The following is a 127737-nucleotide window of genomic DNA, read 5'->3' as shown; positions in this document are numbered from 1 at the left end:
AAAAAAAAAAATCTTCAGCAGCTAAATAGTAGCAGAGTCAAAGGTTGAAACCGTTACACATAACCAACAGTAAAGCTGGCTCCCTTAACTCAAAGCTCTAGCTTCGTCCTTGATGCCATTCAAAAATGGCAGCTGCTCATTGGAGTTCAAGGCTAATGAAAAGCAGCATCCATCAAATTCCATTTAGCCATGAAAGTTGTTCTTTAGTTACATGATAATTAACATCTAAAGCATAGCGCTAACTTTTAATTCCATAACAAAGCCAGCAAGTTGCTAATGAATTCAATTCTTTAATTTGTCTCATCTTTTTGAGTAGACTTGAAGTTGCTAATGAAAATCTGTAAAGCCAAGAACAACTTAAAATTTGAGATCGGGTTACATATGCCTGTAAATAAGCCACGAAGAACTAAAATTAGTACTCTATGAAAGAGTGATATAATAATTACTACAAATTTTACAAATTGGTAATAAATTTTAACATTTTTCATTAAAACTTCGACTCATGAAATTTGGTGGAGGAATGTGCTAGACAACACACAAATGGAGGCTTAAACGCACCAGATGGGCCTAAGGGCTGGCTTTAAATAATTAGGCCTATCCAAATTTTGGGCCATCTCCATTGGAGAAAATTGAATTGGTCATGGCCATGGGTTGGTTGCTAAGACGTTGAGGAAGTTGTTGTAAGCCGTGGTTTTTCGACTTCAAAAAATTCACCACAAGAAAAATCATGTTTACTACAAATTCTAAATGGTATATTACTATGAGTTATTTTTCTTTTTTTTTGGAGAGAGTTTCTTTATTATCAGACCAAGACACCAATCAGTTTTTGGTGTAGGCGGGGATTGAATCCTAGATCTCTTATACAACCATCAGAGACTTTACCAGTTGAGCTAACTGGAACCCACTATTACTATGAGTTATTGTTAGTGAATAAAAGAGTAATTTTAATAATAAATTCAAAATAGAATTTAAAATTTATTGTAAAATTATTATAAAAATATTATAGATATAGTATTTTTCACTAAGCTAATGGAGTAATTCATGTTGATGATGGCTATAAGGTCAAAGAACAAAGATTTTGCTTTCTCTCAGAAAACTAAAAATGTTTCTCTCTCTCTCTCTCTCTCTCTTCTTCTTCTTCTTTTTTTTTTTTTTTTTAATTTTTCTTTTTGAGTTGTCTCAAAATTACTGAAACAGTCCATTGGAGAAAATTGAATTGGTCATGGCCATGGGTTGGTTGCTAAGACGTTGAGGAAGTTGTTGTAAGCCGTGGTTTTTCGACTTCAAAAAATTCACCACAAGAAAAATCATGTTTACGACAAATTCTAAATGGTATATTACTATGAGTTATTATTAGTGAATAAAAGAGTAATTTTAATAATAAATTTAAAATAGAATTTAAAATTTATTGTAAAATTATTATAAAAATATTATAGATATAGTATTTTTCACTAAGCTAATGGAGTAATTCTTGTTGATGATGGCTATAAGGTCAAAGAACAAAGATTTTGCTTTCTCTCAGAAAACTAAAAATGTTTCTCTCTCTCTTTCTCTCTCTCTTCTTCTTCTTCTTTTTTTTTTTTTTTAAAATTTTTCTTTTTGAGTTGTCTCAAAATTACTGAAACAGTTTAAGAGTTGAGCTTAATTTTCTATTACAAATTTTTCTTCAAAAACAAATAAACAAATCTTTTATCAAAAAAGTGAATGACATCGTAGGAAGATGACTAAGTTATTATTATTTTTCACTTATATTTGTACTGTTTCAGATATTGCAATAAAAATGGAATAGTTTATTGATCGTAGCCAAAGCATCTAAGACCCATTTTTGGTAAGTTCTACTTCTATATACACCAATTAGATTTTGAATCTAGAGCCTCCAAACATTAGCATCTAATAACTCTTTAAAACATTTTTTTAGCCAAATTAAAGAGCACCACAGTTTAGAATCATTCCAAATCCAATTATCTAACACTATTCAAATAATTCTCACCAAGTTTGGAAATCATTATCGCATTTTGTAAAACTTTTTTTTTTCTCTTTTTTTATTCAAACTTTCTTTCTCTCTTCTCATTCTTTTTTATAATTCAATTATTACACCAAGTGGGGGAATGCGAATTTAAACAATGATTTTCTTGATAAAGAAGACCAAATAGTGTCACAAATCTACAAGGCTCTTGCCCTCTCTCATCTTTCTATTCTTTAAAATAAAAATTTATAATGAACATTATATTTAGAGATATAGGAAGATGAAGGGTGTGATGTAGGATGTATTTTAAAAATGGGTAGCTAAAATACAAAAAAGTGACTTTTCTTCAAAACTTGGCTAAAATATGTAAAATTGAAAGTGACTTCTCTCACAATTCACTTTGTTTTTATTATGGAATGAGTTATGTGATTTGAATTAGAGTTCATTGACTTGTCAAATAATTTACTTTTACTAGATCTTTTGTCCTCAGAGTTTTCACATCTGGCTCTATAAAGTTTGGCCAAATTTTGGAATATAGATTTTTTTTTTCTGCTGCCATCCTACTCTTTATTTTGTAATACATCTCATTAAATTATTTTAATAATTTTTCTTAAGTTTTTTTACCCCACAATCCTCCCATTTTTTTTTTTCCATCCCTTCAGTTTCAATCTCGCCACCTGCTTTTGTTAGCCTCTTCCTCCAACCTCCGTGGAGTCAAATTAACTTAGTTAAAATTCAAATCCAAATAGAACAAATTCTAGAAGGTCCTAGAAAGGAGATAGATTGGATCGATTGGATCAGAGTTGAATAAAAAAGAGAAGAAAAAAAAAAGATCACAAGGATTTATGGAGCAAAATTCAAAGTTTAAATTAGCGAGAGAATTTGACATGATTGTAGGCAGAATAGATCTAGAGGTCAATATTAGCAACATGGTTGAGGTGCACCTTCATGAGGCTTTTCAAGTCATGCCATCCTTCTCCCCTGTTATATTTACTAATAAATTATCAAAAAAGAAAAAAAAAAAAAAAAAGAGAGTAAATTTTATTGATACGAGAGAATGCATCCCCAAATTCAAATTGCTCCACTTCAAAGCAAATGTCCAGTATTGTTCTCCTCATTGGTCATTGCTAACATTTAGATTGCTCCTATTTATTTTTTATTTTATTTTTGTTTTTTTGTTAATTTCTCTATATATAATTCATCTAATCCTTATTTAATCTTAATTTGATTACAATCTAAATTCTTCATATAAGCCTTATTTTTACGTGTAGTGTATTATAAAAAAGCAACAACTTTCTTATTTTTTTCAATTACTACACTATACGCTCTAATGCATCTTTAATTGCAGAAATTTTTTTAGGTTTTTAGATTTAAAAAATATATATAAAATTTTTCTTCTCCTATAATTTCTAAGTTGATAAAAATTTTAATTTGATTACAATCCAAATTCTTCATCTAATCCATTTAACAAACAAGTTTAAGGTGCCATTTGGATTCGCGTTTGTGTTTGCACGTTTGCACGTTTTGCGTTTTTTTTTTTTTTTTTTTTTTTTTTTTTCACAACCACTTTATTCAGAAAAAAATATTAAAAATGGGTCCCATGGCACTATTCATAAATTTAAAAATTATTTTGTTACAGTGTTTTTAGTTTTTAGTTTTCAGTTTTCAATTTTAGCAAAAATAAGTTGTATTCAAACGGACCCTAAGTTTAAGAAAGACTCTTATTCTATTTCTTCTTATCAACTTATTTGGATAAAGTAACAATAAGTATTGTATTAATTTTTTTTATAAAGTAACAATTTTACTTTTAGCCTAATTTAAACGTTAATTGTTGTTTTTTTGTGTGTGGATAAAGTACCAAATGATAGCTAATATGTATTAACATTAACGTAAACTTAATTTAAAAAAAAATCTAATTTAGGTCAAAAAAACAAAAAAAGAATAAAGTAACCCAAAAAAACTAATATATATTATAAGGACCGGATTTGAACTTGGTGCCCACTGTGTGAATGGATTCAGCCCAAAAAACCCAAAAACAATAAATTTGTAAAGAGTGGATTGAAAAATATTGGGCTTTAATTAATCAAACAAACATTGGAATGAATTCAAATAATTAGAGAATAAAAAGAAATAGGGTTGTATTGAAGGAAAGTAGTTCGCGGCAGAGTCCGAGGTGCACTATTCTTGTATATTATTCTCAAATTGGGTTACAAGTTTGGTTTCTGGATTCTACAGTGTTTTCTTTTCTAATTTTCGATCCCTCTCCCTTGTTGCTTCCACTTCCTTTTATATCATCCTCTCTTCCCATTCTCCCTTCACATGTGCATGCTAGATAGTTCTTGTGGATACTTGTCCCATCATTCCCTTCCATTAGTCTTGATGTAGTAGCTGTAAAGCTGTAACTTACTGTTCAGATATCACCTCCACATTAATATGGCCAGGGTGTTAGCTGTAGTGCATTTAATGCGGAAGTAGCAGCTTTCCTCCTTAGATATTTCAGGGTGTTGCCCTGTTCATCACCCTTTCAATGTCTATCAACACCGATGAAACTTCTTAGAACTTCATCATGAGTGGCTAACAAACTTTTTTGGACGTCGGCATTAGTTATCTGAGGACAAATTTATCCTCGGCCTATCCCTTGAGCCATTATGGTCAAAACTAACCTTTGTTTACTAATACAACCTTTACTAAATAAGATTCCTCATCCTCAGATAACCCATTGTCCTCGGATTGGGCCGCAGACTAGTAACATGAACAAACGATGGGCTCCTAGGCCTAATATCCCTACATATATATATATATATATTAAATAATGACAAATTTTGCAAAAAAAATAAATGACAAATTCAAATCCACGTAAGTTTGAAGAAAAGCATACAAATTTTGTTTCATGATATTGAAAAAAATAATATACAAAAAAAAGAATAAATAGTCTTATGCATTTTGAAAACAAACATATTATTGCATTCTTTTAATAAGTTATTACTTATATATATATATATATATATGCATTTCAAAATACCTTAGTTTCACACAATATGAATTTATTATATAACTTAAAAGTAAAATATTTAATTATTTTTATTATCTATTCTATTATCTAATTTTAAGTAAATTAATTAAAAAAAAACTATTTACATATGAATTTTGTTAAGTGTGCATCACATGGGTATAATACTGGTATATGTATATATATATATATATATATAGATTTATATATATAAAATTGAAACCCCTGAAGCTCCCACAATTTTTCACATCACCAATATTTTCTTTTTCTTTATATTTTAGATTCTTTTTATTTTAGGTTTTATATTTTATATATTTATTATTTATTTTCAACGTGTAATTATCTTATCAAGTGTTACAATAGTTTAGTTTAAGTAAAACTCTATTAGATATATGTTTCAAGAGCTTGAAAATTCTACTAAAATTCTATAACAAAAATTTCAACAAATATAAACCCCTACCAAGGTCAAAACCCTTCATACTCACTCAAATTTTCACAAAGAAAACACACATAACAAATTGAAGATTTTGCAAAGAGGGTATGAGACTTCATGAGACCACTTTGTAACGTTGTATTTGTAGGGACTTGATTTGCAGCCTAAGTCCAAGAGGTATGGATCTTGGCCCAGTAAGCCTAGTACAATGAATTTGTAGAGAATGGGTTAAAGAACTAGACTCTAGTGAATTTAACAACGGCTAATATGAATGCAAAAGGCGATCAAGTAAGAGCAAAACATATAAGACTGAATAAATTCTCTATCCGAGGAGACAAATCTTGGTATAAATTGATAAAACCGATTACTAGTGCAATTGTGATTGCTATAGTGTTCTTTTCCTATTTTTTCTGATCCCCCTTCCTTCTGGGGTCTCTTACATTATATATTTCCTTCCCGGTGATTTTGGCTCTCCACTTGTCAATCGTCCAAGCCCTACTTGACTCCCCGTCCCATCAGACACCCCTTCTGCCTTTCTGTGAGTCGCAGTAGCCAAGTAAGCACTGTTTAGGGATCTTCTCCACATAAATGCGCCCAGAAAAATAGCTGCAATGCATTTAATGCAGTGGTAGCAGCTTTTCTTAGATATTTCTGAGTTCCCATTATCCTTATACGTGTACGATGCACGTTCTTATTGCTGGATCATCTTGGAAGGTCACCTTGATCATTGGAACACAGATTTAAACTACACTCATCATATCCGAGGAGGAATTCCTCCTTAGACCACCCCCATTCATTCATTACTTATGAGACTTTAAAAATGGGAACCCCTCATAATTATCTGTACTCCCTCGGACATTCCCCTGTCCTCGGATAAGGCCCATTACCCACTATATGATTTTTGGGCTCTTATCCCTATAATAGCCCCTCAAAACTCCGGTTTTTCCCTTTCATCCGAGGAGAAAAAGTGGAGTTTTGACTTTTAAGAGACAAACCATTTATTCCTTTGGTTTGCACGTGTGAAATCCCCGTTTTATGCGTCCCATGATTCCTATTGACGCTTCGAAATCTGTGAGGTGCCATTAATTACTCCGGGCGCCTCCTTGTTCCCTAGATCTAACGGTGAGACGTAGATCGAACTACTCATATTTCTTTTGGAATTTTGAGCTGGATAACTCCCACTCATTTTCACCCCTATAAAAAGCCTCGAGGGAGATCATTCTCCCCTTTACTTTACGAATTTTCAAATTCTTCAGAGATTTCAAGCATTCCAACTCACCAAACTCCTTGCGCTCTTGAGCTCCCGTAACTCCTTTCCTTCAAAAATTTCCACATGGCTTTCCTAAAGGTTTAGGATTTAACACATTCATTTACTCTTGTAAGTACCTATCTCTTCAAAATTTCTTTTTCTCCTCGGCCAACTTTCTTGGCCTTCCAATCCTTACCTCCTCACTTACGAATTCCAGTTGCTTCCTCTTATGTTATCCATATGGGTAGGTTTGCGAGCCCAGTAGACACCCCAGCCAAAATAGAAGCCTTTAAAGATATGTACCATATACCCCAGGAAGTTGGCTTATGGTACTGTTCTCCAGAACAAGTAGTGACCTATAGGGAAGAGGGGGAAGTCATCATCCCCATGATAGCTTTCATAGAAGGGGGAATGACTCTTTCCATGGGTAGGATAACGTGAGATACCTCTTTAACCATAGGTTATACCCCCATTAGTGCACGCCTTACCTATTCAGGGTTTTAGGTAGCGTTGATGCTCTCAATGAGCACCTGGGTCTGCGGCTCATCTGGCACGATATGGTCCACATGTACGAGTGCCACTCCTAGAAAAATGCGGGATATTATCTCAAATCCTGATCTGACGTTGTCAGATTAGTGTCGTGTCTACCTAGATCTAACAAGGGTATGAAAGACGATTACCTTATAGTTTCAGGAGCGTGGCATGATAGCCTTTATTGCCCCGCTCGAGAGGGAGAGCTAGGTGGGGTACTTTAGAGTTAGGATCCGTAGCAAGAGATTTAGACTTTTTAGCTTTGACCATGTTTTGGTCCTTTCGTTTCATTTTCTTTTAATGTTGATTTTAATTTTCTAACCATGCCTTGCTTCTCAGCTATTTATGCAGACAAGAGACAAGTAGCTCTTCGGCTCAGTTTGACCAACGTTGCCGTACTCAATTACTTGCTGAGATTGGAAATCTTTATGAGTGAGGATAGACAGCTGCGACCCGTCCACCTGATTCTGGACTTTCAGCCTATCTTAGAAACATTCCAGGAGATAGGTCACACCATAAGGGCAGGTGATCTCGGATTGGTCTGGATTGACGTGTCACATTCCAGCTTTCTATCGTCATGCACCCATATCAACAGAACCTTCCGCTGGTAGTGCAACCATTTTAGCAGGTTCCATCTAAAGTAGTAGCGGGAGGAAAAGAGATTGCCTTTTCGAATTCCTCACTTGAAGAGGAAATTGATAAATTTCATTTTGAGGAGGAGAAGACTCAGGAAGTGCAAATTATTCCCGTATCGGATGCCGAGGATGAGCTTGACAGACAATCCAGCGTCTATGTTCTAGTCCTTGTGATTGCCCGTCCAGACGACACTTCTGAAAAAGGGGAAGACGGGATGGCTTTGATCAAAGGAAACAAAAGTCTATGAGAACTTATGGCTGCGAGGAATAAAGTGTCAATGTAAAAGAGACCAACAAGCCCCAAGTCCCAGCTAATCTTCCACCTCCCCCTTCTCTCCTTGTAACCTTGGCCGGGATGCTCCCCTATCCTGATCTGAAGAAGAAGAGGAAAGTGCTAGAGGTGCACGATGTAGAGGAGGGTGAGATGGTTCCTTAGAAGGTGGCGAAGCATTCCAGGCGCGTGAAATACAAACGAGCTTCCTCCGAGGAGAGTAGGGTGGATTCCCAAGGCGTTGATGTATGCCGACCACTGCGAATGTGGTCACCTAGACTGGAGGTGGATGGTGCCCCCATCCCTTGGGACACCTCAGTTAGTAACTTCTAGAGGGGCACTCGAGTTACGTTGCTTAAGCCCTTGAGTAACCCTCCTTTTGCCAAGGGATATGGATACTTACGGGCGCTTCAAGCAACCTGACCTCTTCTTATCCCTAAAGAGGGACCTGGCTATAGTAAGTGGCTTGACACGTCTTTCGAATTATATACTTGGTCGTTTTCTTCTTTTTTTATTTATTTATTTATTTATTTTTTAATTTTTCCTTCTTCTCACGTGGAATTCTCTAGTTATTTTTATGTAGGTTACCCAACAGGTCTTTATGGCCGAGGAGTGGGTTAGGGACAAGAGTAATCAAGCCAGAGTAGAGGCCCACTCCCGTGCCGAGATCGAGAAGATCTTGAGGGCACTTAAAGAGGAGCATGCTGAGCTGACCAACAAGCTCACTGTCTCTGAAAGGGAGCACCTGAGCGCTGTGGCTGGCTTAAAAAGCACTGAGACTCAGGCTGAGGATCAGCGTAAGAAGCTCTACATGACGGAACTTAAGTTGGCCACCCAAAAACAGCAAGTTCTGGACCTTAAGGTCGAGCTAAAGAAGGCAAGGAAGGCAGCCCATCTGGCCAAGGAGGCACTCGAGGCTGAGAAGCAGGTGTCTTACTAGCTTGACGTTGAAGAGATGCAAGTGAGGCTCATTGAGGAACTTTCTAAAGTGTGTAGGGACAACTGTAATTTATCATGGGATAAGGCCCTTGACATTGCAGGTGTCCCCACGGACTTAGTGTGGAGATAGCTTGGGAGCGTGTACTACCATCCGGACATCTGTGAAGTCCTAGATGTCATCCCTTCTTTTGCCAACCTTGCTTTAGAGACCTCGGAGTAGCCTTTGACCATTTGAGCTGTTCTCTTTCCTCTTGAGGCTTTAATGGGATCTAGTCAAGCTGGTGATCATGGCCAGGGAGTTGAGGGGGTCAAGGACAAGAGCAAGGGCGAGGAGAAAAAGCCCTCAACAGGAGCCAAAGACACTACTAAGGCCGAGGAAGGTGAAGCTAAGACAAAAGAAGCAGAGCTCCAAGATAAAGAAGTTGATCCTGAAGCTAAGGATAGTGCCACCTCCCAGCCGAGCCAGAAGGAAAACTCTCTTGCCCCCAAGACCAAGGCTTAAACCTTAGGATTTTCTTGTAGTATACTTTTGTAGTGATATTTTGTCACAGAACACAATGTATTCCACCTTTTTGATTAATGAATGGACCTTTCTTTCTATCTCTTGTGTTTTTGCTTTATATGTTTTCAAGCTTACTGCTATTGCACATGAACTTAACTTGCTGCCAATTTAGCTCTATAAAAATTAACAAAAGTATCCTACCAGTGCAAATAATTTGACTAAGTACCAACGACGAAGAGGTTTACCCTACATTTGTATTGTGAATTACTCTCTCTGTAATGATGGCCGAATCTAGTAACAACCAGTAATAAACTTACGCTTGGGTAAATAATCAAGGCATTTAACTTACCCAGAGCTATCAACCTGAGGAGTTGGCTATCTGTCTTGGCACTTAGTGAGAAACACATAACTTATGCATGACTAAGTTTCAATTTAAACACTTATAAAAGATGTCATTGAGTGTTAATTTCACCCAAGTATGTGGTCCGAGAGACCTAACATAACTTAGGATCTATTTAACACTTATAAAAGATGTCATAGTGTGTTAATTTTTCCATAGCATCTGGTTCGAGGACTTCGGGCATGATTATGGTTCAGTTTAAACACTTATAAAGATGTCATTGAGTGTTAATTTCACCCAAGTATGTGGTCCGAGAGACCTGACATAACTTGGGATTTGTTTAACACTTATAAGAGATGTCATAGTGTGTTAATTTTCCCATAGCATATGGTCCGAGGACTTCAGGCATGACTATGGTTCAATTTAAACACTTATAAAGATGTCATTGTGTTAATTTTCCCAAAAGCATCTGGCCTGAGGGCTTCAGGTATAACTAAGGTTCAATTTAAACACTTATATAAAAGATGTTATGGTGTTAATTTCACTCAAGTATATGGTCCGAGAGACCTGACATAACTTGGGATCTGTTTAACACCTATAAAGATTGAATAACGAGAAATATAACGCCTTTAGTAAATGGACATATTGACAAAAGAGACTTTCATTAATAATAATACATTTTCAGGTTGTTTACATTCCACGGGCGTGGTATTATATGTCTATCTAAGTCTTCCAGAAAATATGCTCCTATACCAACTACCGAGGTGATGCGGCATGGTCCTTCCCAATTGAGCCCTAGCTTTCCCTACGCTAGATTCTTTGCAGTATCCAGAACCTTTCTTAACACCAAATCACCAGGTGCTAATGGTCTCAGCTTCACGTTTGCATCATAACCTTGCTTGAGTTTGTGTTAGTAGTATGCCAATTGAATTATTGCATTTTCTCTTCTTTGTTCGATAAAGTCTAAGCTCCTTTCTAGCAACTCATTGTTACTGCTTAGATTGAAAGAGCTAGTTTTGAGTGTAAGGAAGCTAGTCTCTAGAGGAATAACAACCTCGGCCCTATAGGTCATTGGAAAGGGGGTCTCCCCGGTTGATTTGCGAGGTGTAGTTTTGTACGTCTAGAGCACATGTGACAATTCTTTCACCAATTTTCCCTTCGCATCATCTAACCTCTTCTTGAGTCCACTCACTATGACCTTGTTAACAGCCTCTGCTTGTCCATTCCCTTGGGGATAAGCCGGGGTGGAATATCTATTTGTAATTCCCAGATCACAAGAGTATCTTCTGAAAGATTTGCTGTCGAATTAAAGACCATTATTTGAGATGAGGGTACGAGGGACCCCAAATCGTGTGACGATGTTCTTCCATACGAACTTCTTAGCATCCATGTCTTTGATGTTTGCTAGAGGCTTGGCTTTGACCCACTTAGTGAAGTAGTCCGTGTCGACCAGTAGGTATCTCTTGTTCCCTACTGCCTTGAGGAAATGGCCTATTGTGTCTAAGTCCCATTGAGCGAATTGCCAAGGGCTGGACAGTGGATTCAGGGCTCCCCTCAACTAGTGTATGTTGGGTGTGAATTTTTGGCATTGGTCGCATTTCTTTACATATTATTGTGCTTCCCTTTGCATATTTGCCACCAATAGTCTTTTGTGATGGCTCTATGCGCCAAAGATCTGCCTTTGGTGTGACTACCACAAATCCCCTCATGTAACTCCTCAAGGAGTAATTCTGTTGTCTCAGGATGTACGCATAGCATGTATGGCCTAGAAAATGAGCGTTTATATAACTTTTGGTCCTCGGACAGCCAAAATTGAAGAGCCTTTCTACGTACTTTGTCTGCTTCTGATTTCTCCTCAGGCAGGGTGTCTTCTTTTAATAACAGTCCTATGGGGTCCATCCATCTAGGCCCCACCCTAACATGGTGGATATGAACCATTTCTCTGTTCATCTCTATGGGCTTGCATAGGTCTTCTACAAGAATGATCTGAGGTAAGCTCTGCGTTGAGGAGGTTGTGAGCGTGGCTAGGGAATCGGCGTGTGTGTTTTTGCTGCTGGGGATGTGTAACAGACTGAAAGATTCGAATTCTGATTGTAGGTGCTTGACCTGACTCAAGTATCCTTACATTCTTTCATCCCTCGCTTCGAATTCTCCTTTCACTTGGCCGATGACCAATCTAGAGTCTGAAAACATATTTACGGCATTTCCATTCCCATAAGTAGAGCCTCATATTCTGCTTCATTATTGGTGGCCGAGAATCCCAATCTTAATGATTTTTCGATGGTGACCTTTTCGGGAGATACTAGTACTAACTCCACTCTGGAACCCTTCTGATTTGCTGCAGATCCTGTTGGGAGATCGTGCCAACCGATTTTTCATCCATGTGTTGCGTTTTTGCTTTTTCTTCCAACAGGGATTCAGAGAACTCTGCCACTAGATCTGTGAGGACTTGACCCTTAATAAAGGTACGAGGCATATAGTTGATGTCAAAAGCTCCTAGGATCGTGGCTCCTTTAGCAATCTTCCCCGTGTAATTAGTGCTCCTGAGCTAGGACGAAAACCATGTGTGCTTGGAAGTAATGGGAGAGTTTGCATGTGGCGTGTTCCACTGCTAAAATAGCATTTTCCAGCGGCAGATAATGGATCTCGACTTTATGTAGCGACCTGCTCTCGTAATAAACTGGTTTTTGTGTGCCGTCATCAACTCGTATCAGGACCAAACTTACAGCATGAGGGGCCACAGCAATATAAGCGAATAGGACTTCGTTAACCTCAGGGTTGGACATGATAGGAGGCTGAGATAGATAATCTTTAAGTTGTTGGATGGCCAAGGCACATTCCTCGGTCCACTCGAACCCCTTCCATTTGTTCATCAATAGGAAGAAGGGTCAGCACCTATCCGTTGACCGAGAGATAAACTGGTTCAGGGCAGCAGTCATTCCAGTTAGTTTCTGAACTTCCTTGGGGTTCCAAGGTGGTTGTAAGCTGTTGATTGCTTTAATCTGGTCGGGGTTAACCTCAATTCCCCTATAGGTTATCATGTAGCCCAGAAATTTGTCTAATCCCACACCAAAGGAACACTTAGAAGCGTTGAGGCGCAGCTTATATTTCCTCAGAATTTCGAATATGTTCCTGAGATCTCCTAAGTGCTCGGACACTACCTTACTTTTTACCACCATGTCTTCTATATAGACTTCGATGCTCTTACCCAACTGTAGTTCAAACATCCTAGTCATCATCCTTTGATAAGTAGACCATGCGTTTTTCAAACCGAAGGGCATCACTTTGTAGTGGTAGTTTCCGGTGGGAGTGACGAAAGTTGTCTTCTCTGCATCATTCAGGGCTAGTGGTATTTAGTGGTATCCCTGAAAGGTGTCTAGGAAGCTTATCCGTGGATGGCCTACGGTTGCATCCATCAGCTGGTCTATCTTAGGCATGGGGAAAGGATCCTTTGGGCAAGCCCTATTCAGATCTATGAAGTCCACGCACACTCACCATTTCCCACTCTTTTTTTTTTACCACCACGGTATTGGCCAACCACTCAAGGTAAAATACCTTCTTGATAGCCCCCGCCTGCTTTAGTTTCTTCATTTCCTCTTTGACAACATTAAAGTGGTCCCTGGACGAGCACCGAGGAGGTTGCCTCTTAGGAGTGATAGATGGATTAACATTTAGATGGTGACAGATGAAGTTCGGGTCCACTCTCAGGGCTTCCTAAGCACTCCATTTGAAGACATCAACATTTTTTCTAAGGAACTCTATCAGCTCTTCCTTCTCTGGAGGAGGCAGTTGAGCCCTAACCTAAAAGAATTTCTCTGGATCGTTGCCAATAACAACCTTCATCGAATTTTCACATTTTGCCTCATTGGCCGACCCATCGACTGGCAATGCTAGAGCTTTTAATTGCTATAAGCCCCCTTTGGTATGGGTTGAGGATTTGGCCTCCGACTAATGCTGGATGGCAGCCACTAAGTATTGCCTCACCACAATTGATTTCCCAAGATCTCCTTAACCTGGCCCCCATACAAGTATTTCACCTTCTGGTGCAGAGTAGAAGAGATAGCTCATAGGGTATGAAGCCAAGGCCTAGCCACAATGGTAGTGTAAGGTGAATAAGTGTCGACCACGATGAAGTCCACTTTTGCTACTTCTGAACCAGTCTGCACGGGAAGCCTAATTTGGCCCTTCGGGATGACGACCTTTCCATCAAAACTCACCAGGAGTGAATTGTAGGGTTTTAGGTCCTCAGGTCTCAAGTTCAGCCCCTTATACAGGCCGGAGTACACTATCTCGGCACCACTGCTTTGGTCCACCATCACCTTTTTCATATCATATCCCCTAATCTTGAGGGTAACCACCAAAGCTTCATCATGGGGTTGGATGGTTCTGATTTTATCCTCGTCCGAGAAGCTCAAAACCGGTTGAATTTCTAGTCTAGCCTTCTTTGGCTCTTGAATATTGTTCTCGGCGGATAGCCGAGCCATAGACATCACTCTGGAAGGGTAGGACCCAGTTCTCCCTAGAGCAACGAAGATGACATTTATTGTTCCTAAGGAGGGTCTTGAAGAATTATCTCTCCAGGATTTTGAGTTTGCCTGGCCCCCTTGGCCACTAGAGTGGTGCAAGAGTTGCTTTAGCTTTCCTTCATGGACGAGTTGGTCCAAGTGGTCCCACAAACTTCTACAATCTTCTGTAGTGTGTCAATGGTCTTGGTGGTAGTGGCAATAGAGGTTGTGGTTGCACCTCACGAGGTTTCTTACCATTTTATTTGGCCATTTAAAAAATGGTTCGTTCCTAATCTTCTCCAAAACTTAATGCACTGGCTCTCGGAACACCGCATTGACTACTTGAGGATTAGCAGATCTTGATTGTCCGACAAAATCTCTCTGGGGTCGGTTGCTGTTGTACTGGTCAGACCTGAAATCCCTCCTCTCCTGAGGGATAACCTTATCCTTTCCTTTTCCTTGTTGCTAGTCTTCCTTAACCCTTTTATACTTATCTATTCCATCTATAAGTTGGCGCACACTGGTGATGGGTTTCCCAGTCAGAGATTTTCTTAAACTGAAAGTACTGATGGTCATGTCGTCAAAGTCACCATCTATCTCGTTGAACATCTCCCAATATCTGTCAAAGTATGCTTTTAGGGTTTCTCCCTTTCGCATGCTTAAGGACAGCAGGGAAGCCAAGGGTCGAGGGAACCTACTGCAGCTAATGAAGCGGGAACAAAACACTTGGGTGAGCTCCTTGAAGGAACTTATGGAATCTGCCTTCAAGCTGTTGAACCATCTCATCGTAACGGGTCCTGGACTGGATGGGAAAACCTTGCACATCAAGGCTTTGTCTTTGGAATGGACATCCATTCTTTGATTGAAATGACTCACATGCTCCACGGGGTCTATTCTACCGTTGTACATGGTGAAAGCGGGTTGAGTGAATCGTCCAGGAAGTTTAGACCCCTCGATTTCGTACGTGAAGAGTGACTTGGAGATTTGGTCTAAGGCCCTACTCACAACATTGTTTCCCATGCCTTTGTGAGGCAAGCTTCTGGCCCTCTGTTCGTGATGGTGTTCCTTTTCATAAGAGAAAGACTTACTGGGTGGGGTTCGAGGTTTTTGCCTGTAACTGACATCCCTTTCGCCATCAGAAGAAACATCAGAGTCAGAGGGAGTTCGCCTTCGTCGTGCATGGCACAATTCCCTCTTTAACTAGTCAATTTCCAATTGCATGGCTCTGTTATGCTGCTCTTGAGAGACGTGACTTCTAACTCGAGTATGGCTTTTGCTTGTATGCGTAGTGTGCGCGCTGCCTTCTCGATCTCCTCTTCATTCGAGGTTGACAAAAGGGTTGCCATGCTTGGATCCCAAAGATTCTGCTTGGTGTGGACCCGAACCTACCATAGTTAACCACTGCACTCACTATTGCATTAGTTCTCCCCACAAACAACGCCAATTATAGGGACTCGATTTGTAGCCCAAGTCCAGGAGGTATGGATCTTGGTCCAATAAGCCCTATACAATGAATTTGTAGAAAGTGGATCAAAGAACTAGACCCTAGTGAATTTAACAACGACTAGTATGGATGCAAAAGGCGATCAAGTAAGAGCAAAGCACATAAGACTGAATAAATTCTCTGTCTGAAGAGACAAATCTTGGTATAAATTGATAGAACCAATTACCAGTGTAACTGTGATTGCTATAGTGTTCTTTTCCTTTTTTTTTTTTGATCCCCCTTCCTTCTGGGGTCTCTTACATTATATATTTCCTTCTTGCAATCTTGGCCCTCCACTTGTTAATCGTCCAAGCCATTACTCGAGTGCCCGTCCTATCAAACACCTTTTCTGGCTCTTTGTGAGTCGCGGTAGCCAAGGAAGCACTGTTCAGGGGTCTTCTTCACATAAATGCGGTCAGAAAAGTAGTTGCAATGCATTTAAGGCGGTGGTAGAAGCTTTTCCTTAGATATTTTTGAGTTCCCATCATCCTTATACGTGTACGATGCATGTTCTTATTGCTGGATCATCTTGGAAGGTCACCTTGATCGTTGGAACACAGATTTAAACTGCACTCATCATATTCGAGAAGGAATTCCTCCTCGGACCACCCCCCATTCATTCATTACTTATAAGACTTTACAAATGAGAACCCTTCATAATTATCTGTACCCCTTCGAACATTCTCCCGTCCTCGGATAAGGCCCATGGTCCAATATATGATTTTTAGGCCCTTATCCCTACAATATCCATGGAGTTGCTTAAAGTAAATGTAGAGATAAGGACATATTGCTATCTTTCATGCTCTAACTCTCTATGATTACTACTTTATAATATTGTTATTGTTGTGACTTGTGAGTGAGTTTATTAGTATGAAAAATCTATTTGTGAAAATTTTAATTGTAATTTTTTTTTTATGATTAAAACATTAGATTTAATTGTAATTTTGATTTAATAATTAACAATTTCATCAATCAAATTTTCTTTAATTTTGGTATAATTTGTACTACTATGTATGTTATATATAGAACCCTCACACGATCTTGGAAAAACCACTCTATAAAAAAAATTGTCATGAATAACAAGAAGAAGAGCTTATTTCTGACCATCAAAACCACAAATTCCCTGTCATCAATAATAGTAATGTTGTGATATAGTCCATAGGTATTTAAAAAAAAGAAAAAGAAAGGAGAAGTATAGTCCATATGGGAATGGTTTAGATGTTTCCTACTTGATTTTGGAATCTCAGATTGATTAGTAGAATAATATGGAGTGAGAAGATGCATTATTCATATTAAAAGTGGCAATTCACATTGATAATAAACTAAACAAGGGCGTTTAATGACCTCTATACATATGGTGGTGGTGCAGCATTGGTGCATGTGAGAGTTAAAAGATAAAGTTTTGTCTTTTTTATTTATTTAAATATGCATCCTACTTTGTTGATACCTATACAATACTTATGGGAAACTATTCAAATTCGACTACAATTTAGTAGTTCATATGCTATCAAATTTTTTTTTTTTTTGGGATAAATAATAAAACAAAAGCAGCCGCCACCGCCTAGCATTACGGTCTTTTTTATTTATTTTTTTTTAATAATTTAAAATATGCATCCAACTTGGTTGATACCTATTCAATACCTATGGGAAACTATTCAAATTCTACTACAATTTATTTGTTCATATCCTATCAAATTTTTGTTCAAAGCAGCCACCGCTCACCATTATGGTCTTTTTTTAAAAAAAAAAAAAATTTAAAATATGCATCCTACTTGGTTGATACTTATACAATACCTATGAGAAACTATTTTATATTATAAAATGATTTTTCTATTAACTTTTAATTAATAGTTTTTTTTCATATAAGACTTTTTATTTATTTTTTTAAACATATATGATTTTAAATTTAACTATCCCGTACATTGCATAGGTTAGCGACTAGTTATTATTATTATTATTTTTTTTGTAGATTTTTGTCTCGTTGGTCTGATTTTTTGCGCAACCGATTTTTTTATTTATTCAATGGTCCAAATATGATTCTTAAAAAAAAAAAAAAAAAAATCAGTGGTCCAAATAGACAAGTGCCCTTCTCCCTATATATATATATATATATTTAAAATATACCATTTTTGGGCAAAAAGTAAAGACCCTGTGATTGTCACTAGTTTGTTTTGTTTTGTTTATAAACAGTTTTATAAAGTTTTGTATTTTTATTTATTTATTTATTTATGTTTTGTTTTTAATTTGACATTATTTATGCCGGCTTTAATCAATTAAATAGATCTGCTAAATTCAAATAAGGTGTGTCCTTTTTGGAGATTGCTTGGATACGGAAGATATTTCGTTGATTTGTGAGGGTTTTGAAATTGTTTCCTTTGTTAGTGGAACTTTGTAATTGTGATGCCTTAGGCTCTTGTCTGTGTTGTAAAAGAGAATGAGGAGAGCATTTAACTAGAAGAATATCACTCATTTCTCACTTTTATTGTAAAAATTAATTATGAATAAACGAAAGTTACTATCGTTTCTACTAAAAAAAGGGACAAAACTTAGCGCGTATTTGGTTGGGAGGGAGGGGTAGGGAAATTTTTGTGGGACCTAATTATTTTTTACCCAAGTCCCACCATTTGTGGGTGATTTTATCGGCTTCTTGAATTGGAGAGAAAATGAGGAGAAAGAAGGCTTAATTGGGAATTTACTCATTTGTCCCTCTTCTCTTAATTGGGAATTTACTCATTTGGGGCTAAAATACAAAATTCACATTCTAAGTTTTATTTTTTGTCATTTCAGTCCTCTAAGTTTGGTTTTTGTCATTTCAATTTTTTAAGTTTCATTAATTTTCAATTGAGTCTTCTGTTAGTGTTCTGTTAGTTGCTGTCGTCAATTTACTTAAACGACATTGTTTTGGTCTTTAGTTAATATATATACATATATATTTTTTAAATTTCTTAATTTCTCAAAAATGTTAATTATAAAAAAATTAACGTTTCTATATCGTCAGAATGGGTTGAATGAACGACGTCGAAACCAATTGCCAATCCTACATCACGTTCCGATTCAATCCTCACGATTCTCCATTGCTCATTCCCCACCCCCCCCCCCCCTAAAAAAAAAAGGGGACGGATATGAAATAACTCACCAGAAGGTTGAAGCAAGATGTGGCAGGCGACGGGTATGAGAGTGAACGGACTGTTGTCTGACAGGTGTGACGGACTCGCTCTGACAATTTCTTCCAGCAACAAGTGGGGAAATGAGGGGCGGGGGATTGATATTTATAAGAGAGGTGCACGGAAGACGAAGCGACGCCTCGTTCCAAAACAACGGCCATTGACAGGATGACACTTGGCACAGCACATTAATGCATTAGCTCCTGGTCCAGAAGTGTACGGATGAAAGTTCACGGACATAGGTGTCCTGGAGGCATGACCGAGTTTTAGATTCGTCACCCCATGGGTCCGTTCATTATGTGTGACGGACCTATCGGGTGAGGGGGCAACTGAAAGGGAGAAAATACACTGGAATGCCTTATGTGATTGGACGGGCCGTATATGGTCTGCAGACGTCAGGATGAGCGAGCCCGTCATTTGCACGGGCCTCCAATGGACGGATCTCATGTGAACGGACCGAATACGGACGGAGTGAAGGAAGCTGGGCTGGTTGTCCATGGGCCTGTTGGACCCCTCATGGGGGATATTTTGGCCCACTCTCATAAAAGGCCTGAACAGAGTCTTTGTGCTAGTAGGACTCCGGAAATCTTATATATTTGGTAAAGATCTTCCCTATAAGGAGGAGATCTATCCATCACGTTTAGGATTCTACAAGGAGAGTCCTATAAGGAAAAGACTTCCGCACCAAGAAAAAGATGTCAACCTTCTACTACTATAAAAGCCCCAATACCCTCACAAACCAAGGTACGCAAGATTTTACCCTCTCTAGCACTCTAGAGTTGTGAGAATACTTTCTGACTTGACCTTCGGAGGGCATTTGGCCGACACCACACCGGTGCCCTTTGATAGGTTTTCTCTTTTGTTTAGGTTTCCTAATTTTAAGTTCAAATACATGGTTGTATGGACAAAACGCAAAACCTGGCTGTTTTGCAAAAACAATTAACTTTAATGCAACTATGTCTTTAAATTGAATTAGAACATCTATCGTAAAAAACACGCACATTTAATAAGAACATCTATCGTTCTATTGTATTGCATCTAAAGTCCTACACGTAAATTTTGGTCTATCTGGAGAGGGGAGATGCAGATGCAGAGAGACTGAAATTGGGCCCCGGAAACATGGAATAGTTATGCAGTGGAGTGTAGATTTTCTCCTACTGTGACGTAGAATTGGTGAAAATTGTGGAAATGGAGTAGATCTTTGAAAAGGAGAGATTGAAGGGGCAGTTGAGCTCAAAGAATGAGCTCTTGCCAACTAACACAGAAAATGTGGCATGTGATTATTTGACGTTTCAAAACTTGTTTGAAAAATCCAAGCAAAGCTTTCCTTTTCAAATTTACTATACGAAGAAGAAGAATAAGGGGCTGCGCAGACCTAACCAAAATTATTTGAGGTCTTAATCTGCAGGCCTCCTTTTCAAGATTCAAACCCACATGCCCTCGTCAACTTTTCCTCTTTCCCCACAAATTAGAAAAAACCCACGTGTTCCTCTCTCTTTTTAAGAAATTGGCTCAATGCATCCCATTAGCAAATGTGTGGAATGTGGATACAAAAAGTTGAACTAATATATAATAATATATGTACTATAACTATCTATCCTATCTTAATAATCTTCATGACGAAGAGAGAAAAATTAATAGAATAATGGGTAGTGCTCTATCCATGGACCTTTATCACTAATCTCTAGAGTTATGGTAGTATAAAATATGCTTTGTTTTGGAGTTTGGATGTGATAAAGTGAGGGCAGCCAAGAAAAATGTGATAAAGAAAGAATAGTATGAAGGCAAAGAATCTACCCCCATTGGTGCCTTTACTAGAAAAAAATCAAAATAAATTAAAAAAAGGAGGAGGATATAAAACTTTGTCATAGAACAACAAACCATATGGTCATGGCCCTAATGGGATGTTCTAGAGTGGAAAATCATGTCAACCACTTGTTTAAGACCAACCTTTCTGAATTTGAATCCGGGTAGTTAGTCCACGATGTTTGTAAAACTACCACAAAAATAAGATACTTTATCTAGATATTCAAAACCATCTTTGTTCTATGCCAAAGCTTTCCATGATATATGTTGATAATATTTCGTGTGTGTTTGAATTAGGTTATTTATTTATTATTTTAAACCTATATACTAGAAATTGAAAAAAAAAAAATACAATTGTATTTAAAAATCAAAGAAAAAGCTAATCCTTTTAAAAAAATTTCCCCCAGTATAATAATACAAGAATTTTTAGATTTATAAGTATCGTGTCTACGAGTTAAATCTTACTCTACGTTTGGTTCGAAAGATATAGGAGGGAGGGTTCATTTTCTTTATAGTAATACAAAGAATTTTAAATTCATAAACTTCATTTAAATCTAACTCTGCATACGTTTGGTTTAGTAGATTTAAGAGAGAAAGGAAAAAGCATTTCCACAAATTCGACATGAATGTAGGGTCAGACTCTAGGCATAGGCCATTAAGCTGTTATCTAAGGCCCCCATTAAAAACCTCCCAGAAATAATGGGTCAATAATTAGCTTTATGGAAAGGGGAAAAAAAGAAGAAGAGGCATTGGTGGCATGTGCACTTTCTTTGCTACTTCTTAGAAGTTGTGGGTTAATAGAATCCAATCAAATTAGAACCTTAGGTTACAAAAAAAAAAAAAAATTGTGATATTGCCGAATTATTATTGACAATCAAAATCCCTTAATGGTTTGGGACTTCAATTTTTTAATCCAACTACCTAAAAAAAAAAGCCATCTCATCTCCCACCGCGCAACCACATACCAAACAATCTCTTTCGCTTTCTCTCATAATGACATAATATAGAGGAAAATAATAATGTAAATAACTATAGTGATATTCAAACATGTAATATAATACTTCTTTCTTATATAAAAAGATGAGATTCTTTTCCAAATGCAGTATTACAATTTTACTTACATTACATGTTACAATTATTTCTATAAAAAAAATATTCAAAATTAAAATTGATGAAATTATACTTAAAGTCAATTATGTCACAAGAAGATTAAGTGACTTAACCATATTATTATTTGAAAATGATATGTTTAAAAAACCTAATACACAAACTTAATTAGTAATTTTGCATCTCTTAAAATAAGAAAAATAGATTTTAACTTGAAACTATAATATAGAAAATTAATTAAATATATATATATATATATATATATATATCAGTTAAAAATATTTATTTAAACAAGGTTATACTCAAAGTTGCCATCCTAATCTCAAATTGTATTGAGTTGGCCTATGTGAATGGATACAATTTTTTATTAGGGCCCATATTTTGAGGGGATTCAAACTCAAGTTCTCTTTCATAGGAGAAACTAGGTTATACAATTGAATTATAAGTTTTTTGACATTTAAAAAAAAAAAGTGTTATATCCATAATATTTTCACAACACTTTTACAGTAAATCTTATATGGTAAGTTGTTATTGGTTTTAATTTGAACATAACACTTAAATTACTTTTTTGCGCACCAGTAATACCCAATAACAACCTGCCACCTAGGTTTTATTGAGAAAGTGTTGTGAATAATAATTTATTGTTATTCATATTCAAACATACAAATATAAAATAGAGTTTTTCTCTCCCTTACCTTTTTTCTTTTCCATTCATTCCCGAAATGCAACCAAACAAATAGAGTATTAATCCCCACTTTCCATGGAAAGAAACTATCAGTAAAAACCCACGATTATTATCATTTAACAATGGAATCACATGATATATGTGATGCTTTGCCATTATATCCGTATGGCTAGAAATAAGGAAATCAAAATACATGCCTCAAGGCTCGAAAGGTAGATAGTAAGGCTCAAGGGGTAAAGTTAATCTACTTCATGGAAATAGATGGGTAGGGGTGTCAATATTTGACATGACCCACAAGCACAATACAAACACGAAATGAGATTTTATGGGTTACAGTTGGGCCTTAGCAGGTTTGGATCATAAATTGGTTGACCTGAAAGTGACATAATAAGAAATGTGTCATAAGCGGGTCAATGCGTGTGGTCCGCAATTGTCATATTTTGACAAGCCAATTTATTCGTGTAAATGCAAAATGACTTATTTAACATAATTTATTTAACTTATATAACAAATAAATATTCACTTTATTTTAGATTTTCAAATACATTTTATATCTAACCTATATTTTAAACTTAAAAAGAAAGTGAGTAATTAAAAAAAAAAGTTATAAGTGATATAATTGTAAGTTATAAGTGCATGTCTATGAAGGGTGTCAATTTGTGCTAACTCAAATTGATACCCTTCATAGACATGCACTAATGGAACCATATTGTAGGGGTGTCAATGTTTGATTTGACCTGCGAACACGACATGGGTTTTTGCGGATTAGGGTTGGGTCTCAGCAGGTTTGGGTTATAAATAGGTCGACATGATAAGAAACATGTCGTAGGCGGGTCAACCCGCATGACCTGCAATAAACATGTTTGACATGCCAATTTATTTGTGTTAACCTGAAATGACCCATTTAATACAATCTGTTTAACTTGTATAACAAATGAATATTCTTTTTATTTTATATTTGTCAAATACCTTTTATATCCAACTCATATTTTAAACTTAAAAAGAAAAGTGAGTAATTACAAAAACTTATAAGTTATATAATTGTAAATTTATAAATCCTAGATCTCTACACCCTACAAACCCTAAAAATCTAAACCTTCTTATAAATATCTATTTTTTTTTAATTATATTATTACTCTTAATTATTTAGTTCTTGTAACATTGTTGAGGAATGATCATTTTTTGTAACTACTAATACTTATATATATATATATATTTGATATAGAACTTACACAAATGAAACTGGATGAGCTTGTGGAAAATGTTATGAATTTGGACATTAACAACGAATCTATAAATGATACTCATAATCATAGTCATGATTAGTCTACTATTTGCTCCAACTTTTTCAATATTGATACTTAGAGCATTCATATTAAGAATGCTAAAAAATATAGTTTTTAGTAACTCGAAACACTACTTTATCTATTTTAACGTTTCACTTTATAATATATCCAACATCAAAGGATTTATATTTTTTACCACTTCATTAAAATATTATTTCTTTATTATTTTTTTAATTCTTTTTTAGTCTCAATCTGATACCTTCCATTGCCCACACCAAAAACCAAAACCAAAACCAAAATCACAAACTCAAACCCAACCCATTGCTACCACCCACCACTGCCCACACCCACACCCACACCTACTGCCACAACCACCACCACCCACAACCCCAACCACCAAAATCACAAATAAAAACAAACTCCAAACCAAATTATAAACCCAAAATCAAATCACAAACTTAAACCCACACCCACTGCCACCAATCACTAGCCACCATCGCCCACACCAACTGACATAGCCATCACCACCCATAACCTTAACCCCAACTAGGGATGGCAATTTTGTCCCACCTCGCTTGACCCGCCCCTCCCTGCTTCGCCTTGTGCAGGTTTTTTCTGTCCCGCAAAGGTAGTAGGGCAGGGAAGGGGCGAGATTTTAGCCTCGTACCACGGGGCGAGACGAGGATGGGTTTAGACTTTTTAAACCCAACCCGCCCTATCCCCACCCCGCCTCGCCCCGCATTGATAAATGTTAAATTGTAAATTTCTCATACTCTAAAACCTTACTATTTAAACAAACATATTATCAGCTTATTTTATTCTACCCAACAAAAATTTTTGTCTTTTTTTTTTTTCTCTAGCAAAGTTGGAAATAAGGTACCAATTTTAACATTTTCTTTTGTCTTTATTATAAACAAATTTATATTCTATTGAATCATTGATTTTGTATTATGAGATTTTTGTTTTTGTTGTGATATTGTCTTGTCATACACTTTAATAATATTATCCAATTTTGGCTAAAAATTATAGTTTGATAGGATGGGATAAATTTATTTGTAATTTCAAGTATATTTTTATTAACAGTTTTATTAAAAACAATTGTAATAGTTGTGGACAAATTAACAAGAAGTCGAGTTTTACGGAGTAGGGTGGGAGTTTGTGGGGCCTCAATGGGCAGAGATGGGACAAGAAAAATTTTTCCGTCATGTGGGGCGAGGCAGGGATGGGGTAAGACAAAACCATGTGGGGTAGGAGTGAAGCCCCATCCTTCGGGCCTACCCTGTTCCATTGTCATCCCTAACCTCAACCACCAAAATCACAAACCAAAACAAACCCAAGACCAAATCACAAACCCATTAAAAAAAAAAACCATAAAACTTCATACTCACCTACCATTAACCACCATCGGTCCACCACAAAAACCCATCAAACAGATACCCACTACTAGCCACCACCACAGTTCCACCACAAACTATACCATCAACCACCATAAACCGATAGAGAGAATTTCTCAAAAAAAAGAAAAAAGAAAAAAAGAAAAACCAATGGAGAGAGGGAGAGAAAGGCTGGTGAAAGAAAGAAGAAAAAAGAGAGGTAAGAGAGTCCAGTGGAAGAGGAAGAAAAAGAAAGAAGAAAAGGTTGAGAATTGTGAGTGAGAGAGAGAAATGATATTTTAATTGAAGGAGTAATAAAATATTAATATTTTTTATAAGTTTTGAGCTACAGTAGGCTGTCAAAAATGGCAATTTACTGTAGCTAAGTTGCCAAAAAAATTTAAATATAGCAACATTGATGTAGTGTGTTTTTTGTGGGATGAGTTGCTAAAATGGTTTTTATTTTTTATTTTTATTTTTTTATTTAAGTTTTTAGCATTTCTGTAGATATTATATTCTTATTAAATTATGTTATTTTGAATTTGGGTTGAAGTGTACGCACTTCTTTAAGAATGTAAAGAGCTTATTTCTAGTGGAAGAGGAAGAAAGAGAAAGAAGAAAAGATTGAGAGAGACAGAGAGAAAGAAGGAAATGACATTTTAATTGAAGGAGTAATAAAATATTAATGTTTTTTTTTTTTTTTTTTTATATAAGTTTTGAGCTACAATAGGTTGTCAAAAATGAAGTTTCCTGTAGCTAAGTTGCCAAAAAAATTAAGTATAGAAACATTGATGTAGTGTGTGTTTGGATTGTGTTAACTGTGCGTTTCTATGTTTGAAGTGGGACCCGCTTACACTGTGCATGTTCAGCCATTCACGCGTTCACACAGTTTGTCCATCCTTGCTGGGATCCACGTGTACTATGCAGTTTGTCCATTCACGCAGTTCAGCCACTGTGCACTGTGCATATGTTTGTCCATTCACGCAGTTTAGCCACTGTGCATTGTGCACGTTTCAACATTTAGTTGCGTAAACAGTTTGTCCATCTTTGCTGGGACCCATGTGTCCATTGTTTAGTCTTATTTTAAAATTATTTGCCACAGTATTTTCAGTTTTCAGCAAAATTAGCAGTATTCAAACACATCCGTAGTGTGTTTTTTGTGGGATGAGTTTCCAAATTTTTTGTTGTTGTTGAGTTTTTAGCATTTTTGATGTGAATGCTCTTCGCATTTTTGTAGATGTTATATTTTTGTTGAACTATATTATTTTGAATTTAGGTTGAAGTGTATACACTTCTGTTGAAATATAAAGAACTTATTTCTAGATGGATGTTATATTTTTGTTGAACTATGTTATTTTGAATGTAAGTTAAAAATTTGAAATGTATGCATTAATTTCAGGATGTAAAAAAATTAATTTTATATTTAATATTAAACAGATTAAAATGAGTTATGTTATATTTGTGCCAATCTAACATGATCCATTTATTAAGCACATCAAGTAAGTCGAGTTATGTCAATCTAATACAACATGACATGAACCGAATATACTAACCTGACTTGACACCTTTTTTTTTTTTTTTTTGTCTAAACTTGACACCTTTAGAATATTGCACCCACCACCGATAAAAATGGAAATAATTAAGGAAAGATAACTTTTTACTCCATTATGAATGCTCAATAGTCCACTACACGTGTGATTTCTGTATCAGTCCGAAGACAACTGCTAGAAGTTCGCGCCGTGACTAAAGTTACAAACTAGAATGACGTTCATCTACAATTTTCTCAAAAAAGGAATATATGAGTCTTTACAGATAGTCAATAAATATTTACAATTAATTCACAATATTTCAAAATTAACATATCACCTTATATATGAATTATTGAATTAAAAAAAAAAATTATAGCAAACCCATATATAAGGTGGTAAGTTAATTTCTAAAGGAAGAGTTCTTCAACCACTACTAGAAAAATAACATTTGTATTTGTTATGTGTATTGTACATGATTTGCATAACTTAATTAATCAAGTGAGTCGTATGTATTATACATAATAGAACACGTGTCATCAATCTATTAGAAATTAGAGTCAGAGGCTCCATGTTTGAAGTAGAACATTTTCCATTTAAGAAAAATATAAAATTATTGTTAGGCGTAATTAGCATGAATGAACCTTATTGGTACAAAGTATTTGTAAAAGGTTTTCACTCTTTTAAATTTTATCCGAGTTGTCAAATGCATACTTCTCTTTTGTAATAGTTAAATAGTAGGATTTTTTTTTTTAAACATTATGATAAGATTTGAAAGTTGTATAGCGTATAATTGTGCCCAATCGTCTTTATGGTACTAGTTGAGCTACTTAGAGTAGTCCACACTAAATAGTAGGAATGAACATTATGTATAGATGTTGTCTACAAAATTTATGTTAAATAAAAAAAATTATTCTGTTTGTGTCAAATATCATTATTAAATGATTGACTTGGGTTCAAATTCTCTCTATATATAATATATATATATATATATATTGGTTTCAGTTATGATGGTTGAGAGTAATTATCATAGCGCTAACATCATAGATTTTAAATCCTATAGTATCTATATATAAAAAGAGAAGAGCTAATTTTAAACTAAATATATATATATATATATATTTATTTATTTATATTTATTATGTTATTGATGTGATACCAATTACACGCATGTGTTTCTCCCAAAAAAAAAAAAAAATTGCATGCATGTACATTTTCAGGTGTTTCATGTTAAAAAAAAATGTAAATTCTAAAGTTATAAGTTTAGAAAGTTTCAAGATATACTCAATTATTTAAGAATTAATTTAATCCTCTCAACTTCTAACTCCAATGATGAAGCCGCCTCCATTTTCCACCTTTCTTTTTCAAATCAATCGCTAATTTTCTTAACCCTTGCGACATTTCTCGTGCCGTTTACGACATCAGTGACCTGATCTATATATCTCTTTGGACTTTTCTTCTCATACAATTTGCACTTCATAAATATATGTACATACATGGTGAATGAATGTTGTGGTTATAATAGACACTAGCCGCCGCCCCCACCTTTAATAGACACATTCTTCTTTGTTTTTGTTCATTTTTCTTCTTCTTTAAAAGTTCATCTGTATCTCCATGGAAAACTACCAAATGTTCTTCCCTTGTTCATCTACAGGGCAGTCAACCTATCCCTTTTCAACAAACATGGGAAGCTCTAATGCTTATCATAATCTTCACGGTGAGAGCTCCAAAGGGTTCATTGGGTTGGGGACAGAGAATCATCATGTTCCTAGGGATGAAGTTAATAAACAACTTTCTCAAAGGACTGAAAGCTTTGCTAGAGATGAGAGTGATGAGGTGAAACCAAGTAAAAAGAAGGGGGAGAAGAAGATAAGGAAGCCTAGATATGCTTTTCAAACTAGGAGTCAGGTTGATATACTCGATGATGGTTATAGGTGGAGGAAATATGGCCAAAAAGCAGTTAAGAACAACAAATTTCCCAGGTTAGTTGATTTCATTTCTTTATTTTCTTAGCTATATTTTCACATGGCCATCACAGTTTTTGTGGACACTCTTTTTTCTTGGATTCTTCTGGTAAGTGTCTTCTTGATGCTTCTTACATTTGAATTATGTGTAATAAACATGTGATTAGACCCCACCAAAAAAATGATTACCATTCCCTTGTTCCAAAAAGTGAGATCCTCCTTGATTTCCCACTAGACAAAAAGAAGTTAGTTGAGAAGATCGAGATTGGCGCAATTGTTCTTTTCACATTGCAAAACATACATACACATGCATCCTTCCAAGGTGCACATCGATGAGAATTCAGTGACAGTTTCATTACGTGATGCATTTTTAATAGTTTTTCTTAATTCTAGCTAGGGTTTTCCTTTTCAGTTCTTATTCTTTTTTCTCTAAAAGACAACGCTTACATAAACGAGGATCTCAAGAATTACATCTGAGAAACACTTCAATTCTAATCACCTCTCATTATATGGTTCAATTGGTTCTCCGTGAACATTCTTCCGTGTGAATTTTAGTACTAGTTATTTTCTTATTTTACAAAACAAAAAACAAAAAAAAAAGAAGAAAGGAAAGAAAGAAAGAAAATAAATATACATACGCATGCTAGGGAGGACTATATCAAAACAGCAAAATACTTGATTCTATTTTGAAATTTTGATAAATTCTACATACTGACAGTTAGGGTTTACATTTAGAATTGATGAATCTAATTGAATGTCTGGAAAAATTTAATAGATCTCATTTTACTAAAATATCAACAAAAATAAGAAAAAGAAATCGGATTAGATCCTAATCTAAAATTGGGAAAAAAAAAATCATAGCCACAATGGAAAATAGGAACGGTTGCTCTCCTCTAGTAAACCTCCCTCCATAACCTTGGTGGCTTAAGCTTTATTTATTTCGACACGTAAAGAAATCAAAATGATGAGTTTTTATCAGCTTGGAAATTAATATATCATTCTCAAAATTAGGTATCAACACCTATATCGTGTATGAACATTGTAATTTTCATTTTGTTGTTTGATGCTGAAAGTTGAAACAGTACTTCTTTGAAGCCAATTGCCATGATGGTCATTTTGAGTTTGTCACGATGAAAAGATTTGAATGCCATATCATTTAATTTGTTAAACACAATTTGTTTTGTTATTCTAAATGGTTATTCTATTCTAGGTAACAAAGAACTTGTTATTCTTAACTCTCACATAACACTGCTGACTGCAATTTTTCCAATGATTAAACCATATTGGAACACTCTATATCAATGGGTTGCTGCATTCATAAATTAGGATGAGAAATTGATTCACATTTCACAGTGATATACAAATATCACATGATGATCATGTCTACTTTTTATTGTACTCTGCAAATTATCATTTTTTCAAAATAATAAATTATTAAGATATGGTAAATTTAATATATTTTTCTTTCCTATTTTACAAACTAGCTAGAACAGATGCCAAGCAAACACCATAATTCTATTTTCTCCTTTTGTAGAAGCTATTATCGGTGTACGTATCAAGGTTGCAATGTAAAGAAGCAAGTTCAACGCCTTACCAAAGATGAAGCCATTGTAGTGACTACTTATGAAGGGATGCACACCCATCAAATAGAGAAGCCAACTGACAATTTTGAACATATCTTGAGCCAGATGCAAATTTATACTCCCTTTTGAACTCTTCACATTGAATAGGTGTAATGTAATTATGCATACTTTTTAATTTGTAAGAGACAATACATTTTGCATTTACTCCTTGTTAAAAAAAATAAAGATTATGCTAGGCTGCCTACTTATATTTATAAAAAAATTTCTTGGTTATAATTTATATCTAGAGAAAATTTACCTTCTTCTTCTTCTTCTTCTTTTGGTCGAATAAGTTATCTTAATTCTAGCAAAACAAAAAGATAATCAAAAAGATTTATAATACCAAAACTACAATCGGCTGATGCAAGCTGAAGACAAACTCCAGCAAACAAAGTACTACCAAAAGCTTTAGAAACATCATACTACAAGCAGTTAAAGCCAGTTGTATAAATTACTAGCTTATTTTCCTCCTAGAAAACACAAGCAGCTTATTCAGCTGGAATCCAGTGCACTTTATCTTCCTACGCTCCAATCTCACTTGATGAAGGCCACACTAAAATCCATAAGATCTTCTAATTTAGATGGCAGCCATGCTAATGTGCCAAGGCCTCTCAAATGACATTTAAAGCTTTTGCAGATATAGAGCTAGCTACATCATAAATCACTCTATGACAATACTTTGGGAACAAAGCACCTTCATGTACCAATTATCATACCAAAGAAAAAAAATATTACTCTCCTCCCAATTGAGTACTTGATGAGAGGCCTAGTCACACCATTAAGTTGCAATATTTTCCTTTGTTGCAATATATATATATATATATGTATATTTGTGGAGAATTTTAACTAATTAAAAATGTCTTTCCTCCCAACAAAGTATGCAACTCTTATAGATCTAGCTTGGGAGAACATATTTCATATATGATTAAGAATAACAACCACAATTTTAAAACTAGAATGAACAAAAAAAAATTTGGAAGATTGAGTGGTTCTTGTTTTATGATACAACAGTAGTTTCACCGGTAGTCAAATAGTGATATCATAAATAATAAATATTTCGATTTTATATATGCTGCTCAATTCATTAAGTTGTGCACCCAATTACTCTTAAATATACTTCTTTATTCCTAACTTGGGAGAGCGGGCATACAAAGATTAACTGCAACTTGTCATGTAAACAATATGCATGAGACTTTTATATCTCAAGAATGAATGATAAAAAAAAAAAAAAGAAAAAAAAATCCGACATGCTATGGTGCCTCGGGGTGGGGAGGAGCGGATTGATGGGCATTCTCACTTGGTCTATGTGGATTAGGAACCCAGCTAAAGTAGTCAAAACGCCTTCAACCCATATAAGTAGAAATCTCAATGCTAGGTATAGACCTCAGCCCATATAAAGTTTGATCATGTGAAGTTTAAAAATCTAATTGTTAAATTGTATATTTTTTATATTCTTAATATGCATTTCAAATTTCATTCAAATAGGATGTGCTGTTCCTAAAAATAATAATTCATGAATAGATAATCTTCAAATAAACATTTAAATAATAACATTGCATAAGTATTAGATTTACGATAAAATTAGATTACGGTTAAGAGATATTACCTCGATAATACTTTAAATTAATCTCATAACATGAGAATCAAATTACCGTCAATTCATGAATGTTTTTAGATGGCAGAATTGAGGCGTAAACTAAGCCACTATCTTGAGACAATACACGCCGTCTACGGGGTTTTCAATGTAGTAGACTAACAACATTATGTGTACTACCCTCGAAATATAACAACCCATCCACTTTGCTGATTATTTTTACAAGCCTACACCGCTTGTAGGATATAAAACTCTCAAAATAGTAATTTTTTTAACCCAGAAATATAGTGCAGTAGGGAATAGGGATATGTATTTCATTAAAAGAAGATGAAAAAAAATCATACAAGTATTTTAGAAATATGTTGCTGCATGTAAAAGTACAAGACAAAACTACACTTGTTTTTTGTACATAGTTAGAGGTCTATAAATCTCTATATATGCTGAGACAAATTCGCCTTATACTTGAGGATTTGTGAACATTGACAACCAGTTTGAATTTCTCATAAATCAAATAATGAATACTCATTTATGTCAATAATGTCCCTTATTGAAAATTTAGAACTTTTGAAAGGATTATTAGGAAATGTATTTGGTAAGGAAATATTGCTATATATATATATATCGAGCCACTAAACGTTCATATAGTCAATAATATTTATAGTCATTCAAATGCTAACATTATATACAAAATAAATCACAAATTATTACAAATATAAAGACTTTGAATTTGGTGAAGAGAAAACTTATTTCATCAAATTACTAAAATAAGCATTTAATAAAAAATTGTAATTTTTATAAAATTATTCCAATAGGATGTTAGTTGCTATTCAGTCCATTATCTTATTTGTTATTCATAATTTAAGACCATAAAAACTAAAAATTTAAACATTAATTCATCATGATATAATTATTGATCTTTAAGGTTCATAAAATTTTGCAAGTATGGAAGATAAAATAAGAACATTTAATTCAACTGTTAAATTTTTAAAATTCATATCTAATAATTAACTTCATACTAGTTTGGAAAGAAATCTTTATGAGGTATCCAACTTTTTTCAATTCTGCCTTTGTGACATCATTAGTCTACTGATACTCTGATAGCAGCATGAATGAAATGTTAGCCACCAACTCCCCTCTTTCTTCTTCTATATATTCATCCAAGTATGCTTTCCCAAACATATTTAACAACTTTTTTTCCAATGAAGGACTAGTTTTAACCTTTCTTTTTTCAATGTAGGACTAGTTTTGCTGTGAGAAAAGCTTCTCGGAAGTAGTCCTACTCCTATATTGAGAAAATAGAGAACGATGTTACGCTTCTTCCGTTATAAGTATCATACTCCAAGAATTTCAAGTATTGAATGCGTAGGCTGGCTTTTCTGTGGACCTTAACATTCTTTAATTCAATATAAGACTTGTTGCTAGACCCATATTCTCCTTATTCTGTGTGTTAGTCAAAATTTTGTTGGGTAAAAAATTACAATGTTCAAAACCATATTCGCATTTTGGTTTTTAGAGGTTGAACTGTCAATTTTCTGGTATTAATTGGTTTTTGGAAAATTCCAGTTATAGGACATTGACCAAACTGATTTAAGGTCCGGCCCTTGCAACACATGGGAGAGGGGATTTTAACCTAATTTCTCCATGGGAGAACCAAACAATGTTATTGATTCACAAAAGTCTTGGCTTCAATTAACAAATTTAAGGAGAAAATGGGCCAATGCCCTTTTCGCGCAAATTATGTAGCGTTTTTCCCTCTTTCCCAAACTAATTAGGGAAATGCTCTTATTTTGAAACTCGATTTGAAATAAATCGAGTTAGGCCCTATAGCGGTATTTTTAAGGAGCTTATAATGACATTTTAAAGACTTATAGTGGCATTTTGTAACTCGACCTCCATGAAGTCGAGTTATAGGTAAAAAAAAAAAAAAAAATTGCTTATAACTCGACTTCATAGAGGTCGAGTTACAAAATGCCACTATAAGTTCTTAAAACATCACTATAGGCTCCTTAAAACGCCACTATAGGGTTCCAATTTTTTTTTTTTTTTTAAAACTCGATTTATCTTAAATCAAGTTACAACAAATGGACATTTGCCAATTTTTTCCCAAATTTAAAAATGGTTAACTATCAATGAGTTACATGGGTTGCCATTATAATATAATATCTTAATAATGACCCAAGAGTGCAATTGCAAGCGCTTAACAAACAGAATTATTGACAGAATTAGTTCCTAGTAAGAAAATATTCTTTCTTTTGTTAGAAGTTAGATTTATTATTTTTCAATAAAAATATTAAAAATTTAACAATTTTTTCCCCATTTGTACTTGGTAGTGATTTGCGAGCTTAATATATGAAGTTGTTCATTTTGGTAGTGATTTGAGGTTTTTTTTTTTTTTTTTTTTTGTCATCGAGACCAGAGACCTCGGGTTAGACCCTAACAGAATAGGGTGTCTAGAGGTCCTAGAAAGATTAATTTAATTTAAATTGAGAGATTTAATCCTATTGTTATGATTTCTAATTATGGTACACATAAAAACACTTAAATATTTCATATTGATAATGCTGTATTTTTAATGAAATTCTAATTAAATGTATTTATCTATTTAGACATTGCATTTATTTTATTTAATTAATTAGAATTTGAACCATGGAAGAACACTACCAGAGGCCAGAGGGAGACTCCAAATACACCTAAAAGGCCGAATTACATATCTCTTAAAAAACGCTGAAAGTCAAAATCAAATTGGAAAACCTGAAAACGCTGAATTATCAACTGTCTCCGACTTGTTTATTTTCTAAAAAAATTAAGATTTTATCTCTACTTTTCATAGTTTTAAGGGAGATAAACCTCATAGTTCATCATCAATTGCATAACTTTTAGTCCCTAAATATAAGGGAATACTACTTCTCTCTATAAATAAGAGAGGTATACCAACTCAAAAGGCATCAAAATTTTGATATACTTATAGTAGAGCTCTTTTTAATGCATAATTTTTTTCCCTCCATCACCATAGCTACAAATTTTCTTTTATTTTATGCATATTTTCGTATAGTTCCATCACATCATACACAGTGATCACTTTAGTTTCAGAGGATTCGTTCCTTGCTCTATCTGTAAGGAAAGATCCATTCACAATTTTCATTAATTATTCTGGAGAAACCATATCAGGTGGAGATCTCAACAAGTTCAAGATCAAGTATGATCTTAGGAGTGAATAGAACCAAAATCCACCTTGTGGCTGTCAACCAATCATGATATGTTTTAGAATAGATTTTCAACCCTTTGTTATAATTGTTAAATTATCGATTGTTTTTAAAGTTTAAGTTATTAGAGAATGATAGATTTAATCATTTATCCATATAATTCTAACGCTCCACCTCACATGCAATACAGTAAAATTTTAAATGAGAAATAGAGTGGAGACAGAAATCGAACTCAGGTTTTCTGCTAACAATAATATATATTATATTTTATTTCTATATTTATATCTAATCATAATATGTAACATAACATGTTAATGCATCTACATACATTATCATCTCATTCTATGATAAAAGATTCATGACTTAACATGTAGATTGTTATTATTATTATTATTTTTGAGAAGAACTTACATGTGGATTTAAGATTCATAGTTTAAGTATGGAATTCTAATTTAAACATATTGATTTAGGGTTTTAATTAGTCACATGTTTTAGATCTAGAGTTCCATGCATCTTATAACATATCAATACATCAATAATTAAAATTCCAACATGTTTTAATAATTTTGGCACCATATAAAATATGAATAAAAGAAAGTTATTTTCTGTTTTAATATTTTCTGTTTTCTCATGTTATCTATAATTTATGTTCATGAATAACCTTATATCACCTTCCTTGTGAGTCGTTTTTGTGCGTCATGTGAGTTTGAACTATGGAGTTATTTATTTCCACGTGTTGCTTTGAATGATTTTGTAATTATTTGTTTGTTGGAATAGTGAAACGTTTATATTGGTCATTTTACTCTAGGAGATTAACATAGGTTGAGCAAGGTGGGTACTTAATACCTTCCAAACCGGTTACCTTAACTTTGGGATGTATGATTAGTTCTTTACTTGTAATTTCTTTTTTACCTAATTTTTATCTTGTAATTAGAGAATAGATTAACTTAGGTCAAGAAAGTTGGGTGCATAGCATCTTCCAAATTGGTTACTTAGCCCCCCGAGCCTAATCTTTGGGATGTTATGATTAATTCTTTACTTGTAATTCCTTTTTTTTACTTTGTTTTTAAATTGTAACTAGAGAATAAATTTTTGTGCTTTTCTTTTCATAGAATGTACTTAGGACTAAAGCCTTATAATTATTCAAGCATTCAATGTCTTTTTTTTTTTTTTTTACTTTTTATTTATTTATTATCAATAATGTTTTAGAGTTTTCAACCAAAAAAGAAAGAAAGAAAGTTTTAGAGTTTTTCTTAATTTTCCTTAGGAATTAAATTAAGTAGTTGCTTCATTTTAAGTCCCTTAACTTAGTGGTATAAATATCAACAGTTGAATTTTCATCTCAAGATTTTCTACCTTAGTGGTGGAAGATAAGTTTTCAACCCTTTCTCTTTTTTCACAAGATTTTTTTTTTTTTTTTTTTTATTTCGGGTCACGGTTCTCACAATGGTGTGTTAAATAAGCCACTAGCATGGTCAAATGACAATTAATGATTAGATTATACAAAGTGGTAATAATAAATCAACCATCACAAATTGCTATAAAACTCCAAGAAAACTAGGCCCAACCAAAAAAAAAAAAAAAAAAAGTGAAAAAAGGAGGAAAACTGAATGGGTCGAGGAAAAAATGATCTAGATTCATGTGTTTAGATGCAATGGCAAAGGCAGGGGTTGAGGGGGGCAATTGCTCCACCTACCCCATATATTTTTTATTTTTTAAAATTTTTTTTTTCTCTTTTATTTTATGTTATTACATATATAAAATTTCATTGGAAAAAATATAAATAATAGATTTCTCCTTAGGGGGTTCAAAAGTTATATAAGAAAAAATGAGGATAGAAAAAAAGAGGAAAAATAAAGCAAAAGTTTTAATCCAAGAAAAAAAAATTACAAAATTATTTTTACCTTTCAAAAGTTTTAGGACCATAAATTATTTATGTAGTAACTTATAATTTTTCATAAAATTGTGCATAAGTTTGTGCTTTGATCTATTGAAATTTGACCCCACGAGTTTCCCAATCTGTTGGACCAGCCACCACCCTGAAACTATGACATAACTTTCCTTGCATTAAATAAATAAATAAATAAATAAAATAAATAAAAAAGGAAGAAGAAGAAGAAGAGGTATGATAGAATTTCAATTTATAGGATTAATTGAACTAACTGAAACCCACTTTTTAAAATTATTATATGAGAATTTTAAGTGGAATCTTGAATATGAAAAAAATTACAACACCACTTATTTAAGTTAAAAAAACCTAACTCTCTAAAAAATGAAAAAAAGAAGAAGAGGAAAACCTAAGAAATAAACATAATATAATAGATATGCTGTCTTTTTTATTTTTTATTTTTTTATGGGTATTCTTTTTTTGATTTGGTTTTTATGGGTATTCTAACATTAAATTAACGCTTACTATTCATGTGAGCAATATTTTTTATTGTACATATTGGTCTTAAGTATTTTACATTTATATAATGTGTGTGCGTTGTGCTTATCCCTAATGTATATAAAACTATATATCTTCGTGGGTGAATGGCGACATATATGTATGTAAAGACGAAGTATTTGGAATTGGAAGGAACACCACCATGTATAAGTCAATTGAACTTTCAGGTGCTCTTACCACCCAGATATTAAGAGAATAAACATTGCTAGTTTTACAAAAGTTATTGGGTTCTTAATTTCTTTATTCAACATTATTAGGTCATCAGGCCCAGCTCTTTAATAAATCCTTGAAAGAGAACCTCATTTATGTAATTTTTTATACATAGAACAATTTTTTAGAAAGTTTCAATATATAACATTCGCTTTTAATGATAACCTTTTATCATCAGATCAAGTCACTAATAGGTTTTTGGTGTATATGGGGATTAAACTCCGGATCTCATATTCAACCATCAGAGACTTTATTAATTAAACTAACTGGAACCTACTATATCTAGAACATAAATGCTAATGCTTGATATTCCCTTACACGCAAAGAGACATCTCCTATATCTTATAAGTCCCAATGATCATAGAGCAATGTATTGGACACCAAAGCAAAGAGGTATATTCTATATCTTATTGATAGAGAATTATGTTTTAGAAATCTACCATGCTTATATAAGCATCATGAAGTTGTTTTTATGACTCATCCATGATACATGCTATAGAGGAAAAAGAAACTTAAAAAAAATAAAATAAAATAAAAGAGAGAAGAAAAAGTGGCATGATGTATGAAGATTCTATATATACCCAACCCACTTTGCTTAGAAGTTAGAAGAATTAAAAAAGATTAAAAAAAAATGCCTCTTTTTTTATGGAGTGAATATTTGCTGAATTTTCCTTTTTTTATCTATCAAAAGGATTATGTGCGCGAGTGAATGTGAACGCGTGTCTTGCACAGCCTAACAAGAAAGCTACTGCCGATAAATGATTATAGACTGACTAGATTATCCACATAATATGAATATGAAGGAATAAGACAATCTCTGAGCATATGCATGGCGTTGGTGTAAAGAAAGTTGAGGAAAGTAGACCAGTGGCTTGTAAATCAGGCAAATATAGCTTTTTAAGGCTTAAACACTAGCTTAATACCACTTGGAGAGTTCGCCTAGTGGTAAGAAGTTCTCATGACCAATTACACTTACAAGTTTAGAAGTTGTGGGTTCCAATAGTGATAAGTCTCACTAGGTGGTTTCATGCCATAATATAATATGAGAAGTTTAAGTGATGTTGGGACAGTAACCATACTTGTGAGTGATTTTTTAATTTAAGGAAAAAAAAAATACTCGTACAATTGAATACTGACCAACACGAATAAGATAATTGGTATTAGGCTAGTAGCCCTCCTACTTGGGCTTAGGCTGGAGAGGCAAGGGAGTAAGATGGTTAAAGTAATCTTACCAATATAAATAAAAGTAAAAGTTTAATCACATTATTTATCTTATCCTAGCTAGCTAACTGATATAATTGCTTCCACAGATTGATGTAACCCATGAAAGGCTACTTGAAGCATCAAGATGCAACTAATTTGTAGCTTTAGCAATGGTCTCCGCACCAAATTAAGCTTTCACACAGTGGGAATCTTGTCAAAAGTTTTTAACCAAAATAGTAAAAGTCACCTAAGTTTGGTATGACACATTGGCAAGGTCAGCAAGTCTACAGAGAAAGAGAGATTCAACTGCTAAAAAAAATTAGAGTGGATCCTTAATTGATAAGAAAGATAATGATGCTGTCTGTTTCAGTGAAAAATGACATTAGAAAGAAAATATGTTTATGCCAAAAGATGGGGACCAAACAATTTCATTTTCTCACAAGTATTATTAATTATTGACCAAAAAAAAAAAACCCTTAAAAACAAAATTCTGCTACTTACCTGGGACTCACAATTTCACATAACACGAAAGGAATGGGTTGTCCAAGAAACATGAGAAAATGGCTTCCATCACTTTGATCGATTTCTAATATATTTTTTCCCTAGCAATAACAACTACTCTTATGAAGGTTTTTCAATACCATTACTGAATATATCATACTGCTTTGGAAACAAAATGCAACTTTGTCATAAAAAACCCTTAAAAACAAAATTCTGCTACTTACCTGGGACTCACAATTTCACATAACACGAAAGGAATGGGTTGTCCAAGAAACATGAGAAAATGGCTTCCATCACTTTGATCGATTTCTAATATATTTTTTCCCCTAGCAATAACAACTACTCTTATGAAGGTTTTTCAATACCATTACTGAATATATCATACTGCTTTGGAAACAAAATGCAACCTTTGTCATCGATTGCACAACATATAAATATATATATATATATATAAATATAAATGTTATACTTGTTGCCCACAAACTGTTTTACACACCCAACAAAATAACTAAGATAGTTGTTTGTGTGTAATAAACACTACTCTATATGGTCATTTAAAAAAAAAAAAAAAAACTACTCTATACAGATAAGCTTCTGCTTGCCTGGCTCCCTTTTGGAGCATCCTTATTCTGTTTTGTACTTTTTTTTTCTACTCCTCTCTCTCTCTCTCTCTATATTTATTGTCTATTAATTGATTACAAAGTTTAAGCAACTTTGCCATGGGCTTCTATGTTGTTATTTCTCCTTTCACTTTCACATTTTAATATTCAAGTTATTTCGTTTCCACACCAACAGTCCACCTGATAAAAAATTTCAACTAGGCATTGAGAGAGGCACCAACAGAGACACAACAGAAGTGAGAAAACAAATCTCACAATACCAATTATACTAAAAAAGAGTAATGCTTTAAGGATAACATTTTTTACAACTTTCTTCAGCTGACATGGCTTATTTTAGTTGGAGAAACATCATTTCATCTAGATTACTGATTTCAATTTTATTATGCACCAATTACATCAAACTATGTCAGCGGTTACGGAAGAAAAAAAAAAGTAAAAAATAGGGTGCTTCTATACTTATTGGCACTTAGATGATGGGGCTTTCTTGCAGTAATTTTCAGCTCCCTTTATATATTATAATGTTTAGTGTATTCTGTCTTTCTTTCTGTCCCTATAGCTCATCAAGCTCCTCAATAATTCCAAATTGACCCCTGAATGAATCCTTTGTCTTTGCCTTCTGCCGGACGGAACAAGGATATTGCATGTTTTTTAACCCATATTCTTGGAAGGTCTTCTGTCAGTTTTTATTGAAAAATTAAGTACACTGCTCCTCTATATATGGCATATCAGATATGCATCTCCAAGACTCCAAACAAGAAAAAGGTTGAATTTTTATTCGTTCTGTTCTCTATTTACAGCTTGTCTTCAATTTGACTATCTTTGTTGCGCCCATCATAAGTTTCAAGAAACTCTAGTTCACTGTTCTTGATGTTTTGCCTCTGTTCATTCTCTTTAAACCAAACAGACAAAAAAAAAAAAAAAGTATTGATTCTATATTCTTTCATTTTCATTCTGCTTGAAGTATTCACTTTTGTGTTATTGTTATTAAGGTGAATAAGTTGTGAAAGAAGTTTTACTTGCCTGCTATGGACTGGGATTGGAAGGAATTTCCTTGGGATTCAATTGAGTTGGAGCCAAAAGAGGACAGCAGCCTTGCTAGCCTGGTTGATTCCAGTAGCTTGGCAGGGCAGAAGAATAGTGGAGGAGGACTTATGGTCGACTTGAAGCTTGGTAACTTATCTGATTTGGAAGAGAGATCTGCAGCTGGGTTGAAGGACTTGGGGGCTTCAACAATGGTGTCATCACCTTCAGGGTCGTCAAAAAGGGTTCGTGTGCTCGGTGGAACACAATCTGTTTCATGTTTAGTTGATGGATGCAAGTCAGACCTCAGTAACTGCAGGGACTATCATCGGCGCCACAGGGTTTGCGAGCGCCACTCTAAGACCCCAGCTGTGATTGTAGGGGCAAAGAGCAGAGGTTCTGCCAACAATGCAGCAGGTATATGTATGGAATCAACAACATGGTTTTGATGGGCAAGGAATTTGTTTCAATTCTAATGTTGGTTGTGTAGTTTTTTTTTCCTGATTGTTGTATAATTTTCTTTTCAAGGATCATATGGTTTATGTTTTTAAGTATTGTAGATTCCATTCTTTGGGGGAGTTTGATGAGGTCAAGAGAAGCTGCAGGAAACGTCTTGATGGACACAACATGCGTCGAAGAAAATCTCAATCAGAATCCCTTTCCCTGAGTTCTGACAAATTTCTGTCCAATTATAAAGGTTTTGGATTCTTGTCCAAGTTCTAAGAAGACTATTTGCTTGTTGTCTCTAATTGTGATTTGAATTGGGTTATTTTGCTTGCTATTTAGTCTGAAGCCGAGGATGAAATTGAACTATACATTACTGTATTACGCTTCTTGTTCTCACACACCATTAATATAAGAAAATTGCTGAGCTTTCCCAGAAGCTTCTGCAGTTCATTGAAACACCTAGAAAAGTCAGTGATTGATTTGGCCTGCTTAGGGTGTCCATTTATTTCTACCATGTCTATTTTTAAGGTTTTGCTTAGTTTTAAGTCGAAGTTGCTCACCAATTTTTCATGGTACTTTTAACTTATGGTATTCCCAAGTTCCTCAGATGATCTTGGATGGACAAACTTTGGAATTGCCAGTTACTGATTTGGTCTTAATGAAAAATCAAGATAGCATCTAATTCTACAGTTCTTAATTTCTTGTTTTCTACTTGGGTACAATGCATTTGGAATTGATAGGTCTTTCTATAAATCAGGTACTAGAATCTTGCAATTCTGTAGTCCACACATATATGCTAGTGGAACTACTACTATGAGAAGTACCTGGCCTGAAATTACCAGAAGTGAAGCAGAATCTATGATCTATAATCGTCAGCAAAGATTGCGTAATTTTTTTGGGTCAATAATTAATAATACTTGTGAGAAAATGAAATTGTCTGGTCCCCATCTTTTGGCATAAACATATTTTCTTTCTAATGTCATTTTTCACTGAAACAGACAGCATCATTATCTTTCTTATCAATTAAGGATCCACTCTAATTTTTTTTAGCAGTTGAATCTCTCTTTCTCTGTAGACTTGCTGACCTTGCCAATGTGTCATACCAAACTTAGGTGACTTTTACTATTTTGGTTAAAAACTTTTGACAAGATTCCCACTGTGTGAAAGCTTAATTTGGTGCGGAGACCATTGCTAAAGCTACAAATTAGTTGCATCTTGATGCTTCAAGTAGCCTTTCATGGGTTACATCAATCTGTGGAAGCAATTATATCAGTTAGCTAGCTAGGATAAGATAAATAATGTGATTAAACTTTTACTTTTATTTATATTGGTAAGATTACTTTAACCATCTTACTCCCTTGCCTCTCTAGCCTAAGCCCGAGTAGGATGGCTACTAGCCTAATACCAATTATCTTATTCGTATTGGTCAGTATTCAATTGTATGAGTATTTTTTTTTCCTAAATTAAAAAATCACTCACAAGTATGGTTACTGTCCCAACATCACTTAAACTTCTCATATTATATTATGGCATGAGACCACCTAGTGAAACTTATCACTATTCGAACCCACAACTTCTGAATTTGTAAGTGTAATTGGTCATGAGAACTTCTTACCACTGGGCGAACTCTCCAAGTGGTATTAAGCTAGTGTTTTAAGCCTTAAAAAGCTATCTTTGCCTGATTTACATGCCACTGGTCTACTTTCCTCAACTTTCTTTACACCAACGCCATGCATATGCACAGAGATTGTCTTATTCCTTCATATTCATATTATGTGGATAATCTAGTCAGTCTATAATCATTTGTCGGCAGTGGCTTTCTTGTTAGGCTGTGCAAGACACGCGTTCACATTCACTCGCGCACATAATCCTTTTGATAGATAAAAAAAGGAAAATTCAGCAAATATTCACTCCATAAAAAAAGACGCATTTTTTTTTTAATCTTTTTTAATTCTTCTAACTTCTAAGCAAAGTGGGTTGGGTATATATAGAATCTTCATACATCATGCCACTTTTTCTTCTCTCTTTTATTTATTTATTTTTTTTTAAGTTTCTTTTTCCTCTATAGCATGTATCATGGATGAGTCATAAAAACAACTTCATGATGCTTATATAAGCATGGTAGATTTCTAAAACATAATTCTCTATCAATAAGATATAGAATATACCTCTTTGCTTTGGTGTCCAATACATTGCTCTATGATCATTGGGACTTATAAGATATAGGAGATGTCTCTTTGCGTGTAAGGGAATATCAAGCATTAGCATTTATGTTCTAGATATAGTAGGTTCTAGTTAGTTTAATTGGTAAAGTCTCTGATGGTTGAATAAGAGATTCGGAGTTTAATCCTCATATACACCAAAAACCTATTAGTGACTTGATCTGATGATAAAAGACTATCATTAAGAGCGGATGTTATAGATTGAAACATTCTAAAAAAATGTTCTACGTATAAAAAATTACGTAAATGAGGTTCTCTTTCAAGGATTTATTAAAGAGCTGAGCCTGATGACCTAATAATGTTGAATAAAGAAATTAAGAACCCAATAACTTTTGTAAAACTAGCAATGTTTATTCTCTTAATATCTGGGTGGTAAGAGCACCTGAAAGTTCAATTGACTTCTACATGGTGGTGTTCCTTCCAATTCCAAATACTTGGTCTTTACATACATATATGTCGCCATTCACCCACGAAGATATATAGTTTTATATACATTAGGGATAAGCACAACGCACACACATTATATAAATGTAAAATACTTAAGACCAATATGTACAATAAAAAATATTGCTCACATGAATAGTAAGCGTTAATTTAATGTTAGAATACCCATAAAAACCAAATCAAAAAAAGAATACCCATAAAAAAATAAAAAATAAAAAAGACAGCATATCTATTATATTATGTTTATTTGTTAGTGTAGGGTATGTTTTTGTTGCCCAAGTCCAAAGGATATAGGTTAAAGGCCCAACGAACCCAGAACAATGAATTTGTAGAGAGTGGATCGAAGGTTTAGGCGCTGGCCGGCGTTCACGAAGTATGAACTCTTTTTTTTCATTGAAAAATACTTAGAACAATTTACAACTGGGGGATGCTCCTCGACCCATGGCCGAGGAGGTTTTTTCTTCCCCCATTCCAAAAACTCTCTCCTTTTACATTTTGCTCACATTTCTTATATATCCCTCTCTTTCTCCACCTGTTGATCATCTATTGGCCTCCCTTCTGACCGTCCATCCCATCAGAGGCCATATCCATGCTCCAGTGGTTCGCCCTGATCGATGTTGCTCTGTCAAGGGGTTACATCCCCATTAATGCGGCCAGAAGGGTTAGGTGAGCGCATTCAATACCGAGGTGACAGTTCGCCCAGAGCTTGCCCCTTCTTTGTACTGAGGTCTCGGACGACCGAGGCTAGGGTCATTCTCGGACCTATCATGCGCCCTCGGCATGGGCCATTTGGGCCTGGGTTGAAGTGGGCCGAGGCTACCCGATTTTCTGGCCCCACAATAGCCCCTCAAAATCTTGTTGCACGCATCCTCGGGCGGGGAGAAGGATTTTGACATCCTTGGCCTTACCCCCCCCCCCCCGCCCCCGTCAGTGCTGGGCTCTACTCACCTGCCCAAGGCACGTCGCTGACGTTTCAGAGCACGTAACATGCCTATCATTAAATTCAGGCGGCTCTGTGCTCCCCACGTCTAATGAGGCGTTACCCATCCAACGGTAGAGGTTCGTCTTGCATTTATGAGCGGGAAAACCCGCATGGTTCCTCGATTTGGGGTATAAATACCCATACGAACCGCTTCTTCCTGTTCCTCATTCGTAATCGAGAATATTCGTGCGCCCCTCCTGAGTTCAGCCACACTCTCACTAGCACCTCTAGCACAAAAGCCTGTCCGAGGAGCCCTTCCTCTTTCCAGTAAGTCGCTCTGTCTCTCTCTGACCTTTCTTTCTCTTTACCCTTTTTTCTACTTCGCCTGTTCTTTCTTAGTTCTTTTAAGCGTCAACTGGGATAGGTAGGTTTAAGAAATACGTCAATACCGCGGAGGCGATGGAGCAATTCATCACCGACCGCAGAATTCCCGACAATGTAGGTCTGAGATATTGTGAGGACGGGGAGTGGCGCATAATCAGGCAGGAGGGCGAGGGGGTAATTCCCATAGTTGCCTTCCTTGAAGGGGGAATGACAATCCCCATGGGGCCGGTGATGAGGGATTACCTCATGCACTTCCGGTTGGCCCCCACCCAGTATGGGATAAACGTTTTTAGGATTCTGGGCTGTGTGGACGCCCTGAACGAGAAGATGGGGCTGAGGTTGACCCACCACGACGTGAACTGGTGTTACAATCTTCAGCTTCTTAAGGGCAAGTCATATTACCTGAAGACGAGAGACGACAGGGTACGGCTCATTCAGTGCCTCCTCGAGTCCAGCAAGGGGTTCTACGAGGATTTCCTCATCATGTCAGGGGAGTGGCACGATGGCCTCCACTGCCCAACGACAGAGGGAATACCAGGTGGGGCAGTGGGAGACAGAAAGGGTTTCAAGTTCTCGTCTTTTTTCTTTCCCCCTTTTTTTTTTTTACTAACGCGGTGGTGCTTTCCGTTTGTAGACCCGCACGCCTTTCAGTGTCACTTCCATCTGGTCAACCGAGAAGATTTGCAAAAGGTGCTGAGAGCGCCGGTGTATATAAACGAGGACGACAATCAGGTTAGGGCCGCCCACATAATTTTAGGTTATAAACCTACCCAGAAATCGTTCCCGGTTTTGAAGCACGTCATCCTCGCCAACGATCCTCGGCTTCAGAGGATTACCATGACCGAGGACGGATTTTCGTTCCCCGAGGAGCCCTCCGACCAAGAAGCTGTCACACTAGCCGTCCCCTCCTCTTCCCAACCGTTCGCCGAGGCCGCCGAAGAAGCTCCAAAGGGGGAAGGGGACGCGTTTGACATTTTCGCTTAGCTTGATCAGTCCGAGGACCCTCCTAGGGACTTGGGTGATCCCAATTTGACCGAAGCAGACCTCCTTGCTTCAGAAGCCCCTCCTCGGCTGACAATGGGTTATAAGAGGAAACCCACCACCAACTTGCTGGACCTGATTGAGGGCCTTCCAGGGAAGTCCCAACAGAAACTTCCCACTCCACCTCCGAAGGCTAGATCAACCTCCGCTCGGCAGAAGCTCCCTCCTTCTCCTTCTCAGACGCGCTCGCCCTTTGGGTCCGTCCCTGCTGGCCCCAATAAGAAGAAGGATAAGGGTAAAAAGCCTGTGGAGGATAAGACGGTGTCCTCACAGGAGGAGGACACTACTTTGCAGCCGTCTAAGCAGCTTAAAATAGGCGACAAGAGCCAGGAGAGGCAGGTCGTCGACACCACCTTTTCCGAGGCCCAGGCCTGGCTCCCAACCCCGATGCTCTATGGAGAGCCCTTGAGGGATAACGCCTCCCTCAGAGACTTCAATGAGGGCGAAGGTGCGCGCGTGGCTGATGCGCTGGAGAGGAGCTTGCTACTCCCAACAGATATGGCTGAGCTTAACTCTTTGACGAGCGAGCAAGTCTTCCTCAGCCTCAAGCAATATATGGGAATGGTAAGGGCTACAACCTCGACTCTTCTCCCACTCTTTTATTTTTATTGGGCTTATAGCACATTGGTTGTTCTAGCAGGCTGTCCAAGCTATCTTTATGTTGGAGGGGGCGGCAAGCGACCAAAAGGAGGCCCTCAAACGGGAGCGTGCTTGGCGTTACCAGGCCACCGGGGCTCTGAAGAATTTCGAGGCTGACCTCAACAAGACCCGAGAGGCTTTGACGGCAGTGACCAGGGAGCGGGACAGTGCACTGTCTGGTCTTGAGGGTGCCCAGAGTCAGGCCAATGAGCAGACGAGGCGCCTGGGCGAGGCCGAGGAGCAATTGCGGATCGCGAGGGATCTAATTGCAGATCTGCAGGCTCAGGTGACAAAGGCCGAGGGGTCCCAGAGGGAGGCCGAATGGGCCAGAGACCAGGCACGGCGGGCTAAGGACGAGGCTGACCATGGCAGGGAGATGGCCGAACGTGCCAAGGAGGAGGCTAAGACTATAGCCTACGCTGATGGGATGGCTGCGGTAGAGGCCCTCTACAAGGCTCAAGTCTCGGGGCTGTGTAGGCGATACTGTTCCCAGGTCTGGGCTGAGGCCCTCAAACAAGCTGAAGTGGAGTCCACGTCCGACCAATGGAACGCAGAGAGCGTGTATTACCCCCCCGCTATCCGCGAGGCCGCCCCTAAGGACCCTAAGGTTGGGGAGATTGTTGAAGAAGTAGGGGCAGCTGAACTAGAGGAGCATTTGAGCGAGGAGGCGCCCCAAGAGATAGTAGAGGTCCCTTCCGATGATCCAACCCCCACCATTGAGGAAGCAGCTGCTCTCGCCGTACCCTCGCAGGTCGTCCCCTCAAGCCAGGGCTCGGAAGGGTCAGGGGTTGCCCCTGTCCAGCCTGAGCAAAAGGAGTAGACTCCCCGGCGTCTCGGCTCGTCCTACTTTCACGTTGTCATTTTATTTTGTTGTGCTTCTCTTCTATGTACTGTGGCTCTTGCCATGCAATTTTTACGAACTCATTGTTGTAATGCGAATTTAATTTCCCTTTATTTAAATTGCTTATTTGTGTACCCGCTGCCTGCTTTTCCTTTTTTCCTTAGATCTGTATGATTTTAGCTTGAATTGTATGTCGGCCAGTTACGCCAGTAACGATGATAAGGAGAGAGAACGTATGCATGGGCAGCTCTCTTGCGTCTCAAGGGCTAGATGGGGCTTGATCCTTTCCTAACTTGGGATATTTTGTAGTTAGTCTCCCTGTAGGCCTGAGTCCGAGGGCCATGCGATGCCCCTGTTTAGTTCGGCACCCAGGTCTAGTTGAACAGTTAGTTTCCCCATAGGCTTGAGTCCGAGGACCATGTAGTGCCTTGGTTCTGTCTAACGCTTCTATTTCTCTGTAAGTATCTAGTTTCCCCATAGGTTTGAGTCCGAGGACCATGCAATACCTTAGTTCTGTCTAGTACCCAGGTATAGCTGAGTGGTTAGTTTCCCCATAGGCTTGAGTCCGAGGACCATGCAATGCCTTGGTTCTGTCTAACGCTTTCATTTCTCTGTAAGTCTCTAGTTTCCCCATAGGTTTGAGTCCGAGGACCATACAATACCTTGGTTCTATCTAGTACCCAGGTATAACAGAGCAGTTAGTTTCCCCATAGGCCTGAGTCCGAGGACCATGCAGTGCCTTGGTTCTGTCTAACGCTTCCATTTCTCTGTAAGTATCTAGTTTCCCCATAGGTTTGAGTCCGAGGACCATGCAATACCTTGATTCTGTCTAGTACCCAGGTATAACTGAGCGGTTAGTTTCCCCATAGGCCTGAGTCCGAGGACCATGCAGTGCCTTGGTTCTGTCTAACGCTTCCATTTCTCTGTAAGTATCTAGTTTCTCCATTGGTTTGAGTCCGAGGACCATGCAATACCTTGGTTCTGTCTAGTACCCAGGTATAGCTGAGCGATTAGTTTCCCCATAGGCCTGAGTCCGAGGACCATGCAGTGCCTTGGTTCTGTCTAGTACCCAGGTATAGCTGAGCACTTAGTTTCTCCATAGGCCTAAGTCCGAGGACCATGCAGTGCCTTGGTTCTGTCTAACGCTTCCATTCTTCTGTATGAAGGGGTTAGTCCTCGGAACGCTTTATTGGAGACGATTCCTCCTTAGGTCGAACTATGATCCTACACGTGGCGTTGACCTCGCCTCCAGCCCGAGTCCCCTATCTTTTTCATTTACAAGGCGTCCCTTGGCCGTTCGCGTTCCGCGCTTGACATTTTGGTGTTTGAGGCGCGCCTTTATTAATGTCCTCGTGAATGAACATGAATCCAGCGGTCCACGGTCCCTTTGGAATTTGGTAACTTTGTGATTAGCACTGCTGATAATTCTCCTTTCGAATTCTGTGTGGATTAATTCTCGCCAACCTTCATCCTCTATATAAGGCTTTCCAGGGGGATGGTTTCTCCATACTCCATGAACTTCCCAACACAAACAGAAACACGTCCCTTCAATTCCCCCAAGCCCCTTTAATAACCCCGCCGAAATTGTGACCGGAGTTGGCAGATATGGGGCGGCTTTGGGCGGGTGTGAGGACATCCGTGCCAAGGGCCGTTGTGACCGCAGCCCCCACTAGGCTTCCGGCACGGCAGAGTCTAGGCATAACACTGACAGTGCCGTACGCGGTGGCCAGGAGGGATGTCGCTGAAGTACCTAATGTCTCTCCCTGGAGCGCACCTTCGACGGAGGAGACGCGCGAACTCATGTCATGGCTGGTGCCCGAGTGTTGCCGTCTCCAACGGCCAACGGTCGTGAGGGTTGGAGAGAATCAAGGGAACATCACGGGGGAGGGCATCCCGGTGCCCCTGCATCTGCTCCTCGCTTTGTTCAAGCTCCGCTGCACCGAGGAAGGAGTTGTTGGTGGCCTTGAAACAAGCCAGCCCCCTTCCCTGCTTCTATTGTTAAGCTCTCCCATTCTCTTGATGCCAATAAAAGCACGGGTTGACACTTCCCTCTAGCTAGTTTTAGGACGGGTACACCTGGGCCTCTGATTGTAGAACTAGCTTGTAGGAATAGTTTTAAAACACGCCTGCCTGAGCCTCTGATTGTACTTTGTAACTTTTTGTTTAATAAAGTAATGCGCAGTTTTTTTTTTTTTTTCCTGTTGGATCTTCTATTTTGAACTTTTGTCTTTCTGCAACGTTTGTTTGGTAGCTCCCTTTTTTTTTTGCATCATCACCAATCTTCTGTAGAATGATTACTTAGAACGATCGCCTGTTGCGCCGGCCAGCGCACTAATCCTCCCCACAGACGGCGCCAATTGTAGGGTCTGTTTTTGTCACCCAAGCTCAAAGGATATGGGTTAAGGGCCCAATGAACCCAGAACAATGAATTTGTAGAGAGTGGATCGAAGGTTTAAGCGCTCGCCGGCGTGCATGAAGCATGAACTACTTTCCTTTTATTTGAAAAATACTAAGAATAGTTTACAACTGGGGGATGCTCCTCGGCCCATGGCCGAGGAGGTTTTTTCTTCCCCTTCTCTGTTTTTTCTCTTCAAAAAACCCCCTTTTACACTTTGTTCCCCTTTCTTATATATCCCTCTCTTCTTCCTCCTGTTGATCATCTATTGGCCTCCCTTCTGACCGTCGGTCCCATTAGAGGTCATATCCGTGCTCAGGTGGCTCGCCCTGATCGATGTTACCCTGTCAAGGAGTTACATCCCCATTAATGCGGCCAGAAATGTTAGGTGAGCGTATTCAATGCCGAGGTGACAATTCGCCCAGGGCTTGCCCCTTCTCCGTACTTCTGTTGCCAACACGTGGCACTGGGCCCTCTCCTTCTCGGATATTCCAAGAGTCCTTTGGTAGGGTGGTCCTCGTGTTCTTCCGAGGTCTCAGACGCTCGAGGACAGGGTCATCCTCGGACTCATCACGCGTCCTTGGCGTGGGCCATCTGGGCCTGGCTTGGAGTGGGCCAAGGCTACCCGATTTTCTGGCCCCACAATTATATATATAGATATAGATATATAAATGACTTATAAATTTGAATTTTTTTTAGTTATATGATTATGTTTTTTATGATTTATTATATTGGATTCCTCGTTTTCTACACTAAATTAGTTAATTTGGCACAAAATTTAAAAATTTAGATTAGATGAGACACGTGACACAAAATTAAACTCTAATTAAAATTCAATTTTTTCACTAAATTAACTCACTTGGTTCAAAATGATAAAATTTAGATTAGATGACATGTGGCGCAAAATTAGACTTTAATTGGATTTCAATTTAAAATTTAATTGGATTTTCTCTCTGCTTTACTTATTATGATATATATAGTTTTCTACACTAAATTAGTTAATTTGGCACAAAATTTAAAAATTTAGATTAGATGAGACACGTGACACAAAATTAAACTCTAATTAAAATTCAATTTTTCACTAAATTAACTCACTTGGTTCAAAATTATAAAATTTAGATTAGATGACATATGGCGCAAAATTTGACTCTAATTAAATTTCAATTTAAAATTTAATTAGATTTTCTCTCTACTTTACCTATTATTATATAGATTTTACCCGAATCAAAATTATCTAAAACTTTAATTTTACAATTTAGTAAGAATTGTATACAATGGGATCTGTATAGGCCCATTAAGCCATATACCATGAGTCTCCAAAATATGAGCCCAGCCCAAAAGGTCCAAATTGCTGTGTGCGAAAGCTACTGTACTGTGTAGGCGTGTAGCTCAGCAAAATTTTTCTTGTTTTGTTTTTCTTTTCATTTTCCATTCCTAATTGGCTAATTCCAACGTGTCTCTCTCACTCTCTCAGGCTAGACGCCACTGATTTTGTTGAGGTTATTCCTTTCACTCTCACTGTTTCTTGTACTTTGTTTTGTTATATATTTGTTGAATGTATGCATGCATGTATGTGTGTTTTGGATTATTGATAATGGGGTATTGGTGTTGGTATTAGAGGCGTGGCTTAAAAGTTCTCTGATTTTATGTCATGGGTTTTGCAGTTTACTTTACTGGGTTCTTCTTGGGGTTTAGTAATTTCTGTCTATTGCTTAGTTTGGACTAATACCCATGATTTTTTTTTTCCTGTATAAGTTTGTGAATCAAACATCATAGAATCTGGTTAATTTTTTCACCCTTATTATTTCTTGCTCTTTGTTTTGTTTATGTGATGAATGTATTTGTATTATGGGTGATTGATAGATAGGGTATTGGTATTGTTGTGTGAATTAAATTTCTCTGATTTACTGTCATGGGTTTTGTGGGTTCTTCTTGGGGTTTACTAATTACTACCTATAGCCTAATTTGGAACAATACCCAAAATTTATTTTTTCTGCATATAACCTTGTGAATCAAACATTATAGTATATGGGTCTTGTAAGTAGAAAGTTAAGTTAAAGTTTGGAACTTTGAATTTTCATCCACTAAGATTTGTTTTGTTTATATGAATAATAAAAAAAATTTAAATTCTTTTTTGACATTTGAGCGTCAGGAAATCCTTTTTACCCTTTGGGTGCTTTTTTCTTCTTTGCTTATTATTCTTATGGTTTTTGAGTTATTGCAGAGTAGCATAGAACCCAGTTAGAAATTTTCAGGATTGTAATAAAATGTTTTCAATATTAAATTTTATAATTTTTGACTTATTGCAAGAGTAGCATCGAACCCAGTTAGAAATGTTCAGATTGCAATTAAATTTGTTTTCAGCATTAGCTTGGTAATGATTCTTCTTTTTCTTGGGGTGATGATGAGAGGTGTTGATTCTTATTTGTATTTCCATGAGAATTTTCTTTTCGCTTGATAATGCAGTGTTGATGTGTTATTCCGGGTGATGTTGATTCTTCTTTGATAGTTAGAGAAATTAAAAAAGAAATAGTATTTAAATGGAGTAGAGAAATAGTAGAGAGTCGAATGCATGTGTATGTGAAAAGTGAGTTATAGCTAGAAGTTTGTTAAAATTTTATTGAGCATGATGTGAATGCTCTCATAGAAAAGGAAAAAGTTAAGTAGTTATTAAACAAGGCTGAACTACTTGTATCTTCTGGCCTTTTTACCCAAAGAGGGAAAAAAAATGACAAAAGAGAATATTTTAGTTGTTGAGGATGCAAATGACTATAGATCAAACAAAAAAGAGTTATTTTTAAAGCTTTTTGTATATAATTTGATAGAGAAATTTTTTGGGGTTCCTTGTGTAGGACATGAGAATTCTTTTGATAAGAGATTTCCAAGTTGGGTAGCTCACATGTAGTTCCTAACCCAGCCTAAACAACATTCTTCAGCCATTTATACAAATAACAACCCAGCCCAATTTAAGCAAAATTTTAGCCAAAGGAAAATCAGATTTTGAGAGAGAGAGAGAAATGCATACATCAGCTACAGCCACCGCAACGCCTCCCTACCATCTGGCCGATCTGCCCAGTGGCCAACCACCTCGACGCCGGTCGGCCACTGGCCTCAATCTGTGACTGCTACGTACTTCTTCTTCTCTCTTAAAAATCTAACTTTTAATTGCCATGCCCCATAGGTGATAACTGATAAGGCTGTGATTGACTGTTGTTCTTTTCATTTTTTCTTTGTGATTGTGAATCTTTTTCTCAGAGACTGTTGTTTTTTTGGCAATTTTGCTCTGATTTGAGTTGTGAAAGGAAATTTATATTATACAGAGACTGCGTGTCAGAGTTCGAAATTTATTAATAGTGTTTGATTGTTTGTCAATATGTTTGCGGATATTTGTCTTGGTTGATAGTTTGCTAATACTATATAGATACTTATTTGAAGTTTTTATATATTTTTTTTTCGCTTATACTTCGGCCCCCTAGCTTGAAATCCTGGGTCTGTCCTGAGTTGCTAATTTGCTGTGTGGGACTTGAAATCTGTATTTGCATTAAGAAAGAGTGGCAGCAAAGTTTGTTATTTTGATTGCTAAGATATATACCAATCATGATAATAGCTTTAGGGCAAGGGGCATGGCACCTTCTTGAATGAATTTAAGCTGTTGAGTAGTGGAACATTACTTCATATGCACCCTAGAAAATTTTTCTTGAGGAAAGTTGATGGTGCAGTATGTAGATGAGAGCCAATTGAAAATATTCATTCTGCTTGACAAGCTAGATTATTTTTTATTGATTTCATTTTGAAGGGTAGAATTCTGGGAGAAAAACCAAAGTAAAGGTGGTTGATCTGGTTTTTTTTGTTGGAGAGCTTCCTTTGGAAGACATAGGAGTAGTTCCTGCTTGAATGCAACCTTTGTGTTACATTAAATAATTTTGCTGGAGAGAGATATTCGCACTTTTAATGGTGTGGATTGGTGTTCTCTGATCTAAAATCATATTTTCTTGTATGAAGGTCTCTTGTTTTGACTTTTTGTGTTTCATATAACATGGTTTCTCCTATTTCTAATATAAATTTGTTACTAATAAAAAAAAAAAATGTTTTTCTAGTTTTAAAAGTAAATTTCAGTTTCTTGGAGATTGAGGATTGCTTTTCACATGTAAAAATGGCTAATTCACTTGTCATTCTGCTTGGGAAGGCATTAGAGCAAGGAATGGTGACGTGGATTGGTGGAAAATGCTGTGGGATAGTGCTTTCATATTTAAGTAAGCTTTAATTCTGTGGTTAGCTATTAATAATAGGCTATCCACCTGTGATAGGATGGCTTCTTGGGAGAAGCAAGGGAGTGTTGCCGTGTTTCTGAAACAGGGCTGAATGCAGGGACCATTTGTTCTTTGATTGTTCTTGTTTGCATAGAGTGTGAAAGCATGTAAGGTGGTGCTGCTGTGGCTGGGATGTCCCATGTAACTACCCTGCAGGAAGCTGGTGCAGTGGGGTTGCTTCCAGCTGGTAGGAAAGAAGTTTGAAGTTGGAGTAGGAAGAATTTCTGTTGTAGCTATAGTTATCATCTTTGGAGATAGAGGAACCAGTTTTCGCACCAGGGATCATCGGCTTCAGAGAAGCAAGTAGTAAAAGGTATTTTAAATGATGTTAGATGGAGAGCTAGTGATATTCTTCCTGCTTAGCCTTCGGTCAGTGAGCAAGATCTTTGGTCCTAGTTGAGAATTCAGCTGTGAATGGTTTCTGGGCAGTGCTGACAGTTGTACTGATCTGTTTGGACTAGCTATTTGTTGTTACCTGCTGGGTGGTAGGGGTGCAGGTGTTTTGTGTTGGATTGGAGGTCCATTGGATGACCTGTTTGTTTGTAGTTATGCTACTGCAGTAGCTGTGTTTTCTCTATACTGGTGTTTTGGCCTCAGGAGTCTAAATCAGTGTTGGCTGCCCTGATTGTGCTTGTTGATTGTTGCTGCTTGCTGGATTTTGGGCAGGGGTTTAGTTGTAATTGGGAGGTTCTTTGAAGACCTGATTGTATGCAGCCATGCTGTTTGTGTTTTTGTGTTGTTGAGCGGCAAATGATGGATTTTTTTTTTTGATAGGTAAATGATGGTTTTTGGTTAATAAGATTTCTTATTCATCAAAAAATAAAATTTGCTTTTAATAGGAAAAGGAGATAAAACTATTTCTTTCAAATCTAAGATGAAATGATATGATATAGTACATGCAATCCTATATTATTATGTTTCCTTTAATTCGTTGAGATTATAATAGCCAAGATTCAAGGATTCTAACATGGGACATACTTTTGATGTATTGCTGTATTTGTCTCCTCCTCCTTTCTCAATCCTTTAGTCAAATAACCTTTTTTATGTTTGACCTCCTTCTGTATTTTTTCTTGTTATTTTTCTACTGAAGGTTACTGTCGTGTCTTGTTTGTCTTTGTAAATGTCTTATTTCCTGTTGAACTAACCTTACTTGAAGGAAATGTATATGAATGAACAATCTTCCATTCCATAGTTATTTATTTGTTGATTTTGTGGATTTCAGGCCATATTGTTGCTCTAGTGAGAACTCAAAAGCTTATATGTTGATTTTCCATTAATAGACTATAAGCCTGAAAATGAGCTTCATTTTGAGATTTAGACATCATTTACCTAATGGGTTATCTAGAAATCCTGTTGTAGCACTAAATGCCATTAACTTCAGTGGGTTCACTCGAAGTTTCGGTCAACCTGCAAGGGTGGAAGAGGAGGAAGAAGAGGAGATTGATCAAAGAAGGCTCCCAACTGATTATGATCCAGCTACTTTTGATCCTACAGAGCATCGCAGTCCACCAACTGAGCGTGTCTTCAGGCTCGTAGATGAAGTTTCAGGACTCACATTGGCTGAAGCTGCTGAGCTGGGAGCCATTATGATGCGAAAAATGGGAATGAAGGAGCCACCAACAGTGGGGGTCTTGAAACCAGGAGCGGCTGGATTGGCTGGAATGGCTGTTAAATCATCAGCAGCAGCCAAGGAGGAGAAGAAACCAGAAAAGACTGTTTTTGAAATAAAACTGGAGTCGTATGAAGCTTCTGCAAAGATCAAGATAATCAAGGAGGTCAGAGGGTTTACCGATTTGGGTCTCAAGGAAGCCAAAGATTTGGTGGAGAAGACCCCTTCAGTTTTGAAAAGGGGACTTTCAAAAGAAGAAGGTGAACAAATAATTGAGAAGTTGAAAGCTCTTGGGGCCAAGGTTGTTTTGGAATAAATGCAAACCAATATGACTTGTACGCCTCCCTATTTCAATTCTCTAAATTTGTTCTTTTGCTTTAGCTTTAGACACTATAATTACAAGTTTTGCATGCATGTATCAAAGTAGAAGTGGGATGAATCCTGTTTTATGGATTAAGGGTTTGGGATATTTTGGATACCTCAGGATTGATCCAGTCCTGTCCCCTGCTATTCCATTATCTGCCCCATTTGTAGTCATTTCTTTGCAAGTTAAAACCCATCTTGGAAACCCAAATATGATATCCTTTTCATGTTTGATGTTTTCATTTGCTGTGATTGTGGTACATTTTAGGCTAAATATGCCATGAATTGTTTCCAGTTGTTTACAGAAGCTTCTTCATTTCTAGAAGAGAAACATACTTAAAATTTCTGTTGCTGGGCTGACTTAATTGGGATAATACTACCCTTGCATCTAGGGGGCATTAGTGCCATGACAAAGTGTCCAATACTCGGTGTGCTACTTAGAGAACTCATAGAAGCTGAACATTAGTGTACTGTAGTAAGAAATTTGTTAGGATGATTAGTTCTATTGGCTGAATATATGTGCACGTAATCTGGCCCTTTATTGAAACAACCATATTAGGTTGTCTACATGTCATTTCAGTTGAACTGAATCCATCTTCGTATTTTGTCTAACCATACTGCATGCCATTTCATTTTAGATTAGAGTGGGATATATGGAACGGATTATTTTATATCATCTCAAAAATGACCTCCTTGGCCTGTGATGTGTGTGTATATATATATTGGACAATTCAATTGTTATAATGGGGAATGAGTGATTCAAACCATGGATGTTTTTATTGGAAACACTTGGAAGTGCCAATTGAGTAAGATCTGCTCAACGGCTTTTGGCACGCATGTTGTAATTGAAAAATACCACTTTCATATACTAGATTAGGATTAAGAAAGAAAACATATCATGTTGATCAATATACTGTACCACCTCCAACATGAATTAAAAGTAATTTTAAGTTCTATAAATTTATATAAGAATACAAGACCTCAGCTATTGTCCATCCTAGGAACCTTAGTAAGAAACTCATACATGTGGACATTCATGTGTAAGAGCTGGATGGATTCGAATGATTGAATTAATAAGTACCTACACAGACTGAAGTATTAGAATTAGTTAATGATTTCTCATAATATCAAGAGACTTTGAAAATGTTCAATCGGATTGAGCTATTGAAGTTATACAACATGATTTTCAGTTGAAGTTATAAGTCTTATTTATTTTGAAATTATGCAAATTGCACTTTCTCATAAAGTTTGGGTTCAATTGCAATGTTTCCACTAAAGTTCAAAATCGAGCAATCAACTCTTGACATAGTTTCAGGAAGTAAAGCTTCATCTCAACGTTAATGATGGTTTTCTAAGATATCCATTTCTTGCTTAGTGAGAGAAGCTATACTCACTCGTAAAAAAGAGAAAATTTTTGAAAGAAAAGAAAATGGAAAAATTTATGCTTGATAACAAGGTTTTTTTTTTTGAAAAAGACTTGATAACAAGTTAAAGAGGAATATAGGCAAATCATTGTGGTGTGTGTCAACCATTGAAATAACTTTTTGAGAGAATTACTTTATTTATCAACAAACTCTTTTGAGTGGGGATAATTATCATCTTAAAGAAGGTGTTTTCAACATACTTCAAAGTTACATTAATTTTATAGTCGTCATGAATTTTCCTTATCTTTCTAGTGGAGACAATTATCACCCTAAAGAAAATGTTTTCAACATGCTTCAAAGTTCTTCTAAAAAAAAACCCTTGCTTCAAAGGCACATTAATTTAATGATTATCAATTTCCTCGACATTTTTATGAGTGGGAACAATTATCATCCTAAAAGGAGTTTAAGGTTTCAACATGCGTTACATTAATTTTAACATCAATATTAATTTCCTCAACACGTGTGTACAATAAAATGCCTTCACCGGCAGCAAAATAACTATTGTCCATATAGATCTTCATCCTTCTATTTCTTGCTTCGAGCAGTCATGGCCTTGGTCAAGATCTTGTTAGCCACATCCACGTCAAACACTTCGGCGAAGTCCGCGTTTAGACACTCCTCAAAAGGATCGTGGATATGATAAGGGATTGCAAAGGTTAGCCACATTGGTATTTGGCCTCCAATACATGATAAAGGTAGTTGTTGCACCACTGATCATGCAAGGACTCAGTTCTTGTACTTATCTTGCTCTCAACCCCAAGTGCCTTGAATCTGTCATGATCATAAACACTTCACTTCATCTCTTTCAGCAACTCTCCATATTCAGTCAACTCGCTGACCATCTGGAAGCTTTTGGCATGACCACAACTGTGATGGCAGAGCTTCCGGTGCTAAGGGATGGACTTTGCCAGTGTCATCTATGGAATCCTCAAATGTCTATTGAATTGGATGCTTTTGCAGGCTTCTATTGAGGATGGTCTCTTGAACGAAAGTCAAGCATATATTCAAGAAAGCGAATAGATGGTAAATGTCTTGGCTGCTTTGGAGAGAATACAAGCTGAGCACTTTATATTGTTTGCGACTCTCATTGCTCCTTTTCTAGCACTGGTCTTCGTTTTGAAAAGATACATATTAAACTTTCTTGATATTTTGTCGGTTTCTCTATGATTTTTGAAATTAATGATTTCTCTTTTCCTTCACTAACATGTTCCAAAAAACCTATAGAGAGAAATCTAATGGTCCCAAAATAAAGGTTAGAAATGTTGAACTTATTGTCATAAATCTCATGACATTATAGAGAACAAAAATAATGCAAAATCCTTTAGGGGTGTATTAAGGCCCTGTTTGGCTTGTCAATAACTCATAGCCCAACACTTTTAACTCAAATCTCCTCACTTAAACTCATATCCTAATATCTCACAATTCTAACTCAATAAAACTCAAAACTCACTAATATGCTCGTTTGGCAGCTTGTTCTCACAGTTAACTCAAATTTAAATCCGAACTTTCTGTCATTGTCTAGGTCCCACATAGCTTTGATTGCATTGCTATGTTCTACAACAACCAAGTAAATACCCGCGCGTAATACCTCTTCTCTTCACACCCTCCCCACAAAAAAATCAAATGATATTAAGAAATTGAATGAGCTTCATTAGTTTAAGAAAAATGAGCTTTAGATTTTATAAAGCAAGCTGGTATGCTATTGATTGACATGAACTATGATCTTTGAGATTTTATACTTCTTGAAATGATTTTCATGCCAATTTTTAAGAAATTGTAAAATTTTCCTTTGGTTGCATTCCCAGCCAAGTGAGCCAAGGTCTCAGTAAACACAACACAAAAAAATGGAGGAAAATAAAAATGGGGAAACATGGAAAAAACAAAAAATATCAAAATAAAACCCAACAGCTTCGGCCATGTAAACAAATGGAGGGGCTAAATTTGGGTCTCACCAAAAAGCGGAATCAGTGAACAAAGCTGACTTGCTGGAGCTCGGCCTTGTGCTGATCAGTGTTTTCTGGAGCTTATTTCAGTGGTTGAAGTGTGCTGTGAGTTTGGGAGAAGGAAAAGAGAAAGTGAGATGAAGTGCAAGCTAGCATGGGTAGTTAGGAAAGTTATGAGAAAATATCCATTGGAGCTTCTTAGCCTGCAGTGATGGAACTACACACTGCTGTGGGACTCAATTGTGCTGAAAAATTACAAAAATTGCCATTGAGTTAACAATCCCATAACTTGAAAACATGGTTGGGCTATTTCCGAAATTGGTAACCCATATCTCAAAAAACTCAGTTTTGTTATCTGAGTTAACTGACCTAAAATCATTCAAACAATGTTTATATATGTAGGCCCCACAGATTTTGGATTATGGGTTAACAAAACTCAATTTTGTTATCTTAGTTTTGCAAAATCCATACGAGGCCTTATTGTCACCAAGTGATAACTGACAATCACCTCCCACTACTTTGGGCCCGAGTCTACAAAATTTGGGAGTTAGAGCCAGCCAATATGGCCTTTTTTTTTTTCCTGGCCTAAAATTGGGGCTTCATTTGTCTTAGGATCCTCATCTTATTGATTCTTCATTTCTTTTTACTTTGTTATGACTCCTTTGAAATGTCTCTTTTTGTTTTTCTTTTTTCACTCTCTCTCTCTCTCTCTCTCTCTCTCTCTCTCTCAAGAAACTGGACCTGTTCCCAGTTAAAGATTTTAGAAAGAAAAATAAAATCTCAGAATACATTGATTTGCCCATCACAAAGCTAATGTGATCACAGATCAGATACACTAATGGTTCATTTGGACAAGGGATTTTTTTCCAATATATGATATTTGAGAATAGGTTTGGGCTGTATTAATATATGGATTTGATGCTTATTTCAAATCCATAACATCACAAGCATTTTTGATAGATCAAAATCCCCAAATCTCAAATCATTTGTTGAATCCTTATCAAACAATTTATACTACCAATTGTTCTTCAAATCCCTTGATTGCATAACATTATGACTCAAAAGGGAACGTCTACCTACTGAAAGAGATTACCAAAATTTCCAAACCATGGTGCTCGGATGAAACCAAATGAAAAAGACACACAAATGCTAACAATCATCAATGCCTGAAGTGCCTCACATTGGTGAAGAGGAGCGATACACCATACTTGTTACAGCAGTCTATGGCATCCGCATCTCTGATGCTCCCGCCAGGCTCAGCAATAATGCTAACTCCATTCTCACATGCTATTTCCACTGCGTCTTTCCAGGCTGTTCACAAAACAAGCAGCACCCACATTAAAAGATAGATATAAAAGATATACACAACTTTTTAAAGCTTCACTTTTTTCAAAGTACTACTGAGCTTTTGCACAATAATCAGAATAAGCTGAGCGGAAAAGAGATTCATCCAAACACACAAGAATCCACTGGTGCAGGAATACACTAGCAATTTAGTGTAAATCAGGTAGTAATTACCAAATGGAAAAAAGGCGTCGCTAGCCAAAGCTGCCCCTTTGACCTCATCCCCAGCTTTCTTCAATGCTATTCTCAAACTCTCTACACGGTTTGGCTGCCCACTTCCCATGCCCAACATACAGTTATTCTGCTCAAAGGACAAGAAGAGTCAGAACCGAGTCCCAGCCAGATCCATTGGTGCATAAACTAAGAAAGCATAAAAATTCCAACCTTTGCTATTACAATGGCGTTACTTTTGACATGCTTGACGCATAACCATGCAAACTCTGCATCATGAAGCTCACTTTCTTGTGGAGCCTTCTCAGAGACCACGTTAAATTGGATATCCTGGGGGGTCAAGTCATCTGAATCCTGAGCTAACCACCCACCACCAACTTGTCTGAGTGAAAGCTTTCCTTTTTCATTTTTTTGTGCTTCGAGGATCCTTAGAGACTTGGATTTTTTCTGTAGGATTTCAAGCCCTTTCTCTGTATACTTGGGTGCAACCACAATCTCATAAAACATCCGAGTCTCACCATCTGTGGGGCTCCTAAACTCTCGGATTTCCTTTGCAAGATCCTACAAGTACAGAAAAATAAATAGTAAAGAGGGTTTAGCTCCTCTTTATTTCCGGCTTCCAAAATTGGCTGCATTAGCAATCTAATTGTCACATCTTAATGAATGGAGAAGTGATTCAATCTTATGAGAGAAGAGAATATGATTTGGCCCCAGGGCCTCAGATCACATGATAAAGGAGCACAGTAGGCTTGGGTTGGGGACCTTGGATATGACTAATATTCAATTTTCAAATCTTGCTAATAATATATCATATAAGATGAAAGAAAAGTGATAGAATGTTGGCCCTACTTCTTGGTTATATATCATCAATGCCACCTCATGCTTTAATGCACTTCAATATAATAGGAAAGCTCACAAGATATGCAAGGAAAAGAAATCCATGCTAGACCCAAAACTTACAATGACAAACTTACCTCATCAATTTCAACATTGAAGGCTACAATGCCGCCAAATGCGCTCACTGGATCTGCTTTTACAGCAAGCCTGTATGCTTCAAAGATATCATCACGTGAAGCTACCCCACAGGGATTTGTATGCTTTACAACTACACAGGTAGGGTTTTTAAACTCTGACACACAATTCCAAGCTGCATCAGCATCTAAATAGTTATTGTAAGACATTGACTGCACCACAAAAGAAAAAGGCTGTAAGCACATGCTTGGTTCAACAGATATTTATACCATAAAAAAAGTGATTTCTGCAGACTGATGGTTTCAGATAATCCTCTACATAAAAGCTTGAAAAAAAAAATAATAAAGAAATTAAAATCTGAATTATACCAATTACACGGAAATGTTAAAAGAACCCTAACGACAGAGCTACTATGATAAATGTACATGTACTTGCACAGACATTCATACACGATCTTCTAGTGATATGCATTTACCATATCACTGCCAATCTCATCAATAGGAAACAAAATCCAAGTCATAAAAATAATGAAGATTAATATACAATGCTCAACTCTTGAGAAAAAGATCAGGTACACAAAAGGTAATGTAAGTATGAAACTATTCACAGCAGGAATCTTTTAATGAAAGTGCCAACATCACTACTGAACCCACTTACCCTTTAATGTCATTGCTGAAGATAACAGTAATGACACTAGACACAGATGAGAATATTGTTGTCACCTATTCAAACCCAATTTTAATCTACATCTTCACTATAGAAGTAGAGGTTTTCTTTTATCATTATCATATTAGAGAGGTAGAGACTAAGACAAACACACAAAATAAATTTACATATTAAATATCGTAAATTTTTTTTATAATAGTGAATAGATGAACACAATAGTATGTATTTCTCACCTTCCCATGGTGTTGAATAGCGGTTGCAATACCACCAGCATTAACCTCTGCAAGCCTCTTGTCAACATAAAATGCAGCTTTTTGATGAGGATTTTCACCATACCGAAGAGAACTTACGCGCTCTAGTGGCACAGTTAAGCTGGGAGGGAATTTATCTTGAAACAAATAAAGAACCTTGTCATCTATATACCCAAGTCAGAGGCAGTTTGGAAAAACAACATAATAAATTTACAGCATTCTGCTTTCTTAGATATTTTTAAAATATATACTTTGTGATGCTTTTTTAAAATCAGCCAAGATAATTTTCAAAATAATACCTTTCTATCATTCTAGAATCAAACTGGTGCTTCAGGAGAATATTTCAATATAACAGATGACTTTATATGAGATTGATATATTCCCACATGCTTTTGACATGCCTAATTAGCGATGGTGTGCGTAGACCAAACACAGTGCGAGAAGTATTGAATATGACTTATCAGAAAGCAGCCAGCTAATGTCAAGAAAGAAGCTACTGTCTCAAATTTGAATGACCATTTGGAGTTTCCTCCATTAGAGACTGATATGCTAGAGAATAGTAAGAACCAGTGTGGTGTTCTATAAGTGGTATCACCACAACAGAGACAAGCAGAAGCAAAGCACTCAAAAACATGATGATGTGGAAATCAAGGATGTGATCTAAATGAGCCCTTGGAAATGTATACCAAGGTTTACAGGCATTGGGAAAATGCCGTCACAGAGTAATTCCTTGACTATTTCATTTTTCCTAGTTAAGAACCGGGTAACAAATATTTGGGGAAATGATGGTTTGGATGTCTTTGTTTTTTAATGATAAGTTAGCACTCCATGGGTTTTAAATCCATGCCCTTACTCTTCATCCCATTTTTATGGAGGAAGTGTCATTTGAGCTAAAGCTCATTGGCAAAATGATGGTGTGGATGTCATCATGATTAATTAAGGGGTTCTATATTATTAAATCTAGAGATGAATGGGCACTAGAGAGAATACTTAGTGAGGGACCTTAATTAGATAGTGGGAAGCTGTTTGTCAATGAGAAATGGTAACTCAGTTTGCTTCTTAGGAAGATTAGCTTCACAGAAAATTCCTGTATGGGCTAAAAGCTTTGTAATGTTCCATTGGTGTTATTTTCTAAGGTATTGGTTATATAAACGACATCTCTTAACTTTGCTAGGATTTGTCTTGAGATTCAGGCAGACAAAGATATCACTAATTGTTGAAACTAAGTCTTGGTTACGTGCTTATCAAAAAAGAAGTCTTGGTTACGCAGCAGATTAAAATGTATACATATCCCCTCGACAGTGAGAGACCATTTGTATGGTGTATGGAAAGAGAACCTCAAGAGACACAAACAGAAACATTGAATAAGAAAGCACAAAATCTGAAGGGGGTGTCTTGAAGGGTGGAAAATGGTAGGAAATTGAATTCTAGTACAAGATCTCAAATAAACAAAGGAGAAAGCCATGAATGCTCGGTCTACCAATCATGGATGAATGTAGCAGTTACTTCCAATGACACTAAAAGGAATGTGAGTTATTTATTGGCATCTCTATTACTTTGGGACATATCTTTCATATATGTAATGTAATTTATGTCTCTTTTGGGAAACCTAACCTCTCAGGTTGTGGGAGGATTCATCTTTTAATTATATCTCTTCCCAGTGGAGGAATAAGTTTTAGCGTGCCTTATGGAGTAGGTTGGTGCACATTATCGTGTGTGTGTGTGTATTTTTTTTTTTTGGGGGTGGGGGGAGGATAAAATTAACTTGCTTACCATCATTGGCAGAAGATGTAGAAATTCCTGAAGTCTGCTTCCAAAGCCACTCAGCAACTGCTGAATCATAAGAAGCAACATGTTGAAATGCCTTCCAAGCAAGCCTTCTACGGAAGAGTTGATCATCCCCGCCTCCTTTAAGAAATTCTAGGAGCAGAGGATAATCTTGTGGATCCACAACCACCAACACATCCTTGTTGTTCTGTTCAATAATAGTCGGTTGATATTAAAGCAATTAAAAAGAATATTAATATTTGGCCTTAATCAAAATGATGATGAATACTAATCTATCTATTATATTTATGTTGCATTTTGCATTGTGCTTCCAAGAGAAGAATATAGGCTTTTGCCCAGAAGTGGACCACCCAAAAAAAACCATGGCTTATGCATCAACAGGGAGCTGAAAAAAAAACATGTATGGAAAACTCCTTATGATATTAGACATTATCATCCCACAACATCTCCATAACCTAATTACAACTCAAATGGCAGAATTTGAGAAGTTTCGAGGGATGTGAACAGAATATCCTTGAAATTAAAGCCTTCTTCCTTTGCACTTTGTTGGATAGGAAAGCTACTTTTCTTTCTTTGCCTTGTTTTTTTCTCTTAAATTTGTTAGAGCACTGTGTATTTTGAATTGATTGTACTTCTCCCTTAGTAGACCGCTGGTGTACTGGGGTTGTTTCTCTTTCTAATAAATTTTTCCATTAATTATCAAAAAAATAAAATAAAAATTACATCTCAAATGACGATATTGAATATTGCTAATTCAATTCAAATGAATTTATTTTATGAACATTATTATAATATTTTTAAGCATTTACAAGCAAAGCAAAGGAAACATCTAAAAACATCAGGGTTTGTACGGTCACACTTCATGTTTCTTAAAAATTAAAACCCTGTCTGGTTTGTGACCATTGCCAAAAGCAATATTGGTGGCTAAAGATTCAGCAAATAACCTTCACCTAGTTAGTGATTTTGGCAATAATATGGTGACAAGTTAGACAATTTTAAAACATAAGAAGAGTTGACAAAATATTTAATTCCAGGAAAAAACTATGCATAAATCATGGTGTACATGTGCCAAGTCCACAGAGAAACCAATTATAGATATATGAACCCCAGATTTATTTTTCCTATAAAATGTCAGTGAATGATTCAAATACAACTAACCTTTGCAGCAGCCCTGATCATTGCAGGACCACCAATATCAATATTTTCAATTCCATCCTCGAACTCAATTCCTCCAGTTGAAGTAACTTTATTATAGAAGGGATACAAGTTCACCACAACAACATCAAATGTAGCTGCAAAGGAACTGTCTTAGTCAGGCAACTATATAGCAAATTCACACAAAGCAACATTATGCCAAAAAAAAAAAAAAAGACAATGAGATAGCTGGAATGGTGAAGGAATAGCAGTTTCCCATCTGAACTAACCAATTCCATGTTTATTGAGGTCATCCATGTGATGCTTTTGGTCTCTCCTAGCAAGAATACCCCCATGTATGCTAGGGTGTAGAGTTTTTACGCGGCCATCAAGCTGTACAAGAAAATCTGAAGAATCAATTTTATGAAAAATCTTCAACATGAAATTTCTCCTTCTATATCAAACCATTCATATATAAATATACTTTTTACAAAAGGGGAACATCCAAACAAGACAACATAAACAAAATCTGAAGAATCAATTTGAACAGTCAATGGTGAACTGATGGCAAGACAACAACCAACAGCAGGAGACTAATTCCCATTGATCACAGAAACTGTGGTGACTTGCAGTTGCACCAGTTTATCAGAAATACAAGCATGATTGTAGATCAATTTCAAGGTAAAATAAGTTGATTCAATCTAACCCTGAAACAGCTTAATAATATGTGCCTGCAGAACTGACCATATACACAGTAATAGTTAAAAATGAAATGCCCCTTACAGTCGAAGCAGAGGGCATTCATAATTGGTCAAGAACAAAACAATCTTACATTTGAAGATATCAAAATAACTATTGAATTCCAGAGATATGATAAAAATCTGCATGACACATAGCAACTCCAGACAACAAAACACATCAGAATCCTCACATACATTCCATGTCCATGACATTAAGATCTTCCATAAAGAAGCATATTCTTAAGAACAAAGTAACAATGACTTGGTGCATTACATAAAGGAAATTAAACAATTAAAAAGAAACACAAGCTAGAACAGATACTCACCATTTCTGGAAAACTAGTAAGCTGTTCCACTTTAGTAACAGATACCCCAGCACTTTCCAAAGTCGATGCTGTTCCTCCAGTTGAAACAATCGTGTAGCTATAGTTCACAAGACATCACAAGAGTAATCGACCACTTTGAACACTAATATTTCTGGCCTTTTTTTTATAGGGCTTTGAACACTAATTCAAACAAGGTTTCATGAAATTGACTACATATACAAAGATGATCAACATATCCCAACAAGAGCTTCCAAAACTCAAATCTTTAATAAATAGGATAAATTACTTCAAATAAGAAATCTAAAACAAGTGCGTATAATATCAAAAAGATCAAAACAGGGAAATAGTTATTTGATTTTTTAAAATCTTACATTCAAGGCAACAGACTTACCACCAAAATCAAAGACTTATCATTAAAATAGCTTCTAAAACATTGATATCTAATGACTAGGAACAATAGACTAGAAAGCACTTGTGCTCAAACCAGCAAAGTATAAGTACAAAAACCTTACCCCAGTTCTTGGAGCCCTTTTCCAAGAAAAGCCAGATCTTTCTTGTCTGACAACGATATTAGTGCTTGTTTGTGTCCTGAAACAAACCAATAACAATAAACCAAAGATATTATTTACTCATCCAAAGAAAAAAAAAATTATGATTGTTAATATTTTTATTTGGTCAAGCCAGCACTTTAGTCCCTAACCCCACTTCGATTAAAAAAATGCCACCAAAATCATACAAAACATGCCTCCTTCAAATTCTCTAGTATTTTATAGTATAAGTAAGGATAAAACCTCAAAACTAAATTGAATCATTTGAAATATTGAAAGACGTAACTAAACTCAGACACATAATTCCAAATACCAAAATCATAGCTTGTCCTTTGTTATCAACATAATTATTCATTAAACAATATGCAAAAGGACAACTCAAAAAAAATTAAACTAAAATGCAAACTTCATTAAAACCATCACACACCCATTTCTCATCCTAAGGAATAGAACACAAGTTCAGACTCCCCAGTTGATAAAGACTCCTTTTTTTTTTTTTTTTTAAATATCATTATTTCATTTTCACCACTAAAACAAAAAATAAATAAATAAAATACGAACACACCATTATTTCATCAGACACGTTATGGACTTAAAATGATTACTTTAAGTTCCAAATTTGTTCTTTTCCTATGTATGCTCTGTTGCTAATTCTATTGCTTATAAGTTGGCTTTGTTTCTGAGGTACCATGTTGGTATCTCGGTTTGGTTGGAGGATCTTCCTTCAGCTTTTGGGCCTACATTAGCAGCTGATGTAACTCCTTGACGTAATGTCTGTGATGATTATTCTATAAAGATTCTAAGATATTTCTAAATATATAAAAAAAGGACTAAAATTGACCACTTAAATTTATCAGGGACTAAACAACCAAAATACAAACTTCATGGTAAAAACAAGACATACCCATTTTTCATTTCAAGTAATAGAACACAAATTCAGACTCCCCAGTTGGTAAAGGCTCTTTTTTTAATATCATTATTTCATTTTCACCAATAAAACAAAAAATAATGATAATATCTAAAATTCACAATTTTACAAAACAAAACAAAAAAACAAAAAGACATTTCTTTATACACGGAATTGAAGAAAGGAATGAGAGAATAACCAGAAGCAGAGGAGTGAGAAGCACTGTTGGGCACCGAGATAGTATCAGTGCTAGTGTTAGTGTCAGCCATGGCTTTGATTGGACCACCACAGTTCAAGCGCAAGGAACAAAACTGAACCCGACCGCACCCAATTAAAGCCTGAAACACAACAACAACAAAAATGGCATTGAAGTGTCAAGAATATTACCAAAAAGTTATGAACTACAGTACAGAATATGGAGTGGAAATTGATGGTTATTTTGGGAAGTTGAAATGAAAGTCAGTACCGAAATAAAAGGATTAGAAGAAGAGGTAGCGCTGATACTGTGGAGACGAGTGTGAGCGGTGGTGGTGGTGGGGGCGGCGGTGATTGCTGACGTGGCGGTGGAGGTGGGAGCTGCTGCACCAACACCGAACATAGCGAGGGAGTATCTTTTGTTTTTTTTTTAGTACTGTTGTTGTTGCAGACTTGCGTTTCGGTGCTAATAAATAAGATGAGTTTTTTCTTTTTACTGCAAATAAAGTAACCAGCTCTCAACTCTCTTCTCTCACTTTTACGGAAAATTATTTATTAGTTACTTTTGGGTAATTATAAATGCATATTTTCTTATTTTTCATTTGAATGGTAGGTTTTATTATAAATTTAATTAGTGAGACTTATCATTCATGTAAAAAAAGGGAATATATATTTATAGTACTTCAGGAATACACAATAATTTCCCCACTTTTACATAGATTCGCTATTTTTTATTCACCAATTAGTTTGACACATAAAAAAAAAAAAACAAATAAACAAACAAAAATTTTGTGTGTGTGTGTTTTTTTTTGGTTATATTAAACTACATGATTTTTTTTTTTTTTATGTTTTTAAACAAATTTTGTATCAATTTGGATAATATTTAGCATTTGATCTAAAAAGTAAAAACACATATTTTATGCATAGTTTTAAAATACAACTAGTCTCATCACACGTGCTTCACATGTGTGATGAGACTTTTTTTGGGTTTAGTGTCATAATTTTCTATTTATCTCAATTTGAGACGTTTCTCTCTTTAATCCAATTAAACTACACGTATTGTGATTTTTATTTTGAACATAGAAAATACATTCATTAAAATGAAAAAAGAAAAAAAAAAAAAAAGAAGTAGTACAAACAGATGTGAAGAGAAAACAATTCAAACACCAACATAAATAAATAAGTAAATCATTAAAAAGAAAAAAAAATGGAGTACATTAAAAATCACCTTTTTTTAATAATTTAAAGATAAAGAAAAAGAGATTTAAAAAAAAAAAAAACAAAAGCCAAAAAATAAAAGTGAGATTAGAATTTAGTAGAAAGGAAACCAGAGAGAGTAAAAAAAAATACTAACACACCATTATTTCATCAGACACGTTATGGACTTAAAATGATTACTTTAAGTTCCAAATTTGTTCTTTTCCTATGTATGCTCTGTTGCTAATTCTATTGCTTATAAGTTGGCTTCGTTTCTGAGGTACCATGTTGGTATCTCGGTTTGGTTGGAGGATCTTCCTTCAGCTTTTGGGCCTACATTAGCAGCTGATGTAACTCCTTGACGTAATGTCTGTGATGATTATTCTATAAAGATTCTAAGATATTTCTAAATATATAAAAAAAGGGACTAAAATTGACCACTTAAATTTATCAGGGACTAAACAACCAAAATACAAACTTCATGGTAAAAACAAGACATACCCATTTTTCATTTCAAGTAATAGAACACAAATTCAGACTCCCCAGTTGGTAAAGGCTCTTTTTTTAATATCATTATTTCATTTTCACCAATAAAACAAAAAAATAATGATAATATCTAAAATTCACAATTTTACAAAACAAAACAAAAAAAACAAAAAGACATTTCTTTATACACGGAATTGAAGAAAGGATTGAGAGAATAACCAGAAGCAGAGGAGTGAGAAGAACTGTTGGGCACCGAGATAGTATCAGTGCTAGTGTTAGTGTCAGACATTGCTTTGATTGGACCACCACAGTTCAAGCGCAAGGAACAAAACTGAACCCGACCGCACCCAATTAAAGCCTGAAACACAACAACAACAACAACAAAAATGGCATTGAAGTGTCAAGAATATTACCAAAAAGTTATGAACTACAGTACAGAATATGGAGTGGAAATTGATGGTTATTTTGGGAAGTTGAAATGAAAGCCAGTACCGAAATAAAAGGATTAGAAGAAGAGGTAGCGCTGATACTGTGGAGGCGAGTGTGAGCAGTGGTGGTGGTGGGGGCGGCGGTGATTGCTGACGTGGCGGTGGAGGTGGGAGCTGCTGCACCAACACCGAACATAGCGAGAGAGTATCTTCTGTTTTTTTTTTTTAGTACTGTTGCTGTTGCAGACTTGCGTTTCGGTGCTAATAAATAAAATGAGTTTTTACTTTTTACTGCAAACAAAGTAACCAGCTCTCAACTCTCTTCTCTCACTTTTACGGAAAATTATTTATTAGTTATTCTTGGATAATTATAAATGCGTACTTTCTTATTTTTCATTTGAATGGTAAGTTTTATTATAAATTTAATTAGTGAGACTTATCATTTATGTAAAAGAAAGGAATATACATTTATAGTACTCCGAGAATATACAATAATTTCCCCACTTTTACATGGGTTCGCTATTTTTTATTCACCAATTAGTTTGCCACATTAAAAAAAATAATAATAAACAAACAAAAATTGTGTGTGTGTGTGTGTGTTTTTTTTTTGTTATATTAAACTACATGTTTTTTATGTTTTAAACAAATTTTGTACCAATTTGGATAATATTTAGCATTTGATCTAAAAAGTAAAAACACATCTTTTATGCACAGTTTTAAAATACAACCAGTCTCATCACACGTGCTTCACATGTGCGATGAGACTTTTTTTGGGTTTAGTGTCATAATTTTCTATTTATCTCAATTTGAGACGTTTCTCTCTTTAATCCAATTAAACTACACGTATTGTGATTTTTATTTTGAACATAGAAAATACATTCATTAAAATGAAAAAAGAAAAAAAAAAGTAGTACAAACAGATGTGAAGAGAAAACAATTCAAACACCAACATAAATAAATAAGTAAATCATTAAAAAGAAAAAAAAATGGAGTACATTAAAAATCACCTTTTTTTAATAATTTAAAGATAAAGAAAAAGAGATTTAAAAAAAAAAAAAACAAAAGCCAAAAAATAAAAGTGAGATTAGAATTTAGTAGAAAGGAAACCAGAGAGAGAGAGAGAGAGATTTAAGTCTTGATAAAAGGGATAAAGGGGCGAAAAATAGGAAAAGAAAAACAAAAGTGAAAACGTTGGGCTTGGGCTTAATGTTCCTATTTTATAGTAAAAAAAAAAAATTCGTGTCTTTATTTTTTATATATAATTTTTATTTAGAAAATCTAATTTATAAGTGGCTAAAGTAATTTGAAAATTAGCATGAGAGTGACCATATTTTGTAGGTAATGTTTTAGTAAGAGTTAGAGATGTATTTTTACCATGTTATCATTTAGTTTTGTTTCTACTTAAACAATAGGGGTGTAGGGACATTTTTGAACTAAAAAAATGAGGATCCCAAACAAGACAGGCCCTTTAAATAGCAGTATAGAAAACTAATTTAAACATTTAATTGAAGAAGAATATCTAATCTAATGATGGATTTGTTAAAATTCATATCCAATAAAAAAATTAGTGAACGATATAATATTACTTCAAATAATCTCATCCCTTTTTATTATTATTATTGTAGGGTCTGTTTTTGTAGCTCAACCCAAAGGATATGGGTTAAAGGCCCAACGAACCCAGAATAATGAATTTGTAGAAAGTGGGTAAAAGAGCTGGGCTGGTTATGAAGCACAGAATAGTTGGCTAGGTTACGTGCAGTGATGATAACATGAACTAATGCTTGAACAACTCCATGCATGAATGTCCGAAGAGATGTTTTATTAAGTGAGCAGTGATTACAGCATTCAGAGCTACAGTAAAGCTTTTCTCTCCCTTTTTCTCTCTCTTCTCTGTTTTTCATTATCAGGGACCCTTCTTCTTTATATAGCATTCCCTCCTATCATCTCCATCGTCCACCTGTTCTTCATCCGCGCATCTACTCAAGTGCATGTCACGTCATGTGTTTACTTTAGTTCTTTGTGAGTGGCGGTAGCTAAGGTTGCACTGTTCAGGGGTCTTCTCCACATAAATGCGGCCAGAAAAGCTGTTACAGCGCATTAAATGCGGTGGTAGCAGCTTTTCCTTTAGATATTTTTCTTTAGTTCTGATCATCTCTGGATCTACTCAGAACTTATCATTATCATTGAGATTGTTAGGAAGGTTATTCGAGTCTTCCACACGTTTGTTTGATCAAGGCTATGTGTGGCCGAGGAGTAGGAAGTCCTTGGACCAGCAGTGACCTCTTCGGACGGTATTCCCCCTTTACTTCTGGGCTTCCTGCCTTCATATGGGCCGTCCCAACCACCTATTGCTCATCGGAAATATAATAGTCCTTAACAGGGCGCCCCGGGCCCATTAAGTAGCTCTGGGCTTTTACCCCCCAACAATTATTATTATTATTATTATTAGGGTTGTAATAAACTTATAATAAGAGTTTTGAGTATTTTTTATTTGATTATTTATTTTATACATCAACCCATTTTTATTTGAGTTTTTATTTTTATTTTTTATGTATGCTTTGTCAAATAAAAAAAAAAATTCATTTTTTTGGAATATGCATCTAATAGAAATAAATTCAAAATTAGTTTTTTAAGGGAATATACCTTATCCAATTATAAGTCAATTTTCTATACCCAAAAATAATAATTACGGAACTAAATATAATTAAAATCAATTATATTACTCTTATCTTAACAAACCAACTTCTATGGCATGCTAGACATCCCCTAAACTTATTTAAGTGATGCGACTTTTGTTATTCTAAGCATGTGTGTACGTGTGTATTGTTGTTTTTCGATTGAAGACGGCAACATTTACCTTCTTGGGGTGTATCTCTCTTTCACAATCCGTACTTGTTGATGTGCAATGCTTGAGAGTTGATAACAGCTAGAGCAGAAGCTTAGGGCTATGAGAATGGGTGGTGGGTGGAGGAGGAGGAGGCAATGAAGAGAGTGGAGGAAGAGGAGGAGAAGTGCGGTAGTGAGAATCGTTTTGTGAGTTTTGGTGTTGGGTTAGAGTTGCTAAAGAAGAAACAAGAAAGTGAAGGAGATGGAGTTGACTAAGAGAGGTGAGTTTTGGGTGTGACTGTCTTAGGATTTGGAGATTTTTGAGTATGGGAAGAAGATGAAATAATAGAGAGAGAGAGAGAGAGAGAGAGAGAGAGAGAGGTTGTTGCATGGAAGTTTTTTTTATTAAAAAAAAAAAAACTATGAAGAGGAGGAGAAGTGCGGTAGTGAGAATCGTTTTGTGAGTTTTGGTGTTGGGTTAGAGTTGCTAAAGAAGAAACAAGAAAGTGAAGGAGATGGAGTTGACTAAGAGAGGTGAGTTTTGGGTGTGACTGTCTTAGGATTTGGAGATTTTTGAGTATGGGAAGAAGATGAAATAATAGAGAGAGAGAGAGAGAGAGAGAGAGAGAGAGAGGTTGTTGCATGGAAGTTTTTTTTATTAAAAAAAAAAAAACTAAAAAGGTACTACATTTATCAATAAAATTACCCACTTTTTATTAAAAACACACACTTATAATTTTAAAAATCAGACCGGACTGGTGAGTTCAATTGAGAATCAGTCATTAGTTCAGTTTGGTAAAAAACCCCAAATCGGCAAATAATTTGTCAAAATCGGAAATCAATTTCTTTTCCAGTTTTTTTAGTGTACCATTTTTAAAACCATGCATATATATAAAGAGGAAACAAACAAAAAAAAATGAGAGAAAGAAGACAGAAAGAAGAGAAATGACACCAAAACACACTTATCAAAATAGAAGAGAAATGGTTTGAAACTTACTTTTGGTTGGGTTTGTTTGTTAATATCTTTGTCGGTATTTTTGTGTTAGGATGGGTTCAGTAGAGTACTATCTCAATCTCAAATGTTATGATAGTAAGATATGAAAACGTCGGTGATTTGTTCATTGTTTGTATCAGGACTCTTAGTTCAAGTGTTTTTAGTAAATCGATTTTGAATATTCTAGATGGTGTAACATGTGAAAAACACATTACAGTATTAGTCAAATTTCCTTAACAACCGTGGCTTTAGTCACTATTTCTTATGCCCAGCAAACCCAAAAAGAGTTTAGGATACAATCCAGCTCCTTATATCCATGATTTGGTTCAACTTCCAGAAACTTAAGAAGTCTATGGTTTTCTTCAAGGGATTGTGTAAAACAATAAAACCTACCAAATAATATCAGACGATAATTAACTATTGTTAGTTTGGTATGATAAACCACATGTTTGAAATCTTATAGAACCAACTTATTAAAGAATTAAATACAGTTTGAAGTTTGATTGTGTAAAATTGAAACTTAACTAAACTGCATGCTGATTTGGGTGAAAAAAAAAAGTTCTTTAAATTGTTAAATTACAAATTGTCCAAAAAGGCTTAAATCATTTAATCTAATACTCTCCCTTCATGTATGGACCATCTGAAATCCCCTTATTAAGTGATGCCCAACGCATGAAAGTTTTGCTAATGAGAGGTAAGATGGAGATAAGGGATTGAATTCAAGACCTCTTACTCTGACATTATATAAAATTACAGATTGTCCTAAAAACTGAAACTATTAAGAAATAGTAAATCTAATCATTTAATCTAACATAAGTAACTTAGTAATCGATTTCTATATGTTTTTTGCATCAACAAACTTGAGTGTGGCATAGGTAATTCACAAATTGCTCGGTACAAAATTTTATGTATTTGGTATTAATATGAAGTATGAACCTTTTTAGTATTTACCATATATTAAATTTTGAACGTTTTGTCAGTCATTTCTTAAGAAATGGAAGAAAGCATGTGAATGGACAAAGTCATTTCTTAAGGCATGGAAGGAAGCATGTGAATGGACAAGAAGGGTTAGGTTTTGGATCCATTGGGAACATGCAAGGTGAACTGTAAAATTTGAGAATCCATGCAGATGCAAGGGTCCAATAGCCTTTGTGATTAATGTGTATCTCAAGGCTCCTACTGAACCATCCATATTTATCACTCAGAACTGGATAAATTTTCAATATATTAACAATTTGACAGTGAGCGGTGGTGGCATCTTGGATGGTCAAAGAAAGTAGGCTTGGCCTTACATTGACTGCCACAAGAATAAGTAATTAGAATAGCGAAAGGGAAAAAAAAAATAGTTAAGACAAGTGGAAGTGAAAAATAGGCTAGTACATTTGTGTTCTATCAAGTGACTTTTTGGGTGTAATTTTTTGCTAAATTTTTTGCTAATCTAAATAGGCCCAAGGTTTCTGTACTTTCTACATTTTTATGATTCCATCTTCCCCCACACCCCCCCTGTGACTGCCACAAGAATAAGTAATTAGAATAGCGAAAGGGAAAAAAAAAATACTTAAGACCCTTTTTTTTTTTTTTTTTTTGTGGCTATTGGTTGATAACTAGCTTCAAATTCTCTTAACCATGCACGAAACTTCCTTGTAAAATTCTGCCTCTTAGAGGTAGGATGCAATCTACTTTGTAAAAGTTTGCACCTTGAGAAGTACATTCGGAAGCATAACAACAGCAAAGAAAGCTTTAAAAAAATCACTTTGTTTTATGCTTGACAAATTTTTAGCAATGTGTTAAAATAAAGTGAGTTTTTTTTTTTTAATTAAAATAAAAAATACGTTTGCATTGTTGAGAGGAAGAGAGAGATTTGACGAATACAAACTTTCACTGAATTTTTAATTCAATTATCTTATGTGGTGGATTGTGAGTAGTAGAGAGAAATGATGCGTCTGTGTAAAAGTAACAAACAGCTAGTCACAATCTGGCATATAGAATAATTGTAGAAAAAGTTGTAGTTCAAGAAATTTTATTTTTAATGATTTTACTAAGATAGAGTCACCTTAAAAACTTTGAAGTTTCTAATTTGGCATTAACCTATCGGTGAATTTTTATTTGTTATTGATTTTTCTAAGGTGGGGTTAACCTTAAAAATCTTAAAGCTTGTTTTACACCATAGGTTACAAACTTTTCAAAATTTGCTAACCTCAAATATATTTCAGTACAGGTCATCATACAATATATTATACATTCAAAGATTCAACGCCATCAAAGTTCATGAGAACATTTCCAGTGACAATGTTCAACTTAACAACAAGAGTCAGCAGGACCATCTCTGGAGACAATTGCAATGTATCTAACGATTGAGTAAAACATCAGTACACAAGGAGTGGTTAATTTAAAATCATATCTCCCCCCTGTAACCACCAGACCCAAAGTAGTCCCTTCTAGAGCTGGAAATAGCCATGCTCTTCTGATGTTCCAATTTCGGGCAATCCTTAATACGGTGACCAAGTCCACCACAATATGCACAGCCCTTAACCCCACTTGCATTGGCAACTAAATCCGCATCTTCCATTGGATCATTTAGCTCAGCCAACACTGGTGGAATCCTCTGCTTCGCTTCTTGCAAGAGATGTTTCAGATCAAGAAGTGTCGTCTCACTTTGATTCTTGTTTATAAACGTTGTGGCAATGCCAGTCTTGCCACATCTTCCGGTTCGTCCAATCCTATGAACATAGTTTTCAATTTCAGCTGGCATGTCATAATTGATGACATGTTGAATATCGGGAAAATCCAATCCCTTTGACGCAACATCAGTTGCAACCAAGACATCTTTCTTTCCTGCCTTGAAGGATGAAATAGCATACTCTCTCTCCTCCTGATCTTTGCCTCCATGAATGGCCACTGCTTCGACTCCTTTCAGGAGTAGGTATTCATGAATGTCATCCACATCAGCCTTGTTTTCACAGAATATTAAAACAGGAGGTGGAGTTTTCTGTAGACATTCAAGGAGGTAAACGATCTTAGCTTCTTGCTTCACATATTCTACTTCCTGAATCACATCAAGATTTGCCGCTCCTGCCCTTCCCACATTAACTGTAACAGGTTTTACCAGAGCACTTCTGGCAAAGTTCTGAATCTTGGTGGGCATGGTGGCAGAAAATAGGAGAGTCTGTCGTTGAGCTTTAAAATGGTCAAATACTTCTCTTATATCATCTTCGAAGCCCAAATCAACTAATCTATCCGCCTCATCTAAAGTTAGATACCTGCAGAAAAAGTAGTGTTAATATTATAATTCAAAAAACAAGCTGGACACTATAGAAAAGTTACACACATGCATCTTAAACCCGCAACTTTACCCTCCGCAGTTAGAAACAATGGTTTGAGACACCATTTTAGCTAGAGCTTATTGGAAGGTTGACATTTATATATAACTGCATTCAAAATAATCTAAAAAGTAACTTGGTCTTCAAAATCATGTTACAGTACATACCAGCAGTTATCAACCACTTGTTAGGAAATATCACTCACTCAGTTATCAACATTTAAAATTTTTTATCCAAACAAAGATTGAATGATTCTGGAAAGCAACCAGGCAACAGAAAATTTTGCCTCCAAAGAGAAGAAAATGAAGCATATCAACGTGGATTCAAAATAATTCTACCAAAAATTACTTTCTACAAAGGTATTTCAAGAGGAGGAAATTGAAACATAATGTTGTCGTACTACTTTGCTGCCAGATAGGTTACATGATGATGGCCAAACAACCCCATTACCAATGTGAACGTGGGAGCAATTATAAATATAATAATAGTATAAATTCTGAAGGACAGCCTAATAATTGACTGTTCTATAAGAATTATGGAATTGATAGTACTTACCTGCAATTGTCAAGGCTCATTTTTTTCTTTGCCAACATATCCTTCAACCTTCCAGGAGTGGCAACAACAATATGAACACCTTTCTTCACAATCTCTAACTGAGATCTCATATCGACTCCACCTATACAAAGCAAAGGTCTCAGTTCTGGGTAACCAGCCTCTCTCATGGGAGTCAAAAACTCTTCTACCACTTCATAAGTCTGCCTCGCAAGCTCTCTTGACGGGCATATTATCAAACCAAATGGCCCCTCTCCTGGAACAATAGGCATAATAATCTCCTCCTGCAGTGCTACCATAATCATTGGCAGCACAAAAACCAATGTCTTGCCTGAGCCTGTGAATGCAATACCAATCATATCCCTCCCAGACAAAATCACAGGAAGACCTTGCACCTGAATGGGAGTTGGACGTACAATACCCTTGGCCTTTAACATCTTCAAAATTGGTTCTGGAAACCTCATATTCTTAAAATCCTTAATTGGTGGGGGTATATCTAGACCATCAACTATAATGTGCCACTGCTTCCGAATTGCATCACATTCATTTTTTGACATCCTTCTAACAGGCAAAGGTGGCTTCCATCCCGTCAACAAAGGTTCTGTATAAGTAATCCCCTTTGCCAATTCACGAACAGACATTAAAGTTTTCCGATCTGATAAGTGCTCAATCATTTCCTTCTCTTGTTGCACAATCTGCTCAGTAGGACTAATCTCCGGTTGCTCTCGCTTCAATTGCGATGCTTTTACAAGAAGGCTTGGTTTGTTCTCAGCAAGTTTTGATTTCTCCATCTCTTCTTCAAGGGAAGAAGACTTCCCTTTGCGCTGAAGAATCTTCTGTGCTTCCATGGCCCTACGCTTTGCCACGGGAATATATTCAACATAATCATCTTCTTCTTCCATGTTATCAGTTCCTGTTGCACAAAAAATTTTTAAATAAGAAAATTTTGAATTCTTATGATACAAATTTTTTTTTTTTTTTTTTTTTTTTTGGAAGAAAAAAAGAAGAAGAAGAAGAAGAAAGGACTACATATTCGATTATTTAAGCATGTAAAACTATAGCAACAAGTTTTATTTACCAATTTTAAATCAGTTTTATGACTGAATGACTAGAGAAGTGAAATGAATATGTTACTAATAACTTGTTATATACTATAAATATACAAAAAAGGCAGTAGAGCCGAACCAACCTTATACGTGAAGCCCTTATTAGAATAAAAAATTACATTTGCACAGTTGATACAGGATCTTTAAGAATTCAGCACTATACTAGATTTCTTGATGAGTTCTTGAAGGGTTCTTGAATAAGGATTGATGTTTAAGGGTTGAAGGTTATGGTTGTTTTGGGCTGAAACAGGATAGAACAGGAAATATAATAATAAAACACTAGGCAATCACACCAAACCTAAAAGCCTAAAATAAGGGGCTGGATTTTAATTAGAATCAAGGTAGTCAAAAGTGAAAGCCAACCTTAAGGCGCCAAGGAATTGTATTGCTCGAGGCCTGAGGCGACAAAAGGCGCTAGCCCAAGTAAAGTGAGACTCGAAATTCTAAATATATTTACTATACATATACAACTTAAATCATATGTACCTAGTATACTGAAATATTATAATAAAGTGTTTTTAAATGTGTTGCATGAAAAATTAGGTCTATCAAATGATTTCAAAATAGGACAACCAAAAGATTGAACTTTAGTGGATTCTATGCATGCAAGAACAAGTTAATCGGGCAACCAAACAATACTAAGAATCCTTTGAATGAATGATTGATAAACTTCAATTGATATTTGATCCAAAGAGAAAATATACAAAAACAAGTACCCAACTGCAGTTCTGAAAGAAATATAAAAGCTAGCAACAAAGCATTCAATTTGATGAACTATTTGTTGCACCATGGTCTTTGTTTGAAACGAGTGTTAATTTCCTGAAATTCTAAGAGAACTTTTCACAAACACCTTTCGTGCCCCTTTTCCCACTGAACCCATATATCAGCCTAAACACACAAAAAAACCAACAACCCCTTCAAAGACAAAAACAAGAACCCAAACCCAACTGCAGTTTTGAATGAAAAATATAAAACCCCAGATTTGGGTTGAGGTTATAAACCCCAATTCTCAATTCTGCACAGCTCAACTCTCTTCAACCATAACTAACACACAGAAAAAACACCCCAAATCCAGTAATGGCAGGAAAAAGCGAAAGAGAGTTGAAGAGAAGAAAAAGAGAACTCACCGTCGGCGTCACCACCGCCTTGGATCTGATGGGTTCACGATAAGCCGCTGGGTTTTGAGTTCACGATGAGTAGAAGAGAAAATCTGGGTTTTGGGTTTTGGGTTTGTTTGCTGTGGACCTGTGGTTGAGTTTGGGAATTGTGATGTGAAACGATGTCGTTGGTTTGATTGTGTTTTATTTTGTGTTTTTGCTTGGGCAAAATAAACACGTGGTGGTGTGAGTGTCACTTAAAAGCCAAAACTAACCAAGAGTGTGTTTTTGCTAAGTGTGTTTTTGCTAACGGATGAAACTTCAAGGGTTAAAATTAAAATTCTCTAACTTCAAGCGTAAAATTCAAGCAACTCTAGTGTATTTTGCAATTTATCCCTAAAAAGTATTAAACTATTAATTATGTAAAAAAAAAAATTAATGGAATAAAAAAAGTGTTAATTATATGTAAAGGTTAAATAACACTATCGTTTCAATAAAATAAAAATGAAAAGTATAAATTATATGTGAAGGTTAAATAAAATATTTTACTAATATTATCTTCTTAATTTTTTTTTTTTTGAGAAAATTCACCGTCGGCGTCACCACCGCCTTGGATCTGATGGGTTCACGATAAGCCGCTGGGTTTTGAGTTCACGATGAGTAGAAGAGAAAATCTGGGTTTTGGGTTTTGGGTTTGTTTGCTGTGGACCTGTGGTTGAGTTTGGGAATTGTGATGTGAAACGATGTCGTTGGTTTGATTGTGTTTTATTTTGTGTTTTTTCTTGGGCAAAATAAACACGTGGTGGTGTGAGTGTCACTTTAAAGCCAAAACTAACCAAGACTGTGTTTTTGCTAACGGATGAAACTTCAAGGGTTAAAATTAAAATTCTCTAACTTCAAACGTAAAATTCAAGCAGCTCTAGTGTATTTTGCAATTTATCCCTAAAAAGTATTAAACTATTAATTATGTAAAAAAAAAAATTAATGGAATAAAAAAGTATTAATTATATGTAAAGGTTAAATAACACTATCGTTTCAATAAAATAAAAATGAAAAGTATAAATTATATGTGAAGGTTAAAGGTTAAATAAAATATTTTACTAATATTATCTTCTTAATTTTTTTTTTTGAGAAAATTCTTTATAATTGTTGAGTGACTTGAAACTTTAATAGAGTTTTACTTTAAAGTAAATCAAATATCTTTAATAATTAATGTGAGAGGACAAAAACACTTTAGTTTGACAAAGTGTAATGTACACATATATTGAATCATTTTGTGCAACACTGCAAGCATACAGTGTGTAAGTTTTACTATATTAGAACACAAAATTATGATCTATAATCAAAATAACAAAAAAATAAATATATTAAAATTTAGGTAAAAATGCAAATTACACCGTTAAGTTTGGGACTTTAAATTTTACACTTTAAAATTTTAGAATTTGAAATTTACCATTTAAAATTATATTCCATTTGCATCAACAGTCTCTCTGTCTATATTTTCCGTTAAGTGTAACATAAGTTTTAATTATTTAAAAAAAAAATCTTAGGCAACAAAAAATCTAGATGGAATATTGAACATGAATGACAAGCTTAACACTTGACAAAAAATCTATATGGAAGGGTTGCTGATACAAATAGAATATTGATTCAAGAGGTAAAATTCAAATTCTAAAATTTTAGAGTCTAAAATCTAAAAATTCCCAAAATTTAGGGTGTAGTTTGCACTTTAGCCTAAATTTTATTTTAAACTTCTGGTAATATAATTTTATTTGAATTAGAATTATAATTTTTTTTTAATGATTTAAGTAATAGAGTTTACATAGAGTAAACTATCCTAACAATTAATAAGTCTTAAAATTTTTAATCTCTTTTTTTTTTTTTTCTTCTACTTCTTTCAAGTAGTCAATAAATATTAGACTAGTTTGGTTTTACGGTTCAGGCACAAAAACGATGGTATGTTGTCACCAATTATAGGAAGGATTTCTCCAAACAAAAAAAAATTATAGGAAGGAAAGCCACATGAAATGACTAATATATATATATATATATAAACCGGAAAGAAAATCCAATTAGATTTCAAATTAAAAGTAAATTAGTCTAATTTTGTGTCATGTGTCCCATCTAATTTAAATTTTTAAATTTTTGTGCCAAATTAATTAATTTGGTCTGAAAATTGGAATTCAATTAGAGTTTAATTTTACGTCATGTGTCTCATCTAATGTAAGTTTTTTAATTTTCGTGCTAAGTGAGTTAATTTAATATAAGAAACAATGAGTTCAATATAAACCATAAAAAACCTAATCATATATATATATATATAACCAATACTTAGAGAAAATTTAATTAGATTCAAAATTGAATTTTGCTTTGTTAGCTTTCTGTACAAATTAAATTATTTAGATTTTTATTGTTATTTTTTCTCTGAACTAATGGGCATATTTTTTATACTCTTTCTATTTAGATATTTTGTATATTAGGATCTTAAATGTAACAAATTGTAATTGAGTTGAACGATTTCATGCACCTATTCCCATTCAATTTAGAAGATACTATTGGATTAATTTATTCTTTTATATTTTTGTATTGTATTTAGTAAAATTCATGAACAGTGATTGTGAATTGATATTGTATATGTAGTATCCAATAGTAATTTTTAAAATTATATACATAATAATAGTGTAATGAGAAACTTGGTGTAGCCAATATCATGAAAAATGCAAGAAACAACTATTTTAGTACCTTCAAATGTCCTAGTTGAACTAATATTCTATATTTTTTATAACCCAAGCTAATATCAATAATACCACTATAATTCAGCATTCTCGTACGTAATAGTCTTAAAATTTTTAATCTCTTTTTTTTTTTCTTCTACTTCTTTCAAGTAGTCAATAAATATTAGACTAGTTTGGTTTTACGGTTCAGGCACAAAAACGATGGTATGTTGTCACCAATTATAGGAAGGATTTCTCCAAACAAAAAAAAATTATAGGAAGGAAAGCCACATGAAATGACTAATATATATATATATAAACCGGAAAGAAAATCCAATTAGATTTCAAATTAAAAGTCAATTAGTCTAATTTTGCGTCATGTATCCCATCTAATTTAAATTTTTAAATTTTTGTGCCAAATTAATTAATTTGGTCTGAAAATTGGAATTCAATTAGAGTTTAATTTTACGTCATGTGTCTCATCTAATGTAAGTTTTTTAATTTTCGTGCCAAGTGAGTTAATTTAATATAAGAAACAATGAGTTCAATATAAACCATAAAAAATCTAATCATATATATATATATAACCAATACTTAGAGAAAATTTAATTAGATTCAAAATTGAATTTTGCTTTGTTAGCTTTCTGTACAAATTAAATTATTTAGATTTTTATTGTTATTTTTTATCTGAACTAATGGGCATATTTTTTATACTCTTTCTATTTAGATATTTTGTATATTAGGATCTTAAATATAACAAATTGTAATTGAGTTGAACGATTTCATGCACCTATTCCCATTCAATTTAGAAGATACTATTGGATTAATTTATTCTTTTATATTTTTGTGTTGTATTTAGTAAAATTCATGAACAGTGATTGTGAATTGATATTGTATATGTAGTATCCAATAGTAATTTTTAAAATTATATACATAATAATAGTGTAATGAGAAACTTGGTGTAGCCAATATCATGAAAAATGCAAGCAGCAACTATTTTAGTACCTTCAAATGTCCTAGTTGAACTAATATTCTATATTTTTTATAACCCAAGCTAATATCAATAACACCACTATAATTCAGCATTCTCGTACGTAAGCACGGGTTACATACTAGTGAGGATAATAGGACATCTCCTAATTTCTCGCTCCATCTAAACATCAACACTTGTCTCAAATTCAATAAAATTGTACCCTACCATTGTGCATCCTTGGCACGATGGTCATTCCACAGGAATGAGTGCTTGTGGGGTGTAGGGGATAAAAGCCAGAGCTTAAGTTTTCAAGGGAGAGTTTCACACACATATATACTTAAATTAGATTAGAGTAAAATTTCTATCTTGTATTAAAAAACAATAATAAAAAAATAAAATTATACCCTAACATAAACTAAACATTGTAAAATTCATATTTATACACCCAGTTTCTTCCCTAGTTATTACTCTTCTTTTTTACGAGCTTCCCTAGTTACTTCTTTAAGCACCTCAACAAATTAAGCAATATAAGCTTAATTGAAGAACCAAATTCCATAAAAGACTAAAAATCAACACTGAGCATTAATGCAACTCAAATTACAGGAGACCTTTTACCTTGGAATTAAGCCACAAATCCCCAGTTCATAAAAGTTATAAAAAAAAAAAAAAAAAAAAAAAAAAAAAAAAAAAAAAAAACGTAGATTCTCGTTGAATTGACCCGTATTCAACAGAGTTAATTTCTGTTGGAAAAACTGGTTTTGCATCTCATACAAAACCCACAGCAAAGTAACACAAGAATCTACTTCATTCATAAGAGATAACATGTAACCTTGAATTTTAGAACAAATAAGAGAAAGCATTCCTTGGTGCAGTAAAATTCAAAAACAAGACTTGAGAATATCTTCAATCTTCATCCCAATTCCACATTGTGTCCAAGATGAGTAGTCTCTCAATTAATTCTTATGTACGTTAATTTTCCTTTGGAAAAGTGTATTTCCAAGATTTTGTAGAGAAAAATTGTTTTCTCTTCTTTTAATTATACGTACGTTTTAATTGTTTTGGCAGTTACTTTATTTAATAACTCTTATTAAATAAATAACTGATTATCTAATTGGATTAGCCTTTTGGGCCAACCAAATTGGGCTTAAGTGAGTGGCTTGAGATGAGACCAAAGGGACTAATAAGATTCTAGCTCCAATGGGTTTCAGATTTATCTGTCAACTCTTGATAAGCCCAAAGTTACCATTAATTATATAACAAGTACTACTATGGAAATATAATTGCACCCTGGTCCTTATTAATAAATTATATCCCAAGACTCTAATATGATATCATTTGACCCCTTCATAAAATATCCATAGTGAACAAAGTTATAATAAATTGTCACTTTGTAAACAATTATTTTATTCCTTGAGTACTCTGATTTAATCTTTTAGTTATTTATATTTATAAAGTGGCCGGCCCTGAATAACTAGTTTCATTAAATTTATCTCGGGGATATTTCGTGTCTCTATAGAAAGAGATTATAGATTCCATCTTAAGAATATGTGTTCCCTCAATACTACATGTGGTTACCTAACATACTGAGGTTTTGACCGTTAAATTAGATCTCACTCCTGATATATCAAAGTAACCTACATTTCATGATCGAGTTCACTATCCTCTCAAAATTAAGAGTATATAAAATTAGAAGTTGTGAGATTAATTATTCATATAACAGTTGTTAATTGAAAAATTAATCTCACAGTGGTCCAGTTCAATATGTTTTACACATTTAAGATATATCAACACATCAACTAGAAATCTCCACTTCCATGATCAAGATCAACCATCTTAGTAGATGCGTTATAGTCTTCGTAGATGAAACGCCCAATTTCATCACCGACTACGAACTATATTTTGAGTTTACAAGAAACTTGTGATTTATATCTTCTGTAACTAAATTACATAAATCATATATAATGCATCTCAAGGACAATGTTAATGTCCAATTAGTTCATTTACAAATAGTCTCATATAATTAAACAATTTAATTATTTATAACATGCCAGTAAATTGAATTTTAGGGCACATACCCTAACAATTTCATACCAAAGGTCATTTCAATTTGGTCAAAGAAACAAAATATTTCAGTAATGGTTGATATAGGTGATTGTTTCAGGGTTATCACTACTCGTGTATATATTTGTATTTTTTTTATCTTGATAAATATATTATTTATAATCCACATATTTTATAAGTTCAAATATTAGCTCGAATACATTAACACCCAATGTATTAGGTTAAATAACATGTTTTTTTTAATTTCTTAAAAAAAAATTAAATTATTTATTAGTAGTGTACCAGCTAAAAATCCTAGGAAAAAAAAAAGCTGATACAATTTGGTATTTTATTCTGTACATTTTAAAGGAATTCCAGTGTATAATGATCCAATGAAAAGCGCTAGCGATATTTGCACTATATCCCAAAATGACTATTCTAGTCACAATTGAGGCTCCTTAAAGCTTAGATCAACCCAGATTATGCATTATGTAGGACTCAGCACATGCTGAATATCGAAATGTAATAACCCAAGGAAAAAGCACTAGTCATATTTGCGCTATATCCCAAAATGACTAATTTAGTCACAATTGAGTCTCCTTAAAGCCTAGATAAACCCAATATATGTTTGATGTAGGACTCAGGACACACCATATCCATTCAAATCTTAGGCATCAGAATCTAAGCCACTTAAATTGTTTGTGTCCTCGTTAGGTCCACTTTGTAAGGTAGTGTCTTTGAGCCTACACACGAGGTTATTGGGCCCACTTTGATATCATTTGTAACAACCCAAGGAAATTTCATAGTCACATATGTGCTATATACTCCAAAAAAATAGTCTAGTCACAACTGAGACTCCTTGCGATTATTAATAAAGTTTAGATCAACCCAATATATGCTTGATGTGGGACTCACATCCTACTACACTCATTTGGGATAAGATCCCCAATAATTGAATCATTTAATTTCCTTCAATTTTTATTTAGATGTAAGACTTGTGAAATTTAAAAATCAAATAAATATCAATCAAATAAATATCGTGTGTCATACATCCAGCTAAAAATAAAAAGGAAATTTGAGGAGTTAATTAGAAGGGGTCATTTCTCACAACATATCAACTTCAAAAGTGGATAAGAATAATCAAAATAAAAAAAAAATTGATAAAGAATAAAAAAAAAAAAATTATACGTTAACATGTGTACTTTAGATAATTAAGTTATATCCTTTATCCAATATTTTTTTTTTATTGATAAGTATTTTTCTTTTAAGAAGTTATTTGGTTGTAGGATTACAATAAAAGTAAAAGTCTTAGTACATGTGGCAATTAACTAGGATATCCACTTTAGTGAAACCATAGCTCTAAGACCTAATTTTTATTATATATAATTGAATATGATTTTCTTTTAGAAAGAGATTTAATTTCAAAATTTGGGTAATTTTAAAAAGAAAAAGGTGAATGTTATTTATTTATTTTTAAATCTATCAGTTATAATGGGGAGAGGATTTGAATCTTGGTGGACATTTTCATTAGACTAGTTGAATTACAAAACTATTGAAAAATGTGAATTCATGAACGTGTTAAGAGTATTAGAATTGAACTCTAGATAATAAAAGGAAAAAAAATATACAACTGCTAGCCAATATTGCACGCACTCTCTTACACCAATACCTGTCTGTTGATTTTACCAATGAAGGCTAAACGGTCTTGGTTTATTTGTTTGTGAATAAAATAGAATAGTAAAAAAAAAAAAAAAATAGTTAAGACAAGTGGAAGTGAAAAATAGGACAGTACATTTGTTTTGTTTTTTTCAAGTGATTTTTTGAGTTTAATTTGTCTAAAATTTTAGCTAATCTAATGTGAATTTTCTAAGGCCAACGTGTCTTAATGCTTTCGTGTTGGCTACTTCATGTTTGACATTCAAGTTATTTCTTTGACTAAATTATGAACTATGATTTCTGTACTTCATGTTTGACATTCAAGTTATTTTTTTGTTTTTGTATTGTTTAGAAAATAGCTTTGGGTACATTTTAATTTTAAACATAGTAATGCTATTTTTGAAATGAGTAGATTAAATTTTTACATTATCAATAATTTAAAAAATATATCAAATTGGTTGGTAATTCAAGTATTCATTATTCAACTATAAATAACACATTTAAAAGAAACTTAACATGCAAATATGAAAGAGCCCTTCATTCAATCAATTTTAATATATATATATATACACACACACATAAATTATGAACTATGATTTCTGTACTTCATGTTTGACATTCAAGTTATTTTTTTGTTTTTGTATTGTTTAGAAAATAGCTTTGGGTACATTTTAATTTTAAACATAGTAATGCTATTTTTGAAATGAGTAGATTAAATTTTTACATTATCAATAATTTAAAAAATATATCAAATTGGTTGGTAATTCAAGTATTCATTATTCAACTATAAATAACACATTTAAAAGAAACTTAACATGCAAATATGAAAGAGCCCTTCATTCAATCAATTTTAATATATATATATATACACACACACACACATACACGCACACACATACTAGCCTTATCACACACGCTTTGCGCATGCAATGAAGTTTTTTTTTTTGGTCTAATGTCATAATTTCCCTTTTAATTTTTTTTTTTTTGGTATAAGTTTGTTTTTGAAGACATGGATTAGTAGGAGAGTGTCATATTTTGTAGACATTTTAAGTGGAGTTGGAAATATATTTTTATCGAGTTGTCCTCAAATTGTTACTATTAAAAGTAAAGTTTAAGGGTATTTCTGAACCACATAAAAATCTAGTCTAAAGAAAAGAATTCTCTTTTATATATATATATATATATGAGTTGGATTCAAGTTACACCTAGTGTAACTCTAAGTAATATTACACCACTCAATATTTTTTAATTGTATGTAAATTTTGATAAATTCACCGTTAGATTAAATTATCTTTGTATATTCTCCATCCTTGCAAAATTTCAAGATGTTCAAAGATTAATAGCTATGTCATCAATCAATTGTTTAAATTCAAGTTTTTGTAATTTAAAATAATGCATAAAAAATGAGTTTACAGATCGAATGGTAAATAACATCCAATTGACATAAAAATTGGCATGAATGTTAAGTACATATAAGACATATAATTCAACAATGAGATTTTCAAAATATGAATTCTATAACAAGTTATTGGATGGTGTAACATTGCTTAGAGTTACACCAGGTGTAACTTGAATCTAACCATATACACACACACACACACACACACACACTTGATATAACTTTAAGTAATGTTACACCACCCAATATTTTTTAATTAGATGTAAATTTTGATAAATCCACTACTGGATTACATTATCTTCGTATATCTCTATGTTTACAAAATTTAAAAGTGATTAAAGATAAATAACTATGTCATCAATCAAATTGTTTAAATTTAAGTTTTTGTAGTTTAAAATAATGCATAAAAGATGAGTTTATGGTAAATTATATCCAATTGGCATGCATTTTAAGAACATATGAAACATTTAATTCAATAGTGTGTAACTTGAATTCAACTCATATATATATAATTATAATTTTTTTTTTAAAATGGTCAATCTTCTAAGTCAATGAAAATGACAACGGTGTTAGAATTTTGTTTTTAGAACTGTTTGCGTGCTCTCTCTCTCCCCCCAAATCAGACGTTCTCTATCTTCGTCCAAGATCTCTCTCTCATCCTTCGTGCTCAGCCAAGCCACATCCAAGACTTCAGTTTTTTTTTTTTAAAGAAGTGTACATTAGGTCCCCCACCCCCCCCAAAAAAAAGATTCTTTAGAACTTGAAAAATAAATTAATAAATTAACAAGGAAAATCCCCAAAAATCTAGAGAACTCAGTCCAAAATTTAACTAAAAAATAAATGCAAAAATATGTGGAGAAAGGGAACAGAACTTGAGAGTGAGAGGATGTTACCTATGAGATTTGATAACAAAAATATTGGCTTTGAAACCAATTTGAACAGAGAAGCTCGGCTTTGGTAAACAAAGGGTTTGGCTGGATTTAAGATGGTAGATGGCAAAAAATTAAAATTAAAATTATTTGACGATAATTCAATTTTTTTTATTATTATTTATAATCTGAACATTGTAAAGATTCCAGCATAAATGTATAACCAATTATGTCAAGAACACATGCTAGCTATCGAACTTGAACCATTGAAACAGTAACATCATTAACAGAAAATTTCTTTGGTTGCTATGAGATAACTTCTTATCTAAGGGAATTTTCCTTTCAGTAAATGCCGGGTGCTTTGGATGAGGAAGATCAAGAATCTCACTTTTAATTAAGCATGGAAATAACAACAGATACAGTTGACCTATCTTTGGCAAATTCTTGCACACACAACAGGCCAACGTGTATGCATCTCAAAATCTCCATTTCAAAGCATGGTTCATACACCATTGTGTCTATTAAGGCTATAATGTTGTTTGCATTCCACAATTTCCATGCCTGGAAAAATATAAACAGGGTTGAAATTCTTAGCGTCAATATTGAAAATTATAACAAACAAGCATTGGAGATTTTCAAAAATAGGGCGATGGGATATGGATGACTTACAAATCCTAAAAGGCTCATCATGGACTGCTCATGATGATAAAAGCTAGAGTTTCTTCTTCCACTAATTATCTCAAGTAACAACACTCCAAAGTTGAAGATATCCAATTTTTCTGAAAATTGCCCTTCCATTACATATTCAGGAGACATATAGCCACTAAATTATAACAACAAAACACATCAAAATCTTGTCATCAAATATTTGTACTAGTATCTAATTGAATTGACCCTATTAGTATTGGCTTGGTCTTCATCATTTCCAAAAATCCTTGCCATTCCAAAATCTAATATTTTTGGATTTAGCTCTTTATCCAACAATATGTTTCTTGCCTTTAGATCTCTATGAATAATCCTTAATCTAGAATCCCTATGAAGGTAGAGTAGACCTCGACCAATTCCTTCAATAATGTTGAAACATTTTCTCCAATCTAACAGTTTTCCTTGTGAGGATCTAATGAATTTAAACAATAGCATTAAGAGAAACTCGCAAGATGAATGAAAATAAAGTTTGAAAAAAGATGTTCTAGTGGTGAAGTTATAAGAGAATTGGAAAAGTCTATTTCAATTGAAGTATCACAACAGAGAAGATTGTTTAAATTTCTCAAAATAGTATAACGGTAATTCCTACGCAGAAAATTATCACCACTCATAAATAAATTGACATTTTTATAAAGAAAATTTAAATTTGTAATGCATTTGTATTACAAGAAAGGGCATTAAAATTAACTAACCAAAGAGGAATGCATCCAGACTTTTGTTTGCATATATTCATAGATCAACATCTTTTCTTCTCCTTCAGCACAACAACCAAGAAGCCTAACAAGATTCCGATGTTGAAGTTTTGAAATTACCACCACCTCATTCATAAATTCTTTTGATCCCTGTCCAGAGGCTTTAGAAAGTCTTTTTACTGCAATCTCTAGTCCATCTGGCAATTTTCCCTATAAACAAACATCAAATGGTTAACTATACATACAAATTATTAGACAAGATACCTCTAGTAGAGCAACCAAATCCACCCTTCCCAAGCTCGTTAGATAGATGGAAGTTGTTTGTTGCACTTGCCAGCTTCTCAAAATTGAATAGCGGTAGCTCTTGGTTTAACTTGGTCTAGGTTGTCACTATGAAATTTTGTTGTGCCCCTGCTTTGTTGAACAATAAGATCTCCTTCGCTTTCTTTTTCCTTCCTAATGTCCACTATAGTAGTGAGTGATGTAGTATATAGCAACATTTACTAGTCCATTGAGCTAATTTAATTGGGAATATTACCTTTTAGATTTGCCATCCGCCTCCACAGTAAATAAGTGCAGATGGAAAGGAAAATTGTTCCTGTGCAGATGGAAAGGAAAATTGTTCCTGATAGTTTTAAATAAAGTCTTGGACATTGATTTCCTTATCATGGGGAGCCAGGGCCGGCCCAAGGACTAGGCAACTTAGGCCTAGGCCTAAGAGCATCCACAGTAGTGGAGCTAAAAATTTAGCTTTTTAGCTCCACCAAAAGTTACTTTATCTATTTTACCTACATACGTGCTACAGCAGTAGATCTATTTTAGCTTTCAACAAAATAAAATAATATAAACATCACAATAAAATAATATAATTACTACAATAAAATAATATATTTCACTACCAAAAAAAATCCACAACCACAACCACCTCAACCATCAGCCACACGCACAACCACACCCACACCCACACCCACAACCACCACCAACACCACCACCACCACCGGCAGTAGTCCACAGCAAGCAAAAAAAAAAAAAAAAAAAATATTTTCCAAGCATTGCTCACTGCATTTGTTTTCAGAAGCACTTGACCAAGCTGCATCGTCTGGCACTTTCATCATCTTCAATTTCAAAAACCCATCTTTTTTGCCTTCTTCACCACCAGTGTTCACCCTCTCACACTGCAACAGTGCCCTCCTAACACATCCACTAGTCCAATTGCCTTGATTCCATTCTTCTAAATTATTTGGCTCGAACCCCTGGAAGCAGCTACAAATTGGTGTATTCTTTGGATCACAGGTTCCGAATGCCCCACACTTGCCATAAACATCACACTCAGTGTGCAAAGCTAACCACACGACATCCTTCAAACCATTAGACATATATTTCAGCACTAGATTCCCTTGTGAATTCAAGGCAAAATAGGACAAAGACTTGTCTTCATAAGCAAAAGTAGATAAAATTTCCATCTTGACCATCTACAAAATTGAAACCATTAAGATATACAGAATCCATATCCAGTATTCCAATGAAGATCCGACTGTTCCATGGACCACTGCGCCAATATGGGCTACCGTCTTTCCAAATGAATAATTGAGGAAGTCTAGGAGGTTGAATACCACACGAGAAGATTCCAATGGATGGATCAGAAGGGCTTTTCGAAGATGTAATCTGCACTTTCTTACCTGTTCTTACATTAGCACTAACCTTCATCGTTGGCAAGACTGTATCAGAAGGATATTGGAAACTCTCCCATATTGTCCCTGTAGTGTTTTCTTGCAAGACAAGGTTCCTTGAATCCAAAAGCTGGGCACTTGAATTGGGAACAGAGTTTGTAACATTCGCTGACCAAATTGGCTTTTTCTCTCCATTTAGTACCACAAGAACTCCATCCTCAAATATAGTAAGAACCCCATTAGAATACCTGAGAGGTTCCTGTCTGTTAGCCACAAATACAACTGTGCATCCATAAATGTTATTATACCATATTCTGACGTATCGATTGGTAGATTTTTTTGGGCTGAAGAATCCCAGTTTGAAAGCACTCCCATTGGAGATTATATAGCCAGGGTTTTTGATGGGTTCAGAAGATGTGATGGTGTCTGTGGCAGAGCCAGATTCGAAACAAATGCAATATAGCAAGACTAGAAGAACTGACATGCTTGTATTTCGAACACGTCCGATAACTTGTTAAATGCTAAGAATGAAGATTTTAGATGCCAGGAACACCATTAAGTCATTGCCTCTTTTCATACTTTTCTTAAAGAGCTGCATAGTTGAACTTTCTATTACTCGAAGTTAAAGCAACCCATATTGACTCAAATGTTAAACATTTGGATCTATTTTGGGCCATTCATTCATTTGAAAAACTTGCACTTGTTTGTTCAAGATATTTTGAAATTAGATACCCAATGGGTAGCGTTCACACACTAGATCACTATCATGGGCTTGTGAAAAATCTCACATACTTTCTTCTCAACAATCTAACATTTCAGCATCAAACAACACAACAGCAACACAATGGCTCCATGAAAGAAAGTCATAGGAAGTTAGTTGAATTATTTTCTTGTTATTTTTACATTATTTAGCTGAAATGACAATCTAAATCATAAAAATGTCCACATTTAAAACTAAAAATATATGTGAAAAAATAGATATTAAATAGTAAGAGCAAGAGAATAAAAGCTGTACAAGTTATGAATCATTAAATGGACAGAATTTGATGCAGTTGAGTGCACTGTGCACATTGCACTGACTCTATTGGTCCAGCACACATGGTGAAGGCCTAATTGTTTGGAGATGTCAATATTATTAGTGTATGCAGCCTATTCTCAAGTTTTCCTCTTTGATAAAACATCCATTTATTATGGCTATGTTATTGTAATTTTTATTTATGTGGGCTATTAATTTTATTTGTTTGTCCATGCCTATGTTAATTAATTGGCTAATCACTTTAATTTGGACTTAATTGTTAGATTAGCCTAAAATTGACCAAACCGTAATTTAAAATTTTGTGTCTAAATCTTAATCAAGTTAGATTTGATTGTTCTCAAGAACTGATTTTTCCATTGTTTGGTTTGTAAAGTTGTGATTTACAACTATATTTTATGTTGGCTTTATTTCTTGACAAAAAGTGTTGTAATTGCATTAATTTTGTTCCTTGTATTTTGGGGGATTTTATTGTATTGGGTTTAGTATTAAGTTGGTGAAGAATAGAGCATGAATTAAAGAATCAGTGCAGTTCCATGACTAGATCTCATGAAGTTCGCGAGAAGATTAACCTGTGAAAAGGCCACGTAAGAAACACATGCTGGAAACTAAAGAGTCATGCTAAGTTATCAATTTTGCGATTGTCTCACGAGTAGGGCCAACCCGCGAGGTACCCATGAAACTCTCTACCTAGAGGATTTTAAGTGTGACTTTCTTACCTTTCACCCATACTATATATACCCTCATTACCCACAAAAGTATAAGAGGCTATTCAAAGAGAAAAACTCTAGATAGGTTTTCTACAACACAACATACCTATCTTTTAGAGAGAGAGCTACTCATCCTTAATGAGAAATCATTATAGCCTCGTCTCATTCCCTCTCTCATTGTCATACCTTGAGAGGAGATTTGTACTCAAACATAACACACACACATTTTTAGAGTGTAGAGAGTGTTTTAGAGCTTGGGAAGCTTTGGGGATTTGCCAAAAGAAGCCGATGAGGCTTGGCAAATGCAATCAGGCGTATTGCAGGATCCGAAAAGCTAGAAAAGACATGACTCTGAGAAGTCCATTGGTAGCAAGAGCTTGGAAGGCTCAAGTACATTGGGTAGACTAAGCTTGGAAGGTCTTTTGTTATTCGTATACTTCAACTTTACTCTCTAGTGGATCGATTTCAATTTGGAAGGTCGCGGAGAGGTTTTTCACCAAGTTCTTTGGTCTTCTCTTCGATAATACATCTTGGTATTATCTTGTGTTTGCATCTCTCTTCCCTTACTCTTGTGCTTTACTTTTATTGTTTATTGTTCATGTGTATGCACTAGAATAGATCCAGTGTTTGCACTTCATTTACTCTTGTTCCGCACTTAGATAAGTTAGAGTGAAAGCAATCTAGCTGTAATTTCTTATTTGGGGTCTAAACAAGCTCTTATGTTTTATCACAAATCTAAGCTTTCAATTGGTATCATAGTGGGTACACTTGTTTTGGTTTTATTACCTCAGTGTGATCCCTGACCCCTTGTGTTTATTGCCATTGATAGTGCTTTGTATACTTCTATGGATGTTTTGGATGTTGTTGAGTGTAACATGCCATGTGTTTATGAAAATTTCTCTATGAGTGTTAATCCTCATGATTGTGATAACATGTAACATGAATTTATGGGTGTTGTTAAAATTCCAAATGTTAAACTCTTGAAGAAAAATGCTAAAAAGTTTCATGAGAATTTGAGCAAGTTCATTTGTGAAAATGATGATTTGATTGCTAAGCTCAATAAATCTAACAAATTAGTTAAAAAGTATAAGAAACTTGCTAAACATTCTCTTGAAAAACTAAAGGAGTTTGAATGTTTGAATATAGACTTGGATGCTAAACTTGTTTGTCTAACAAACTAGTTGATGATCTTAAATGTGAAAATGAATCTTTTAAGATGCATGCCTACGAAGTGTTTGATTCTTGAACCTATTGCTAAAAAGGAAGAAAATCTTTGTTGCAATCATGATATGGTGCCTGATTTTGTGCCTATTGTGAATTCTACCTCTAAAGACAAATTGGTGTACATTCCTCCACACAAAAGAAACCAAAAAGTGGAGAGAAAGTTCTTAAGCCTAATCCTTCATTTAGGTATCATCCTAAGAAGCCTAATGGACCTAAACCCATTGTTTGTCAACATTGTGGTGCCTTTGGCAATCTAAGACCTCACTGCTCTAACTATCAAGCTCTTAAAAGAATCAAAAGAAAAGAGAAACTTGAGCTTCTTGGAAGTTGTGCTTTGCAAGTCAAACCAGAGTTTATTGAAAGTGGTAAGTTTTTGAAGCATATGGTTAATGCTCTTACCTCTTTGTCTATGTGCATCCCTGGTTCTCATTCTTCTAACCCTTGTTTCATTTATCATGAGACACTCATTCTAAATAATCGTTCCGTTTGAAAGAGGAAAGGTTCCTATGGTTGAACTTATGCATTTTTGGTCCTTGATCTAATTCTTTTGATCTTTGTAGGACCCTTTATGAATTAGCTGCTTCATTGTCATGCATTTATGCATTATGCATCTCTTTATATGCATTGTTTTTGTTGTTTTTGCATTTAATCCTACTTTTATACTTTTGTTTTTACATGTGTAAAAATCCAAAAACACATAAAAAGTGGAAAATTCAAAAAGTTTAATCGTATATGTTTGAGCACATTTCACAGGTGAGTTTGGCCTAATACCTCTGTACTAATGGTGCAGTGCATTTACTAACTTAGCTTGTTATGTATGCACATTTTCTAAGTGTGAGCGACATCTAGAAATCTATGTTTGATTGTTGTAAATAGATTTTCAAGCTTGTCATGAATGATTGGTCAATAGTCTTGCTTGATCTTGATAAATTTATAGACTTGTGCCTAATCTCCTCACAATTATTTTCTTTTTCCTTTTCGAAAAAGCTCTTCAATGTCAATCTCTAAAAAGAGAAAGGGCTGAAAAAGCCTTGCTTCAAAAACTAGTATGACTAGGAAAATCTGGAGCAAATATGTATTACAATGTATGGTGCCAAAGCCAAAGGCTTTTTCATCAAAAATACATCAAAAAGTTCATGGAATCGTTTCTCAAGAATCTAAGTTGGATTTGATCAAAAGTATGAAAAATGAAAGCAAAATGAAAAGCTTTCAATAAAAATGTAAACACATTGGTGAGAGGTCATATATGTTCATTTCTACAAGTGAGAAAGGCCACTTGACTTCGTACTAGTTGTGTATGACTTAATTGAATTAATCATTGACGTTTCATACTAGATTATGGACTAGTTCATACTTGATTCACACACACAACACACAAGTTTAATGTTCAATAAATGTCTATTTCATTTATGGGTTTGTACATGTTCAAATGTGAAATGTGTGTGCTCAACCATATGTGGATCAAATAAAAAAGATTTTTGTTCTTTTTATTTGCTTTTGGAAGTGATTTATATCACCCATGTTTTTCAAATTTATTTCAAGTTGATTTCGTGTAAAAAAAAAAACATGTTTTCTAGGTGTTTTCGTGACTTATTTCGTGAGTAAGCTCAGTTGCGAGTTTAGACAGAGAGTTTCGCGAGTGTTTTGTGAGAAGGGCTTACCTGCGAGCTACCCGCGAAAATTCCCAGTTATCTACGAAAATTTCTAGATCAGCTTTTTAAAGAGCATTTTGTGGGATATTTGTTTTTAACTTCTCCTATCTTCTTCCAACACCGTATTTTAATGTTTCTACATTAAAACCCAACTAAATTCAACTGTTTTTCATTCCATCACCATCTCTAAGGTAATCTTTAAATATTTTCATTGATTTTGATCCTTAGATTATGCTTTTGAGGATGTTATGTTCATAGTTGGGATTTTCTCAAATGGAGGTTGGAAAATTAATTTTTGTCAATCTTTTTTATTGGGTTTTGTTTTATATGATGATTTGCTTTGGATGTTAGCCCCTTGTGGAAAATAACATGTATTTAGGCAAGATTCTCATATGTTTATGCATTGTTTAACATACATGTATAGTGTGTGCGCTCTAAGTGTTTGATAAAATGCCTCTATGATTTTTTTTTTTCTCTTTTGGACTCCGTTGAGTACCAATTTTTGGGAATAGTCATGATTATTCATGTTTATCATGTTTTGATAATTGGTTATAAAATTTACACACTTTGCCCCATGAGTGCTTGCTCATGCATTGGTCATGCATCTCACATGCACACTAGATGCACCATTGACGCACACACTCTATCACTTGACATGTTTTGCATTCACTCATGATAGTTAAGTCTTTTTAGACTTTTTTAGCACATATAACATGTTCTTGTGTTGATGTTATGCCTTGGTCTATATCTTGTTCCATCATCCTTAGCATGTCATATTTACTCTATGCTTTATAGCATTTTGTCTTTAAGATGTTTTATCTTTTGTTTGAACTTCATTTTTTCATTCATCTTGGAAGTCCATGCATCTTACCCTTGTTCATATCTTCTTTTCTTTCCTCCTTACTCTTGATTCATTTGTCTATTCATGACAAAAAGGGGGAGAGTGTACCAGAGTGTATACCGGAGTGTATCATCATTTCTATATGACTCATATGTACATTCTTAGGGGGAGAAATTCTATCTCGTGCATATTTGTAGGGAGAGAAAGCCATAGGAGAGATGCATATACCAAGGGGAAAAAGACATTTTTTATAAGAAAACCTTGTTTTGTTTGCTTTACTTTATGCTTGTTTTCTTACTGCTTTAAGTTATGTTTAGTATCTATACTTTATTGCTCTCATCGCATCATGTTTATGTGTTGGACATGCATACATCCTTATGCTATTATGTTTTATTGGTTGCATGTTTAGATGATCATTTGCTTTGCTTTATGATTATTGTAGTCGTTTCCATATGACTGTTTTTTGTTTGATCAAGTTGCTCATATGTTTCACATCTTTGTTTACTTGAGCACTCTTTATTTGTTACATTATACTTGTCATTTTATTACTTGCTTTACCTTGAGGGTCTAATGCATTTTGTGCAAGTGTTTCAGGATACAAGTATTGTATTCTAAGTTCATCTCAGGTTTTAGATTTAAGTGTGAGTGAGTTTTACCATTGTTCCCAAACTCATATTTAAGTCTAGAGTCTGTTATAGGGTGTTTTGTCACGGTATAGCCAAAGGGGGAGATTGCATTAATTTTGTTCCTTGTATTTGGTGGGATTTGATTGTATTGGGTTTAGTATTAAGTTGGTGAAGAATTAAGCATGAATTGAAGAATTAGTATAGTTTCACGACTAGCTTGCAAGAAGTTCGCGAGAAGAGTAAGCCACAAAAAGGCCATGTGAGAAGCACATGCTAGAAGCTAAAAAGTCGTGCTAGGCTATCAAATTCGCGACTGTCTCACAAGTAGGGCCAACCCGCGAGGTACCCGGGAAACTCTCTGCTTGAAGGATTTTAAGTGTGACTTTCTTACCCTTCACCCATACTATATATACCTTCATTACCCACAAAAGTATGAGATGCTATTTAGAGAGAAAACCCCTAGATAGGTTTTTACAACAAAACACACCCATCTTTTACAAAGAGAGCTACTCATCCTTAGTGAGAAATCATTCTAGCCTCTTCTCCTTCCCTCTCCCATTCTCATACCTTGAGAGGAGATTTGTATCCAAACACAACCCTCACCATAGTGTAGAGAGTGTTTTGGAGTTTACGAAGTTTTGGAGATTTGCCAAAAGAAGCCAGTGATGCTTGGCAAATGCAATCGGGCGTATTGCAGGATCTGGAAAGCTAAAGAAGACATGACTCCGAGAAGTCCGTTAGTAGCAGGAGCTTGGAGGGCTCAAGTACATTGAGTAGACTAGACTTGTAGGGTCTTTTGTTATTCATGTACTCCAACTTTATTATCTAGTGAATCGATTTCGATTTTGAGGGTTGCAGAAAGGTTTTTCGCCGAGTTTTTTAGTTTCCTCTTTAATAACACATCTTGGTATTACCTTGTATTTGCATCTCTCTTCCCTTACTCTCGTGCTTTACTTTTATTGTTTATTGTTCACGTGTATGCACTAGAGTAGATCCAGTGATTGCAATTCATTTACTCTTGTTCCACACTTAAATAAGTTAGAGTAAAAGCAATCTAGTCGTAATTTCTTATTTAGGGTCTAAACAAGCTCTTGTATTTTAGCACAAATCCGAGCTTTCATGGTTAACAAGAGAAAATAGGGGGAAAATAGTGGGGCTCATGAGTTTGCCACCCAGGCCTACCAAATTGTCTTTTGTCCAAATTGTTTCTAGTGGTATTGTGTTTAAAGCATATTTTGTGCACTATAGAACCCTTAGTTATGGTAATATTGTTCCTTATTAGTTATTTTCATTAGTTGGTTGGGGTAGTTATTTGGAGTCAGTTGTGTTTTAGGATAGCTACAAAATCTTCTTTTAGTCGCTTTCAGAGATTGGCTCTTTGGGCCTTGTTGCGGTGTTTTATGAGTTGAATAAAATCTTCTTTTAGTAGTCAGTTGTTTATTGTAGCCCAATGGATTGGAACTTGAACCATTATAAAGTCACAATTAATTTAAAAACTAATTAAAATACAAATAAAGAGGGTATATACATATATATATATATGTAAGAATTAGGCACCCTAATTGAAAGCATCTAAATAAAATTAAACAATTTTCAAGTGCATTTTCTTAAATTACATAAGAAAACTAAGAAATAACGAAGAATAAACAAAAAATTAATATTAAATTATAAAAAATCCTTCAAATACAAAACATAATTACATAAATAAACAAATAATTTCCAAGTTTTACATTGTAACATTACAAAATAAAGAACCCTTCAATAAAAAACACACCATCATCATTTATAAACACAAATTTTAATCTTATCAAGTACATAAAGTCAAAATGAATGAAATAATAAAAAAATTGCATATAAATTTTAATTTTTGTGGTAAATGATGATAATTTTATCCTAAAGAAACAATAAGGGGACTAGGAGGAACTTGCCCATGAGTATCAACTAGAGCCAATTGAAGAATAGAATTGATGAGTTAAAGCTCCCAAGTTATACAACAATAGGCCCAACATAACTCAATTGTAAATCAAAGCATTAAATGAGCGTTCGATTGGACTAGTCTGAGAATAGAATCGATGGGCTTGATATCAGCATCAATTACAACTTTGGCATCACCTTCAGGGAGAACAAATTTGGAATGAAGTCCATTTGTTCCATTCGTATGAAGCAGGGAGGATGAGGTCGGCTACTTGGTTGATTTCTGGGATTGGTTGGGAGGATGTGGAATGGAGATAGTTGTGGAGTGAAGTTGAGGATTGTATGTTAATGGACCCATGGATCAGTCCATATATTGGTATTTTGAGCCTGATTCAATGAAATAGAGTTGAGCACAGAACCCTGTTAAGCAATGGAATAGAGTTGTAAGTTCCTTTCCGGATGGGAACAGTTGATTTCTTCTATCTCGGACATGTTTAGAGTTGAGGAGATGAACCCATGTCTTATCTGCATTAGAAGCTACTGATGAGCCCAACTTAGAGATCGAGGCTTATTTAGATCATCAGTTCTTGAGGCCAAGACCTTTAACGGAGTATGCTGTCTAATTTTGTCGTAGATGTTCTTTCAAAAGAAGTACGAATGTTCATTTGTTATTAGCAGGTGCCATATTAATTAGCATTTTTTAAATTTTCCTTAAATCCCTAATATGCAAATAATTTTGTGTTAAAGAGAGGTAAATCATCTTAAGTGTATCAAGAAGAGAATATGGTTTATTTCTTCAAAGATTGTACTAATGGTGGACATTGAAGAGGGACTAGAGGAATCAGTATTAACACTATAATATTTTTCTGATAGTGTTCAATATTGATATGTAAATACAACATGATTATGTGAATAACACATGCCAACTATCTACCTTGAACCATTGTAATAGTAACATTGTTAACAGAGCATTTTCTTTGGCTACTTCGAGAATACTCTGTATCTGACGCCATCTGCCTTTCAGTAAATGCTGGCTGCTTTGGATAAGGAAGATCAACAATCTCACTTTTAAGCATAGAAATAACAACAGATATAGTCGGCCTATCTTTGGCAAAATCTTGCACACATAACAATCCGACATGTATGCATCTCAAAATCTCCATTTCAAAACAAGGTTCAGATATCATTGGGTCTATTAAGGCTACAATGTTGTCTGCATTCCACAATTTCCATGTCTAGAAACATTAAAACAATATTGAAATTCTTAGCATCAATACTAAAACATAAAAGAAAGAAGCATAGAAGGTTTTTAGAAATAAGGCAATGTGAGATGGAAGACTTACAAATCCTAAAATGCTCATGGACTGCTCATCATGGTAAAAGCTTGTGTTTCTCCTTCCACTGACCATCTCTAGTAACAACACTCCAAAGCTGAAGACATCTGATTTCTCTGAAAATCGCCCTTCCATTGCATATTCAGGGGACATATAACCACTAAATTTTCACAACAAAACACATCCAAATCTTGTCATCAAATATTAGAACTAGTATCTAATTGAATTTACCAAAACAAAAGGTACTTACTATGTTCCAACAACCCTATTAGTATTGGCCTGATCTTCATTATTTCCAAAAATTCTGGCCATTCCAAAATCTGATATTTTTGGATTTAGCTCATTATCCAACAAAATGTTACTTGCCTTTAGATCTCTATGAATAATCCTTAATCTAGAATCTCTATGAAGGTAAAGTAGACCTCGACCAATTCCTTCAATAATGTTGAAACGTTTTCTCCAATCCAGCAGTTTTTCCTTTTGAGGATCTAATGAATTTAAACAAAAGCATCAAGTGAAACTCACAAGATGAAAGAACATAAAATACGATAAAAGAAGACTGGTGAAGTTATACAAGAACTGGAAAAGTATGTTTCAATTGAAGTTTCAAAATAGAGAACATTGTTCAAATGCTTCAAAATAGTATGACGGTAATTTCTATGCAGAAAATTATCACTACTCATAGTATAATACACTAACATTTATATGCAGAAAATTTGACAATGTAAAGAATTTCTAATATAAGAAAGGACTAACCAAAGAGGAATGTATCTAGACTTTTGTTTGGCATGTATTCATAGATCAACATCTTTTCTTCTCTTTCAACACAGCAACCAAAGATCCTAACAAGATTCCGATGTTGAAGTTTAGAAATTACCACCACCTCATTCATAAATTCTTGTAACCCTTGTCCAGAAACTTTAGAAAGTCTTTTTATTGCAATCTCTTGCCCATCTGACAATTTTCCCTAAAAAAAACGTCAAATAGTTAACTAGACATTCAAATTATTATTAGACAAGAAACCTCAAGTAGAGCAATCATTACCCAGTATACAGGACCAAATCCACACTGCCCAAGCTTGTTCGATAGATGGAAGTTGTTTGTTGCACTTGCCAGCTTCACAAAATTGAATAGTGGTAGCTCCTGGACATTAACTTAGTCCAAGTTGTCACTATGAAATTCTGGTTGTGCTTCTTCTCTGTTGAACAATAAGATCTCCTTCGCTTTCTTTTTCCTTGCTAATGTCCACTATAGTAGTGAGTAATGAAATATATAGCAACATTTACTAGTCCTCTAGCTAATTTAAGAGGAAATATTACCTTTTTCTTTTGTCATCCACCTCCACAGTAAATAAGTGCAGACGGAAAGGAAAATTGTTCCTGTGATCGCTGTGATTGTGACAATTTTTTTCACTTCTACCCCTTTATCTGTGACAGTTTTTATCACTTCTCCCACTTTATCTGTAAATCAGGGAAAACAAATATGATACTTGTTCAAACAAAATAGACTAAAAACGGTGTTAAATAAAGAGTCTTTTATTTACCAACAAAATAGACTAGCGGGTAATAGGAGTTTAGTAGAAATTATAATTTGAAGCATAATTTTCTCATCTATATCTATATATTACTAAAAGTTGAAGCGTAGCGTTTAATGTTGCTACGCTTACATTGAGCCACATCATCAGTCACGTCATCATTTTTTATTTCCAATTTTTGTTATATATATATTTCTTAAACATTTTCTCATTTAAGATGACTTAAAAACTCCATTATTGAAAAATTTAAATATCTTTGAACCATTATTTTTATTATTAATTTTCCAAAACTCTCCCTCCCTTTTACCTCTTCATCTCCCCACTACTTTCTTCCTTAATATCATTCTTTCTCTACCTTTTTGTTTTCCTTTATTTTGATTCTTCTTATTCTCAACATCTTACTATAAATTTGACATTTCTCTTTTCATTCTATGCATAGTTTTCTACACAAAAAAGGTTACCTCTCTCTCTCTCTCTCTCTCAATTTGTTTTTCATTTTTTGTTTGATTTTTTTTATATTTTATTTTCAATGCATCAATCCTTTAGGTTGATGAATTTTTGTGTTAATTAGAATTCTATTTTGGGTTCATGCAATTTAGTTTTGTATTTTAAGATGTTATCTTTTATATTCTATTTGATTAAATATTATCCTACTGCATTATACATATAGTACTATATAATAATATAATGTTATTATATTACATAGAATAACTTGGATAATTTGATGTTTATTGCTATATAGTTTATTTTTACTCTTTTTTTTCTCTTATCTTATTTTATTCAACATTTGAATCCAGTTACATCCTCCATACTATTAAATTATGCGGCACAAATCAAGAAAATGGCTAGACACAAACCTGCCTTCCTTTACCATACATTAGGGGAATCAATATATTTGTGTGATAAAGGGTCATATAATTTAGATAGCACCCTTTGAATGTGTCTAGGCCCATATATTATGTATCATCTTTAAAGGATGTTAACTTTACATATAATTTTGCATTTACATATTCAGCTACTTTAATTTAGATGTTTATACTTAATAATGAAATCTATAAGCAAGGTAATTAAAACAATCATATTTTACAATTCAAAAGTCACAATTTCTTTTTTCAAAAAAAGGCCTTTTACATTTCTTGGAATTATTTTTAATTTTTTTTTAAAACCTTTGCATACCACTAACTAACCACTTCATACATTAAAAAAATTTAGGTCATTATTACTTCCGTTAATATATTTGATATCTTAATTGATTGAGACCAAACTAGAGAAATCTTTCATATTTCCTTGAAAATTCAAAAAAAAAAAAAAAAACCTTTATACACCACGCATAACTACATTATAACTATTTAAGCCATCCATGATATCTATTTCTTATTGATAACATAAAATTTACAACTAGCAAAGGAACATAAAAATAATAAAAATAAATGAAGGAAGAAAAAAAAAATGAAATTAAACGTAATTAATAATTTATTTGGAAAATAAAAAGTGGTAAGAGGAGTAAAAATAAAATAGATATAGAGGACATTGAAANTATATTATGTATCATCTTTAAAGGATGCCAACAATATTGATCTTATGGGAAAAGTTACATAAATTATTGAGAAAAAAATGTTTATATTACAATCTACTAAAAATGCTTTTTCTATATTTCATATCACTGACGTGTTTTACAACTACCACATGTGTTAACTTAAGTCTTAATATTCTTAAGTTGTTTCGGCAAGAAGAAAAAAAAAAGTTTGTCATAAAAGAGGAGTTCATGTAAAGTTTTTTGCAATATGAAATATATGTTTTGTAAAGCTAACAAATTTGATGATTTGCAAGGCAATTGTGTATACTTTTAGTCTTCAAAAACACACATCTACAAGTGGTTAAACGTTCATCTTAGGTAGTTTTAATTTTTCATATAATTTTACCTGTACACATTCATATATTTTAATTTAGATTTTTCTTTCAAAAAAAAACTTTAATTTAGATATTTATAAGTAAACAATGAAATAATGATTCATGAATAATAATAAAATATATATATATATATACATATTTATCTTATGCAGTTGTAACTTTACATATAATTTTGTATTTATATATTCATCTACTTTAATTTAGATGTTTATTACTTAATAATGAAATCTATAAGCAAGGTAATTAAAACAATCATATTTTTACAATTCAAAAAGTCACAATTTCTTTTTTCAAAAAAAGGCCTTTTACATTTCCTTGGAATTATTTTTAATTTTTTTTTAAAACCTTTGACATACCACAAACCTAACCACTTCATACATTAAAAAAAATTTAGGCTCATTATTACTTCCGTAATATATTGTGGATATCTTAATTGATTGAGACCAAACTAGAGAAATGTCTTTTATATTTCCTTGAAAATTCAAAAGGAAAAAAAAAAAAAAAAGACTTTTTAACATACCACCAACGTAACTACATTTATAACTATTTAAGCCATCCATGATATCTATTTCTTATTGATAATCATAAAATTTACAACTAGCAAAGGAACATAAAATAAAATAAAAAATAAATGAAGGAAGGAAAAAAAGAAATGAAATCAAACGTTAATTAATAATTGTTATTTGGAAAATAAAAAGTGGTAAAGAGGAGTAAAAATAAAATAGAGATGACTATACAGAAGACATTGAAAACTTTATAGTGCAATAAAATCAATAATTAAATATAATAATAAAAATTTAAACTTAAAACTAATCAAATTCTAACTAGGCATTATATATATATATATATAAAATCATAATCTTCATACACCATGACTTAAAAAAAATTATTGAATGGTTCTACCTCTTATTTAATGTCTATGTTATGCAAATCATCAACCAATAAATATATGATAATGGTAAAAAATGTTATAAATAAAATTATGAAAAATATGATAAAACTATGTAAAAAAAAAAAAAACTCTTTATAAAGTCTAGGGACTAAAATAGTATTTTATCTAAAAAATTATCACGCGCAACGCGCGGATTTGCGACTAGTATTACTAAAAGCTGAAGCGTAGCATTTAATGTTGCTACACTCATATTGATACACTCATGTTGAACCACATCAGCAGCCACGTCATCATTTTTTGTTTCCAATTTTTATTATATATTTTTTTAAACATTTTATCATTTAAGGTGACTTAAAAACTCCATTATTTAAAAATTTAAATATCTTTTAACAATTATTTTTATTATTAATTTTCCAAAAATCTCCCTCCCTTTTCCTCTTCATCTTCCCGCTACTTTCTACCTTAATATCATTCTTTCTCTACCTTTTTATCTTCTTTTATTTGACTCTTCTTATTCTCAACATCTTACTATAAATTTGAAATTTTCTTTTTCATTCTATGCATAGTTTTCTCACACAAAAAAGCTTACTTCTCTCTCTCTCTCTCTCTCTCTCAATTTGTTTTTCATTTTTTGTTTGATTTTTTTTTATTGCATCAATTCTTTAGGTTGATGAATTTTTGTGTTAATTAGAATTCTACTTTGGGTTGATGTAATTTAGTTTTGTGTTTTAAGTTGTTATCTTTTATATTCTCTTTGATTAAATATTATCCTATTGCATTATACATATAGTATATAATAATATAATGTTATTATATTATTATATAATAATATAAGTTTGATGCTTATTTCTATATATTTTATTTTTTACTCTTTTTTCCTCTCATCTTATTTTATTCAATATTTAAATCCAGTCACATCCTCCATACTATTAATTTATGCAGCACAAATCAAGAAAATGGCTACACACAAACTTGCCTTCCTTTTCCATACATTGGGGGCCAGGAATCAATATATTTGTGTGATAAATGGTCATATAATTTATAATTTAGATAGCACACTTTGAATGTGTCTAGACCTATAGACTGAGCAATTTGTAGACTTAAAAGGCAATTGAGAATGAACTTTTTGAATCAAGTCTAAAAAAATATGAACTACTATATATCATTTAGATAAAAACTTTTATCATAGATACATTAATATTTTTTGCCACAAATTTAAATCACGCAAACTTAATAATTTTATATTATGTGTTAGCATTGTCTCTACTTCTTCTTTTTCTTCTCAAAAATATTATGTATCATTTTTAAAGGATGCCAACAATATTGATCTTATGGGAAAAGTTATATAAAATATTGAGAAAAAATGTTTTATATTACAATCTACTAAAAATGTTTTTTAAATATTTAAATCTTTCTATTTTTCATATCACTGACATGTTTTACAGTTACCACATGTGTTAACTTAAGTCTTAATATTCTTAAGTTGTTTCGGCAAAAAAAATAAATAAATAAAGAGGAGTTCATGTGAAGTTTTTTGCAAAATGAAATATCTGTTTTGTAAGGCCACTAAACTTGATAATTTGCAAATGATGGAACCACTTGCAACAATATTTGCATACTTATATAGTTCCAACTAAAGCAATTGTGTATACTTTCAGTCTTCCAAAAACACACAACTACAATTGGTTAAACGTTCATCTTGTGTAGTTTTAACTTTTCATATAATTTTACCTTTACATATTCATCTATTTTAATTTATATTTTTTAAAAAAAACTTTAATTTAAATATTTATAAGTAAACAATGAAATAATGATTCATGAATAATATATATATATATATATATGCATATTTATCTTGTGTGGTTGTAACTTTACATATAATTTTGCATTTACATATTCAGCTACTTTAATTTAGATGTTTATAACTTAATAATGAAATCTATACACAAGGTAATTAAAACAATCATATTTCTACAATTCAAAATGTCACAATTTCTTTTTTTCAAAAAAAGGCCTTTTAGCTTTATAGTGCAATAAAATCAACAATTAAATATAATAATAAAAAATTTAAACTTAAAACTAATCAAACTCTAACTAGATAAATTTTATATATATATATATATTTATATATATATTTATATAATCATAATCTTCATACACCATGACTTAAAAAAAATTAATGAATAGTTCTACCTCTTATTTAATGTCTATGTTATGCAAATCACCAACCAATAAATATATGATAATGGTAAAAAATGTTATAGACAAGATTATGAAAAAATGATAAAACTATTTTTTTTAAAAAAAATTATAAAGTCTAGGGACTAAAATAGTATTTTATTTAAAAAATTATCACGAGCAACGTGTGGATCTACGACTAGTTAAAGTATAATTTAAAGCATAATCTTTAATCAGCGTTAATCTTAGAATTCTTAGTTGTTTAGCATGTACATCACCAATACTCTTATAGTTTATAATTTGAAAACAAATTAAGATTTGCTCCCGCGAGATAGACACATGGCAACCAGTTTGAAAATCAGTGGGGACCAGCTCCCGATACCTTTACGGGACTCCTACTCCAATTAATTTATGATGTCCTTCCAGATTAATGGATAGCTATTTACCATAAACTATAATAGTATTGGCGATGTACATGCTAAACAACTAAAAATTCGAAGATTAACACTGATTAAAGATTAATTTTATCACACTAATATGCTTGAACACTAATTCGAAGCTCGACCCTTGAAAACTCCCACTTGATTAATAATATTGGTTGAGATTTTGCTCTCACCATGAGGTGGGATTTTTGGTTTTTGGTTTTATTTTTTTATCCCCAACATAATTCACACAAAATAGATTACTAACTATGTTTTCTTTTCTTTTCTCATTTTGTAAAACAATTTGTCTTTTACCAAATGGACAAGCAGTACATGTGATTTGAAGCTTAAGATAAATTTGGACAGAAAACTAATTAACTCACCAAGTTCTGAAGAGGCAACACGAATGTAAAGATCAACTCCGCCGCTGGAGAATTGGAGTGTGTCAATCAAGCTTCTAGTCCATGACATACACCCCGTGCCAGTATCATATGCATAAGCTATACAAGAACAATTCTGTAAACACTGCTGCCTGCAATCATCTTCATGAGCAGGTGACCAATCTGCAAAGTCTGGCACCTTCATCATCTTCTGTTTCAAAAACCCATCCATTTTGTCGGCTTCACCACCAGTACTGTTTACCCTCCCACACTGCAACGGTGTCCTCCTCACACAACCACTAGTCCAATTTCCTCTACTCCATTCTTTTGTGTTATTTGGCTCAAACCCCCTTAAACAGGTGCAAATTGGTAAACTCCGTGAATCACAGCTTCCAAATGCACCACACCTACCATAAACATCACACTCACTCTTCAAAGCTTTCCACCGTACCTCCCAATTCTCCTTCTCATCATCCCAATATCTTAGCTCAAAATTTCCTTGCGAAGTCAGGACAAAATGTTGTGAAGAAGTGTTCACATAAACGAAACTTAAAGAAAATATTCCATCTGGATCCTCTACGAGACTAAATCCATTATGATATACAGAATACATATCTGGTACTCCACTAAAGATCCGAGTGTTCCAGGGGCCACTGCGCCAAAATGGGCTACCATCTTTCCAAATAAATACTTGAAGAAGACTTCGAGTTTTCAAACCCCACGAGAAGCTTCCAATAGATGGATCAGAAGGGCTTTTCCATGGTGTCAACTGATCTTTCTTACCTGTTCTTGCATTAGAACTAATTTTCATTTTGGGCAACATTGTATCAGTAGGAAATTGGAAACTCTCCCATATGATTGACCCATTAGTGTCTTGCAAGACAAGGTTTCCTGAATCTAAAAGCTTGGCATTTGAATTAACAACAGAGTTTGTGGCTTTCGATGACCAAATTATCTGTTTTTGTCCACCTAAAACTACAAGATTTCCCACTCAGATATAGTAACAACCCCAGAAGCATCCTTCAGGGGGTTTTGTCTGTTGGCTACCCATACCCATTGGGAAGGGAAAGCTGAATTTTTATTATACCATATTCCGAGGTACCGATTGGTAGTAGAGTTTACAGGGCTGAAGAATCCCAATTTGAAAGTACTTCCATTGGAGATTATGCAGTCAGAGTCTTTGATGGGTTGAAAAGAAGTAATGGTGTCTGTGGCAGAGCCAGATTCTAAACAAAAGCCACATAGCAAGACTAGAAGAATTGACATTCTTGTATTTTGAACAAGTCCCATTGTAACTTGTTCAATGCTTCTGGTTTGTGTGGTTTTGTGGGGATGATACCCAAATCTATTCAAACCATTGTTTATAGACCAACCACGGTGGGTGGCGGGTCCTTTAGTAGGACCCATGGACAAAGGGCACACTAAAGATTTTGACTCCACAACAACAAAGCTGGACAAACGAACATGTTTTCAAATCAAATCAAATGTACAATGATTCTGGTTTGTGATAACAATGACATTGGATGCTACTGGCCAAATTGGCCAAATACCACCTATTTTTGAAATTTTTAGCAAAAAAGCACTGTTTCGAAAATAAATGGCGATCTACCACTTTTCTTGATACTCAGAGTTTATAAAACTCGAGTTCCTCATCAGTCTACCACCGTGGCACTGCTGAACTGGAATTTGTGCTATTAAAAAAAATAATGTGGTACTCGAGCTTGGTAAACTCGAGTACCATGCAACACAATACTCGAGTATACCAGGTTCGAGTACCTTTTATAAATATAATGCAGATTATTTTATTTCTACAGTACTCGAGTTTACCAAGCTCGAGTACCATGTAAATTTTTTTTTTTTTTTTGAGGATTATTGACAAATAAAAATAAATTTTTTTTTCTACATAACTATTTCTAGCATTCTGCATAATTTTATGCAGAATGCTATAAATAGTTTATGTAGAAAATAATTTTATGTTTATTTGTCAATTATCCCCAAAAAAAATTTTAAAAAATTTTAAAAAAAAAATTTACACGGTACTCAAGCTTGGTAAACTTAAGTACTGCAAAAATAAAATAATCTGCATTTTATTTATAAAAGGTACTCGAGCACTCGAGTTTACCAAGCTCGAGTACCACATTATTTTTTTTAATCGCACAAATTCCAGCTCAGCAGTGCCACAGTGGCAAAACTGATGAGGAACTTGAGTTTCATAAACTCGAGTACCAAGAAAAGTGATAGATCACCATTTATTTTCGAAACAGTGTTGTTTTGCTAAAAATTTCAAAAATAGGTTGTATTTGGCCAATTTGGCCAGTCATTGCGTCTTTTCATACTCTTCTTGCACGGAAATATCTCTTTAATAGCTGCATACTTGGAATTTCCAGTACTCAACGCAGCCCATATTGACTAAAATGTGAAATATTTAGATCGGCAAATTTTGAGCCACTTATTCATTTGCCAACTTGCTCTTGTTTGTAGCAAGATATTTTGATATTAGATACCGGATGGGTTGCATTCACACACAAGATCACTATCTTGGGCTTGTGGAAAAACTCACATACTTCTAAACTTTTCAGCATCAAACAACACAATGGCTCCACGAAAGTCACAAGGAAGCTGGAACCGTACATGCAGGTAATGAATTCCATCTCTAGGAAGTTAGTTGAATTATTTTCCTGTTATTTTTACATTATTTTTATTATTAGATTTTCCATTATAAGTATCATTTAACTGAAATGAAAATAAATCATAAAAGTTAGGCTAAATATTCTATCACACTCCTTCATATCCATTATTTCATACACATATTCACATTTGATGCAAAAATGTACACATTTCAAAAAACAAGGAAAAAAAATCCATATTTAAAATATAAAAATGGATGTGAAAATATAGATATAAAAAAGGGATTCAGATCCTCTAGATTTCCTAGGGTACTCTACCAGTAAATTTTCTAAAATCCTAACCGCTCTTTAATGATTTAATGGTCAAGATTCTACCATGTCAGCATTCCACTAACAATATTCTTAAAATAATAAAATAATGTTGCAAACAAAACAATTAAGATTATTGTTAGTAGAATGCTGACATGGTAGAATCTTGACCATTAAATCATTAAAGAGTGGTTAGGATTTAAGAAAATCTATTTGATAGAGTACCCTAGGAAATCTAGAGGATCTGAATCCATAAAAAAGTGGATGCAAAAGAATAAAAGCCGTAAAAGTTATGAATCATTAAATGGACAAAATTTGATGTTGTTGGGCGTGTCATTGCACATTGCACTAGCACCATTGGTCCAGCCCACATGGTGAAGGCCCAAGTGTTTAGGCGTGTCAATTTTTTGCGTAGATTTGGTCTCATATTTCAGATAGAATTAGGAGAAGGCAATGATATAGTTCAAGCTACTAAGAGGAAGGGAAAAAAATCTAAGTGCAGTGTTTATGTGAGCCAAAAAAAAAAAAGGGGAGTAAATTTTCTTTAATCGTGAGACATATGCAAATTGATTAAAATTGTTAATCGATTTTCTTAATTCATATAAGACTAGATTTGGACCATCAGATGTCATGATAAATTAGGTTTTTATTTCAATTTATTTTTAGAGAATTCTTGGGTATTTGTTCAAAATGTGAATAAAGTGCATTTTGTAGAAATATTTTGAAAATTTCATGTTGAATTGTGTTCTTCAGGCATACTGTTTAGGTTGCCCTGGTGGTGGAGGGACGGTGGAGCAGAAGCAATTTTCGAATTGGGGATTTAGGGTTTACAAGAATCTGAATTTGGGGGGAGGCTGGCATGCACGCAAGATAAAGAGAGATGTGGAAAAGATTGGCTTTTGTTTTAATTGATTTTGAAAAAGGGCGCTTTGGTCTTTTAAGTTTAGTCCACCTATGCAAGAAGCATGTGCTTGTCACGTGTAGTAGGATTCTGTCAAACATAATAACCAAAGTAACACCGGGGTGCAAAGTGTACCTTCGGATAGTTTATGATGCAAAGTATAATCTGGTATATAGTTTAGGATGGTAAAATATAATTTCCATAAGAAAAAGATAAATAATAAGTTCCTTCTTTATCATTTATCAAACTAAATCCATCTTGAAATACAGAAGCCATGTTTGGTATTCCAATGAAGATCCAAGAATTCCATGGACCACTGCACCAACATAGGCTACGGTCTTTCCAAATGAATGATTGAGGAAGACCAACGGGATTAATACCGGCAGAGAAGCTTTCAACGGAAGGATTAGAAGGGCTTTTACATGATATCAACTCAACCTTCTTACCTGTTCTTGCATTAGCACTAATTTTCATGTTGGGCAAGAATGTATCAATAGGAAGTTGGAAACTCCCCCATATGATTCTCCCTGTTGTATCTTCTTTCAAGGCTATACTAAGTAAGTGAGGCAATCGCCTAAGGCTACCAAGCAAAAAAAGGCCCCAAATTTTAACCAATCAAAAATTTTAAGTCCCAAAATATTTGATGATAAAATAACATCAATAGTGACCCAAATAAAAATCGGTAAAAACCAAAATCTGCTAACTCAATTGTTGTGAAAAAATAGTATGTTCTATAACAGTACTTCTACCCACTAGGATATCTCTTTCCCGAAAGTATTATTTAAGCCCCAAATTTTAACCAATAAATAAAAAGTAATTTTTTTATCAAAGGAAAAACTAGAACAAATAAATTTTTGGTTTGATGTGTAACCTTTCATCTTCTTCATTGGTGTTTTCCAGAGTAAAATTCATTAACTCCCATATAGAGAAGTTGAGAAAACACACACTCTCTTTCTCTCTCAACCAAACAACTGAAGTGTAAAAACAAAAAATATATACATATTCAATTTTGTTCGAGTCTGATCCTCAGGTTTGTTACTTCTCCAAAACCTTTATTTCTTTCTTGAACTTTCTCATAATTCAAGCTATTTTGTTTTACTTTCTCTTTATTTTATTCTTTGTAGTCACTTTACATTCTGACACAGCACATAGATAAACTCATTTTCTTTCATTCATTCATTCATTCATTTAACAAATTGGTTGGGACATGGAGTAGCATAGGACCATAAATTTATTTTATTATTTTTAGCAATCATGGAACTACATCTTTACATACGCTGTTAGGGTTTTAATTTTTTTAAATAAATTTCACCTTCTTTTTTTTTCTTTTTTTTTTTTTTCTTTCAAAGAATTTCATTGATTCTTTAAAAATAAAAAAAAATAAAAAATTACTTGTATACTTTTGTATGAGTCCACTGCACACCCTTGATGTGATAGTCACTCCACAAGTACATGTGTTTATAGGGTGTGGGGGCAAAGAGCGAAATTCGTGTCCCAAGAGAATTTCACACACATATACACTTTAACTAGAGTAGAATTTCCATCTTTTATAAAAATTAAAAAAAAAAAAAAAACTATTTTTGTGAAAAAAAAAAATTTAATTTTTTTTTTTTTTTTTCAGAAGCCCCACTCAAAATTATTGCCTTAGGCCCAAAATACATTGAGCTAGCCCTGCTTGCAAGACAAGGTTCCACGAATCTAGATAAAAGCTGGGAACTCGAATAAACAACAGGGCTTGTAACATTCGATGACCAAAGAATCACCTTTTTGTCCATTTAATATTATAAGATTGTCGTCGTCAGATATAGTAAGAACCCAGAAGAATCCTTGAGGGGGTTCTCTCTGACTGAATACAGATAAATACAGATACGTTATTATACCATATTCCGAGGTATCGATTAGTAGAATTTACAAGGCTGAAGAATCCCTGTTTGAAAGCACTCCCATTGGAGATTATGTAGTCAGTCTTTTGTCTTTGATGGATTGAGAAGATATAATGGTGTCTACGACAACAAAGGATAGACAACAAGTTACTCTTGTTAAGAAGTCCCATAACTTGTGTTAAGAATACATGTACAACCATTGTATCAACAAATGGTTTTGGTCAAGAGATGCCCAACGGCTAGTTTTCAACACTACAGCAAACGGTGGCGTTTTTATATCATGATATAGTGTAAATGTATTTAAATAAAACGCTGCATTTAGAACTTAGAATGTTAGTTCAAACGCTGCGTTTTCATCTCTGGGGAATGAGCTTCACTTACACCGTGTACTCTGTGCATTCTTGAGATCAGTTGGGCAGTTAAGGTAGGTAAATATTAGTTATTTAGTTCCTAATCTTCCTCCGTAAAATACGGATCCATCCCTAGAATTTAGGGATTAGCTTAGTCTGTTACTAGATCAGGTAAGCTATATATACATACTGTACTTGACATGTAATGAGCAAGGAAAGAATTCATTTTTTACAGAAATCTTCTCTTCGTCTCTCTCTCTCTAATCTCTGTCTAAAATTTTCTCTTTTGCTCTCTGTTTTTCACTACCTTCATAGTGTGAACACCATTGTAGAATCTCTTAAACCTCTGTTAGATTCTTTTCATGGTATCAGAGCATCAATCGATCCCAGCAACAATGGCAGAAAATTCCTCAGCTCCACCTTCAACAATTGTACCTTCAACCTCCACAACCTTACCATCAATTTCAACACCTACCTCCTTCAATCTTACAAATCAACCTCTGCTTCTACTATCAAATATGTCAAATATGATGACAGTCAAGTTGGATTCTTCCAATTATATCGTTTGGAAATATCAGATTTCCATGGTGTTAGAGACCTACTCCATGTTTGAGCTTCTTGATGAAGTTTCACTTGTTCCTGAGAAATTTCTCAAGGACTTATCTGGTACGATTACCTCAGTGATCAATCCAGAGTATCTCATCTGGAAATCCAAGGAAAAGGCACTACTTACCTTCATTAGCTCAACCCTCACTCCTTCAGTATTGGCTATAACTGTTGGATGTTCTTCAGCACAAGATGTCTGGAAGGTTCTTGAAAATATGTTCTCTTCAATCTCAAAGTCACACGTGATGAACCTAAAGGCTGAGCTACACAATGTGAGGAAAGGATCAAATTCTGTAGATGCATATTTGCAGAAGATCAAGGTGATAAGAGATAAACTTATGGCAGTAGGTGTGCTATTGGACGATGAGGAGCTACTTCATGTGGCAATCAAAGGTCTCCCAAAGGAATTTAGTGCATTCAGGTCTGCAATCAGAACCAGAAGCACCAAATTAAGCTTTGATGAATTAGCTACCATGTTAAATGCAGAAGAAGAATCGTTGAATGAAGGAATGGAGATCAGAGACTCCACCTTTGCTATGGCAGTTAACATTGCACCAAGATTTAACAATACTGGTGACAATAATACTCACAACCAGTATTACAATAGAGGGAGAGGAAGAAATAACAATGGAAGAGGTAGAGGCAGAGGTCCATTACCTAATCATTTCAATCATCAATTTACTTCATCTCAGTTCTCACAACCTCAAGGGTCTAACACTAGATCAGAAAGACCTATTTGCCAGATTTGTGGTAAGGCATGACATCTTGCTTTAGACTGTTACCACAGGATGGACTATGCCTATCAAGGCAAGCATCCACCCACGAAGCTAGCTACAATGGCCACTTCTTCAAACTCAATGATCACTCAAGAGCAACCTTGGTTGGCAGATAGTGCAGCTACAGACCATGTCACTTCAAGCCTGAGTCACTTAAGCTTTCCTAAGCCTTATACAAGTCAGGAGCACCTCACAGTGGACAATGGTCAGAATTTACCTATTTCTCATATAGGTAACTCACTCATTTCTACTTCCAATACTCCTATTCAACTTAGACATGTTCTTAGAGTTCCATCTATTGCTTCTAATCTTGCCTCAGTTCATAAAATATGTCTTGATAATAACTACTAGTGTTACTTTGATGCAAACACCTTACTCATTCAGGCCTTGGCCACGGGGAAAACTCTTTACAAGGGCAAGAGTGAAGGGGGTGTATACCCTATCTACCCTCACAAGGCCACTGACCTTTTGCTTCCCAATAAACTCTGTCATTCTATTCAGCTCTCTTCTTCTAGTTGGCATCTATGGCACAACAGACTTGGACACCCCAACTCTCAAACTCTTAACCTTTTGTTACAAAATAATGGTTTGTCTTGTAATACCAATGTCAATTTTGTTAATTCTTGTATTCACTGTCTTCATGGAAAGATGCATAGACTTCTATTTCCTAGTTCCAAATTTGTAGCTACTGCTCCATTTGAACTTGTACACACTAACCTGTGGGGTCCTGCACCTCTTCCATCAATAAATGGCTACAAATACTATGTCATTTTTGTTGATCACTTCACTCGGTTTACATGGCTTTACTTCCTTTCTGCAAAATCTGAAGTTTACTCCAAATTTGTTATTTTTCATGCCATGGTTAAAACACAATTTTCAACTACTGTTAAGACTCTTAGATCAGATGGTGGGGGTGAGTACACTTCACATTCCTTTGAATCCTACCTCACCTCTAATGGTATTAATCACCAAATCTCTTGCCCATATACACCTCAACAAAATGGCTTAGTTGAAAGGAAGCATAGACACCTAATTGAAACTACCATTACACTTTTATCACAAGCTTCCTTACCTTCTTCCTACTGGTCATTTGCTGTTCAATCTGCTGTAACACTTATCAATTTACTCCCTACTCCTACATTAGGCTTTCATTCTCCTTGGCATAAACTGTATGGTTAAGCACCTGATATATCTTCCCTCAAAGTCTTTGGCTGTGCTTGCTACCCTTTCCTAAGACCATACACCAAGCACAAGTTAAATCACAAAACCAAAGAGTGTCTCTTTTTAGGCTATTCTGCAATTTCTAAGGGTTACTTGTGCCTTGATCTGCCTTCTCATACTCTATACACTTGCAGACATGTGTTGTTCAATGAAACCAAGTTCCCTTTTTCCTTCCATACATCATCTACTGCAAATTCATCTCCTCCTTCTTCTGATGTCTGGCTGTCTAATCTCCTCTACTTACACTCCTCTAACCAACCATCCATTCTAGGACCATATTCTACTTCTCCTTCTCATTTATCAAATCCTGCTCATAATTCTTCCTGTCAAACTTGTCCTCCCTCATCTACTCCTCACTCTACACCCCCATCTCCTCCTTCCTCCATTCCTGCAGCCACTACTTCCTCACTTCCTGTAGTTACTACTTCCTCCCTTCCTGCAGTCACTACTTCCTCACTTCCTGCAGTCACTGCTTCATCCCTTCCTGCAGTCAACACCTCTTCTCTTCCTACAGCCACTGCTTCTGTCATTGCTCCTGTGAACTTACACCCTATGACCGCCAGATCAAAGAATGGTATCTCTAGACCTAAACTATGTTACAAGGCTGTGGTTGATTACACTCACACTGAACCTCCATCCTACAAAATTGCCTGCAAATTTCCTCAGTGGGTTCAAGCCATGGATGAGGAATTCTCAGCCTTGCAAAGACAGCACACTTGGTCCCTTGTTCCTGCTGCTTCTAGTGTTAATCTGGTGGGCTGTAAGTGGGTATATAAGCTCAAATTGCACAGTGATGGCACCATTGCTCGTTACAAAGCAAGGTTGGTTGCCAAGGGTTTCCATCAACAGGGAGGTGTGGACTACACTGAAACATTTAGTCCAGTGGTGAAACCTGCTACAGTGAGACTGGTGCTATCCATTGCAGTCAGTTGCAAGTGGCCCCTAAGACAATTAGATGCCTCTAATGCTTTTCTTCATGGGTTTCTAAAGGAGGAGGTGTATATGGCACAGCCTCTAGGCTATGTGGATCAGCAACATCCTAATCACATCTGCAAATTACATAAATCCCTATATGGTTTGAAACAGGCTCCTTGTGCCTGATTTGATAGATTCACTTCTCAACTGCTGCATCTTGGGTTTGAAGCTTCAATGGCAGATTCTTCCTTGTTTGTATTTGCCTCTCATCAGATTATAATCTATCTTTTGGTGTATGTTGATGATATTATCATCACAGGCAACTCTTCATCACAAGTCTCTCATCTTGTCACTGCACATAGTAAAGCCTTTAAACTTAAGGATCTGGGGGTTCTCTCATATTTCTTAGGCATTCAAATTGTGCCTTCCAAAGTTGGTCTTACTTTGTGCCAATCCAAATATGCTTCTGATGTACTGCACAGATTTCACATGGAGAACTCTAAACCAACTAAAACTCCTTGTTGCCCCAATGTCAGACTTACTCCTTTTGAAGGTTCCATTCTGCCTGATCCAACTGAGTATCGCAGCATGGTGGGTGCCCTCCAGTACTTAACTTTCACAAGACCAGATTTGGCCTTCAGTGTTCATCAGCTCTATCAGTTTATGCAGCATCCAACTTCTTCTCACTTGGAGGCAGCCAAGCGTGTTCTTCGTTATGTGAGAGGTACTTTGCATTTTGGGCTTTATCTTGCTCCTGGTCCACTCACATTCTCTGCCTTTTCTGATGTGGATTGGGCCGATGACCCTACTGACAGAAAATCTACTACTGGAATTCTGGTTTTTCTTGGTTCAAACCCCATTTCATGGTCTTCCAAGAAACAATCCACTGTCTCTCGTTCCTCCACAGAGGCAGAGTATCGTGCCTTGGCTTCCACAGCAGCTGAGTTGTCTTGGCTTCGTACTCTGTTTAAGGAACTTAAACTGTTTCTTCCTCACATTCCCATCCTTTGGTGTGATAACAACTCAGCTATTGCCTTGGCCTCTAATCCTGTTTTTCATTCTCGCACAAAGCACATTGAAGTTGATTATCATTATGTGAGGGGCTGTGTTCTTCGTCATACTTTGGGAATCAAATTCATCTCGGGCCGTGATAATTTTGCAGATATCTTCACAAAACCTTTGCCTGGTCCTCACTTTCTGGTTCTCCGTGGCAAACTCTTGGCTGATACTGCCTCGTGTTTAAGGGGGAATGTTAAGAATACGTGTACAACCATTGTATCAACAAATGGTTTTGGTCAAGAGATGCCCAATAGCTAGTTCCAGTCAAATGCCCAACGGCTAGTTTTCAACACTACAGCAAACGATGGCGTTTTTATATCATGATATAGTGTAAATGTATTTAAATAAAACGCTGCATTTAGAATTTAGAATGTTAGTTCAAACGCTGCTTTTTCATCTCTGGGGAATGAGCTTCACTTACACCGTGTACTCTGTGCATTCTTGAGATCAGTTGGGCAGTTAAGGTAGGTAAATATTAGTTAGTTAGTTCCTAATCTTCCTCTGTAAAATACGGATCCATCCCTAGAATTTAGGGATTAGCTTAGTCTGTTACTAGATCAGGTAAGCTATATATATACTGTACTTGACATGTAATGAGCAAGGAAAGAATTCATTTTTTACAGAAATCTTCTCTTCGTCTCTCTCTCTCTAATCTCTGTCTGAAATTTTCTCTTTTGCTCTCTGTTTTTCACTACCTTCATAGTGTGAACACCATTGTAGAATCTCTTAAACCTCTATTAGATTCTTTTCAGTGCGAACCTACTTCTACTTGGAGTGAGAATGCAGAACAGGGGTTAGGGAAGCCATGTTTATCTTTTTTCTTTTAGATGAACTGAAAATTTTATTCCAGCCACCAAAACAAAAGAAAACTAAGCCTCCTTGTCTGGTCAGGGACGCCATGTTTATTTAACAATTTATGGTGGGTCTGCAGAGGCGGCGCTACATGTTAGTCAAGGTGTTCGTGTGAAACCCTGATGAACACCCTGACCTTAAATATATTAAATAACATAAAGCAGTATTTCAAACAATTTATGATTGTTTTCTAGGAAAATTGCCACTCCAGACCTTCGTGAGTCTTTGTCTTATATTTCATTATGTTTTGTTGGCCAAAAAATGCAGTTTGAATAAAGACTAATATAAGGAGTAAGGACTAATGGACAATGGCTGAAATTAAGAATATTTTTTTTATTTTTCCCTTTTTCCTTTTTCCTTTTTCTAACAACACATGCGGGGGATGATTTGAATCTAGTTAAAGTAGCTTTAATTATGGGAACAAAATATTCAGTACCAGTTGATATCAGTATACATCTTCGTGATATATAAGAACTCATCTTTGGCCTGAACAGGGGAAGATGAAAAATCTTTTCTGCAACTCTTTTATTAGAAATCCAGATGATGGCATATTGAAGTCAAATTTTGGAGAAAAGATCACTGTTCCATTACTACTTGGTTGATTTTCTGTGATTGGTTGGGAAGGTGGAGAATGGAGATAGTTGTGGAGTGAAGTTGGGGTGGCGCGGACCCTTGTTAACCAATGGAATAGAGTTGTAAGTTCCTTTCCAGATGGGAGCAGTTTTTTTCTTCAATTATGAACATATTTGGTTTTGAGGAGATGAACCCATGTCTTATCTGCATTAGAAGCTGCTGATGAGCCCAACTTAGAAATCAAGGCTTTATTTAGATCATCAGTTCTTCCGAGGCCAAGACCTACAGTTGATTTTTATAAAGTGAATGGCTGAAAGCCAAAAAGTAAAAAATAAAAAATCACGAAGTAGGCTGTCAATTTTGTGGCAGATGTTCTTTCAAAAGCATTACGAATGTTAATTTGCTTGCTCAAAACTGCCAATTAGAGACATTTAAAAAAACAGAAAAGCGTTCAATCATTCGATAAAATAATGTCTCAATGTTGTTCTAGAGAATTGGTTTTTTTTTTTTTTTTTTTTTTTTTTCTTGGGACCATTGGATTTGTTCAACTTGGCAGCTTTGGAAGTCAATTTATCCTAGGCCACGGATTCAACCGGTTCCAATTCAAGATCGAGCTCAATAGGAACAATGGGTTCCCCAATTTGGAAGGCATTTGACATCCCATTTTGAAATTGTGCCTTTTGTTAAGAGATTTTCTTTAGGAATTGTTGTTCTGTAATTTGGTTGTGTTTTCTTTACATAGAATTTCTATTTTGAATAATAAATGTTCCTTATAAAAAATCTCATAATATCTTTTCTGTAACCTACATAATTGATAATACCACTTACAATAATATCTTAAACACCCATTAGCTGTTGCTCCCCATCCCCCAATTTTTTTTTTTTTTTTTTTTTTTTGGTTGTGAATCTATAGGTTCTCTCTCTCTCTCTCTCTCTCTCTCTCTCTCTCTCTGTAGTGCTTTCTGCCATATTAGACCAGAAAGAACATTTCAGCGTTGACTGAGAGTGCAATCCTTACATTGTGATGTTTAAAATAACTCATATTGGAGTATCTCATTTTAAATTCCAACCCATCTCGATTAAAATCTCAAAACTTTAGTCTTTTTTTCATTTTATTTTTTATTTTATTTTTCCAAAACAAGTCTACTTTAGTATTTTAAGAACTTGAAAAATAAATTAATTAATTGACAAGGAAAATCCCCAAAAATACAGAAAATCTCAGTCCAAAATTCAACTACAAAATAAACACAAAAATATGTGGAGAATGAGAAACAAACCTGAAGTGAGATTGGATAACACAGAGAACAGCTTTGAAACCAATTCGAACAGAGAAGCTCGGCCTAGGTAAACATAGGGTGGTGGCAGGATTTTAGAGAGTAGACTGATGGCCAAAATAAAAATAAAAATAAAAAAATTTCATAGCGATGATTCAATTAAAAAAAACAAAAAATTGTAAACAGTGTAAAGATCCCAACATAAAGTCATATATATAGAACCAATTATGTCAATTGTCAAGAACACAAGCTAGCTATCGACCTCGAACCATTGTAACAGTAACATCGTTAACAGAAAAATAAATTTGGCCGCGTTGAGATGAATCTGTATCTGACGCAATTTGCCTTTCAGTAAATGCCGGCTGCTTTGGATGAGGAAGATCAATAATCTCACTTTTAAGCATGGAAATAACAACAGATACATTTGGCCTATCTTTGGCAAATTCTTGCACACATAATAGGCCGACATGTATGCATCTCAACATCTCCATTTCAAAGCATGGTTCATATATCATTGGGTTTATTAAGGCTATAATGTTGTCTACATTCCACAATTTCCATGCCTGGAAACATGAAAAAAGGATTGAAATTCTTAGCATCAATACTGAAAACTATTGGATGTTTTAAAAAAAAATAAGGCAATGAGATAAGGGTGACTTACAAATCCTAAAAGGCTCATGGACTGCTCATCATGATAAAAGCTAGAGTTTCTTCTTCCACTTAGTATCTCTAGTAACAACACCCCAAAGCTGAAAACATCCGATTTTTCTGAAAATCGTCCTTCCATTGCATATTCAGGAGACATATAGCCACTAAATTTTTAACAACAAAACACATCAAAATCTTGTCATAAAATATTATTACTAGTATGAATTGACCAAAACAAAAGGTACTTACTATGTTCCAACGACCCTATTAGTATTGGCCTGGTCTTCATTATCTCCAAAAATCTTGGCCATTCCAAAATTTGATATTTTTGGATTTAGCTCTTTATCTAACAAGATGTTACTTGCTTTTAGATCTCTATGAATAATCCTTAATCTAGAAGCTCTATGAAGGTAAAGTAGACCTCGACCAATTCCTTCAATAATGTTGAAATGTTTTCTCCAATCCAACAACTTTTCCTTGTGAGGATCTAATGAATTTAGACAAAGGCATTAAGAGAAACTCACAAAATGAAAGAACATGAAGTTTGAAAATAGAAGTTACAGTGGTGAAGTTATAAGAGAATTGGAAAAGTCTGTTTCAATTGAAGTATCACAACAGAGAACATTGTTAAAGTGTCTCAAAATAGTATAATGGTAATTCCTATGTAGCAAATTATCACCACTCATGGTATAATACACCGACATTTATCTGCAAAAAATTAACGTTATAACGCATTTTGAAATATGCTAAATTACTCCTAGAGAGTATTTAGAACCATTAAAGCAAGCTTTTATGACTAAGTTGATTTTAACACTAAACTAAACAATATAGTCCAAGTTTAAATGACTTAACCAATTTTCAAACAAACTAAACTACACTACATAAAGCATGGTAGTGAGTTAATCCCACATCGAAAAATGAGCATGAGTTAAAAAGGTTTAAAGACTGTGCTGTGTATCCAAGCATTAGGCCTTTTGGATATATGCCACTGTTAGTTTCTTTAAGACTTTCTCCTCTCCCCCGACCACCCATTGGAAATCTCTACTGGGCAAGATAGTTGCAGTACATTAGGACACTATGAACCCTCCAAGCCCAAAATCTTACATCTACTTGAGCCATCTAAACTCTAGCGAGTAGCCACTACTCCAAATCCCTTCTCTTCCTAGCTTTTTAGAGACCCTCCATTAAAGCACCAATGGAAACACCACCAATGAAGATTGGATTTGAATGTGGCTTCTCAAGTTTCCATAGCCATTCTCTCACTCACAAGGCCTATGTTAATGGGTGAGGAAGGTGATTACAATATCTCAATCAATACAATGAAGCGAGGTTGGATTGGTTTTCTCAAAGAAAAAATGCTCTCCCTTTTCATACACTTGACAGGCTTCTCCTGGATATCTCTCTTATGATTTCTAGGGTTTGTATAACCCTTATCTAAAACCCTTGCCACGCCTCATAATTGTGTGTGTGTGTGTGTGTGTGGCAAATATGTGTTGGTCAAGTGTTGTCCAGAGTGCAAAAGACAGAGATCATGTAACTCGCAACCTAATCACACCCTAAGGTCGCGAGGTACACGACTGCACTCTAATCCAAACCACCTTCCACATGGCATGGACTTCACGGCAAGCTAGGTTGCCTCCTGTTCACATCTAGCCGTGAGATTCCTGATTGATGCAACTTACAAACTTGAAGGACAGGCTTAAGTACTCTACCCTAAATAACATTAAAACACAGGAAAATTACATCAAACATAAAATGCTTTTTGTCACTGAATAAAGCCATTAATAAAATGATTTCTCACATGTGTATTATAAGAAAGGGCATTAAAATTAACTAACCAAAGAGGAATGCATCCAAATTTTTTTTGGTATGTATTCATATATCAGCATTTTTTCTTCTCCTTCTACATAGCAACCACAGATCCTAACAAGATTCCGATGTTGAAGTTTAGAAATTACCACCACCTCATTCATAAATTCTTGAAACCCTTGTCTAGAGGCTTTAGAAAGTCTTTTTACTGCAATCTCTTGCCCATCTAACATTTTTCCCTATAAACAAACATCAGATAGTTAACAAGTCATTCAAATTATTATTAGACAAGAAAACTCTAGTACAGCAATCATTACCCAGTATACAAAACCAAATCCACCCTGCCCAAGCTTGTTAGATAGATGGAAGTTGTCTGTTGCACTTGCCAGCTTCTTAAAATTGAATAGCAGTAGCTCCTTGACTTTAACTTGGTCCAGGTTGTCACTATGATTTGATTGTGCTTCTTCTCTGTTGAACAATAAGATCTCGGTCGCTTTCTTTTTTCTTGCTAACGTCCACTATACATGTGAGTAATGTAATATATAGCAAGATGTACTAGTCCACTTGCCTAATTTAAGTAGGAATATTACCTTTTTGTTTTGCCATCCACCTCCACAGTAAGTAAGTGCAGAAGAAAATGAAAATTGTTCCTATGATCACTGTGATTGTGACAATTTTTTTCACTTCTACCACTTTATCTGTAAATCAGGGGAAAAGGTATAATACTTGTTTAAACAAAATAGACTGCAAAACGGTGTTAAATAAAGAGTCCTTTTACACTGATTTACTTGGTCGAAGTAAAAAGACTAAGTAATCTAGCAACTGAACATTTGTGGATAATTTGATGCCTAACTTTCACATAAAAGTATAAAATAAAAAAAACTTACCAGTTCTGAGTAGGCCACACGAATGTAAAGATTAACTCCAGAACTGGAGAATTGCTGTGTGTATCAATTAGTTTATTTGTCCAAGACATACAGCAATGCCAGTTTCATATGCATATGCTATACAAGAACAATTCTCCAAGCACTACTCTCTGCATTTGTCTTGATCTCGAGGACTTAACCAAGTTCTGAGTAGGCCACATGAATGTAAAGATCAACTCTAGAACTGGAGAATTGCTGTGTATCAATTAGTTTATTTGTCCAAGACATACAGCCAATGCTAGTTTCATATGCATATGCTATACAAGAACAATTCTCCAAGCACTGCTCTCTGCATTTGTCTTGATCTCGAGGACTTAACCAATCTGCATTGTCTGGCACTTTCATCATGCTTAGCGTCAAAACCCATCTTTTTTTTCCTTCTTCACCACTAATGTTCACCCTCTCACACTGCA

At 34.7% G+C, this 127737-nt stretch overlaps 10 protein-coding genes and 2 pseudogenes across 11 annotated transcripts; 5 read left to right on the top strand and 7 right to left on the bottom strand.

The window, feature by feature from the left end:
• Positions 1 to 8696: 8696 nt before the first annotated feature.
• On the top strand, positions 8697 to 9536 carry LOC112033426 (uncharacterized). Its single transcript, XM_024066198.1, has 2 exons — positions 8697 to 9023; positions 9291 to 9536. Exons 1-2 carry the CDS (start codon positions 8697 to 8699, stop codon positions 9534 to 9536), a joined length of 573 nt encoding a protein of 190 aa, XP_023921966.1.
• A 4404-nt stretch (positions 9537 to 13940) lies between these two features.
• On the bottom strand, positions 13941 to 14366 carry LOC112033427 (uncharacterized). Its single transcript, XM_024066199.1, has one exon. The coding sequence runs from the start codon at positions 14364 to 14366 to the stop codon at positions 13941 to 13943; it is 426 nt and encodes a 141-aa protein (XP_023921967.1).
• A 480-nt stretch (positions 14367 to 14846) lies between these two features.
• LOC112033428 (uncharacterized) lies at positions 14847 to 15401 on the bottom strand. The gene has a single exon (XM_024066200.1). It carries the CDS (start codon positions 15399 to 15401, stop codon positions 14847 to 14849), a length of 555 nt encoding a protein of 184 aa, XP_023921968.1.
• A 12902-nt stretch (positions 15402 to 28303) lies between these two features.
• LOC112033440 (probable WRKY transcription factor 75) lies at positions 28304 to 30634 on the top strand. The gene is made up of 2 exons (XM_024066212.2): positions 28304 to 28793; positions 30310 to 30634. Exons 1-2 carry the CDS (start codon positions 28426 to 28428, stop codon positions 30485 to 30487), a joined length of 546 nt encoding a protein of 181 aa, XP_023921980.2. The 5' UTR covers positions 28304 to 28425; the 3' UTR covers positions 30488 to 30634.
• A 10056-nt stretch (positions 30635 to 40690) lies between these two features.
• On the top strand, positions 40691 to 46597 carry LOC136065649 (squamosa promoter-binding-like protein 18). The gene is given in 6 exon segments (XM_065769160.1): positions 40691 to 40936; positions 41164 to 41572; positions 41575 to 41611; positions 41755 to 41891; positions 42399 to 42527; positions 46248 to 46597. Coding segments are annotated over 5 exon segments (1026 nt in total). The 5' UTR covers positions 40691 to 40936; positions 41164 to 41199.
• Positions 46598 to 51895: 5298 nt separating this feature from the next.
• LOC112007602 (uncharacterized) lies at positions 51896 to 57022 on the top strand. The gene is made up of 2 exons (XM_024039974.2): positions 51896 to 52028; positions 56062 to 57022. Exon 2 carries the CDS (start codon positions 56135 to 56137, stop codon positions 56762 to 56764), a length of 630 nt encoding a protein of 209 aa, XP_023895742.1. The 5' UTR covers positions 51896 to 52028; positions 56062 to 56134; the 3' UTR covers positions 56765 to 57022.
• A 4002-nt stretch (positions 57023 to 61024) lies between these two features.
• LOC112007626 (uncharacterized) lies at positions 61025 to 71581 on the bottom strand. Of its 2 annotated transcripts, none has more exons than XM_065769158.1 (12): positions 71396 to 71581; positions 71123 to 71261; positions 68083 to 68158; positions 67571 to 67667; positions 66795 to 66897; positions 66529 to 66662; positions 65356 to 65557; positions 63565 to 63719; positions 62668 to 62877; positions 61907 to 62254; positions 61697 to 61823; positions 61025 to 61489 (listed from the first exon to the last, which is right to left on the bottom strand). In XM_065769158.1, exons 1-12 carry the CDS (start codon positions 71525 to 71527, stop codon positions 61338 to 61340), a joined length of 1875 nt encoding a protein of 624 aa, XP_065625230.1. In that variant the 5' UTR covers positions 71528 to 71581; the 3' UTR covers positions 61025 to 61337. The 2 variants fall into 2 exon arrangements, with proteins under 2 accessions (XP_065625230.1, XP_023895767.2); XM_024039999.2 differs by lacking the exons at positions 71123 to 71261; positions 71396 to 71581 and adding exons at positions 69225 to 69363; positions 69492 to 69675.
• Positions 71582 to 77322: 5741 nt separating this feature from the next.
• On the bottom strand, positions 77323 to 81428 carry LOC112007565 (DEAD-box ATP-dependent RNA helicase 35). Its single transcript, XM_065769157.1, has 3 exons — positions 81257 to 81428; positions 79027 to 79936; positions 77323 to 78411 (listed from the first exon to the last, which is right to left on the bottom strand). The coding sequence occupies exons 2-3, from the start codon at positions 79923 to 79925 to the stop codon at positions 77547 to 77549; spliced, it is 1764 nt and encodes a 587-aa protein (XP_065625229.1). The 5' UTR covers positions 79926 to 79936; positions 81257 to 81428; the 3' UTR covers positions 77323 to 77546.
• Positions 81429 to 91267: 9839 nt separating this feature from the next.
• Positions 91268 to 94485, bottom strand: LOC136065648 (G-type lectin S-receptor-like serine/threonine-protein kinase At1g11300; annotated as a pseudogene).
• An 8225-nt stretch (positions 94486 to 102710) lies between these two features.
• LOC112029351 (G-type lectin S-receptor-like serine/threonine-protein kinase At1g11330) lies at positions 102711 to 111687 on the bottom strand (annotated as a pseudogene).
• Positions 111688 to 120417: 8730 nt separating this feature from the next.
• Positions 120418 to 121500, top strand: LOC112029337 (uncharacterized mitochondrial protein AtMg00810-like). The gene has a single exon (XM_024062027.1). It carries the CDS (start codon positions 120418 to 120420, stop codon positions 121498 to 121500), a length of 1083 nt encoding a protein of 360 aa, XP_023917795.1.
• Positions 121501 to 124138: 2638 nt separating this feature from the next.
• Positions 124139 to 125293, bottom strand: LOC112029362 (G-type lectin S-receptor-like serine/threonine-protein kinase SD1-13). Its single transcript, XM_065769156.1, has 4 exons — positions 125269 to 125293; positions 124839 to 125076; positions 124603 to 124753; positions 124139 to 124504 (listed from the first exon to the last, which is right to left on the bottom strand). Exons 1-4 carry the CDS (start codon positions 125291 to 125293, stop codon positions 124196 to 124198), a joined length of 723 nt encoding a protein of 240 aa, XP_065625228.1. The 3' UTR covers positions 124139 to 124195.
• Between the last annotated feature and the right edge of the window lie 2444 nt (positions 125294 to 127737).

The sequence above is a fragment of the Quercus suber genome, unplaced genomic scaffold (assembly GCF_002906115.3).
Source record: "Quercus suber isolate HL8 unplaced genomic scaffold, Cork oak 2.0 scaffold_1068, whole genome shotgun sequence".
Classification (NCBI taxonomy): domain Eukaryota; kingdom Viridiplantae; phylum Streptophyta; class Magnoliopsida; order Fagales; family Fagaceae; genus Quercus; species Quercus suber.
This window is presented reverse-complemented; position numbering and strand designations above follow the sequence as displayed.

Bases quoted from the DNA above. Each gene is read 5' to 3' on its own strand.
- LOC112033426 (XM_024066198.1), top strand. From the start codon at position 8,697: ATGGCCGAGGAGTGGGTTAGGGACAAGAGTAATCAAGCCAGAGTAGAG. The intron at 9,024-9,290 runs GTGTCTTACTAG...TTTCCTCTTGAG, and splicing joins CACTCGAGGCTGAGAAGCAG to GCTTTAATGGGATCTAGTCA.
- LOC112033427 (XM_024066199.1), bottom strand. From the start codon at position 14,366: ATGTCTATGGCTCGGCTATCCGCCGAGAACAATATTCAAGAGCCAAAG.
- LOC112033428 (XM_024066200.1), bottom strand. From the start codon at position 15,401: ATGGGAAACAATGTTGTGAGTAGGGCCTTAGACCAAATCTCCAAGTCA.
- LOC112033440 (XM_024066212.2), top strand. From the start codon at position 28,426: ATGGAAAACTACCAAATGTTCTTCCCTTGTTCATCTACAGGGCAGTCA. The intron at 28,794-30,309 runs GTTAGTTGATTT...CTCCTTTTGTAG, and splicing joins AAGAACAACAAATTTCCCAG to AAGCTATTATCGGTGTACGT.
- LOC112007602 (XM_024039974.2), top strand. From the start codon at position 56,135: ATGAGCTTCATTTTGAGATTTAGACATCATTTACCTAATGGGTTATCT.
- LOC112007626 (XM_065769158.1), bottom strand. From the start codon at position 71,527: ATGTTCGGTGTTGGTGCAGCAGCTCCCACCTCCACCGCCACGTCAGCA. The intron at 65,558-66,528 runs GTTAGTTGTATT...ATTATTGAACAG, and splicing joins TGATCAGGGCTGCTGCAAAG to AACAACAAGGATGTGTTGGT. The intron at 61,490-61,696 runs GTAATTACTACC...TTTTGTGAACAG, and splicing joins CGACGCCTTTTTTCCATTTG to CCTGGAAAGACGCAGTGGAA.
- LOC112007565 (XM_065769157.1), bottom strand. From the start codon at position 79,925: ATGGAAGAAGAAGATGATTATGTTGAATATATTCCCGTGGCAAAGCGT. The intron at 78,412-79,026 runs GTAAGTACTATC...CTTTTTCTGCAG, and splicing joins ATGAGCCTTGACAATTGCAG to GTATCTAACTTTAGATGAGG.
- LOC112029337 (XM_024062027.1), top strand. From the start codon at position 120,418: ATGGCAGATTCTTCCTTGTTTGTATTTGCCTCTCATCAGATTATAATC.
- LOC112029362 (XM_065769156.1), bottom strand. From the start codon at position 125,293: ATGTCGGTGTATTATACCATGAGTG. The intron at 125,077-125,268 runs GTGATAATTTGC...TAAATTCATTAG, and splicing joins GGTGTATTATACCATGAGTG to ATCCTCACAAGGAAAAGTTG. The intron at 124,505-124,602 runs GTAAGTCACCCT...TCATGTTTCCAG, and splicing joins CCATGAGCCTTTTAGGATTT to GCATGGAAATTGTGGAATGT.